The sequence below is a fragment of the Propithecus coquereli genome, unplaced genomic scaffold, assembly GCF_000956105.1.
Source record: "Propithecus coquereli isolate 6110/MARCELLA unplaced genomic scaffold, Pcoq_1.0 Scaffold946, whole genome shotgun sequence".
NCBI classification, from domain to species: domain Eukaryota; kingdom Metazoa; phylum Chordata; class Mammalia; order Primates; family Indriidae; genus Propithecus; species Propithecus coquereli.
The window spans coordinates 617,553-759,115 of record NW_012155796.1 but is presented as its reverse complement, the minus strand read 5'-3'; the positions used below and the strand labels follow the sequence as shown (position 1 = coordinate 759,115).

The following is a 141,563-nucleotide window of genomic DNA, read 5'->3' as shown; positions in this document are numbered from 1 at the left end:
GTGGTTATTATTATCCCAAGTTTACTCGTGAGGAAATGGAGGTCACATGTGTACCCAGGTCACACAGCTAGTAGGTGATGCAGCTGAGATGAGAACTCAGTTTGTCCCGCTTCAGGATCTGTGAGCAGTTGGCCATGACCTCACGATGACAGGGCGCTGGAGGATCGGAGCAGACACTTCCTGACCCGGTTTCAGAACGAGCCTTCTGCGGCCCACACTGGGCCGTGGACGCCACGGCGCCTGCGCCGGCTGGGCAGGAGCGGGAGGCTGCGTTTCCCGACTGCTTGTTTACCAGCGAGGGAAGGACTTCAGTAAGTCAGAGACGGCGGCCTTTTCAGTTCAGTCCGATTCTGCGGCCCAGTGTCCAGGGCCTCTATCTTCAGAAGGCTGTCAGAAGGCAGCCCAGAAACGGCGTGGGAAGCAGTGGGCCACGGCAGGTCGGCCATGGATATCACCCCTTGGTAATCCTCCAGACTCAGACTGCTAAATCCAGTTTTCTCCAGTTTTCTCCAGCCTGAACACAGAATGCCGTATTTCACCCTTTGTGGTTAAAACACACCGTACAACACACGTGTGCACACACACACCCTTTTGTGAGAAAGGCCATAGAACAACATTAAATAACTTTTAAAAATAAAAAGCACCCATAATCCCATCATCAAGTAACTCTTTTGGGGTTTGAGTATTTATTACCCTACAGTTTACAGTCCCTTTTAAAGCCTCAGAGAATCATAGCCCAGGGTCTTATATCCAGAAGTCTAATCCAGTGTTCTCCTTTTCCTAAAGGAGAGACTGACTGCAAGAGTCCCGTGGTGGGACGTCACACGGAGAAGGAGAGACGACGCTCTCGAGGGGCTTCCCCGGGCGCCTCTGCCTGCTCCGCAAGCTCGCCAGAATTTTGCTCACAGGCAAATCATTATTTATTCGGTCTGCAACTGAGAATTTTGGTCACGTCTTAAAGGCTGTCTATTGAGCAGAAGTTAGACTTTTATCAGTGAATTAAGTTCATTAGGAAACTCATAAACAAGGTAATCACTAAAAATAGGCGGAAATCCCCTTAACCTATAGTTTTTACCAAAAACCAATAGCAAATATCAAATTTAACAGTAAAGCATTCACCATATTCCCACTGAGCCAAGAACATGACAACAGCTACTGACGCTACCACTCACTTTCATTCAGGAGGTCCCAGCCCGTCAAATATAACAAGAAAAAGTAAGCATTATAAAGATTGAAAAGCATCAAAAGATTAAAATTCCATCAAGTGTTGGTGATATGGTTGGCTATCTAGAAAATTCAAAAGAATCGGTTAAAAACTCATTAGAAAATCAGATGTCAGCCCAAAAAGTTTTAAAACACTGGCAATAACCAATTTTAAAAGCGTACATAAATAGAAGGTAAAGCGATTAAGTGGCCATCGTAGACACTTGGACACTCTCTTGTTCTCCTTGGCTAACATGTTTGTCCTGAGTGCTGAGCCGGACACCTTCCTTGAGTGGCGCCGGGCTTCGTGCCTGTGCCTTTTGAGATCGGGACGTCTGCTGTGTCACTTCCCTCTGCAGTTCCCTCCACACAAAGAACCTGGCAAAGCCCCTCACTCTTGGAAAGTGGACGGAGAGGAAGCGCTAAAACCCAGCCAGACACACTTAGGAGCACAGCAAGGCGAATGCCAGTGACTCCTGGCAACTCTAGACACCCTAAGGCGAAATTAATGTTGTCAGCAATACCGGGGACACTCTGGGCCCCAGAGGGCAGTCTGCCCTGCAACAGCAAGACTGAGAAACAAGACCCAGGATTTGTGCGTAGAAGCTGATTTTCATATGACTGTTTGTAAGCAAGGAGCGGGGGATGAGGCTCGATCTTCCATTATGTGCTATTGCTGTCCTCAAAATTCTCCATCAGGAAACCCTGTGCAGAATTAGGTGAGAACCACCTGCAGAAGAAATGATTTCCTAGACACCTGTTCCAGCTATTAGTGCTGGAAACAAACCACAGCAAAACTTAGCTGTGCATAACAATCCTTTCGTTGTGCTTGTGGAGTCTGTGGGTCAGGCATTGAAACAGACATAAGGGAACTGCCTCTTCTGTCCCACCACGTCTGGGACCCCAGCTGGGAAGCCTCGGAGGCCAGGGGTGACTCGCTGATGTCTTGACTCACATGTTTGGTGGCTGGGACCTCAGCTGGGCAGTTGGCTGGGACCCACACCTGGGGTCTCTCCATGTGGTTTCTCTGCAAGGGCTAGTCTGGGCTTCCTCACAGCATGGCTACCAGGTTCCAAGAGTGAATGTCCTAAGAGAACCAGGTGACAGCTGAATCATTTATTTTATTGTGGTAAAAAAGCACATAACATAAATTTTACCTTCTGAACCATTTTTAAGTACAGTTCAATAGTGTTAAGTATATTCATATTGTGGTGAAACACATCTGCAGAACTTTTTCATCTTGTAAATCTAAAACTCTTTACCTGTTAAACAACAAGTCCCCATTTTCCCCTCCCCTTGTCCCCCTGATAACCATCATTCTGCTTTCTGTCTCTATGAGTTTAAGTACTTTGAATACCTCACATGAGTAGAATCATACAGTATTTGTTTTTTTGTGACTGGCTTATTTCAATTAGCGTAATGCCCCCAAAGTGCGCCATGTTGTAGCATATGACACAATTTCCTTCCTTTTTAAGGCTGAATAATAGTCTATGATATGTACTTTTTTGTTTATCCATTCATCTGTCCATGGACATCTGGGTTGCTTCTACCTCATGGCTATTGTGACTAGTGCTGCTATGAACATGAGTGTGCAAATATCTCTTTGAGACTCTGCTTTTGGATATATAACCAGACAATTCTTTTGGATATATAACCAGAAGTAGAATTGCTGTATCACATGGTAGTTTCATTTTTAATGTTTTGAAGAACCTCCCTACTATTTTCCATAGTGGTTGCACCAATTTACATTAGACCAGCAAAGCGCAAGGGTTCGAATTTCTCCACATTCTCACCAACACTGGATATTTTCTGAGGGGGAGGGGGTAGTTGGGTTTTTGTTTTTGTTTTTTTTTTTTGATAGTAGACATCCTAGTGGGTATTTTGATTTGCATATCTCTGATGATTAGTGATGTTGAACATCTTTTCATGTTTGTTAGCCATTTGTATGTCATCTTTGGAGAAATGTTTATTCGAGCCCTTTGCCCATTTTTAAATCAGTTTATTTGACTTTTTTGTTGTTGAGTTGTAGAAATTTTTTATATATTCTTGATATTAACCCCTTCTCTGTATATGATTTGCAAATAATTTCTCGCATTCCATAGACTGTCACTGGGCATATATGCACCAAGATTGGCTCAACGATGCCCCAGGTTCCAACATAATCGCCCTTGTCCTCATTTCTGTAGCAGTTACTCCAGCTCCTCACAGTAATCAGGGTTGATTATTTCCACCAATTTGGTAACTCCCATCTCTGTCCATTGGTCTCTTGGCATGAAAAACTCAAAGTGAACAGGTGGCAGTCACAGATTCGAGTTCAGTGTGACCCTTACTATATCCCCCTGTGGAAGCACCCCCTCCCCATCCCTCCCCACCCCTCCCCAGGAACCAGGACCTCTGCTCCAGTAGAGCCCATGCGAGTGGGAAGCACAAATTAAACATGATGCAGAGGGGCTGATTTTATTTCCATCTGTTTGTTTTTGGAACTGTGTATTCCAAGACTGGGAGACAGAGTACCACGTTCCACAGCACCTTACTATGATAGATGCTTCTAGACAATGTGATATAAGGTAAGGTCAATGGGTTCTGTGGTCACTTGCCTATCCTATTGTTGTACTTCCTTTGCCATAACTGGATTCAGTGCTCTAAGGCACTGTTGTATGGGATATCACACTAATAGGTAGATAAGCATTCTAATGCCCTTCAAATATTAATAATAGTGCTGGCAGAAGTACCATGGTCAGAGAGGGGAAACGTGTATCCATAGAATCCCTTCCTTCCCCAGGATGGAAAGGGTCTCATATCATCAGCCTGACATCACGTGGTTGGGGGAGGTGGCTTCTCAAAGAATGGTGCCACATTAAGAGCTCATTACTGGTCCCTGCTGCCGGTAGGTGCGGCATTCATCAGTGACTGTCATTGAACTGGGCTAGGTGGGGGGGATCCCATGCTGTTGAGCCTATCGCGGCATCCACACCTATCACCCAGTTGTTCCAATCATGGCCCACTGTCATCCCTGGAAAGGTGGGGTGGACACCTAGCTGATATCCACAGGTCAAGCATCCTAAAGCCCCTGCTTGCTCAAGGCCGCCCTGCAATGGACCACTCTGCTGGGCATTGCATGAGACTCAAAGATCTGCACACTCTGTTTCCACTCCATGGGTCAGCACCATGCCTCCTCCCCAGGCTCCTTGTCTCCTGTCTCCCAGCAGTAGTTACTCCCTGAGGTAGATGCGTAAAGTAGTTTGCCAGATAAAACACATTCTAATCAGTTGCTCCTTCAAGTTGGTTTGCCAGATAAAATATAGGACACCCAATAAAATTTGAATTTCAGATAAACAACAAATAATTTTTAGTATAAGTATGTCCCATGCAATATTTGGGACATACTTATGCTATAAAATTATTCATTTGTTTAACTGAAAAGTTGAATGGTGTCCTATAATTTTATTTGCTAAATCTGGCAACACTACTCTCAAGGTCCCTGATCCACCAGGCCAGCCACTTGCCATGGCTCTGCAGAACATGCGTCCCTGTCTCAGGACACTCCTGCACACCAAGATGATTGCTCACTGATCGCAATTCCACCCACTAGAAGGATGTCCCTTTACCACCGTTCTTCAAGGTCACTGCTGAATGGGGCCGTAGTGGGCAGCAGCCCATTTTGAGCCAGCACCAACAGAGAGCACAGCTGTGAACTGGGCCTGGGCTTTTTTTCTTTTGTCAGTTGGTCATAAAGAACCCCCTCCCCAACCACGAGACCACGGGTGTGTGTTGAGAGGGAGGCGTTGGTAACAGGTGGATGACATGAGATTCCAGGTCACCTATTCGTGTAATTTACTCAAGCTCTCTGCACTTGCTCAGCCCAAATGTACCAAATGTCCCGAATATTTGAATAACTGTTTCTGTACCCATCCGAGCTTAATACCCAGCTCATGAAGGTCATCTCTGGCCCCAGAGTCACTTAATGCCCCATGGCCAGGTGCTTAGCCTCTACGAGGGCCCAGTTAAACACCAGAAGTAGTTGCCCATCCAGCATACCGGTTCTTGGGTCTCTGTTGCAACTCTCCTGTTTGTACTTTCCACACACTCCAGGCAGCGTCCTTATCTGCCACGCCATCTCTAGAACTATCAGATCAGGGCTACACAGCCTGAGAGGTCAGCATTGCTTCTATGTAGCCTAATTTTTCTGTAGGGTGTGTTCTTGCTCTAGGCTCCACTTGAAACTGGTAATCTTCTAGTTAACCCAAAAATGGGTTAGAGCAGTATTCCCAAGTGCAGTATATGTTGCCTCCAAAAGTTAGAGTCCTACCAGTTCTCTTTCTTAGTGGTTGGATGTACAAGGTGCAACAAGTTCTCCCTTACCATAGAGGGCATGTCCTAGAATGGCCCAGATTATTGGAATCCTAAAACCCTCACTGATGTGGCAGGACCCTGATTATTCACAGATTGTCTCCCACCCTCTGGCATGTGCATGACTTTACTAGGGCACCCAAGGGACCTGCCACCCACCCAGACCCAAGTGACATAAAGTCATCAGTATACAGATCAGCATGATGTTCTGTGAAATATCAGTGTGATCAAGATCCCCGGAGACTGTAATACGTCAGAGAGAAGAATTGAAACAGGCAAGGCAGCGCGTGAACCTGTACTGCTGCCATTGCCACGTGACAGCTAGCTCCTGTGCAATGAGGGTTGAGAAGGATGCATTCACAGGATTATTGTTGCATACTGAGCGCTAGAGGCTGTGTTGATCTATTCCGAGATACTATCTCTTGTATGATAGTTGCAGTTGAGTTACTACTTGGTTAACTTTATTGATGTCCACCATAATCCAGCATGATCCATCTAGTTTTATAGGAACCAGATAGGTGAGTTGGATGGAGTTTACCACGCCTGCATCTTTGATGGTCATACTCATCTGTAGAATTCCTCCTGGGATGCAGTATGGCTTCTGATTTTCTGTCTTGGCAGGGATTTTCCACCTGACCCTTCCTATCATAATGGGTCTTATTACATAGGGCAGAGAACCAATTTGCGAATTGGTTATAAGTACAGATGCTCCTCAGCTTAGGATGGGGTTACATCCCAATAAACCCACTGTAAGTTGAAAATATCATAAGTTGAAATGCATTTAATACACCTGACCTACTGAGCATTGTAGTTTAGCCTAGCCTACCTTAAATATGCTCAAAACATTTACATTAGCCTACAGTTGGGCAAAGTCATCTGGAAACATGGCATACTGTAGAGCAGTGGTCCCCAACCTTTTTGGCACCAAGGCTGGTTTCATGGAAAACAATTTTTCCATGGACCAAGATGAGGTGGGGATGGTTTCGGGATAATTCAAGAGCGTTACATTTACTGTGCAGTCAAACCTCTCAGCTAATGATAATCTGTATTTGCAGCCGCTCCCCAGCACTAGCATCACCGCCTCAGCTCCACCTCAGATCATCAGGCATTAGATTCTCACAAGGGATGCACAACCTAGATCCCTCACATGCACAGTCTACAGTAGGCTTCATGCTCCTGTGAGAATCTAATGCCACTGCTGATCTGACAGGAGATGGAGCCCAGGTGGTGATGTGAGCGATGGGGAGCGGCTGTAAATACAGAGGAAGCTTCGCACACTTGCCCGCTGCTCACCTCCTGCTGTGCAGCCCAGTTCCTAACAGGCCATGGACTGGTACTCATTGGTGGCCCAGGGATTGGGGACCACAGCTAAAAAGTACTGATCGTTTACCCTGGTGACTGCATGGCTGACTGGGAGCTGTGGGCTCACCTCTGCTACCCGGCATCATGAGAGAGTATCATGCCACATATCACCAGCCCAGGTAAAGATCAAAATGCAAAACTTGAAGCACGATTTCTACTGAACACGTAGCACTTTTGCAACATTCTAAAGTTGAAAAATTGTAAGTTGAACTGTTGGCAGTGGGGGATCATCAGTATATCTGTCTATCCCAATAGCATAACCAGGACCAGGAAAACAAGCCTATGGTTGGTGAACGGATCCAGTGTAAGATGGACTTGGGCCAGAACCCCAATCACTACATGGCTCCCATGGACCGCCACTCTGGAGGATATGATCATGTTTCCAATCCCCTAGTATCAGCATCAGGGAGAACCTATGTCCAACAGTGAAAAACCTGGGCATTCCCTTTGTCCAGTGCATAGTTACACTGGAAAATAGCCACTGGTCCAATTAAGGCAGGACTGGATGAAAGTTTATCAGATATTCTTGCAGATCCTTGCAGGATCCTTCCTCAAGGGCAGCCGGCCTTGCCTTCCTTCAACAGGCTCTGAGCCCATGACTGATTTAGATCTGGAAACCAGGTAAGGGATTGCCATTTCCTACTGCAGCAACTGACGTCAGCCTTCTGCTCGCCAGTCCTGTGTTTTTATTTATCTATTTTTCAATTACATGTACAAGCTGAGCAACACCTGTGTGGCTTCCCTCACTCTTGTTCCTCAGAAGCCCCTGGGTTGCAGTGCCCTGCCTTGCTGCTTACCATATTGGTGACATCTTCCTCGCCTCTGACAGGTAAGGGCTGCCTCCCGGTCTCTGCCACATAATCGTTATCAATACTAGAAAGCCCACTTCCTCGGCAGCACCTCTCCCTGTCAGCTTCAACTTACAGAGGACAACTGCCACTGAGCTTCTCAAAGATGCTGAAGCCCCCTCACCCTTTGCATTAGTGAAGGGGGTGTCCTCTGGGCCCTTCTGAGGAGCACAGGCAGGGGACAGGGTCTCTGGTCACGCACAGTAAGTCCATTTTCATATACCCACTACCCTGAGCTCTCAGACCTTTTTCTCAATACTGTGCCAGTGTAGTTCTGGCATCTCTGTTCAGTTTACTGTAGGTCATGATCAGGGCCAGCTCCAAGGGACTTTGTCATAACACTGGCTCCCGGGTCACAGGCCTTTATGTCCTCAAAGTCTCTCCCACCCAGCCTTATATTGCCACCACACCTCCAGCTCAGCAGCCTCAGGCCCCTCCCCGTGTCAATTCTCCAAGTGCCTGCTGGCACGTGCTGTGCAGATCTGCCACCCCCCTGCGTGTCAGCTATTTCCTGCCAGAGCAGCATCTCTGTTCTTTCAGACTGTGCTGGCACCTGGCCCTGGTAGTGAGTGTTGAGGAAGACACGTGTCATCTTGTGGGATGCCTTCCTCGGATGGAGTCTTTGCAGCATCTCCTGACGATAGGAGGCTGCTCCTTTCTATCTAGGTGGAAGGGGCTGCTCAGGTTTGTCCATCTGAACTTTTCCATTCCATGTTTCAGGGTTCCACTTCAATCCCATCAGGGCCCTGCCTCTCACGCGGGAGACCCAGGGAGGCTGTGCGTGCAGTCTCTGCTGCAGCTCCACCACCCCAGCCATCAGATCCTGGTCCTGATTTTCAGAACAATCTGCACTACAGTTGCAGGAGACAAGGGTCTCCTTAAGCACTTCCCTAGAGGTTCTCTGGCTCCCACAGCACACCTGCAGTGGCTGACCTGAGTCTTCCACTCATTTTTTTTCAAGGCTTCCCAAGAAGATAACAAAAACTGTCTGATTCCACAATCCCTGTAATTATCATTGTCCCCATGCATTCCAGTGCCAAGGCTACCACTTAATCAACACTTTACCTGAACCTTGTTACAACTATCCACAGATGGGAGTCTTAGTAATCATTTTATTGCTGCAAACCAGAGCTATCTCCTTCCCATTTAAAACCAATAATGGAGGCCTTATTGCCTTCAGTTTTAAAATCCCATCCTGCGACTCTCTTTTCTAGGGCCATGCTTGTTGCCATCTCTCTTAGCCTTAGGATTTGTTTGGGAAGGTGATCCAAGGAAGGAGTGGTGAGTGATGGGGAGGGTGAAGACAGGGAAAGGGGAGAGCCAATACAAGGACACATTATCATGTTGGCCACCCTACAGGAGACTGGTTTCTCCACCCACTAGATGATCTGAGAAACCTTATGAAATGCATCCCAAGAATACCCATCTAAGGGAAGACTCTAGCCAGGGGCTTCACCCATTGATGTGAACTTGCTTGCACTTTGGGTTGCGTGTGTGTGAGTGCTCTGCATGCCTTGTGCTGAAAATGTTGGGAAGGTCCTAGTGCATGGTGTGGCACGGTTCAAGCTGAGCTGCTGGCTGGTATGGGGGTGGCCATAGGCCATAGGAGCCAACAGGACTTGCGGGCATACCCAAGGAGAGCTGATATGGATTCTGTCCTTGTTCCCAAGCTTCTTTCACTCTAGTTACCAGGATAATTGTGTACACACACATCACCCACCCTCACTAGGATAGTCGGGGGTCACATGTCCTCAGCGTACATGAATGGAGCAGTGTGCGGAGCGAACGCACACAGTGTATGGGCCGGAGCCTGAGGGGTTCTGGGCAACTCGAGCCTCGTCTAAATGAGGCAGCTGCTTCTCAGTTCCAGTCTACTGTTGCCACATAGAATACGGGGCTAATATTGATGACTCGGGATTTTCAAAGAGAAACTGGAAATTGAAGTTTTTCTGTAAAATCTGTTGATTTTTAAAAAGTCGTCTGAGCCAATAGAATGTGTCTTTGCGCTAGCATATAAACTCCATGAGAGCAGGGGCTGTGTCCTGTTTATCGCTGCCTCCCAGAAGCTTCTAGGGACACTCCAGAACCATTTGTCAAATTGAAATTGAGCAGATATGCCCTTTGCTACAGTTGGAGTTATTTTTCTCTAAAACTTACCTTTGCCCTTAGTAAATATCTCTCTGTCTCTGTCTGTGTTGCTCTCTCTCCCTGTCTCTGTTTACCTGCTGAACCTCATTTTCACATTTCAAAACTTAGAGTTTAATCTGGTAACCCTGGTAAGCAACCCCTTGGGAAACTATTTGGGAATTCCAATGGCTTGTTTTTCAATTCCAGAAAAAAAATAAAACAAACGAACCTGCCCTTGAATGTAATTTCTACTCTTCCCTTTCTCATATGTGGTCTTGTATTTAGACAGTAAACTCACCTGGTAGGAGGTGTGCTTAAATTTCTGTTTTGTACAACACATGACAGTGTGACAAGACGCCCTTCAAAGTCCTTGTCAGGTCTTCAGGGACTCTAGAACCTATAATGAGTGGCTTGTGTTCTGCTGCTTGCAAATTGGGCTTCACAGCGGTGCCCATCCAGGGAAATAACACACCTGTATGTGAGCAGAGGGCAGCAAGAGGGTCTGCTTGCCTTTCCAGTGCCTTCTTAAGTACTATTGTACATTGCCTATTGGTTGCTTAGACTTTGGTAAAACAATGGTAGAGGAAAGAAAGTGAAAGCAAGGACTGGTCTGTTCAATATTCAAATAAAACATGTTATCAGACTAGAAGGCAAAGGCAAGATTGTCAGAGGGTGGTGCCTTCCTCCCTGCCAAACAGCAGCACGGAGCCTGTTCCCAGGTTGGCTGCCCTCAACGTCCCCACCCCACAATGGTCCTGGTAGAGGACTCTGTGCAGCACATTTGTGTGCACGACTGTATATACAGGAGCATTTAATTTTTAAGATCTAATACCATTTCCTTTGGCAGAGAGAGATGATAAGGGACCAGTAATAAATACTTTTTCCTTTTTAAAAAGTCCAGGAGACCTAAATGAGATTTCAGGACAGCTCAAAAAGTAGGAATCCCAGAGGAAGGGAAAATTGCTTCATTTCAATAAAAATGATCCCCAAAGGCTAATTGCCATCACTATGATTTTGGAAATTCTGCAAAATCCTGACCTATTATTGCCCTTTTATAGGAATTTGCTGTTTTTTCTCCTTGGCTTAGGTTTGTTTTTTTTTAAGTACATCCTTTTATTGAAAATAAATGTTGTAAATAAATATTAGCTTACTTAGGAAGCCATTCACAGCACATGACTAAGGGAAAAAAACATATCACAGAACAATATGATCCCAAATTTATTTTTAAAAGGTGTACATTTTAAAAGTAGGAGAAGATAGACATTAAATGTTAAGTATGGATATCTCTAGGGGTGATTAAGGAGAGTTTTTATTTTCTTTTGCATTTTTTTGTACTTTCTAAAAATTCCTCCATTTCTTTTTTTGGTTAATAGATTTTAAAAAATTATTTTTATAAGTTAAAAGAATTATTGAAGACACCTTTCACTCCCTTCGAGAATCCTCAAGGAAATTATCGTTAAGGTTGTATTTGAGGGCTAGTGCCAGAATGGCCTTTTTCCCACCTAGGAAGAAGCCCGCCATTTAATTGTGCTGTCAGAGACCCAGGCTTTTTCTCTGTGTTCTGCCACTTGTGCATGTTGCAGCCTCAGGGTCTCAATAAGGCTACACATCTCCAGGCATCACATCCACATTCCGTCAAGAAAGAAGGGAGGAAGTAACAACCTCAGCCATGACTATTTGTCCTTTTTTCTTAGAAGAATAAAAGTTTTTATGGAACCTTCCCACTCAACAGATTTCTGCTGAAATATCAATTGCCAGAACTGGGTCCCACGGCCACTCCTAGGCCAGTCACTGGCCAAGGGGCACGCAATGATCGTGACCAGCTCTGCCCAGTTACCTGTCATCTGCCAGAGCTGGAATAGAGGCTGGGGAGGGCATGAGTAGGCAATGGATGAAATTTGACCAAAAAAAAGATTGCCAGAAATGTCCCCTTTGCATTATAGATTATTTAAATCTCCTTCTCCCTTCTGGCCCTTCCCCACCACAAGCTCCAGGAGCAGCAGCCGGGTGGTATCAGCACGTGCGTGGCTGACGCCTTGGGAAGGAGGATGAGGACGGATGGCAGCACTGCTGGCAGGCTGAAAGGCCAGGCGTAGTTTCAGACAAGAGGTGGGTTTTCAGGAGGGAGAGCCCTTGAGTGTCCAGCAAAACCACTTAGGAGGTAGGGAGTGGGGCCAAGAGGATGCGCCTCTCTCTCTGGTTTTATTAGTTCTTCTCATGGATTTCTTTGTCACTGTGACGTAGCATCCTTCACTTACATGTATCCTCTTTGTGTCTGATCTACTTTTTAGAGGTTTTGCCATGGGGGCGTTGAACCAGTTTGGAGCTAAACTTTAGCTTTTGGGGGATTTGATTTTGTCATCCATATGCTTTCAGCTTCTTCAGTCGAGCTGTGCCAATGTCGGATCTGCTCCTGCTGCATCCTGCCATCTGTGGACTCTCTCTTGCTCAGACGATGGTTCTGCAGTTATCTTCCTTCCCAGCTTCTCACTAAGGCCATTTGAAAGCTGCTTTCCTCGCACGTTTGTTCTTTCCCACCTCTACTGCAGGGGGCTGGGTTGGCTGGCCCCCTTGGCAGGGCCCCGATCGTCCAGACCAGACTCAGGGACATCTGGCCGTGAGATGAGCGGATGGAGGGTAGGCACATATCTCAGTGGGGAGACTAAGTCTTGTTTAACGCATAAGCCTCGTCATTCATGTGATATTTTGTTTTTCCCACAAGATTAAACGCTTCCTGAGTCAAACACCCTTCCTTATATCCCTTGTATCCTCACAGCACCTGATAACGTGGCCTTGCATGGGGCAGCGGTTCCGTAAATATTTATTAGCATCCTCATCATTCATCACTAGAGCAGTGTTGATACTGACGATGATCTGAGTCTGGTTGTATATGACACCAAAACAACAGCAAAAACGCAAAAAGTGCAGGGAAAAAGATGCGATGTGATCTCTGCTTGCTCTCACTGATCTCTGATTTCTTTTCCTGCACTGCTGAATAATTTGGTACCATGTATGTGGACAACACACAAGGTGTATGACAACAGACATAAGAAGAAAGAACAGGAAACAGCCTGAAGGAATGAGCAGGAATCACTCCTTCAACTCTGTTTACCAGGTGCCCCCAGAGTGCCAGACTTGTGCCTGACACTGCACAGATATGGCCTCTCCTCCCGGGACACCCCTGAGATGGGAGTAGAATTATTCCCATTTTATTGCTGAGATACTCAAGTACAAAGTGGTTGCATTACTCATCTGAGGTCACAGAGCTGGTACTTGGCAGGTGTGGGCCCTATGCCTCTTCTAATCTGTCCCTTAGGGCAGCAGTCCCCAACCTTTTTGATACCAGGGACTGATTTCATAGAAGACAATTCTTTCATGGACTAGGGGTGGTGGGTTGGGATAATTCAAGAGCATTACATTTACTGTGCAGCCAAACCTCTCTGCTAATGATAATCTGTATTTGTAGCCGCTCCCCAGCGCTAGCATCACCGCCTCAGCTCCACCTCAGATCATCAGGTATCAGATTCTCCTAAGGAGTGCACAACCTAGATCCTGCGCATGTGCATTTTACAGTAGGGTTCCAGCTCCTGTGAGAATCTAATACTGCCCTTGATCTGACGGGAGATGGCGCTCAGGTGGTGATGCAAGCAATGGGGAGTGGCTAAAGCTTTGCTGGCTCGCTCACCACTCACTTCCTGCTATGTGGCCTGGTTCTTAACAGGTCATGGACTGGCACCAGTCTAAGGCCCAGGGGTTGGGGACCATAGGCTTAGGGGACACAATGTAGGCCAGTGCTCTCTGTAGCCCGAAAGAGAATGACTGGGGGCTGCCTGTGGCCAGTTATCACTGTCTGCCTTTTGGCCTGCTCTCACTTTTTCGTAGGTTGACTCCAAACCCTGTAGTCCTTCGCCAATGATTCATGCTGTGAGAAGAACCAACTTTCACCTAGGAGACTAGTGTCTTAGTCCATTCTAGCTGCTATAACAAACTACCAAAAGCTGGGTGGCTTGCTCACAGTTCTGGATGCTGGGAAGTCCAAGATCGAGCTGCCAGCACATTTGGTGGTATCTGGAGGGCCTGTTTCCTGAATCCTACTGCGTGCCTCCTCATGGTGTCCTCACATGGCAGCACGGGCAAATGAGCTCCCTGGGGCCTCTTTTATATGGGCACTAATCCCATTGATGGGGGCTGCACCCTCATGGCCTAATCACCTCCTGAAAGCCTCACCTCCTAATATCATCACCTTGGGGGTTAGGATTTCAACACATGAATTTTGGGAGGAAACAAGCATTCAGTCCATGGCAACTAACTTGGCTCCAGCATGCAGTCCTGGGGCCAACTTGGAGCATACTACTATCTCCTGGGAGCACTCAGCCCATGGCTGGCTTTGCCCTCCTCCTCTGGCTTCTGGGGTGACAGCTAGCTAGAGCTCTGCAATCACTATGGGACTGTAAGCTTGGCTGCCAAGGAGTTTTCAAAAGATGCAGTGAATTTGCCTTGCAGGAAGCTCCTCCGTGCCCAAGGCTGGGCATGGCTCTTCCCACACTTGCTCTCTCCCTGCTGTTGCAGCAATCCCTGCCCAGGCAGTTACATAAGTAGTCTCCCTTGCCGACTGTCTCCAAGGCCATCTGAAAAATCAAGACACACGCAAACCAGCAGGGGCCTGCCAGGAGTGCAGCACCCTTGGGGCTCATTGCCCCTGCTCTGGACCCTGGTTTGAGCCCTCTCGTTACCACCAGCCTGGATTTTTCCAAAGCAGGAAATACAATAATAATGTGCATTTGCTGCTAACTTAAAACCAGTTAAGATGCGGGGGAGGTAGCATGAAGAGGCTGGAGATGACATTATCCCTGAAAACTGCCTGCCCGTCTGTTTCCTGATGTCCCCTGAGTTCAGTACCACGCACTTGCTCCCGTATCCACGTCCCACCTCTTCCACCAACTGGCCGCACACGGCAAGCAAGTCTTTGGCCTCTCTGGGCCTGTGCATCCTCATCTGCAAAATGAAGGGAGACCATCTTCAGGGGCCCCTCCCTTCTGAAACGATCAGTCTGTTCTACTGTGGGTGGCCCAAAGCGCTCCCTCCCTCCCCTCTGTCTATCGGATCCTGGCACAGACTCGGGCACGAAGCTGGTTCCCACACCTGATGGGTGGACGGGCTGGGGATATTTCCTCACAGCTCTTAGGATCACACTGTTTGTTGGAGCCAGAAGTGAGTATGTGACCCCTAGATTCATTCCACCAGGTATAGGGTGGCCACAGGGGTTCCCATACCAAGTCCCAGAATTCTAGCTTGGTCCTTTACAGGGTCCTTTGCCCACATCATCCCACGTGCAGCATCCCCGTGAAAGGAGCAAAACCAGCCTGAGTATTCCCAATCTGCAGCTGGGGGAAGCTGGGCTGAGAGAAGTGAAGCGACTTAGATCATGACGGCTGTGTCCCCTACCCAGCCCACTTTAAAGGAGGGAAATGAGGCCTGGGGAGGGGTCCTCGCTCTGCACCGCCCTGCCCGCCGATGCCAGGAGTCACCATGCCAGGCTAGCACCTGCTTGAGCGAACTCTGCTGGAAGGTGGCAGCTGCTTTCCAACCCTCGCGCCTGACTGCAAGTTCCATCCCCTTTCGGCCCTCCAGCTGGTGTGCGCTCTGTCTCACACGCTCCATGCTGATGGGGCAGGCTAGAGAGAGCCACAGTGGGGAGGACCGCTGGGTCCCTTCCTGGCAGACAGCTGGTAAGGCCAGTGAGCTGTATTGAAGGGCAAGCTCGGGGTTCGGAAGGAACTGATCTGCGAGACTTCAAGAGAGGGGGTGGGCCTGGGTCTTGGTTTCTCCCTCTGGCAGGTAGGGTAATAGATACTTCAGACTTTTAAAAGAAGGGAACAAGTTTATGTAAAATGCCCAGCACAAGGTTGGCCAAAACACAGGCATCATCCTCTCTGTGCTCTGTGTGACCTTCAGGATAGAGGCAGATGCCTGTCCCACTGGCATCCTTCTGCCAGCCCACCAAGAGAAGACATGGTAGTAGCATATGGGGAGAGCTGCGACACGTCCCCTCTCAGTCCACTGGTAAACAGACAGAGTTACCCTTGCTTGGGGTTGGGGGTGGAGCTGGTGGGGAGAGGTCCGAGAATTGAGAGGAAATGTTCATAGCTCACAGAACCGCATTTTCAAAGACACATTATAGAGAAGGTGGGGGGCTAGGGGACAGTCTAGGTGCTACTGACATTTTTCAGCTTGGAACTTGTTGCTTTCCACAGCTTTGGATATTTGAAGGTCTGTGGTTACAGGTTCTCTCCTCCTGTCCCAAGAGGGTAGGAAGCCCAGCCTTGGGGCTCTCCTCTAAGCCACACGATGCTCCTCGGCATTCCAGTTTCATAATGATTTTTAACTATGATTTTGAAACTGAAGTTAATAGTCAACACTCAAAAGATATACAATTAATCCAACAAGGTGAAACAAAGTAACTTCTAGAAAAGGGGAGAAGCGAAGAGTGAGAAATAGAAAGATGACCAGGAGAAGAAGGGTGTTTTTAAACAGCTTAACAGGAGGGATTAAAGTTGAGGCTTTTGGGGAGCAGCTGGTAGACAGAAAAAAAAACTTGGCTAACAAATAGTTTGAATGAAAATTAGTAAAGAGATCAGAAAGAATAGCATGTCAAAATAATAACCATTTTAGACAAAAACTATTTCCTGGAGTGGATTGCCTCTCATTGATATTCTATCAAAAGCTGTTTGGTAATTCTAGGGCAGCTGGTGGAGATCTGGTGGAAAATCACAAAAAGAAGGAACGGAAACTAAAGGAGAAAATTCTCTGATTCTGAAAGAAATATAGTCAGATTTGTATGCTTGAAATGCCCCAAAATGAGTGCTTCTGATAAGTGAAAGCACTAACAGAAATGAGTTGAGAAATTGGACAATAATAGAGTATCTTACAGTAAGAAGAGGATGGTTGGAAGGAATAAAAAGAAAAAATCAAACGGAGTTCTGAGAGTGAAGAAAGGCAACCCGCAGGGTGGAACCGACCATGGGGCTTTTGTCTGCGGTGTAAGCAATGAATCGTGGCTTGAGTGAGCTGATTCCTGGTATACATTGCACTACGTTTGGCCTGAACAATAATTGCTGCCTGTTTTTTTAAACTCACAAAAATCAAAGTATTGTGTTGCTTTTCTGCCTGTCTGAGGCTCCAGGTTATGAAAAGGATGAATCATATGTAAGAATGCAGCTTTGATGAAAAAGCCCCTAATCACACAATGACATGATCATTTTCACAAGACCCATGATGTTTGTCTGACAGAGAAGGGACTATTTTTGGACTTCACGTAGCAGAAATATATCACAAGAACATTTACAGGTATTTGGGGTGCAGGTCTACATTGAGCACCTGAAAGTTCAATTCTGGATGCAGTCTTGTTTTTGTACGTGTTCTTATATTAACAGTGGTTTCATAAGGAATCATTTTGGTGGGTTTTTTCTTTAATTTTTAGAAAGTAGCAGTAACAGCTAAAGCGTAAATAGTGCTTCCTATGTGCCAGGCACTGTTTGGAGCCTTTGATGTACATTGACTCCTGGAAACTTTACAGCAGCCCTGTGAGGTAGGGACTATATGATTCCATTTTGCAGATGGGGAGACAGGTTCAGGAAGGTTAAGTGACTTGCCCAAGGTCAGATAGCCAGAGAGGAGCAGAGACTGGATTCTATACACCAAACCCCCACGTATCCACCCCCATATTTGCCAATTGTTCATATTTTTCCTATTTGCTTCTAGTTCTCTTATAACACATGAAAGAAAGAAAACACTACACAGAAAGTTGCTGTGCCTATTACATTCCCAATCCCTGTTCCAGCCCCCATCCCATGCATGTGAGGTGTACCCTCTAGTTCCTTCTTCAAATACTCTTATATATATGTCTTATGCCTATGGACAATACAAAGTGTTATTTTTAATGTTTCGACATTTACATAAGCAGTATTACGCTCTCAATCCTTTGCGCAACTTGTTCTTTCTCCCTTTCCACCAGGACAACTGCGAGCTCCATCTGTGTTGACATGTATCCATCTCTCTGCACCATCCAGTGCTGGAGCTGCCGGCCACAGCTGGCTCCTGGGCACTTGAAATGTGGCTAATTCTAATTGAGATGTGCTGTAAGCGTATAACACACACTTGGATTTCAAAGCCAGTATGAAAAACAGGAAAATACCTAACAGTTAATAATTTTTAATATTGATTACATGTTGAAATTATGATATTTTGGATATATTGGGCTAAATAAAATGCATTATTAAAATTAACTTCACCTGTTTCCAATTTCTTTAACGTAGCTACTAGAAAACTGAAAGGCCATGTGTGGCTCAGATGTGTGGCTCACACGATATTCCCCCTATAGGGCCCTGAGGTAGCTCATTCCTCTGAACTGCTGTCAGCCTGGGTTTTGTTAATTGGTGAAGGAGGGAGCCCTAAATCTGAAAAATAAGAAGAATTAATATTTACTAAGCGCAGATACTTACTGAGTGCTTTACATGTAATAGCCATTCAGTCCTCCTGTGAGGTTGCATGGCCACATAAAATGAGGTCAAGCACTTGGCTGAAGTCATGCTACTTCAGAGAGCCTGAGCTGGGACTGAAGTCAGGCAAGCTGGCTCCAAAGCCTGACTTTGAAACCACTAAGTGGACTAGACAAGGCCCTATGGGAAATAGTGTAAATCTACCTAAGAAAGCAATGACCATATAGTTTAACTTGGTGAAGTCTCTAACAATACATTGTCCTTACTGTCAGTGGAGTGTCTGCCATTTTTGACTTTTAACAGTGTGGTTATAAACAGACACACATTTGTTGTGGCAATTTCAGCTCTAATGAAACCAGCACAGGCAGTATTTTTCTGACATCCGCTTGCAATGCTGAAGTTGGTGAAGTCAGCTTTACTCTTTACACTAATTGTATTAGCTATTTTTAGGGCACACTGTCGATGCACTATACTCGTTAATGCTTCCTGTATTTCAATCTGTTTTCTTTAACCATGTCTATTTATACCTGAAGTGGTTTTTTTAAGAGATGTCCTCTTTATTCTGCCAATGATAAAGTTGGTGATTGTAATTAAGTTATAAAACACACTAGGAGGGAAAAGATTACGTGTGATTGCCATGCGGATATTATTGATGAATACTGGATTGCTTTTCAAATTCTGAACAAAAACCCACTTTAACATCTTGAATCATAAAGTTACAGAACTTGCAGGGACTTGAGGTCTCCTTAGTGTTGGTTAAAACCATCGGCTTGGTGTCAGGCAAAATGTGTGATCCTGGGTCCAGTATCTTAACTGTTGTAGGCCTCAGTGTCCTCATCTATAAGATGGGAATCCTAACACCCACTTTCTAGAGTTCTTTTGCGGATTAAATGAGATAGCGACTGTAACTCTGTTTCGTCTCTACTCTTATTCCATGGGAGTGTGGTAACCACTACAATTATTACTATAATAGCATCATTCTTTCTCCAGATGACTCCAAGGGCATACATACAGTCTCTTCAAGCATCTCTGGCCCTATTCCAATGGGTCTTCTCCTCCATTCTCTACCAGGACTCTTGAACTCTTCCTTTAGGTGGAGAGGCCTGTGGTTTGAAGGAAGAAAATGCTGCAATCCCCTCCCTCCCTTTGCTCTCCATCTGGGCACTCTGGGCAGTTCTTGCTGTAGAGAGCTGTGCTGAGGCCCATCACTACAGCACAGCTCCAACATTCACTTTCCTCTAACACCCTACTCCCCAACGATCTGCCTCTACACACCTCTCCCAATGCACCTGAAAATCTCAGCATTGAGGCTTTCCTTTGGATCACCTTGCCCTAAGCGCTCCTGTTCATCTTGCTACCTGAATGTGGACTTTCTTCTCTGTACTGCTCTCAGTGGTGGACTAAGGAAGAATAGGCTCTGCCAACTGGCAATTTTCCTAGCTCATGTCTTCTACCCACTAGGGAGGCTTAGGACAGGTGTCCCCACTGCCAGCAATTTATTACACAGCCCCACATCATACTTGTTTTGAGAAGCATAACCACAAACCCATAAGAAGTCTCCCTCTTTTGGCCTAAGATCTTGGGGGGGGGTCACCATGAAATGAGACTTTTCAGGGTCAGCCATGTATGTGAAGTTAGAACACAGTTTAGGCTCTGCCATGACCCTGAACTAAATCAGATTTTAGAGGTGAGGAAACTGGGACCTAGGGGTTTAAGGAATTAGCCCAAAGGTATGGTGAGTACCTGATGTTGGCCTTCTTCTAGGATATGATATTCGTACTCCTGGCACAAATCCCCTCTGCATTGTATTGAAAGTGAGAACAGCTTCCCCACCAACCACACACACACACATTTAGCGGAGCATCTGCCATCCAGAAGGTGCATACTAAATGTTTGTTGAGTGGAATTATTAACTCCTCCCTCTGCAGCCACGTGGAACTTGGAGGGACAGCAATTTCTTTGCCTCTGCGTCCTTAGGGCTTAGCACGAGGTCTCACACTATGGGCTGGCTCGGGTCTGCTGCCTCTCCTCCTGGAAGCTTGTGTGGCACAGGCACCTTTGTCTCTGGGTTCTCAGCACCCAGAGAGCCCAGGCCTTAAGCACATAGGTGCGCGGTAAATGCTGTCTACTCTTCCCGCAATTCTACTTGGTTCTTGGCGAGACTTTAGAAGTCTGAGCTAAGACTCCCGTGTTAGTTGCTTTGGGGCCCTCTTCGTCATGTGAATAGGAATAAGAAGACATTTTTGAAATAAATCTGTTATTTATTACTATTTAATAATTTAGCTATCTTGACTCACAACCAAATCCAAGCCACCCCAAATCTCCCCACGTTACTTAGCAACAGTCTTCTCCGCCCCCGCGTCTTTGCCCCGCCCCATGCCCCGTGCGCACGCTCAGAGCCTTCATCCGGGCCCCACCCCTCGTGGGACGCGCTATGGTGACGTATGGAGTCTGCGACGCTTTCGGTCGGCCAACCCCTGGGGTCCGGTTGACTTGACTCGCTGACAGAGCCCGGGCGCCATGGCCTCCGCCGGTGTTGCTGCCGGGCGACAGGCCGAAGATACTTTACCGCCGTCGTCCGAGCCGCCGCTGCCTGACACCAAGCCGCTGCCGCCTCCTCAGCCGCCGCCGCCGGTCGCTGCGCCTCAACTGCAACAGTCGCCGGCGCCGCGGCCTCCGTCACCAGCCCGCGTGAGGGAGGAAGAGAATTACTCCTTTTTACCTTTGGTTCACAACATCATCAAATGGTAAGAACCTAGGAGAGGACCAGTCACCACACTCCCTCTCGCTTCTCGTCTCACCGGTTTCAGAGCTGCAAGAGGCCTGGGCGCTCTGAGAAACTGAGACCCAGAGCGGGAAGAGGCCTCTCAAAACCGCAGAGACAATCAATGAGTTCAGCGAGCGCTTTGAGCCCTGAGTGTTGCGATATTCGTTAAAAGGAAGCCATCCTAGAGACTAAATGCACAAGACTCTGTTGTCCAGCTGCTCAAGTGTGCATCCCAGCCTTCTTGAGCAAATTAAATTTCTCTGAGCCTCAGTTTTCTCACCAAAAAGACATGATCTGGAAAAACCCATGATTAAAAAGATTGAGAGGTGGGATGGTGATGGGAAACATTAGAAGAAACAAAGACACAGAAGTTGCCCCAGACGATTAGATCCCCGTGTACTAACTTTGCTCTAAAATAGTATTAAAGGAAGTGGTTGTCATCCATTTGGCCAGCATTCAGGTTAGCCTGAGTTTTCAAACAGGCCCTGTAAAGGGAAAAAACAAAACCAAAAACCAAGCAGGAATCTCCCTGATCCCTTAATTATTTTTATTGTTACGTTACTACAATATATATTCACATGATACTAGGCGTAAACTCCTAGGTCGTAATTCTTATTCAGATATTAAAAACAAAAACAAAGTGAATTAAAAGAAAATTACCATTCCAACAACAGTCAAGTGAACATTAATATGTTCCTTGGTGTTTTGCTGAAATGAAATTGTTACAACTGAAAGTCTTGACTGTTCATGGCCCAGTTTTTGAGTTTAGGCGAACTAGATTCACTTGCTGTGGGATGACCTGATTCTCTTCTGCCGCTTTTCTCTTCAAATGACGGCAAAGCCTTTGTTCTTACATTACACCCTGACTTCATTTGGCTGGCTTCACTTGGCGTGAAAATACTGTTTCTAGGGTACTAAGGCAGACTGTTCTGGGTTCGTTAGCCTGTGATAACAATCACAAACAGAAATGGAAATGCAGACCCTGCAATCCCAGGGCGGTGCTGGATTATAAAGGTGTCACCCAAATTAACCTCAGTATACTGGTTTTAAGAAAAATATGGAAAAATGAAAACACAAAACATACATTCACAAAGACAACTCTTGGACCCCTGAGAGTATATTCTTGAGCCCCGATAGGGCAGTTGGGTTGGGCTGGCTTTAAAGATGGGGCAGTAAGTTAGACTAGTGAGAACAGGCTTTGAAGTCAGATAGTTGCGGGTTCAAATTTGTGTACTGAAACTTGCTTGGCTTATAATCTTACAATTGGTAAATACTTAAGCTTTCCAGGCCATAATCTTCCTATTTCTAATATGTCAATAATGGATCTCAAAAGATGGTTCAAATTATAATTCCATAATGTACTGGCTGGGTGACCTTGGCAAGTAACTTAGATTCTCTGAGCCTCTTTTTGTCTTATGAAATACAAATAATAACACTTAAGTCATAGGATTGTTGGGAGGTGTACTCAAGAGCATACCTGCGAAAGATGGGGCTTGTCTGTTCCCTCTGAAAGGTCTGTAAAGGGTTTTTTTTTTTAAAAATCAAAACCAAAGAGAACAGGACAGAAAGTGATTGCCACGAAGTGGATGGCCAAGGGCTAACTCACCTGCCAGCTCCAAAGCAGCTGGCATTGACCATGGCCTCTCCTCAAATCTCAAGAGCTGGCAGTTCCAGGACCCTCTGGAAACAGGGGTGAAGGGGGACCTAAGAACAAGAGGATTACTTAGAAGTCTCTTTAAGAAGCAATCCTGTCCCACCTTCCATCCCCCTGTTCCCCAAGCAGCCAGGTGACCAAACTTCTATCTTGGCAGACGATTAAATGGTTACTCTTTCCCAAGATTTATTCTTAGGAAGGAATCAGCCAGAGAGTTTCTGGACTGGGAGACACCAGGCACTTTGCGGGGGTAGGTAGGAGCAGCCATTACTGAAAACAGGGATTAAGAGAAAGTTCACAAACTGAATAGTGAGACCGCACCCTACCTAGCCTTCTTCCCCAACCTGGCTTCTAAACTGGCAGCCAAAGAGAATGGAGGCACCTTCTCTGTGGTATCTGACTAGTCAAGAGAAAAGACATTGGAAAAGAAAAGACTTTGGAAAGAAAAGACTTTTTTTCCTCAGGAAATAACCTAGTAAATTCATTCTAAGAAAGTGAAAAAGCTCATACACAGAGCTTCCACTGAGTGTTTTAGTGTTTTAAAACACTGAAACTTAGCCAAGGCTACTAAGCATGTGAAGAAAACCCCTAGTAAGACAGGACAAGACAGAAAAGCAGAAAAAGCCACTTGGAGGAAATAGTATGTACAGGGGGATGGAGTGATGTTATAACCATGAAAAAAAACTAGGATCCAATGTGAAAACCTTCAGTATAGGTATGTCTTTGAGTTCATAGGCTAATGAGAGAAGGAGCCATAGACTGTGATAAGGGCAGAGGAGCAAGGGAGAGAGACCTCATGAAGCCTGGAGGAGTCAGAAGCCTTGTTAAGGGTGGAGCCAAAAATGAGCCTTAATTAGGAAAGAGACAGGAGGAAGGGTGGTGTAGGAAGAACATAGGTAAGGACGTGGAGCCAAGAAATGGTGTCAGCTCATGAGGGTCAACTCTCAGCTTGGTGGTGCTGAGCATAAATCCAACAAGGTATGAAGGGGGAGACAGGAAGGGAGAGCTGGGGAGGAGGGAAGAGCCTGGATACAGAGGGTCGCGCATCCCCTTGGGGAGCAGGACTTTGTCTTCTGAGGGATGGGGAGCTAGTTAAACTTACAGGCTGGGGAGCCCATTAGGACACCGTCCTGACAGGCCTGGCAAAAGGAGATGATGGGCTGGGACCATGTTCAGTTGCCCAGAGTGGTTCTCCCATGCCCTAGATCTCTTCCTCTCTTGTAACTTCCCCTCCGTGGTCCTTGTGTTATTTATTTACTCCCTGCCCATTCAGGGATGAATAAGGAAATAAAACCTGAAGTAGTGAATTTAGCGTTTCTTGTTTTCATAAAGAATTCAGAGTGTTGCCTCATTAAGATTTTTAAAAAATTATTTAATAAAAGTAGCCACTGCAAATTCAGATGTACAGAAAAGTATAAAATGATAAAAAGCGTTCTTTTCCCCAAGTCCCCTCACCAATGGTAACTGCTGTTAATACTTTCTTCAGTTTCCTTCCAGAAATGATAAATGCATGTCTTTTCAAAAATTTATACAAATTGAGATCATGCTGTACTTTGCATTTTTCACTGATTAGTCTATTTGGGGCACCTTTCTATACTGCACATAAAGATCTATCTCAGTAAGGCAGCTGCAGAGAATTGGATCTTGTGGATGCACCATAATTTATGTAACTAGTTTTCTGTTAACGGGCTTTTGGGTATTTTTCTAATTTTTGCTATTACCAGCAGTGCTGGGGTAAGCATCCTTGTATTTGAGTAAGTTTATTATGCGGTAAACCCTTAGCAGTGGAATTGCTGGAGCAGAGGGTCCATATATCTTTTATTTTGATAGCTATTGCTAAATTTAGAGCTCTATATCTTTTTAGCTAACAAAATTAAGTCCTATAGACTGGATTGTTTAAATTAACCTAAAAAATCTATTAACTAAGATAACCCATAAATCTACCACCTAGAGAGCATTAAAAAAAAATTAAAGTTGCAGATGGACACCAAGTACCCATAGATATGAAGTGGAAAGGGAGCCTCCCCCTCCACTCCTCCCAGCTCCCTCCCTTGTCCCAAAACTGCATAATATCCCACCTTATGAATGTGCATCATTTATCTAAATAGTTCCCTGCTCAAGGACATTCATTGTTTCTGGCATTTTGCTGTTGTAATCAGCGCTACAGTGAGCATCTTTGTCAGTGCTATCTTGGTGTGAACTCTTGGGAGTCTCTGAAAGATACATGTCTAGCAATGGGATATGTGAATTTAAGATTTTGATCACTATTAGCAAATTCAGAAAGAATGCACCAATTTATACTTGCACCAACAGTGTGTGTGTGTTTTTTTCCCATATCCCTACAATCACCATTAAAGTTTTAACTTTGACTAGTCTGATAGGTCAGAAATGATATATTTATTACATTAGGTAAAGCATCATTTCATATGCAATTTATATAGCATTTGTATTTTTTCCCTATAAAATGCCCATTTTTCTATTAGGTCATTCTTCTTTCTATGAGCTCTTTATACAGTGAGGAAATAATATCTTTGTATGTCAAATGTATTATTTCCCCCAAGTTGTTGCTTTTCTTTTGTCATTGTTCATGGTCATGATGTTTTTTTTCATTCAGAATCATATAATTGCATATAGTCAGATTTTGTTAAGTTTTTCCTTTATGGCTTCTGAAGTTTGGTCCTACTTGGAAAGGCCTTCCCACTCAAAAATTATAAATATTGATACCTTTTTCCTAGGACTTTCATGGTTCCATTTTTTAACTTTTAATTCTTTGATGCTTCTGGAGTTTACTTTGGTGAAAAGAGTAAAGGGGGCCCAGCTTTTACCCCCAGTTAGCCATGTCTTCCCACTGCTGTGTATTGAATATTCATTATATGCCTTGCTTGAGTTGCTTCCTTTCTCATACTGAATTCCCATGTGTTTGCTGATCTACTTCTGGACATTCTATTCTCCAGTGCCAAACTGTTTTAGTTCTTAAACCTTCATAGTAAATTTCATTATCTTTTAAGGTTAGTCTTCTTACTCTTTCTTGTCAGTATTTCTCTGTAGCGCCTTTACCTTTCCCCTCCAATTTTCTGGTAGCCTGCCTGAGATCATGATGCTTTTAGTTAATGGAACATTTTCTGTTTCTTTGCTTCTAAGACTGGTCACTGATCAGCCAGGTCTTCTAGCCTTGCTTTTGAATCTTACAATCACTTCTTAATTAGCCTCTTTGCCTTCATACTTTCCTCTCTCTCATTCATCCTGTGCACGTTATCAGGTTAATTTTTCTCTGCCCCCTGTTCTTCCCAAATTGAACCCAAACATTTAGCCCTCCATTCAAGGGTCTCTGCAGACCGTCTTCAGATTCCCTGCCTGGCCCACCTAACACAAAGCCCAGAGAGGGACCTTCTGTTGCAAGTGCCTTTGGGTGGGTGGAGTCCTCCAGGCTGGCAGGCCTTCTAGCCCTCTGCCAGGAGTGCCCATGGAAATGCCACAGAGAGCTCTGTGAGCCAGAACCTCCCCCTGCATCCCTAGGGCCCTGTCAGCTTCCTGGAATGCTCCAGCTAGGCCAGCCCTGCTTGGAGTTGGAGCCCATAGCACTTTCTTCTCTTCTAGTGCCTTTCCCGAATTAACACTACACATTTATGTTATTTTTAAAGGATGAGGAAAGGGAAAAGAGAAGCCTCATTTTTACACCTGTAAGAAATATAAACCTCAACTCTTTAAGACCTTTCTTGATATATGTAGAAGCTACATTATAAAAGTACATACATAGTAAAGGAGGAATGAAATGAGGTCTGCTAGACCAGGAAAAGCTATGTGTTTTTTTCTTTCAAACTTAGCAAATCTAATCTGAGTCTGGAACTAAGTGTCCCAGCCTAGGCATTCCGAATTGCAGTGGTTATTGCCTTGCCTGATGGTTTTGGCTTACCTAGTAATAGTATTCTGTCAATATGAGTACTTTAAAACATTTTTTAAACTAAATGTTTCAATTCTTTAGATGCCTTGGGTCGCTAGGTAGGTAGAGGGGAGCCATCCTTGCCACCTCAGAGGGAGCTGAGTGATGAGCACACTTTGCTGTCCTGTGCCCTTTGAGCTTGGCCAGGCTGCTTCAAAAAGTCAGCTTGTTGAGGCAGGTCAACAAGACCTCTTTCATGGGAACAGGGTGTTGTAGGCCGGCCGCTTCCCACACCAGTGTCTATTTTAATCTGCCCAGCCCTCCACACCAGCTGAGGCCTGTTCCTAGGTTGTGCAGGAAGTGGCCCACAAAGAGCCCACACTGGCTCCGCGGGGCTGATCTGCAGGTGTTACTGCAGCCCTCTGCCCTCCACTTTCTTCTCCCTCAGCCACATCCAAGGGAAAAGGATGGTGCCCACAGATGGGGTATGTTGTAGACTGCATGGAGGAGGCGTTCCAGGCCTGCTCAACAGCCTCTTCACTCCTCTGCCTCTTTCTTTCCTTCTGTTCAATGTAACTTACCAAGCACTTGCTGGGCCCACCAGAAGGCATGCCCTGAAGACAGGCCTCCTGTTGAGTCAGCAGTTCCTCAGCGAGCCTGAGAAATTTACACAGGGAGCATTTATACATGTCTACCTGGGAATGCCAGAGGCGCTTTGGTGGCACTGGCAGGGGCCTGGCAGGTGTTGTCTGGGGGTTGGAGTCATCTGGGATTTTTAAGCAGCCTAGTGACCTGCCCAGACTTGGGTTTCTAAAGGCAGGTGGGGCAGAGGGTTTAGGAGAGGAGGACCTGGGTCCACAGGAAGGCAGTGCAGCGGGAGCTGGTGGTGGGTGGCCTGGAGGGGTCTAGAGGAGGCGGAGTTGGCAGGATCGGTGGCTGGGAGGACGTGAGGCATATAGGAGTTAGTCACGGAGGGCAGCTCCTCCAGAGGCAGGCAGTGAGTCCACTCTGGTCATTTGCCTTCTCCCCACACTCCAGGGAGAAACTACTTGGTAACTGTTGGAAGGAGGGAGCTGAAATTCAGGAAGGAGGACTGGCTGGGGAAATGTTCTCAGCATCCAGAGGTGGGAGTGGATGAATGTGTTCTGGGGCATTTTGTAGAGCCATGTCTTTTTAAACTCCCTTTAGCAGCAGAACCTTTTGTCATTTGTCCCTAAAAAGAATGTTTTTCGTGTGTTACCCTGTGAGCAGATGGAAGCAAGGGTGTGAGGTTCAAAGCCTCTCTTCCAAAAGCCCCTCAGGTCATGGCAGAACTGGAACAGAGAAGTGCAGATAGCTGATAGATAAGTAACAGCCAGTGTTGTCCATGGTCACGTGGAATGTACGTCAGTACAGGTTTTTTGGAGGGCATTTTGGTAATATCTGTCAAAAATGTAAATATACATAACCTTTGACCCAGAATTCCTACTTCTAGGGAATTATCTTACCAGAATGCTTGCACAAGTACATAAAGATGTAGGTACAAATGTTCATTGTCATTTTGATAAATTGCAAACATTCCAAATACCCATGAACAGCCAAAAAATTTAGCTGGATAATTATATATGTGTCAACATGGAAAGATATCCAAGGTGCATTGTTAAGTGAAAAAAGCAAGAGTCCGAACCATGTGTGGTCACGTTTCTGTTAAGTAACAAAAGTGTGTTTGTATGTTCTAGTCTATTTCAAAGCAGTCCAAAACAGTGCACACCACATATTAACAGAGGTTATCTCTGGGACACAGGATTAAAGGGAATTTCCTTTTGTAAGCCTTGGATGTCTTGTCATTTTTGAATTTTTTCCCTCAAACAGCTATTACTGTCATTTAAAAAAAAATTATGGAGAGATGAAAGCCACTGGAGTTAGTGCATTGGAAGGAGAGACTGCGGGCAAGGGAGGGCTGGGAAGGGCCAGTCCCAGGGCGAGTCAGCTAGGACAGAATGGGGCATGATGCAAGGGGCGCAGAAGTTTTGAGGAGGAAAAAATGGGAAACCAAGTCAGATGCCACGGAGAGGTCAAAAGAAGTGACTGTCAGGGTTGGGAGGAGGTTGGTGTCAGTGCAGCCAGGGGATTCTTTTTGCTTCTAAGTCACCAGTGCTCATGCTGCACAGTTGCTGGCCAGTCTGCATCTGTACTAAAGTACCAACACTTAAAAAAACAAAGAAGATTGGAGCATGATTCTCAGACCCACCCACCTAAACCCTGTGCAGTTTGCCTGTGAGTCTAGTGACACAGATACAAATGTCTGTTGTCCAGGGGAAGGGTGCTCTGAGGATCACCCCTCGCAGTAGTGTTTTTGTCCAAAGGCAGAGTAGGTGGGCCCAAGGTGCCCTGATTTTGCCTTGTTTGTATGATTTTCATCCTCCTTGACCTAGTGGCCTTTTTTCCTTCCTTCTAAAATTGGCTGATGACTAACATTGAACACAAAGCCAGGCCTGTTTAGAGCTTTCTGCCTTTATTCACTCAGCGTTTGGGCCTGTCACTTTTCTTTTGCCTTGAATATTTCACAGTAATCCTGGCTTCGCAGGTGCCCATCTGGTTCAAATAGTGTGTTCTGAATAGCGTCTTTTCCTTGCACCAGGAGTTCAGTGCTATTTACTTCCACCAACTAGGACAGTTGAGCTTCCAGGGGGCCTCCCTGTGGGCTGCGTGGCCCCCTTTCAGCTCAGCTCCCCTCCGGGCAGTTTTTCATACGGTTCCTTTTTTATTATCTGAAGACCATCTCCTTTCCAGAAAGTTCACCAGGCAAAGAATGGGCAACCCTTGACATTTGGGGGTTTTCAGAAATAAACATCTTAAACATGGCCCACTTTTTACTGTCAGAATTAAATTTTCTTTGGGGCCAGGTTATATTTGCTTCAAGAACTAGATTATCTTAAGTTCCTTACAAATTTCTATTATATGTATTTTTTGCTTTTACCATGTCCTTTCAGACTCATATGATATGAATCAGTTTTCTTAAAATTATGTTTTAATTTCAAAACTTCCTTGGGGCTTAAATTCATAACAGTGTGTTAACATGCATGCCATCCAGGTATAATGATTTCAGAAGTCCAGATGGTGTCTGTCCACATGTGTGGATCAGAGCTGAGACTGAAAAGAATTAAAATAAGAGATGTTCCCTGTTTGCTTCCCTCCAAAAGATTTTCGGTCTCATGAATACCAATTACTCCTCCCTAGAAACTGAGATAAGGTACGCCATTAATTGTGTCTCTAAGTTGAGAGCATCAGATAACAACAAGAAGTGTTTGGCTGGCTGTTGGTTCCCTGGAATAAATGACTGGCTCTCCGATCCTGCCTCTGAGTTTAGAGCTGTTGATAAGTAGTGAACAGGCCCTGCTGGCCGTCTGATTTGCTAGGTGTGAGACGTAACCAACCGATGGCTCACCAGGAAAGATGGGTATTCTGTCTGCGTAAGAAGAGAAATGATGAATAATAAACATGAATTAGCACCATCTGGGTTGAAATTTCCCACCAGGGATGAACATTTATTTAAAAAATAAATGATTATTGACGGTTTTTCCCTCTTACGCCTCAATGGCTTATTCCTAGAACAGCTCACCGAATTGGCTTTTAGTGTTTAGTCTCAACTGCTTGTTTTCAAAAGCTCATCCACTTACTACTAACTTTTAAAAAATGTATAGGAGCAACTGGCAAGCTATGTCTTTGATCTTAGGTGAAGGTTTTTGTTCTTGTTTTGTTTTTAATTTGGTAGTGACAGGGGAGCATGGATCCTGCACAGCTAATAATAGCTGTGAGATGAAGCGAATGATCTGCCTTGAAAATGAGCTTGACCTGAAGGCAAGGACTTTGCATGAGTATGGTAGGAGAGAGCCTGTACCTGCTGAAAAATTTCCAGTAGCTTGTAACTAATTTAAAATTTGTGAACAGCTCTGTGGAAATTAGTATTTATGTTAACAGGTTCAAACAAGCATCAAAACACCAGCTAAAATGATCTCTTGCTAATTTTAAAAGTCTCCTGTTTGGCTTGGAAATGGCTCAGATTAGACAAAATGTAGTATTTCAACAAGTTTTTTTTGGCATTTGTCACCTGATGTTGGTATTGGTTCATTCATTTATCCAGCACACATTTATGAACATAGTTGCCAAGCATTCATTCTTTCAACAGATATTTCTTGAGTGCCTGCAGTGTCCTATGCACTGGACCAGGGATGGGGGGACATCTGTGATGAGGCAGACAGTTCCTGCCCTCATAGAATGACAGTTGATTAGACGAAGAGCAGGGAGTCAAAGTGTCTGATCCTGCGAGTGTGCCAGGCACTCGAGTGCTTTGTCTGGTTTACAGATGCCTAAGAAAGAACCTGTCCCTGCCCTCTAGGGGTGTGCACAGCCTAGTCAGGGGACAGACACATAAAACAAAGCATCCTAAAAGATACTGTGGGAGCGACAACTGACTCTGGGGTGTAAAAAGCAGGAAGGCGAGATGTGGAGCCCAGCTGTGAATGCTAACAACTGCCTTCTGCCCCCTGCAGCATGGACAAGGACAGCCCGGACGTCCACCAGGACCTGAATGCCCTCAAAACCAAGTTTCAGGAGATGCGAAAGCTCATCAGCACCATGCCTGGCATCCACCTGAGCCCCGAGCAGCAGCAGCAGCAGCTGCACAGCCTCCGGGAGCAAGTCAGGACCAAGAACGAACTTCTGCAAAAGTACAAGAGTCTCTGCATGTTTGAAATCCCCAAGGAGTAGAGTGAAGCCGACTTACAGGAATACCTGAGAAAGAAGAGGGAAGGCAAAGGTCCCCACCCCAGCACTTCCTTGGAGTGTGGTTCCTTTGGACCCCAGCTCTGAACCTCAGAGCCAACAGGCGCGCTCCTGCTGCCTTGTCAGCGTTGACTGCAGGGAGCTAGTGAAGCAGGCTCCACAGGGGCTTCCTGGCATATATACACATGTCTAGATGCATGGTAACTTAAGTGCCTGCTGGTGGAAGTCAGAATGTTCCTGGAGACTGGGAGGGGGTGGAGGACTCTGCCCTGCCTCTGGGGAGGGGCCATCTGCTGTGTGTGCCACCCCACTGGCAGATCTGAAGGGCGCAGTGGGAAAGGAGGCAGCTTGCCTTTGCTTCCTTCCCTCCCTCTCCTCCACCCCCATACGATCAGAGTGTACCAGGTACATACTGTTCCTGTTAACTGCAGTTTCATGAAACATTTGCATAGAATTCACTGGATCAATTAGGCTTGCACTCATATGGCGTGAATTTAACATGATAAAAGAAGGCTATGAGAGAATGAACATTGTTTTGAAAGGTCACAACGTGGCTTTTTTTCCTGAAACAGTCTGGTTCCTTTTATGTTTGAGTCAGTGAATGGAACTATACCCATGGGGGTGTCAGCTTGGAGCCCTACCAGGCAGCCCCTGCCTCCAGATTCCCTGCCTCCTGCAGGTTCTCTGCCTCTCCTACACGTTCTCCTCACCTCAGCTCCTGTCACCTTTGATTAGTGCCTGAGAATGGCCAAACCACTTCACATCTGCAGTGCTTCCTGGGGCTGGCGAGGTGCTGTCCTTTCTGTGCAGGCTCAGACAAGTTTTCCAGTGAACAGATCTTCCTTCTTCTGGCATTTCAGATTCACATTGCCCTGGTTTAAAAAAGTATTTCCCCCTCTGGCCTTCTCACTCAAGAGTCAGCAACATTTACTGCACTGCAAAGGGTTCGTGATGCACTTTTTGTTCAGAGAAAGGCAGCTCTAAGTGACAGTTCAGATGGTCCCTCAGCCAGGGTGAAGTAGGCTTATAAGTTATACAGTCAAGTTCTAGCTCTTAAATGTTTATAAACGTCCCTCATTCCTCCCCAGCTCCCCTGATTTTTTCCAGATGGAACATTTTATTTGTGTGTTCTCCCTTTGTCAAATTGAGGTAAGAGCAGTTCTTTCCCTTGCCTCTTAAGGATGGGGCGAGAAGTAACTGAATATTGTTTGGGTCCAGAAACGAGCACATAACCTGTGCTGACCAGTTCAGGGGCTTAGCAGCTGCCTGCCAGCTGACCTCGTTGGCAGGAATATTGGTCGGAGATGTTTTTAGCAGAGTTCCAGTGGTGTAGACCTGCAGCCACCTGTCAGCGGCTAGCATATTAGGACTGGGGGATGTGTGAGAAGATCAAGTTTCAGTGGCTTTGGACAGAAAAGCAGACTCTGAATTTAAAGTGGTTGGTCACCTATTAGACTAGTTCTACCTTGGGATTGTTATTTAACTGAATCAGTTATTTTCTTGAAATTTCAGAGCAGTGGGTGAGCCAGTTTTAAGGCTCTGACCAAATACCATGAAACGCAAAGCACATAAAGATACCAGACCATTGGGGTCTTCTTGCAATGCAAGGCTGAAATGGAGAAAGGCTCTTCACAGAGGCAGAGGGAGACAGGACCTTCCCTGTATTCCAGTGTTTTGAATTGTGACATATTTCAAATGTATAATTAAAAGAACTTATGCTTTGCTCTCTGGACGTCATGGTTTTTGTACTAAGAAATTCATAGTAGGGTGGCTCTTGTATAGTGAGAGGAAAATGTTCTCACTTTGCTCAGACACAGAACAAAACCTTTGCTCCTTACCTTCCTCCACCCCAGCACACACACCAGCTACACCAGCGTCAAAGCAGAATGACTCCTCTCCCAGGAACGGCATCTGTCCCCAAGACTAGTTTGTCGGTGGGTCATCCCTGTGCCTGCCTGTGGTCAGCCCCCAGGCTGTCTACTGTTGTGGGGTATGTCCCGTTTGGTGATTTGAGGAGGTTCAGTCCTGTAGGGAGCGGCCCTCACTGAGCAGGGTTGAAATCCCTCCCCAGGACAATGTTGAGTGTCCCTCACAGGGCTGAGCACCCTCTCGAAGCTACCAATTATTTGGATTACTGGGTGGCAGGCGCTTGTGCTAAGTACTTTTCAAACATCACACTTAATCCCCATGCCGGGCGCGTTCTCTGTATTCCTCCATGAAGAATTTGGGCCTTGGCAGGTGTTACCTGCCCAAGGTTGCAGTTACTAGCGGCAGATAGAGGTAGGTCCCACTGAGAGGGAGACAGCAAGGCGGAGAGGGTCGCTGGAGCCCACTTGGAGCACCACCTGAAGTGGGGGCGGGAGGCTGTGGGGATTTTTAACTGTCCCCAGACACTGGATGTGGCAACCCTAGAGGCAGGGGGTGGCACCAGCCAGCTCCCATAGGGGCCTCTCAGCCTTGGTTTCCTTAATTGTGAAAGCAGGCCCTGAGAGACAACCTTCTGTCCCCTGGGTCCACACTGAGTCTAGTGACAAAATGGCCAGGCACAGTTCCAGTGGCCCTTATGCTGATTGGGAAGTAAGAATGTTCTCTCAGAAAATGAGGCCCTTTGTGACTTGGCCTAAAGAAAACTAAGCAGGTTAGATGGCTAGAAAGATCTCAGCTCTAGGGAAGACCCCAAGATCCTTTATATTTGTCCTGGTTTTCCAGGGAGCCATCCCCTGAATAGACAGGCTTGGTCTGCATCTGGAGCTGCTTGGGAGCCTTTTCTCCCGCGGTGGCCGAAGCTATTTTCAGACTGCCAGGGTTATTTTCCCGTTCTGGGGAAGGTGAGTCTAATTCCCCAGAAGCAGAAACCCAGCCTCCTCCCTTGTCTCCGCCCTTCCCCCTCCAGCCATTTCTAAATGCAAAGAAAAACCAATTTTCCATTTTAAATTATTTTATTTTACATTAAAAAACCAACAATAACAACTTTAAAGACCTCTCTCACATACAGTATAAACACCTGGGTAAGATTTTGTTCATGTCCGTGTTGACACCGGAACTACTATTAAAGTGCAAGTTTTATGTTTTGTTTCCCTTTGTGCAATTTCGCTCACACACATGTAAACAAGTCACTTGGCTACGATTTGACCCATACCCTCCTTAGTTTCCGGAGGGCAAGGGTCGTGCCAGCTATCATGGCAACCGGAATCACAGATGAGATAGATAATGCCGCGGTTGTCCTGACCCTCAAGCCGGGCAGGACGGTTTCTTGACGCCTAGCAGTGGCTGACCAACTTCACATCTCCCCTCCCCTCTCTCCTTCCTTAGGTCTTTGTGCCAAACAAGCCCACCCCTTGCTGGGCCCTTGTTCCCCAGCGCGTGGGGGTGGCGGGCGCCAGCGGGAGCATGGGGAGGAGTCCTAGTCTTAGCCAGTTCTCTTTCCTTCCAGAGCAGATGACCGACCCTTCTCCGTTCTGCGGCGCCTCCCCGGGTGGCTGGGAGGGAAGACGCCAGTCCCTGCGCGCTCACGGCCCAGGGCGCACGGGGCTGGCCCGGGCCGTCGGATTTGACTTTTGAACAAAAAAGGTCCTCCTTAGGTTGTGTGGCCGGCGCGGCGGGGGCTCCTAGCTGATGACGCAGCGCTCCTTGTCCTTGGCCTGGCTGCCGCCGTTGGCCTTCTCGCGGATGTACATGAGGTCGCTGTGCACGCTGGGCCTGCGCGCGAAGGGCGCCACTATGCCGAAGGCGTCGCCCAGCTCGCCGCCGCTCCAGCCGCTGCCAACCCGCAGCAGCTTCTTGTTCCGCAGCGCCTTCTTGTGCAGCAAGTCGCAGTACTGCACCGAGACCTTGCGGTGCAGGTCCGGGCTCATCTCGCTCGGCAGCTTGGCCATGGCGAAGAGCGCGCGGAACATCTGGTCCAGGCTGCTGTTCTTCTTGGCCGAGACCTCGAAGTAGGCGCAGCGCTGGGGGTCGTCACCCACCAGCTGCTCGATCTCGCGCTGCTCCACCTCGCGGTAGAAGTCCCGGTCACCCTTGTTGCCGCAGATGACCAGGGGCACGTCCACGTTCTCCTTGGTTTTGTTCTTGAGGCAAGACTTGGTGTCGAGGATCTGCTGCTTGAGCCGCTGCACCTCCTCGAAGGAGTCGCGGTTGTCCAGGCTGAACACCAGGATGAAGACGTCTCCTGCAGGGGCACAGAGTGAACACAGGGAGGAGGTGAGGGCGGCCGCCGGGCGGACAAGTCGGGCCGCCTGACTGGGGACGCGGCACCCGGGCTCCAGCCGCCCGAGCGCGAAGTGCAAACCTCAGCGCGCGGCGGCGGCACCGGCGCTCCCCGGGCCCGCGGGGCTGGGGCTTCCCTCCCGCCCTCCCCGCGGCCCCCAGCCGGGCCCCCGCCTCACCTGTGAGGATGGAGAGGCGCCGCATGGCGGGGAACGGGTGGTTGCCGGACGTGTCGAGGATGTCGAGCTGGTAGACCTCGCCGCGGATGGAGTAGAACTTGCGGTGGAAGTCCTCGATGGTTGGCGTGTAGGCGTCCTCGAAGCGGCCCGTGAGGAAGCGCGTCACGATGGCCGTCTTGCCCACCTTGGACGAGCCAAGGATGACCATGCGGTAGCAGTTCTTGGCCGGGATACTCAGCTCCGAGTCGCTCGGGCACATCTTCTTGATCATCGCAGCCAGTTTCATCGGGCAGAGGGGCCGCGGGGCGGACGCGGGACCGAGAGAAGCGCGAGGCGGCCGGGGGCGCGGGAGCGGCGCGCGGGTGAGCAGCGCGAGGGCTGAGCTCGGGCTCTGCTGTGCTCCGCTGGGGATCGCGATCGGGACGCCTTGGCTCCGCCACGCACAGCTGGCTCTGCCCGCCCAGCCGCCGCCCTTATATTCAGCCTGCGCGGCCGCCCCGCCCCGCGCCCTCCCTGCCCCGGCGCGTCACGCCCCGCGGCGCCCGCCCCTCTCCCCGCCCTCCGGCCGCCCTCACCCTCCGCACCGCGAGGAAACTGAGTCCAGGGCCAGGCGAAGACTGGGCTCGCGCCACTCCGCTCTTCCCTGCACCCGGCCCAGCGGCCTTGGGGTTCCAGTCTGGGCTGTACGTTTGACCCTCTGTGACTTCGGGCACGGACCCCGCCATTCCCGCAACACGCGCGCACGTACCCATCACTCACTTATTTGGTTCGCCGTTTCCCCGAGAGTAACAATGGTAATCCAGTAACAGCAGCAGCGTTTGCTGGTGCTTGCGCGGACCGTATCTCTGTCAGGCCTCAGAACAGACCCCGGCCCAGGCCCGACCCGCTAACGTCCCCAGGCCGGCGCTGGTTCCCGGGGGGCGGCCGCCGGCTGCCGGGGTTTCGGGGCCCAGCGCGGAGGCGGGCGCCGCCCGCTCCGGCCGCCAGAGGGCAGCAGAGGGCCCCGCGGGCGCCGCGCGCTGGGATGGAGTCGAGAGGTTGGAGGTGGGTCGGGTGGCGTCCGGGAGGGATAGAGCACGGGCCTGGGGCGCCCAGCAGGAGCGATCCCACCCCCGCGCTCTGAAGCTCCTTTCTCCCAACCAGCTCCTTTCTCTCTGACCTGGTGGACTCTGCAGTCAGGGGCCGCCCCCTCCTTTTCCTGTCTCTGATCCCTAAAGGCCCAGAGACAGGCCCTCCTCCGTCAGGCCTAGGTCAGGGTCCCTTCCTCCCTGCCCCACAGCATCTTGGGCCTTTACAGGCCCGGGGACCAGCATTCTCATTTCATAGTCGAGGGACCGGCGCTCAAAGCCAGAGTGAGCCCACGAAGGCTCTGGGTGCATAGACAGCTTCTTCCTTTCTGGGCCTGTTTCCTCTTCTGGAGGCTGGTGGTTCTGGTTTCATGACTGTGGATGAGAATGTGTGAACTCTTTAGGAGCCCAGGGCCTGATAATAACAACAACAACAGCAAATGACCCGTGAGGCCTGGCGGGTGCTCGGCAGTGACCAGGCAGGTTAGTAACCAGGAGTGGGCTGGTGCTGCCCAACGCAGTGGGCTGTCTGGTGCCAACTCACCGCAGCCCGGAGCTCAGGGTGCCGAGTTGCTCCTGGCTGCGGCAGGTGAGGTTGTGCTCAGGCTTTCACTTGGGCATGTCTGGTTTTCAAGGTACCCAGGGAGCCATTAGCTGGCGCCACCACCCAGGTTGAGGTGCTGTGGGCAGTGCCGTGGGTGCCAGTGCCCACCTGTCCAGCTGTTTGCGGAGGGCTTGTGGGATCTCGTTCGCCTGAGAAAGGCTCTCAAAGGACATCTCACCCGCCCCTTCCCTGGTGCCCCAGGATTCCAGCCCAATCTCAGGCTGCAGAACAGTGCCAGGGACCCTATGAGCCCAGGAGAATGCTCCTTGCTTGCCAGATTCTGTTCTAAGTGACGCTGCCCTTCCTCCAGGCAACGCTGAGGGGTGGGAACTATTACTCTCTCCATTTTACAGAAGAAGAAACTGAGGCAGAGGGAAGTGACTTGCCTGGGGTCTCAGAGCTAGTTACTCCTGGGGTGGGGCTTGAACCGCAGCCCTCTGGCTCTTAACCACCTACTCTCCTCCGTCCTCTGCCTATGGTCCCCTGTCCCCCAAAGGCGCTTGCTACAGAGTCCCTGCTTCTCTCCCAGGCCTCATGTTTAGTGTCAGATATTTCAAGCACACATGTCGCGTACTGAACACCCAAGGGCTCACTAGCCAGATCTAAGCCACGCCAGTGCCCCTGGCCTGGCTCTGATCCCTGGTGTAATTTATGCAGGAGCCATCTGACAGAACAGCTGGGGCTGGGACCCCACCGTTCTTGGTTCCTGCCCTGTTGATGCTCCCCTCTCTCCCCTCCCCTCCCTCTGCCCCTCCCTCCCCACCTGAGGCAATCTGTGAGAAGGGACTGAGCCCTTGCCCCTACACGGGGCTGCTGTGTATGGTGGTGCGGGGCGGTGGCTGCAGAAAGGGGCCAGCGGAGGATACAAGGGGGCGCCGATCAAGGCAGGGGTCTGCAACACCCGCAGACTGAGTGCCGCCTTCCTCCACCTCCCACAAAGGCCCTGTGTGGGCAGCCGGGCTCTGACTGAGGACGACTTATGGCCAGGGCTGGAGTGAAGGTGGACCCCACGGAGCCGTTCCCTCCAGGCCTCTGGTCCCAGGAGTGTCGGCTTGATACCAAGTAGAGGGCCAGAGGGTGCCAGGGTCAAGGCCCTGAGCCCAGCTCTCCCCACGTGCAGCCCTGCTTCCCGCCACTCCCACCGCCCAGGCCCACAGCCAGCACGGTGTTTCCGTGCGGTCCAGGTTTATAGCGCTGACGTGCTGTTGTGCAACAGGTCATTGTGCTTGCTGTGTTTCGGGTTGAGGCAACAAACAGCGTCTGTGAAGCTATGAGCCTGACTATAAACATTACTCACTTGCAGTGCAGTTGTCCTGCGCAGAATGGAATGGGATGTTTAAAATTTTTGACCAAATGTTGGGGGTGGCCTGGGGGCTGAACAGCTGGCCCCCCAGGCAGGAAATGTTGGCCACACAGGCAGGTCTGGAAGCAAAGAGCATGTAGAAGGCTCTTGAAAGTCGGGTCTGAGGAGAGTGCTGGGCAGCCCCTGGGGCTCTGCCTCGTGGAGTCCTGATTGGAGCCCACACGGGGGCCGGAAGCAGACACTTCCTGGGACAGGTGCTCAGAGTGCCCACGGGCCCAGGTGCCACTGTGCCAACCTGAGCCCATCCCTACCAGCTCCTTGCACAGAAGAGGACCCTGAGGCTCATTTCTGTCCTGTGTGACCTTGGTCCATGGTCTCCTCCTGAAGGGGAAAGGGGCTAGAGCTGGCTTTTCCTTCCCCCTGACAGCTCCCTGTGTCACGCTGAGATCCTAACTGTCCGGTAGGTTCCTCATCAGTGATGAACTCTGTCTCGGTCACAGCAGACCCTTCCAGAAGCCTGCTCAGCCCAAAGCTCCCATGCGTGGGTCAGGATGCATGGTCAGGCTGAGCCAGTAGCATGTCCTGAAAGGCTGTGTGTGCAGAGGTGCTGGTGAAGGAAGTGAGCTCCCCATCCCTAGGGGTATGCAAGCAGAGAGGAGGGATTGAAGCACTGGATAAGATCAGATTAGATGCCTCTCATGGCCCTTCAAGGCCTGAGACAGATTCTGATCCTAGAAACCAAAGAGAAAGCCTTCAGGAGCTCCATGGGCAACGAGGGAGGCGCTCTTGCTGCACGCACAAGGCAGACGTGACTATGATGGCTGTTTTACTGACGAGGGGCTGAGGCTTCAAGGGCTATGTGCACCCGTCTACTGACTGGAACCCAGGGAAAGGTTGCCCCATGTCCTTGGACGGCTTGGCCCTGCAGGGGAAGGCTGGCACCAGGAGGGGGAGGCTGGCCCTGTCTGCAGGGCTCTGTGCTCAGTTTGGCCAGCAAGCCAGGGGGAGGAGGAGTTGGGTCCTGGGCCTGGGTCCTCTCACCCTGTCTAGGAAGCCCTCCTGGGTGGGTCACCCGGCCTCCCTGCTACCAAACAAGAGATGACATCAACCTACATGGTAGTCACGAGACAGCAGTCCATCTGGCCCAGCCCCACCTGTCCCCTTCCTCTCAAGTATTGCTAGTCAAATCTGGGGAGGCAAGTGAGCCCCTCACTGACCCTCCGCCTACCCCCAGCCACAGCACTTTCCCACAGCTGGGCACATGTCAGCTTTCAGGGGTCCCTCAGAGGCTGGAAAGAGGTGGAACATCAGGGATAGGCCAGGCAGCAGGGAGGCAGTGATTCCGTCTCCAAAGCCAGCTCATCTGGGCTGGACCTGGTGGCGAGTAGTTCAGAGCAACACGAGTGTCGTGGCCCAGCATCCTGCAAATGCATTAGTGCCCGGGGGCCCAACCCCTTGACCTGCCCCCTAAGGGCGCCCGTGGCTGACACCCCTTAATCCTTCAGAGCTGCTGCTTTGGGGCACTCTGAGCTTGTTCTCACCCCAGGACCTTTGCACGCGCCATCCCCCATGCCTGCATTTGGGTCTTGGCTCAAACATCACCTCCTCAGAGTCCCCACCTGACCACAGTGGCTAAAACAGATGGCGTTTCCACTACCATGTCTCTTTCAAAACTTTTGGTGTGATGTTTTTCACTGATCATTTTCTGGTTAATACTATTCAAACTGCTGAGTTTTTTCTTAATATTGGGGGAATATTAGTTTGAATCATACAATAATACTGTTTTTATAAGTTAGCAATGGTCAAATACAGTATTGGCAGTTCTATATGGTTCAAGCTGATAGAACTTAGCGATCAACAGTACAGTGCAAAATGGCAAGTTTACAGCTCCAGGAAAGTTCACATGTGCACACCTGTTGGGCAGCACCACAGCAAAGCGCGGGGCATTTCCGGCTCCCAGGGCTCCCTTGGGCCCCCCCAGCCAATGCCCCTCCCCGCAACTAGGCTGCCTCCATCAGCACAGGGGGGCGCTGCCTTTGCGTCGGGTCCGTGAAATCCGTCCACACGCCTCCTTGCTGCAGACAGCACACGGCGCGAACAAGCCATGGTTTGCGTGTCCACTGTCCCGTGGATGGACGCTGCGTGCCCTGTGCTCCTGAGCACTCGTGGCTGGGGAGACCCAGGGTGGAAATGCACCATTTAGCCCCAGTGAAATGAGATCCTGGGCCCAGGATCTTCGTAAATGTCCCGTCAGGCCCATGGCCTTGGAGCACTGGGCGTCAGGGGAGGGCCGGCCTCGGACACTGTCCTGTGCAGCCCCTGAGCTCGACTGAGGAGCCCAGGAGCCAGACGAGGGCAGTGACTCGCCTGAGGTCACAGATGGATGGGGGGGGGCTGGAACAGGCACAGGCCCCTCCCTATGGAACCCCAAACCCCACAGGGCCTTTGGGGGGGTCCCTCGCTGGCCTTCAGGGCCAACAGAGAGACCTTGAGGGGGGTGCTGGCCAAGACTGAAGGGCTGAGGACCTCTAGTACCACCGGGACGGTGACCCCGAAGAACACAAGCTTAGGAGTCCCTGACCTGCCCCAGTCAGGGTCCAGGATCCTGGGGGCGAGGTGTGGCCCAGCCGCCAGCAGCAGAGCCGGGGTCAGCATGGGTGCTGCCAGGAGCAGAGGGGCTCTCCTCTGCCCACCTCTGGAGCCCCAGCGGCAGCCCCTGACCCCACACTCCTGGTCGCCGCCTGGCACGTGCTCCACCTCCTCCAGATGGACCCCACTCTCTCATGGCCCACCTGTCACCCCCTCCGACAGCAGCTCCTGGGGACACATAGGGTGCCCACTGCATGTCCAGCCACCGGGTGGCATGAGGCCGTTCGTCCAGCAGCTCTTAGGGAACGACAGTGTCACTGCCCAACATAGCCTGGGTGGCCAAGGACAACATGACAACACATCTCCACCCTCATGTTGGCCAACACTGGGCTGGATCCCCCAGGGGAAGAGGCAGCAGAGGGGTGTCCTGGGAGTGCTAGAGCAGAGGGTAAGGGCAGATGACATAGGACACCAAGCCTCCTGAGAGGGAAGCGGTGGCCACAGCCAGGCGAGTCACTGGTGCCTTCTGGGTAAGTCCCTTGTGGACGGTGGAGCCCACCCCTCAGCACTGTGAGGTTTCAGCGTGAGTCAGGGCCGGGCCTGCCTCGCATAGCCCTTGGGGACAGCCCCTCCCCTACCCCGCTCTTCCCCAGGGACAGAAAGATGCCTGGAGGGGATGCTGGGGTCAGGGTGCCTTTATTGGGGAATGGGGACATAGTGGGGCAGCAGGGCAGGGGTGGGGCTCGGTGGCCACAGGGCGGCATGTCCAGGGCCCCCAAGGCAGATTTCAAGGCACTGGAGCAGCCCGTGCCGGGCGTGAACCCCGAGCAGCAGCCGGATGTTGTTCTCCCCCAGGCAGGGCCTGGCCCCTGGTCAGCTTCTCCTGCGCTGCCTGCAGGCTTTCTGCCGGTAGATCTCGGTGGTGAAGGGCCTGCAGGGCAGGGCAGAGGCTTCGGTCAGCAGGTCCTGGGGTCAGCAGGTCCTGGTGCGGGCCCCTCCCAGCACCAGAGCCCTGTCCCAGGCCCCGCCCCTGCCAGAGCACAGACCGCCCCCCCCCCCCAACCAGGGCGAGGGTATCTGGTTGAGGCAGATCCTTCATCCGCAGAGCAGAGCTGCTGGAGCGGGAGGGACTTGGAGCATTCAGACAGCAGGAGGGGAGTGGGGAGGGGCCTGGCCAGGGCTGGGTCTCACAGGCCCCACGTGTGTCCACTCCAAGCTTCTGCCGCCTCTGACCTGTGACCCTGGCATGGCCTGGCTGACAGCAGCCCAGCTGAGGCCACCCTGGCCACAGGGAGAGGTTCTAAAGGGAGAGGCAGCCACACCCCCACCCCATGACAGCCCCTACTTACTCCTCGTACAGGACTGCAACCACATAGGTGAGGGCCACTACCACAGTCAGCAGCAGGCCCGTGGGGCTGGCGTGCCTGGGGAGACAGGTGCAGGTCAGGGGCCTGCATGGAGCCAGGGGCCTCTCGGGGCCACTGCCCACCCGCCCGGCCCCCTCCAGCCAACGTAGGGGCCACTTGGGCCAGTGGAGCCAAGCTGGGCAGTGCTCCTTCCTGATCCCGGCGTCTTAGCAAGAACCAGGGTCCCCATGTCCAGGTCCTGATCCATTTACCATCTCATCTTCTGCCTGTCCTGCCTGGCTGGGTCACCCAGGGTGGGGCCTGCTCACTTTGTCCCGGTCTCCAGCCCCAGCCCAGAGCTCAGGACACAGGAGGAGTGAAAGAGGGAAGGAAGGAATGATTGGCCTCTTGGAATAGGCCCAGTGGCTGAGCCTGTTCTTTTCTACACAGGATGTTCGGGGGCAGAAATTCTTCTCCCTGGCCCCCAGGGACGATGTTCCTAGGAGAGAAGACTGTTTCCACACCTGCGTTCCTGGCTCGCGAAGCCTGGGCACAGGGCGTAGGGTACAGGGCGCAAGGCCTCCTGGAGCCCCTGGCAGCCCTGGCAGTGTGGGGCAGGCCTGAGGCTGGACAGAGCATCCGCCGTGGGCTATCTGCCGGTGACCAGCTTCTGACCCCGCTGTGCCAGCGAGCACCAGCAGCTCGTTAGTGACGGCACTGAGGAGTCCGAGTGTATCTGCCCCAGGTTTCCAGAAATAGCTGCTGTCCAGCTGTCCCCCGATCCATTTCTATAGTTACCTCTGATCCCACTGGCTCCCACAGGGGCTGGATTGCTACGTCTACAGTCTACATCAGCTGGGAGGAGGGAGGGAGGGAGCCGGCGAGCGGACACAGAGGGTGCACGGGCAGGCCTGGGGCGTGTGGGCCCCCTCAGCTGCCCCCGGCCCTGCCTCTGCACCACGCTGCCCCTTCCCCAGCCAGACCCATGCAGGAGCCCCAGGCGGTGGGGGGGGACCAAGGGAGGGAGTCTCAAGGACACCTGGGAACTCTGCAGGGCCCCTTGGCCCTGCCTACTCCCTTCCATCCCCAGGACCTCACATTGGCCGGTCTGGGAGCTCCAGGAGGAGGCAGGACAGACGTGGGGACAGCAAAGGCCCAAGCTCCAGCCCCAGACCTGCTGTCCAGCAGCGACTTTGCTGTGGGTGCCAAGGGGGGCAGGACCCCCCCACAACGCAAAGCAGGAGGCCCCCCTGCCTCTCACAGCCTGGCCGTGACCTCTGCCGTTGGCCCCCGAGCACCAGGCTCACTGCCGCGGAGGCCTGCCTGGGTGCTCGGGCTCCAGGAAGGCCCATCCCTGGGGCTCTGGCAGGTGGGAGCCAGATGGGCTGTGGGACGCCCGGGAGGGGCCCTGCTGGGTCAGCGTCTAGCCAGGTAATGGCCGTCTCTAATGAGCGCTCAGACCAGGGTGCCATCCGCCGCACACCACATGGCCGACGCCCTCCAGAGGGGGCTTGATGGTGTCACATGTTCCCAGCAGCTGTGACCTGGCAGCCCTGAGCCCAGGGCGACTGTCACTCTTGGGCGCCAGGCACTGCTGGGGACACAGAGGGGACCCATTTGTGGGGTCTGCCCTCGAAGAGATGAGAACCACTGAGGATGGGAGACCAGGGGGGCTTCCTGGAGGAAGAGACATCTCAAGTTGGGTTTACAAAGACAAGGGGTGGATGTGGGAGGGTTCCAGGCAGAGGGAGAGGCCCCATGTGCTGGCCACAGGAGGACCTGGCTGGAGGGATTTCAGTTTGGTTTGGTCCTGGGTGGGGCTGCTCCGTGGAGCAGGTGAGTCTGGGACACATGGTCTGCGCCCCCCCACATCCAGGCTGGAGGGGCCAGGCTGGAAGGCAGCAGAAGGGACAGTTCACAGGCTGAGCTCCCAGGGTTGGGGACTCCTGGCCTAGATGTGGGGTGGGGCAGGGAGGGTCCCAACCAGACCCCTAAGTCCCTCAAACCCAGCTGCTCTGGTCCTAGGGCAGCCATGAGTGTCCCAGCAGGGGGGGCGGGGGGCGGGGAGGGCGTGTATCTTGCTCCCAACATTCCACCATCTCAGCGTCACTCCTCTCTGGGGTCCTGCGACCCTTCTGGTCTGTGGGAGCACCTGTAACGTTCTAGGCGAGTGGTTTCCAAGTGTTACGTAAAAGTGGCAGAACACTTTCTACCAAAAAACCTATGGAAGAAAGTGGCTAAACTAGAACTGTCACAGTGGGGGACACGGTAGGGGACATGGTGTGATGCCCAGGGCAGCTCCCTTGTGCTGTTCTCCTTCACCGCAGGGTCTCTGGCCCTGGGGGCACATCCCCGACACCCAGCCGAGGCCGACAGCAGTCCCGAGCCCACTCCCTCACAGCACTGGGGGCCCCTGGCGGGGTGCAGCATCTGCAACACCGCCATGCTGCTCAGACCAGCTCCCCAATAGGTTGGAGGCCACCAGGGCCAGAGTGGGGGGGCGGTTCGCTCGTCTGGGACTCGCTCCAGGCCCCGGGGCAGCAGACGCTCCCAGCAGACGCTCGGGGCTCTCCCAGCCCTGATGTTCCCCGCACAGGGGTCGGCCGAGAGTGCTTTTTACATTTTTAAATGGTTAAAAGAAAAAAATTCAAAAGAATATTACTCCACACGTGGAAATGATCTGAACTTCAAATTTCAGTGCTCATAAATGGAGTTGCCCTGGCGCACGGGCAGGGGCCTCTGCCGTCCTGCGTCTGTGGCTGCTTTCGCACTACGGGAGCAGAGCTAGCGCGGCTGTGACCTGCCTACGGGCCTTGGGCCTGAACTCCCTGGCCCTTTAAGAGCGCGCCTGCCAGCCCCCGTCCTGAGATGCCGTTTCTGTCAACACAGATAAACCCCTGAGCAGTGGAAGCCCGATGCCCTTGGCCTCCATGAACGCCATGTTCTTCCTTTCCCCTCTCCCGGGCCCAGCCCTAGTCCCCCGGGTGGCAGCCAGCAGGGCAGTGTGCGGCCTGTGCTCACACGATGGCACAGCCCAGGTAGTTGGCTGTGCTTCCCCAGTACATGGGGTTGTCCAGGATGTTGAAGGGGAACGTGGTCACTCTTGCCTCCTTGAGGATCCCGAAGTAATCACCTGTGGACAAGGCAGGGCAGGACAGGAGAGTCACTCAGCCACTCGTCCTCCATGGCCACACGATTGCTGAGGGAGGGCCCCAGCATGGGCCCGGCCCTCCCTGAGCTCCAGGACAGTGGGGCAGGATCACCAGCATATAGTCAGAGGGCACCCAGTAGGCACGCAGATGCCTTGAGGGGGGCGTGGGTCCCACCCCCTGCTACCACCTGCTCCTGTCCTCTTGCTCTCTGGGCTCCAGCCACACTGGCCTTCCTCCGCTTCCTGCCTCTGCACCTTTGCACACGCTGTTCCCTCACTTGCAGTGCCTTTCCCTGCCCTCCGTACAGAGAGCTCCTCTCCTCCTTGGGCATCTCTCCCTCTGCTCATGCTGTGTCCTTAGGAGACCCTTCCAACCCTCAGCAAATGCAGCCTGCCTGCCTGTCACTCTCCCTTCCCCGTGCCCCTGCTCCTTGCCCCAGTGAGTTCCTCTCCCTCTGGGGACCTAGGCCTCCCCCTTGGGATAGCTGGTGGCTTGGGGCTGCTCCCTGGTGGCTTGGGGCTGCTCCGCACCTCAGGCTGTGTGGCCCTGGCTCCAAGGCCTGCCTGCCACATGCCTCCCGTCACTCTGGGAGGTCAGTCCTGGTATCACTGATTTCCCACCTGGCAGCCCGGAGGAGCTGGACACGGTGGAGAGAGTGTGGCCATCAGACAGCTGATTCCAGACAGGCCAGCTGTCCGTCCAGCTGCCCCACGGTCACAAGCCCCCCTGAAGGGTTGCTCTGAATAGCCAAGGGGTCACGGATACACAGTGTCTGGCACAGGCCCACACTCGGAGACTGTCACCATGGGCATGGTGTAACTGTTCAACAAAGGATGCTACCGCACCCTTCCCAGGCGTCCTCTCCCCAGAAACCCCTCATCTGTCCCTCCTCTGGGAGAATAATGGAGCTTCATCAGAGGTGGAAAGTAGGGCAGCCACCCAACAACAGGAAGAACATGCAGGGGGGCTGCATCACTGTCTGGGACAAAAGGGGCAGGGGCCTACAGGCCACCCAGGGCCCCAGGAGACTCTTTCTTCCCCAGAAGCAGGAAATGGGGCGCAGGGCTTGGGGGCGGGTGGCACAGAAACCTGATTTGGGCTGACTCACAGCATGATGTGGCCCCATTGCCCTACATCTAACATGCTTCCAGGCGGGGTCTGCAGGGGGCCCTGAGGCTACAGTCCCTGGCACTGGTGGGCTCTCCCCACTCTGCCTACAGCCCTGAGTCAGCCCCACCGAACCCTGCCCGCTGGGGGCCTCCTCCCCACGGCGTCCCTCCCTGCCGCTTCACCACTCAGGTGCAGCTCCCTGAGCCACACCTCTGGTCCTGGCCCCATCAGTCCAGCCTCGTCACGGCTGGGACGCTCCATGGCTCCCACCTCCCCAGGAACGAAGCCTCAGGCCCATGCCTGGCCTCCAGCCGTGCTACAGCCTCTGTCCAGCCTCGGCCTCATGGCTCCTGTGCTCCAGGCCTTTGCCTCCTTCCCACCCGCCGCCCCCCCCACCCGTCCTGACTGGCAGATCTAGGAGCTCCTGATGGCCCCTTCCCAGACCAGCTCCTGCCCAGGCACAAAGCATTGAACCACCTGCGGGTGCCCTGTGGCTGTGGGCACAGCACGGCCCCAGCAAGGCCTGGCCACAGGGTGGTCCAGAATGCTGAACCCTTAAGTGCCCCTTTCTCCCTCAGGGGACCACTGCTCACCACCTCGCCTGTCCATGCAAACAGGGCCCAAGGGCCTTCTGCAAGGGGGAGCTGGGCACAGGAGGCCCTGTGACTGCCTTGAGCCCCTCAGGGCCAGGGCCAGGAGGCAGAAGCTCAGTGCCCTGGAGTTAGAGGAGCTGTCAGGGCCCAGCCTCCTTTTCTAACCATGGACAAACGAGGCCTGGAGAAGGGAAGATGCCCCAACCGAGCCCAGGGTCGGGGGTGGAGCCAGGAGACAGCCCCCAGCGCTCCCCACTGGGTGACTCGGATGTCAGGGCAGCAGCCCCGGGCCCTGCTCCTCCCGTGGACCCCAAGCTCCTGCTCAAGTCACCCCAGCCCTTGGTGTCTTACCTAGGAAGGTTCCAGTGAACCCCAGAGCGAAGCAGCTGGACAGCGCAAACACGATGCCCACTCCCAGGAGTGCGAGGCCCAGGCCGTAGGCCGTGGGATGATCCAGGCCCTCTGCTCTGGGCTGGCGCAGCATGGCCTGCATGAAGCTGTGGGCAGAGAAGGGAGAGACAGACCGTCACTGCGCGGGAGGCCACCCAGGGCACCAGACAGTGGCTCTGGGCTGCAGCTCAGTGCCACGGGGACAGGCAGGGACGGGAGTGAGTGAAGCAGCTGCAGGTGGGGCCCAGGTGCTGCCACCTGGGCAGCACTGTCCTGCCCTTGTTGCCACCAGGGAGGTGACAGGAATAGGGAGGGGCCCAGATCTGCCAGATTTTTTAATATTTCAAGAGAAGCCAGACGTCCTGACTTGCATGCCCAGGCCTGGGCGTGCTCTGTGCTGCACCTCAGCTTCCACGGCCGCTGCAGGCCTGGCCATATCCTGAGCACTGACGTGAGTTTTAAGGCACTTCAGAGGTCTCTTTGTGTCCTCCTCCACATCCCATTAGGCTCCCTTGGGGCCAAGCCATTGACCAAAAGTGGGGCCACTCTGATAGCACAATCATGGGTTTGGGGGCTCAGGCTCTCTGGTTGGCTCCTGAAGCCTAGAAGGCCTGGTGCAGGTAGGACAGCGGGACCGGCACGTGGTAACGGGCCTGGGCAGCAGACGAGGGCACGCTCAGAGGAGAGGATGTGTGTGGGAGGAGTGCCCGCACATACCAAACACGCATTTCCCGCTCCCCACAATCACAGCACTCAGGAGAGACATGGAGATCTGCTCCCTCCTGCAGGGCAACTATTAACACTTACACTCATTCTGTACCAGGCACCTCCCAGCAAGGGCAGCTCACCACCCACCCAACCACCCACCCACCTACCAACCTACCCATCCCTCCTTCCATCCATCAATCTATCCTCTATCCCCACAGAACCACCCAGCCAGCCAGCCAGCCATTCATCCATCCATCACAAACTCTCTGTTTGCCAGGCTCTTTCAAACAGATCAAATTCACCATTTCACTCGCTCACTCCACTAGTAAACTCAGATTGTTGTAAAACTATCCTCATGTTGAGCTAAAGACGTACAGACATATCCTTCTGCCTCCCTAAAACTTTTTTTTTTTTTTTTGAGACAGAGTCTCACTCTTTTGCCCAAGCTAGAGTGAGTGCCGTGGCGTCAGCCTAGCTCACAGCAACCTCAAACTCCTGGGCTCAAGGGATCCTCCTGCCTCAGCCTCCTGAGTAGCTGTCTCACTCTTTTGCCCAAGCTAGAGTGAGTGCCGTGGCGTCAGCCTAGCTCACAGCAACCTCAAACTCCTGGGCTCAAGGGATCCTCCTGCCTCAGCCTCCTGAGTAGCTGGGACTACAGGCATGCACCACCATGCTCGGCTAATTTTTTTCTATATATTTTTAGCTGGCCGATTAATTTCTTTCTGTTTTTAGTAGAGACTGGGTCTTGCTCTTGCTCAGGCTGGTCTCGAACTCCTGAGCTCAAGCAATCCGCCCGCCTTGGCCTCCCAGAGTGCTAGGATTACAGGCGTGAGCCACCGCGCCCGGCCCCTAGAACTCTTTTTTACAACTAGACCCTCAGCTCCTGGGAACAGAGCTGCTCTCCTTCCCCAGCACCTGGCCCGCAGGACTGGTGTCTCACGCATGTTCATCACCTGACAGACAGCAGCGGCTGCTTCAGCCACCTCGTCCCAGCCCCAGAGTGGAGAAGGGGGTCAGAGAGGAAGGTGGGGGAAGGGCCTGCAGACAAACAGCCAACGGGCCGTGGGCAGAGGCCTGCATGGCGACCTGTCAAACAGCAGCATATATGTGTCAGGGCAAACCCGGCCTCCAGTCACACTGCCCACACTCCTAGCGCTCCACTCCCCACCTCCCTTCCTTGCTTCTTGTCCTCAGCTCAGGGTCACCTGCAGCTCTAGGCCGAGCCGCTGGGCCTGGCTCAGGGTCTCAGGCTGCCATGGAGCCAGGTGGCGTCATGCACACCCAGCGCTGTGCCTCTGGGCGGCCCTGTGACCCTCTACCCTGCAGACCCTGCTGCTGAGGCCAGCGAGCTTTGGCACGGAGCTTCGGCACCCCCACTCTGTCTGCAGGTCGCGGGGAGGGGACGGTGCAGCCCACCTGCAGGGACCTGGCTCCTTGGCTACCCCTGGGCTGGGGAGCAGGCAGCAGAAAGTGTGTGTAGATGGACAAGAGGAGGAAGAGCAGGTCTGCAGGCCTTCAGGCCGGGACACAGAGCAGGCTGGGGAATGGCGGGAAGGAGCCTGCAGAGCAGAGGCCTCCGCAGCCCGGCAGAGTGAACGTACTCCGAGTGCTGTGGGAAGGCGGAAAGGGAGACCAGTCAGGCCACTGGAATAGTCGTAACAGTGGGTGGGCACTGGGGCCAGGGCCGGCCTGAGCAGGCCGCAGGGTCGCTCTGTCACTATCGCCCCCTCCTGCCCCAGGGGCAGAGACATGGGCCAAGGCCCACTGCCCAGCCTCCAGTTCAGGCTGCGAGCAGCCACCTTGAAGGTGCCTCGGCCAGAGTCCACCTGCATCGCTTGAGCAGGCAGCAGGTGAAAGGAAACCTCGCTCCCACGCGGCCGAGCCTGCAGCCCAGCGCACTGCAGCCCAGCTTCCTGGGGGCACGGCTTAGTAGGAAAAGTCATCTGGTTGGAAGCAGATTCCTGATGAGGGGCAGATCTGGGGCCAGGGATGGGGCCGAAGAGGCCCCAACTGGGGCTGTTTGGCTGCCCCAGACCTGGCCCCAGCTCCAGACTGTCCCCCAACCCGTGGCTCCAGCCTGGGCTGGCCCATCTTTTCCAATCCTTTCTCTGCGATGGGCCGCTGGCCCCTTTGTGTCGTCTGCTCCAAGGGGCAGCAGAGATGGCAGGCTGGCTCCTCCCCGATGTTCGGGCCACGTCCCCTCCGCCGCAGTACACCCTGTGACTCCCGACTCCAGGTTTACCGGAATCGCTCAGACCAATTAGGCGATCGGCGATGTCCTAGCCCCTCCATTAAGCCAGGAAGGCACAGTCCATTCCACAGGGAACACGAGCGGAGGGACAAGCAGCTCTGGGACGCCAGCTCCCAGACAGAATGAGGCAGCGGGAGGCCATTTCCCTTGGAAATACTCTGCGCTGGAGGGGGAGGGGAGATGCGTTCATTTGCCTCCGGGTCTTTAAGACTTGAATTGAGCTTCAGTCACCAGCTCTGCCCTGAATCATGGAAACCCTGGGTGGAGGTGGGGAGGGGCACTGCTGTCCACACTGTCCCTGCCCCGCCCCCAGCTGGGGGTCCTGGGCACACACAGCCATGGCCCACAGCCCCCACCATGCCTGCCCAACCAGAAGCACTGCCAGACTCCGTCGTCCGAGGGCATCTCCACGACCCTGTCCTCGCCCGGTGCAGCCTGAACCGTCACGCACACTCGCCTCGCCTCGAGCCTCCACTCCCTGCTCTTTACGTTTCAACTCAGAATAAGTAGTTCTCTCGGTGAAATTAGTCGTCTGATGGGCTTATTTTTTTCTAATATGTACTAAAATAAACCGGTAACTACTAAAACAACAAAAAAAGTTCATCTGTGTAACTCTTCCAAAATCATCAAGGGACTTGAATTTAGGGCCACGATGCCTCACTAATTCTGTGCATTTGAATAACGCATCACCTTTTCAAAGTGTTTCCAAAACCCATTGACAGCCGAGAGAGTCTGTCTCCTTTTATAAACAAGGAAACCGATGGGTTGGAGGCAGGACGGGGCAGGAGCCCGGGCCAGTATCTTCTCCTGCCTGCCGGGACCTGGGAACAGCAGCGAAGGACAAGGTGCAGTGCCCTCTGCTGTGGCCCTCGGGACCTGGATCTCAGGCTGACACCCTCCCTCCCTGACTTGGGGTAAGAGGGCAGCCCCTCCAGGTGTGTGCGGGGGCAGGAGGGATGCCTCTCCCGCCTTGCCAGCTGCAGAGCCTTGGCCACCAGACTGGCAGGGGAAAACCTGCTCCACCCACCTGGCCCCCTCTGGCTCACCCCTGCTGAACTGAAGCCCACTCTGCCCTCTTCCCCAGACCCACAGCTGGGCCCCTTTTGCCGCCTGAAGCCCAGCCCTGATTCCCTTCCCAGTTCTCCAGCCATGCCTGCGCTGAGGACTCAGGCCTTTGCTCCCCAAGGTCCCGATGTGGCCCTGCCACAGCTCCCTGGGACACGCAGGGGAGGGCAGGACTCCAGGCATCAGGGTGAACCCTCACCCTTACCTCTGACCCATTGCCCCCTCCCTGCCTGCTGTGCAGCTCCTCCTTACTCCTGCCCGCCTCTGCCCAAAGCACTCTTCACACACACACACACACACACACACACACACACACACACACACACACACACACACCCCGCATGCTTTGAATCCTACCTCTAACCAGCGCTTCTCTCCCTCCGATATGGCCCGGCCCAGGGAGAGTGCAGGATGCCCTCCCCCGAGGGCTTGCACAGATGGAATTCAGGTCCCAATGGGTTGACCCTGAGTCAATCAGATCAGGGATGGCCCTGAGTGGGCCTTTCAAATAGGGTCTGCAGGCCAGAGAGACTGGAGCAGCAGAGGCATCTCCTGCCATGGGGATGGCCACATGGAGTAAGGGCAGCCCCAGGACCGGGGCCTGCGGGAACTGCATCTTGCCAGCAAGCTGCCAGCCAGCGTGGAAGAGGACCACACACCTCCCGACCCTGCAGAACCCCCGACCCTGCAGACCCGGCAACACCTTGACTTTAGCCTGGGGAAGCCCTGAGCAAAGACCCCACCCCATGGACCTAAAATTGCCACATAGTAAGTTTGTGTGGTTTTAAGCTGCTAAGTTAGTTGGAATTTGTTATGAAGCAGTAAAAAACTAACACGCTTTCCTTCCCAGTCCACAGAAATCCTATCTGCTCTGTAAAAATCCAGACCTGTTCTGCCAAAACTAAAGGAGTGACTTTTTTATGGCTATGCTGACCTGCAAGTGCCCAAACTCCCTCCCATTGCTCTGACTGTCCCCTCTGCAGCAAGCTGTCCCCTCTACACTCTTCCTCTCCCTACTTTGTGCAGCCACTCAGCCACCAGGCTGTCCCGACTACATCCCAGAGCAGCTCCAGCTGAGCACTGGCATGTAGCAGTGACCAGGACACATGGTGCAGGGACAGATGGCCACATGTGGGCTGATATCCTCCAGGGCTGGCCGCTTCAGAACCCCTGGGGAGCTTTTGAAAACACAGACTTCAGGTGGGGGGGACAGGGTTCTCAAGTGAGTTTGGTGTGGCACAGGGCTGCGCCTGCCCCACGGCAACTGGTGCACAGAACAGTGAGGAGGTGTGCTCCCACCCACCTGCCCTCAGCCCGCGGGGAGCACCTCCATGTCCAGGATGGTGCCTGATTGGGGGTCACTACACTGGAGCACACCAGAGCTTCTGAACCCCACAGATACCTGAGGGTCAGGCTCAGTGGACCCAGAGGGAGCCCCGGGGCCACATTTCCAACAAGCCCCTAGCGGTTCTGCTGTGCACTGGAATACAGCTCCTTCAAGTGACTGGTGAGCTGCACTGGAGCCTCCCCGATGCCCCAACAACCTCAGCTATGTCCCCTCCCGCGGCTGCTGTCAGGCGGGAGGAAGGGCTGCAGTCCTGAGGAGCCCACCGCGCCCTGCCTGGGGGCCCTCACTGCACCCCTCACCGCTCATTAGAGGGCAGCAGCCCCGGCTGAGCCTGGCCGTGCTAGGGAGCGGCTGTGGGGAAGGGGTTTGGACAGATGCCCCAGAGCCCATCAGCCCCCGTGCCGGTCCACAGCCAGAGCAGACAGCTCTGTGCTAATTGCCCACTCGGGTCTGGGCGTAGCACCGTGCGCCTCCCGGTAAGGAGCCGGCTCATCCTGCCCGGGGCCTCTCAGACCACCTCTGGGTGCACAGCTGGTGCAGACCAGCTGACAGTGGCCTACTCTCGCGCCCCTTGGGAGATGTCAGCGGCTGCCGAGTCCTGGCCTCACACCTGCCAGGCCAGCTGCTGAATGCTCTCTTGGACACCCCTGGCCATGACCCGGACTTGGGATTCAAACTTGTGCACGTGTTTTCTGCCCACCACCCCGACTTCTGCTGGGCACAGAGAGACTTGTGAACACAGTCCCCAACCCCCCAGAGCTGCGGTCTTACAGGGAGGTAAGAACAACACAGGCAAATCCCTAGGGAAAGAAGGCAGACTAGTATCTACCAGGGGCTGGGGGCAGGGATGGTGGTGGCTGCATCGTGGGTTCAGGGTAACGAAAAAGTGCTGGAACTAGACAGGAGTGGTGGCTGCACAACACTGGGAATGTACTAAATGTCACTGAATTGTAAACCTTAAAATGGTTAAAAGGGCTAATTTTATGTTATGTGTAATTTTACAACATAACATTTGGAGTGATGTCTGGGAAGGGCGGGGGGCGGGGACCTAAGGCTGCAGCAGGAGCTGGTCCTGGGGGGTCCTCTCACCAGCCCCTCCGCAAAGCCCATCTGCCCCCATTGTCCCCAGCCCAGGCTCACAGTGGCTGCGTGGATGGGATGGGACAGGGCTGAGGAGGGGGCCAGGCAAGGGGAGGGGGGGAGGAGAGGACACATGCCAGTGCACAGGGGCACAACGGCTGCCTTTTCATCCAAAGGGTAAGAAGAGAAAGCCAGTCCTGCGGCTGCCCGTGACCATCCCTTCTCTCCTCCCTAAAATCTCCTAGGGTGTCCAGACCAGAAAGAGAGAAGTCACGGACCTGCTGGCCAGGCAGACACAATGTGGAAAGGTCTGGGGAGTAAGCACAGTCAAGAGCCACCGTCTATGAGAAGCTGGACACATATCACTTCCTCCCAGGAGGCCTCCCAAGGGCCCAGGACCTGCTGGGCTGTGGGGGCCCATCCTCCTGTCTCTGCCACATGCACAGCACTGGGCCAGGCCCTGGAGGAGGAAGGGGACCCTGCTGGGGACCAGGCACCAGGGGCAGGCCCTCTACTCTCTGCCTCCCACTGGCATCTGTGCAGGAGAGGGAGCCGGAGTCAGGCCCGGCAGTCCCGTCCTTACCCACTCCTGCTGCCCCTATCCCCCTGGGCAGCCATGGGGACCTGCTCACACGGGGTCCACTCCCTGCTACCTCCACACCCGCTCTCCCTCAGGTCCCCTCCCCAGCCCTTCTCACCGGCTTGACGCCAGCTCAGCCTTCCCCAGCAAAGCCCCCAGCCCCATCCCAGACTCCCTCTGAGCTCTGGTGTACCTGTGAGGTCTGACCCCCACTTCCCCAGCAGGCACATGTCTGCTCAGCCCTGGGGCCCTGCACGCGCCACACACCCGCAGAAGCAGTGAGTGAGGATGGGGCGCTACGCCCTCTCCTGATCCACAATGGCTCCTGCTTCCCTCCCACGTCCCTCCGGAGCATGAGTGGGGCAGGGACTGCTGCTGTGGTGATTGTCCAGGCCCAGGGGAGACCCAGCCTGGCTGCCCATGCTGGTGGCCGATGCGTGGCACTGACTGGCATCACTGGGCAGTCACCTCGTGGGCCTGGCTGGCAGGGTCCCAGCACTCTGGAGGGTGGGGGCGATGGAATAGCTGAGCTCAGCCCTCAGCCCATCCTCAGCCTTGCCCTCCTGCAAGGGAGTGTGGGTGCCTGGGGTCTGGGGGCACAGGCTCCCTGTCACCCTGCTGGCCTAGCCCAGGGCCCATCCCAGGTAAGGAGGGACACTCTGCAGTGGCCTGAGAGGAGGCACGGGTGGGGATGAGGGCCACTTCCCTCCGCCATAGATGTCCCACCCACATGAGCCCAGCCTGGGTGGCCCTGGGATCATGACTGCCGCATTCCTCTGGCCTAGATGGAGCAAGTCTCTTCTCCCCAAGCCACTGCGCATTTCCCCACCCTTGCCGGGGTTCTGGGAGCTGTGAAGCTTGGGCAAAGCGTTGCTTCTTGCCAAGGCCCCTCTCTGTATCTGCACAGGGGACTCCTCCCTGCCCAATGGGCCCAGTAGCTGGGCAGCTTGCAAGCCGCACAGGCCCCAAGACCCCAAGGTGGTACCAAGTGCCAAGCCCCAGACCCCCTTGTGGGAAGACTTCACAGCATTCAACCCAGGACCTTGAGACCCTGAGACCCCCATCCAGGCCTGGAGACAATGGGCAGCCCCTTGAAAGGCCAAGAAGCAGAGGCCAGGAGCTGGGAACAGCAGGAGCGGGGAAGGCCGACTGTCTCCTTCACACTGCTCCCTCTTGAGCTCACTGGGACGACTCTGCCAGCAGGACGGGCTGGGCCAAGTGGCCTCTGGGAGCAGAATTCCCTGTGCACCCCGCCCTGTGTCAGGCGGGGAGCGCTGCCTTGGCTTACCAGTATGAGCGGAGGAGGTTCAGGAGCACGATGGAGCCGCCCAGGGCGTAGCAGGCCAGGTGTGGGGAGCCGAAGGCCCTGCTCAGCTTGCGGGTTCTGTGTTCCCATCTTGCAACCTGCATAGCGGGAGGAGAACAGAGCGAGGCGTGAGATGTGTGCTGGGGGAGCAAGCCTCCCTCTGTGTACCCCGGCTCCGAGGCCCCCATTCCAAGGAAGGAGGGTTACAGGGAGCAGCTGCCGCACGCGCAGCCCAGGCACGGTCATGCCTTGGAGCAGTTCCGAGGGATTTCCACACTCCCTTAGTTCAGTCTGGAGAAGGCCCTTCTGGAAGCAACCCTTCAACCAAACACAGCCAGGAGCCCACCAAGAGGCAAAAGGAGACATCTGGCCACCAAGACTTGTCCCTGAGCCGACACACGGGGTCTGACTTCAGGCCCTGCCTCGGAGCTGCAGGGTCCCAGGAGGCCACAGCAGGCAGCGAGAGGCAGGACTGCCAACAGATGCCCCAGAACTGCAGAGGTGTGCAGGAGCGTGCCACCTCACACGCGCGGGAGTGTCCACCCAAGGGGCACCATGAAGAAAGGGAAACCGCTCACCCTCACCCGGAGCTCTGCCTGAGCATTCTCCCGCAGCATAGACTTCCGCACGTGTAACTTTAGCCACAGAACCCTTTTATTTTTTCAAACGAATGACATCAGGAATCTCAACATTCAACTGCTAATGGTGGAGAGAAGGACGCTCTTCCTGGCTCTCTGCTGCCCGCACCATCCGAGCTGCTGCCCGACATGTGGATGAATCATCCGAGGAAGGAGGGAGGGGTAGGGAGGGTGCAAAAAGGCAAACACACAGCCTGGGAGTCACCCGCGCGGCCCTGAGGATGAACACGCATGCGTGTGTGCATCTGTGCACACAGGGGCACTTCTAGGAGGCCGTGGGGCGTGGAGCCACAGATCTCCATCATGGCCCCAACGATGACCCACCTTGCCTTCCCTAATGGACCTGCCTTTCCTGGCAGAGAGATTAACAATGATTTGCCCCAAGGCCACTGACCCTCTGCCAGCCCAGCCCTGTGCCCGGATCTCCTTGGCAGGGGCAGGCACTGGAGCGATGGGTGGGGAGCCTACAGGAAGGAGAGGGTGGGAGGTGGCTCCTTCCACCTAGCTGTTGGCACCCCTGCCCCAGTCTTGCAGAAGCTGTGCAAGCCCCTTGTCCCAGTCTAAACGGGTGGCCTCTGTGGACCCTGTGGAAAGCGCAAAAGTCCTGTCTCAAGAGGAAGGAGGAACAAACCAGGAGGGGAGGAGAGAGGGAGGTGCTGGGAATGAGTGGGGAGCCCAATGCCCAGAGGCCTGCAGTGGGCACCTAGGCCACCATGGGACCCAGGGCCATGCACTTCACACTCCTCAGGGACACTTTGTGGTTTATTTTTTTGACTTTTGAGATAAAACTCAAAGTGATTTTTAGTGGTGCAACCATCACCACTATCTAAGTCCAGAACATTTCCATCACCCCAAAAGAAACCCCAGCCCCATTAGCAGTCACCCCCATTTCCACCCCTCCCCAGTCCTAGGAAATACTAATCCACTTTCTGTCTCTATGGATTTGCTTATTTGGGATATTTCATAGAAACAGAATCATACAACATACAGTCTTTTGTGTCTGGCTCCGTTCACTTTGCATAACACCGTCAGGATTCATCCAGACCACCACACGTACGTGTGCTTCGTTCCTCGTTGTGGCGGAATGTGACTCCATTACGTAGAGACACTGCATGTCCTCTATCCAGTCGGCAGTTGATGGACACTGGGTTTTTCCTACCTTTTGGCTATTATGAACAGCGCTGCTGTGAACGACCTTGCACAGGGTGTCTGTGACACGTGTTTCCATTTCTCTTGGGCACATACCTAGGGGTGGAATTGCTGGGTCACACGGTGACTCTGTTTTTAATTTATTGAAGAACTGCCAAAGTGTTTTCCAGAGTGGATGGGCCACTTCGCATCCCCAAGAGCAACACACGAGGGTTCCAGCTTCTCCACATCCTCCCCAGCATGTGTTCTCCTTCATTTTTCAAAATTACAGCCATTCCAGTGGGTGTCAAGTGGTATCTTGTGGAGGCTTTGGTTTGCATTTCCCTCGTGACGGGTGGTGTTACGCATCTCTCCATGCACTCGTTGGCCATGTGTGGGCCTCTCTGGACAAAGGTTAATACCTATGCAAGTCCTCTGACCGTTTTTATATTTGGGTTTATTGCCTTTATGTTGTTGAGTTGTACACATTCTTTCTTCATATATTCTGACACTAGATGTTTGCCGAATATGACTTGCACATATTTTCTCCTATTCTTTGATTGTCTTTTTACTTTCTTGATAATGTCCTTTAATGCACAAAAGCTTTATATTTTGCTGGGCCACTTCGTTTTGCCTTTTAACATCTAACCCCACTCAACCAACCTTCTTCCAGTGCCTACTGGTGTGTGAGGCATTGTGCCAAGTGCTAGAGGCCCCACAAATGAAGGAGCCACCAGGCCTGCCCCCAGGGAGCTCAGGGTCTGCCAGGATAACCCGTGGAGGTGAGTGTCTGTGCGCCTGTCCCTGCAGCACACAGATGGCCAGCAACCTTGCACTAAATCTGGAGGGTGTCCTGGGCAGTCCGACGTCAGTACAGCTTGTGGGGCCCACAAAGGGCTCCTTCTAGAGGCCCCTGGGAGACCCAGTCACCCTCCAAAGCAGCCAGACCGAGAGGTCAAGAGAGACCCCCTCAGAGTGACTGTCTGCCCATCAGGAAAGACCGGCAAGTGGCCCGAGGTGCCCAAGGCCAGTGGAAATAGCCTGGCATCAAACTTGAACCCCAGACTCGAGTTGCAGGGTGGACGTGAACGTCCAGGCACAGTCTGTGGAGGGAGCTCCAGGGCCAGAGCGGGGTCAGTGGTTGTCCATGAACCCCAGGGACAACCTCCGGACGCCAAGATACTAACAGTAAAAATGACAATAACCATCAATTCAGCATTTTGAATTTCAAAGTGCTTTCACTCGAGCTCACTTAATCCTCTAAACAAGCCTACGGAGTGGGTGACACTAACTGCACTTAGGCCCTCAGAGGCAACTTGCAGGTCACACAGCAGAATGAGGAGCAGCAAAGCCCCCCTCGGGCCCCTGGCCTAGGGCTCTGCTATCCACGGAGGCCCTGCTGGCCACCCACCTAAGGAGCCTCATTGGTTTCCAAAGGAGCTACCTTTGGCACGCCTCGTCCGCTGCATGTGACAGTGAGACCCGGCGCTAGAGCCCATTGACTTTTTTCTCTGAGTTGATGTGATGATGCTTTCAGGACACTGAAGTCTGTTAGAAATGACGTGAGGTGTCATGGCCCCATTCTGTGACCCTCCTGGTAGGCCCACGTCACAGTGAGGGCCCTGGACGCAGAGTCAGAGCCCAGGGGCCGGACACCCTGTGCCCACTTTATCCTCCACATCCTGGGAAGCCAGTTTCTCTCCTGAGACCAGTTTCCCAGTGGTAGGATGAGGATCCGAGGTCAGCAGCACCGAGCTGCTGGCACAGAAAGGAGCGCCACTCGGCAATACCAAGGCCGGTCGTCACAGCGTGCTGGGCACAGGCAGCCGGCACAAAGCGGCACGCGCTGCGTGGTTCCATGCATCCCAGTTATAGGAAGGTCTAGGACAGGCAAAACCAACCTGCGGTGACAGAAATTGGAGCAGAGGTTACCTGCAGCTGGGGGCCGTGGGGCAGGGGAGCCACTAGGCAGGGCACGAGGGGACTTTCGGGGCATGGAGATGTCCTGTCTGGTCCGGGCAGCGGTTACACAGGCGTAGGTCAAGACCAGTCAAACTGGACACTTCAAATGTGTGCATTTTCCTGTACGGACAACGTGCCTCGATAAAGCTGAGTTTAAAAATTGAATCTGGAAACAGATGGGAGCAGCTGCCAATGTCATGGACGCCACAGAACCGCTGGTCCCCTGAGCAGGTGTCGTTCCCTGCTGTAATGAGGTCCCCCGGACGTGTCCGAGGACACACCGCTGTGAAGGACCAGACCCCGGCCAGGGCCCCCACTCCTTCCACCGGCCCGTGTGCGCCATCACAGCACACCACCGGGCGCCGGGAGGGAAGCCCACTCCCAGCCACGCAGACTGGCACAGGGAGGCCCACACAAGCACTCGGGTCCAGGGCTCTGAGGCTGGGCTCCCTCCGCCGGCCCGAGGTGTTCTGGGGACAAAGGGACGTCCTTCCCAGAGGGCCCTGTCAGGACCCCTCCTCGGCCCCCCCACGGCCCCCAGCAGAGCCCGCCACACCTGCCCCTCGGCCTGGGAAAGGGTGAGTGACTAGTGCACTTTCAGAGCAATCCAGTGAAAACAGAAGGCTGCGGGGCCTGAGAGCAGCCTGGGCAGGAAAGAAAGCGAGGAAATAGCAAACGCCAGAATAACTACGCTCGGCCTCCGTTCTGGCTGCCTTTTTTCCCACTCGGCTATTATTTCCAGGCAATCGGTGAATCGGCAGCCAGGGGGATGCCCAGTAACTTCCCTGCCTGCCTGACAGCTCCGCCGTGCCCGCCTCGGGCGCCAGCTGCACCTTTCGCCAAGGAAGGGCCTAGCGTGGGTGCGGGCTGTGGCTGCAGGCCAGCCATTCCGAGCTGCAGGTGAACTGCCCCTGGCTTTTGCTCATCGTCTAGATTTCCAGAATCCCAAAGTGGGATTCACTTGCCCTTCACCCCCCATGCCCAAATTCCCTCTCCCTGGGGTTGCCAGACAAATACAGCCTCCGCCCCACTAAAGTGAAATGCCAGACAAATAAATCATTTTTTTATGTAAGTTGTCCCAAATGAGATCTTTCTTTTTTTAAGAGGCAAGGTCTCCCTATGTTGCCCAGGCCGGTCTCAAAGTCCCGGGCTCAAGCGATCCTCCCGTCTCAGCTTCCCGAGTAGCTGGGGCTACAGGTGTGAGCCACCAAGCCCAGCCGGGACCTCTCTGAATACTAAAACAATCATTTGTTGATCACCTGAAATTCAGCTGTAACCGGGGCCCTGTACTTGCCCCGGCTCAGCCTGGCAGCCTGGCCTCTCTCACCCTGACACAGGTCACCAGCTCAGCTCCGGCACAGGCAGGCCTCGCCCCACAAATGTTGGGTCATTTTCTTTTCTTTTTTATTTTTTTGCAAATCTCTCCCCCATAGGCCGTACCCTAGGGCAGAAGAGACACGACATAGGCCGGTGGAGCGAGAAGAACACAGGGACGGGCAGAGATCCAGGGACACCAATCCAGCCTGGCTGCCACCAGCCGGCCATGGGTGCAGCACTCAACCGCCCCCACTGCAACCAAGTCAGCTGTAAAATACGAAACATAAGATAATCTCCCCGTTACCCGCCCCCAGTGTAGTGGGAGGGTCAGAGCAGGTAGGGCATTGAGAACGCCCGTCTCGCCCTCGGGCCCATGGCTGCGAGCAGGGACTGCGTCTGATTTACTTCTGCATCCCAGGAGGACGGGACCCCGCATGCTAGCCAGGACCCACTTCCAGGTGCTTCTTCCTGGCACCCTCCAGGGCTCTATTCTTGGTGTCCCTGGGGGCTGCACCCTTGGATTCAGACAGAGATCACAACTGGTAGCCCAACATGTGTTTTGTTCAAACTCACAGCATTTAAACAATATTTGATCCAAAATTAAACACTCAAGAGTTTTTCACATAAAAACCCAGGCCTCCAGCCTCCAGTTTGTGTTGATCGGCCTCAATGATGAGTGGCCTGTGGCCCGCAAGGTCACCGCCAGCCGGCTGTGCAGTGAGGGCCAAGAAGCAGGACACCCCCCGGAACTATACCCTTTCCTGGGGACATCCTAGTTGCCTCTCAAATTTCCTGCAGGTCCTTGAGGTGAGGGCCACTGATTGTTTAAACACCCCATCTGAAATGAGATCCAGGCTCCTCCTCATTCGTTAAAGCACGAACTTGAGCACCCACTGTGGTGCCCAGCAGGACAATGCTGCTCAGAGACTCGGGTCCTGGGTCCAGACACCAGCTCCTCTACTTGCTACCTTGGACAGGTTATTCACCCTCTCTCTGCCTCAGTTTCCTGATCTGTCAAATAGAAGTAATAATATACTACCTAACAGAGCTACAGTGGGGATTAAAGGAATCCCTGCAAGCGAGATGCCTGCAGCTCGTGTCTGCAGGGGGCACATTCAGACGGCAGCGCTGTGGTTTGTTTTTCTTTGGTGTGGACAAATGGGTGGGAGGTGAGAGGCATGAGGAAGGCGGTCGGCCTGACAGGCCACTGCAAAGCTGATGAAGAAAGCCTGTTGCGAAGCAGTGTCCCTGGGGAGAGGACAGACAGACCTGTGCCACACTGGGCTCACTCGTGCCTCTTGCCTCCAGAAGCTCCTCCTCTCTGCTCTGCGTCCCTCTGTGGCTAAATTCACCCAGATGCAGTCACAGGGTCGCAGGGTCCCATCTGAATTCCTCAGCCAGGAGTCATATCCCTGCCAGCCAGCCTAGGGCATTCAGCCTGGCTACCTGGGCAGGGGGGCCTGTGAACACCCCAAAACTGCAGCAAAGGGCTAAGTGTTTTGTGTTTGTAAATTTTGCTGGGTGGGAGCCAGTGTTTCCATGAGCTTTTCAAAGGGCCCACAGAGCTGCTGATGGAGCCCCGTCCCTTTTGTTCAGAGGACAGAGGCCACTGAACGGATGGACTGGGGCGCTCTGGGTTTCCTTCTGCCTTCCTGCCTCTGCTCCAAGCTCCTACAGCTGGCCCAGCACCTCCGCCTGCCCGGCTCTCGCCATTCCCGCCCAGGGGAGGTCCTGTATGGCCCTCTCACTCCTCTGACCCCAGCCACACAGTCCCCTGGTGAGCTGTGACCACACCCTAGCGGTTCACAAAACACGGCCTCTGTCTGCGCTCCTGGTGAATCCAGCGCGGGGCTGCCGCTCCAGGAGGAGCTCAGCAAACAGCGGCCGCGTGCGTGATGAGCGACGAACCAGCACCGAGAGCTCCACGGCCTCCTCTGATCGCCTCTCCCTGCAGGGCGTCCACTCACCCTGCAGGGAGGCGAGGTGGGGCCTGTCTAGACGGTCTGTACCAGGGAGCAGGGGCTCTGGAGGGGGCTGGCCTGCTGGGGGGCTGGAGGGAGGGGAGCCATCAAGGGCTGGGGGGACAGGGGCTCCAAGATGAGGGGAGGGGCCCTCAGGCCCCTGGGGTACAGCACGGCTACAAGGGCGCAGCCCTTTCCTCACGTGCAGGATGACGTGCAAGTGACACAGGGGTTGGAGCCAGGGAGGTCCCCAGGGCAGCCTGCCAGTGCTTGGCTCCCGTCTCACCCTCGTCCCAACCTGGCGCCCCCAGAACCACGGGCTCTTACGGGGGTGGGGACCTCGAAGGCTGTCGAGCCCAGCCGGCCCCCAGCCCTTCCCGATGAGAAACTCAGGGCTCCTCCGGCAGCAGGAGGCAGGATCTGGATCCCGCAGGCCTGTCGGAGCTGCCAGGACAGCTGAGGCTGCCAAGGCCACACGCTGCTAAAGCGCAGCATTTGTCTGCCTCTCCAGATACCTCCAGGGGCCCCCCAGGTCTGGATGGCCCAGGCCCAACAGCATGAGGATGGCTCATCGGGTGCATGTTTCCCTCCCACTGTGAGATCAAGGTCAATGTGATACCGTCAAACAGGCTGTGTGCACACAGCCAAGTACTGTCCAAGAGGCACACATCTGGCAGAGCCTGGCCCCCTCTCCCTTCTCACCACAGCCCTGTGTGGTGTTCATGGGAGCTCAGAGAGCCCAGTGCAGGGACCCTGGACCAGCATGCGAGCCCGTGTGTGCCCAGGCCAGCTCTCCCAGGCCACGCCATGCCCTCATCTTCCCCCTCCCTCTCCCTTGCACACACACCAGCCCAGCCAGCCCCGTGACCTCGCTCACACCTGCCCTTCTCCCCAGCGGGCTCCACCCTGCCAGGTGCGTACAGCTCCAGCTCCTAGAAGAGGCCTGCCCCAATCTGGCCAGGGTGCCCTCTCCCACAGCAAAGGCTCAACTGCCCTCTCCCATGATGCAGCCTGCCAGTGCCTCCGACGGTCATTGGTCATTACCTGCTCACCCCCACCAGCTTGTGCAGTGAATTGATCGATGTCCAAGGTACACCCAAGATTTCCCCTGCAGTGCGTCACACTGCACCCCAGCAAGTGGCATGACCTGGCTTCACATCTGAGGGGCCACGGTGCTCACATGCAGCGCTCTAGCCTCGCTACTCTGCTCCCCTTCCCAATGGCTGCACAGAGCAGAAATAAGAGCAGCAGAGCATGAGGAACAGCCCCAACGGGTCCAGCAGATGGTTAAGAATGTGGGCTCTGGGTCCAAATTCTGGTTGCAGTACTAACTATGACATCCTCTAAAGATGGAACCCACCCCAGTGTCCATCTGCAGGGGATGAGCTGGCTGAGTGAATGACTCGGCAGAGAAAGGAAGGGGGAAGATTTCTACCTATCGCCATGCCATAAGCTCCAGGATACGTTGTTATATAAAAAAGCAGGTGCAGGAGAATGTGCACCCAACCTGTTGTGTGAAAAAATGAGAGGGGCGGGGGGACATGCACACACAATGTCTGCTTATATTTCCAAAAAGAAACAATGGATAAACCAAAAGCCAATCAAAATTATTCCCTACAGGTGAGGGAGGGGACAGATGCCAGACATTTGTGAATGTTCTTTGTTTTATAAGGTTGACTATGTTTTGCATAATTAAGAGTAAGAACAAAGGAATTGCTAAAAATCCAAAACCTAAGTAAAGGAAACTAACTGTATATCAAGTTGTTGGTAAAAACGCAGGTAAGAGTTTTTTCAAGTGATTCTAAAACACCATATTTTGATTAATCCTCACTCCTACAACATAGTCTAAGGACAAAAAGAACCAGAAAGAAATTCTAAACTGCATCCAGTAAAACTATTGTTAGTAATAAAATAGTTAACAATATAGATATTGTTATTTTGACTATATTTACATTAATGATGTTAACATATTCAGGAGCTAGGCTTCCCATATAAGAGAAAAGAGATATAAAAATGAAATTAAAAGGTTAAGCAAAAACTTTTGGAATGGAAATATCGGTATGAATTCATGATTTCTTTCTTTTTCTAAAAAATCCATTTTTCCTAGTTCTGTCCACTTAAAGAGGCCTAGAATGATGACCACCTCAGTTGCAATGAACACCCCTAGCATTCCCATTGTGGTCTATAAATACCATTTGCCAACAAAAGTAACCAGAGTGCCTTGGTTAAAGGGCTGATTCCAGTCTAGTACAGGAAACATATAACACACAGCTAATAAATGCAGGAGGAATGAGAGAATTAAAATGTCATCATTTCTCAACTCCTAATGAAATAAGGGACCCAGGCAACACCCACCAGGGACTGAGAGACCATCAGGGAAAGGTCATGAACTTGACAATGGAGGGGCCAGGCTGACCTCGCCAAATCCACTGGTTAATGGTGTGATGCAACAGTAAATATGAGGGCGAACAATAGAAAACTGCCATTTCTGTAGGGCAAATAGTCAAATATTGGCAATTTCATATATTTCAACCAAGCACATGGCACATTCTGTCATGTATTCATATCAAAAAAAGTCAAACCTCTATATCTAACTTTCAGTTTACAGGAAACAAATGGAAATAGAGGGACATATTTTAAAATATCACAAGGATATAGTCACTGAAATCCAGAAAATTCCACTGAACAAATGACTCAGTTTCTTCAATAAATAAATGAAATAGGAGGAAAGGAGTAAAGGGACTTAAAAATCACGTCAGCCAAATGCAATGTGTATGTAACAGAGGGAGCAGCCCAAAAAGGGGTAAAATGTATTACAAACTGTCTCTTTAAAACTGAAAACCATCCCTTTAAAAGCTCTGCATTTCTGCTTATAGATAGGAAAACAGTACTTTCAGATCAAGTCTCCCTTTTCCTCATTTGCCAGCAAATTAATCAATCTCCGTTTCTTTCTCCTCAAACCACTGTCCTCGTTCTTACGATGCGGTCTCGGGGACAAGTGCCAAACTTTTGGTAACAGGTAGACCTTATTTGAATCCTGATATAAACACACCAATTATAAGAAGATATTTTTGGGACAATTGGAAAACTGAACATGGGCTGAGTATTAAATGATATTAAGACATTACTATTTTTTCTACTTCCAGCCAAGATGGATGGAGTTTACACTTTGTGATATTGTGAAATACATATTTGGTCTTCGACCTGTTTCCTGACAATGACTCTTAAAATCCTTGGAATCTCCGAAGTGATGTCTTTTTGTGTGTTAATGACTGGCTGGCGGCTGGCAGCCCCTAGGCAGCTTCAGGATGGGGGCTGGTCACCAGGAAGACCAAGGCAGGATTGGTGGATTGGGACTTCCAGCCCTGCACCCTAGGTTAAATTGATCGCCAATGACTAATGATTTAATCAATCCTGCCTACATAATGAAGCCTCCATAAAAACCCAAAGGACAGGGTTCTGGTAGTTTCTGGATAGCAGAACAGGTAGAGGTTGCTGGAGGGTGTTGCACCCTGGGTGGTCTTGGAAGCTCTGCACTGCTTCCCGATACCTCACCCTATGCATCTGTTCATCTGTATCCTTTGTAATAGCCTTTATAATAAAGTGGTAAACATATTTCCCTGACTTCTGTGAGCCGCTCTACCAAATTAATCAAATCCAAAGATGGCGTCATGGGAACTCCAACTTGAAGCTGGTTGGTCAGAAATTCTAGAGGCCCAAACTTGAGAGGGGTGGGAAGTGGGGGATGTCTTACAGGACTGAACCCTCAACCTGTGGGATCTGATACCCCCTCCGGGTAGACAGTGTCAGAGTTGCAGAACTGATTGCTTACTTGGTGGTGGGGAGAAGCCTCTCCCAGCACACATTGGGGCACAGAAGTCTTTTGTGTTGATTGTTGTTGCGTGAGAGAACAGAAAAAGCACCTTGAGTTTGTGTGTCAGGTTGTTTGTACATTCACCGTCTCACTTGAAGCAATCAAAAAACAGACATATATATAAAACAATGGCTTTCAAGACACTGTACCTAAAGGAATGAAGGACATGATTTTAACCTAACCATATCAATAATCATATTAACTGTTAATGGCCCAAACACCCAATTAAAAGAGAGAGATTGTTAGGTTAAATAAAAAAGTATGAGCTAAGAAGAAATACACTTAGAAAACACAAATAGGTTAAAAGTAAAAGGATGTCAGAACACACAACCATGCTGACACTAAAGAAAGCAGGCGTGGTAATATTAATGTAAGACAAAGTAGATTTCAGAGAAAAAATTATTACCAGGAATAAATAAAATTTTTTTCATAATGATAAAATGATCAATTAACCAAAAGGATATAATAATCCTAAAAAAATATTCATGTACCCAATACCAGAACTCTGAAGTATCAGTAAAAACTGATAAAACTATAAGAAGAAGTAGAAAAAACTTCAATTATAGTCATAGATATCAATACCCTTCTCTCAATAATTGAAAGAACAGGTAGAAAAATAGAGGGATACAGAAGATTCAAATATTATCAACCAATCTGGCATATTGACATTTATAAAATACTTCCCCAACAAGAGCAGAAAACACATTAGTTTCAAGTGCACACATGACATTTACCAACATAGACCATATTCTGGGCCATGAAACAAATTACAATAAATTCAAAAGAATCCAAATTACACAAAATATGCTCTCTGACCACAATGGAATTAATTAGAAATATTAATAACAGAAATATCTCTGAATAAAATCCCCAAATAATAGGAAACTAAGCAACACATTTCTAAATAACCAACTCATGGGAAAAATAAGAAATCAAAGGGAAATTAAAAGGATTTTGAATTGAATGGAAATGAAAACATATCGAAATTGGTGGGATACTGCTAAAGTAGTCCTTAGGGGAGATATAGAGCACTAAACATTTATATTAAAAAAAGAAGAAAGGTCTCAAATCAATGGTCTCAGCTTCCCCTTAAGAAACTAGATAAAGAAGAGCAAATGAAACCCAAGTAAGCAGAAGAAAAGAAAATTTGGAGTGAAAATCAATGAAACAGAAAAACAATAGAGAAAAAAAATCAATGAGACCAAGAACTGGTTCTTTAAGAAGATGAATAAAATTGATAAACCTTTATCCAGACTGATCAAGAAAAAAAGAGAAAAGACACAAATTCTCAATATCAAGAATGAAAGAGATGATATCACTATGGAGCATGCAGATGTTAAAAGAATATTATAAGATAAGATTATAAGATAACAGAATATTATAAAAAAACTTCATGCCAATTTGCTGAATTCTACCAGATATTTAAAGAAGAAATAATACCGATTATGTACAAATTCTTCTAAAAAATTGAAAAAGAGGGAACACTTTCCAGCTCATTCAATGAGGCCAGCATTACTTGGTATCAAAATCAAAGATATTACAAGCAAAGAAAACTATAGACAAATAGCCCCTATGAACATAGATGTAAAAAGTCTAGACAAAATTTTAGCAAATTAGCAAATGCTATCCAACAATGCCGTTAAAAGTCCAGCATAGTGGCTCATGTCTGTAATCCTAGCACTTTGGGAGGCTGAGGCAGGAGGATCGCTTGAAGGCAGGAGGATCGCTTGAAGCCAGGAGTTCAAGACCAGCCTGGGTCACATAACAAGACCCCATTCTCTACAAAAAGTAAAAAAATTAGTGGGATGTGGTGGTGCCCACCTGTAGTGCCAGGTACTCAGGAGGCTGAGGCAGGAGGACCACTTGAGCCCAGGAGTTTGAGGTTGCAGTAAGTTATGATGACACCACTGCACTATAGCCTGGGCAACAGAGTGAGACCTTGTCTCAAAAAATAAAAGTTAAAAGGATAATACATCATGACCAAGGGTTTATCTCTGGAATGAAAGCTTAGTTTAACATTCAAAAAGCAATCTATGTAATTCACTGTATAAACAAATGAATTAAGAAAAATATTATGATAATCATAATAGACATAAAAGAGCACTTAACAAAATTCAGTGTACATTTCTGATAAAAATTCTTAGCACACTAAGAATACAAGAAAATTTCCTCATCTTAATAAAGAGCATCTGTGAAAAACCTGCAGCATCACACTTAAGGGTCCAAGACTGAATGTCTGCACTCTAAGATCAGGGAAAAGATGTCCAATCACACCTGCACTCAACATTGTGCTGAAGGTTCTACCTAGATCAATAGAGTTAGAAAAAGAAATAAGATTAGAAAGGAAAATGTAAAGCTGGCTTTATTCACAGACAAGAACGAACATCTATGTAGAAGATCAGATGGAACTACAAATATAAGCCAGACCTGCACACCAAACACTGTGAAACACTGCCGAGAGATCTAAATGGAGACATACAGGGCATTCGTCGGTATGAAGACTCAATATTAAGATGTCAGTTCTCCCCCAAATTGATCTACAGACTCAACACAATGCCAGTCAAAATCCCAACAGGCTTTTTGTTACAAATTGAAAACCTGATTCTAAAATCCATATGAAAATGCAAAAGACTTAGAATAGCCAAAACAATTTTGAAATAAAACAACAAAATTGAAGGAACACAACTAGATTCTGAGATGTATTACAAAGCTACACTAACACAGACAGTGTCGTACTGGTGTAAAGACAAATAGATCAGTAGAACTGAACAGAGAGTTCAGAAATAAACCCACATATATAGGGTCAATTGATTTGTGACAAAGTACAAAGGCAATTCAGTGGAGATAGGACAGTCTTTTCAACAAATGGTATTCGAAAATTGGATATCATATGCAAAAAAAAGTGGACTTCGATCCATAACTGAGATCAAATATAAAAAATGAATTCACAATGGATTATAAGTGTAAATATAAAATTAAATCTATATATAAATATATAAATCTAAGTATAAAACCTTCTAAAACTTTTAGGAGAAAACATACTAGAGAATCTTTATGATCTTGCATTATATGCAATGATTTCTTAGGTACAAGATGGAAATCATGATTCATAAAAGAAAAATTAATAAATTGAACTTCATCATACTTAAGCGTCTAAGACAATGCTTCCCCTCAAAGATCAGTGAAAAGGTGTCCACTTTCACACTTGTCCTCAACTCTGTGCTCAATATTCTACCTATTAATAGTTCAATAGAGTGAGAAAAAGAAATAAGATTTTAGAAAGGAAAAAGTTTTTAAAACTTCTTCTCTTCAAAAGATATTATTGATGAAATGAAAGGATCAGCCACAGAATCTGCAAAGCATGCATTTCATAAGGAATTTGTATCCAAAACATACAAAGAACTCTCGAAACTTGATAATAAGATAACAAAAGCCTTCATTTTTTTTAATGAGTAGAAAAACCCACAGCTTACGTCATACTTAATGGTGAAATATTGAATACTTTCCCCTCTAAGCTCAGGAACAAGACAAGGAAAGGATGTTCACTCTTGCCACTGCTATTCAACTTTGCACTGGAGGTTCTAGCCAAGGCAATCAGGCAAGAAAATGAAATAAAGGCATCCAGGTTGAAAAGAAAGATGTAAAACTAACTCTATCCACAGATAATATAAACTTGTATATAAAAAATCCACAGGAATACACTAAAAAAACTACTAGAATTAATAAATTGAGCAAGGTTGCAAGATACAAGATCAATATACAAAAAACAATTGTATTTCTATACACTTGGAATAAACAATCTAAAAGTGGAAATCAAGAAAACAAGTCTATTTACAATAGCATGAAAAATAGTAAAATACTTAGGAAAAAATACAACAAAAGTGCAAAACTTACTCTGATGACTCTAAAACACTGTTTGAAAAAATAAAAGATCCAAATAAATGAACAGACATCCCATGTTCATTGATCATAGACTTAAGATAGCAATATTTGGGGGAGGGGAAGGGGGAAAAAAAGATAGCAATACTTCCCAAACTGATCTACAGACTCAATGCAGCCACAATCAGAATCTCAGCTGGCTTCTTTGTAGAAATTGACAAGCTTATCCTAGCATTTATTTAGAAATTCAAGTATCTCAAAATAGCAAAAACAATCTTTTAAAAATACAAGTTGGAAGATTCACATTTCCTGATTTCACTCACTACAAAGCAAAAGTAATCAAGCCAGTATGGTACTGTCATAAGGATAGACATACAGACCCATGGAATAGCATAGAGAGCCAAGACCCTCATATACTGATTCTCAACAAGGCTGCCAAAACAAATGAATAGGGAAAAAATAGCCTTTCCAACAAAGAGCGCTGGGACAGCTAGATATCCCCATGCAGAAGAATGAAGTTAGATCCTTATCTCACATTATGTATAAAAATTAACCCAATATGGATCAAAGTTCTAAATGTAAGAGTTAAAACTATAAGACTTAGAAGAAAACGTAGGTGTAAATCTTCAGGACCTTGGATTTAGCAATGATTTCTCAAATATGATGCCAAAGCACAAGCAACAAAAGAAGAACAATAAATAATTTGGCTTCATCAAAAATTTAAACTTTTGTGCTTCAAAGGATACTATCATGAAAATACAAAGACAACCCACAGAATGGGAGAACATATGTATAAATTATGTGTCTGATAAGGGACTTGTGTCTAGAATATAGAAAGGACTCTTACAACTCAATGATAAAAAGACAAATACACACTCATCAGAATGGCTAAAAGTAACAAGACTGACCGATCTACCAAGGGCTGGAGAGAAGTAGAGCAACTGGAACTCTCTCTCCCTTCTGTTCAGAATGCAGAATGGTGCAATCATTTCCAAAAGCAGTTTGGCAGTTTCTGAAAGTGTTAAACACCCATCTATCAAATGACTCCACTATTCCACTCCTACAATTTACTCAAGAGAGACTAAAGTAGTTGGCCATGCAAAGACTTGAACATGGATGTTTACAGCAGCTTGATTTGTAATAGTCAAAAACTGGAAACAATCCAAATGTCCATCAACCGGTGAAAGAGTAAACAAACTAGAGTGTATCCATAAAATGGAATACTACTAAGCAATTAAAAGGAACCGTTGATACATGCAACGATATCACTCACAAAATAACTATGCAGAGTGAAAGAAGCTGGACGGAATGTAGATACTGCATGATTTCATTTACATAAAATTTCCGTAAGTGCAAACTAATGCCTAGGGACAGAAAGCAGACCACAGGTGGCCTGGACTGGGGAGGGGCAAGATGGGGAGATGGAGGGATTACAATAAGGGTGACGGGTACGTTCACGATCTTAACTGACAAGACGGCTTCCTGGTTTTGACATACGCTCACATTACAACTCAGTTCTATGCTTCATGTAGGTGTGGTTTGTTGTAAGTCAGCTATTCCTCAGTAAGGCTGTTTACAAATGAAATTATTAATTTTGCTGAATATGGTAATGTATTATGGTCATTTTTTAAAGTCCTTATGTACTAGAGATACATTCTATATTTCATATGTATATGAAATATTTACAGATGAAATAATACAGTATCTGCATTTGCTTTAAAACACTCCAGCAAAATGGGAGGAGGTGGTTCAGAAGACAGATGAGACGAGAGTGATGTGTAAGATAATTCTTGAAACTGGAAAATGGGGACAGCAATGGAGGGATCATTATACTGTTCTAATTTTGTGTATGTTGGACATTTTTCATCATAAAAGTTAAAAACAATCCTGGCTGCACTGTTTACTAGCTGTGTGAGCTTAGGCAGGTCCCCAGCTTCCCTAAAGAGGAGGGTCTTCATGGGTGAGCAGGGTAGGGGCCCGCCTTCCCTTGGGTTCTGCAGGGGTCTTGGTCCAGAGTCTGGCTGAGTAACTAGAGTGGCCCCCCATGACACCACAGCCTCTAGGACACAATCTCCTTATCCGAGGTGTGAGGGCTCTGATGGAATGACCATGTCAACCACAGTACATGTGACATCAGCTGATGCTGGCACAGCGCTCGCTGTGTACCAGGTGCTGGGTGAGGGCCTCCACACAACCTGCTGTTAGATCTGCACGGCAGCCCCGCCAGGGACGTAGGATCATGTGCCTGTTTTAAAGAAGGCCTCACCCAAGGACTCGCTGTGAGTAAATGGATTCAAACTCTGGGTCTGGCCCCACCTCTGCCCCCTGCGTGAGTGTGGCCTGCAACATTCCCAGGCCCCAGAGAATGGGGGCTCTGCACGTGCCCAGTCTTGTCCACCAGCCCTCTGGAGCCAAGAGGCTGAGCAAGGACACCAAGCCAAAACCTGATCTCACCACACCATCGCCCCTCACTTGGACCCAGAGCCTCTGACCTTGGCATCACCCAACAAACTCAGGCCAAGTTCAAAGGCCTCCTCTGCCCACCCCAGCTCACCCAGGACAGCGAGCACCTCTGGTCCAAAGCACATTTGGGCAGCTTCCCGACCTCGCCTCCCAGGACACTTGTCACCTCTGTCCAGAACTCAGCACCCTCTGCGAAGAACAGGCCAGTAAAGGCGAGTTCATGGATCTGTCCCCACCATGGCTGGCTCCTGTGGGTTTGGGCGGAGAGAGAATGACACAGAGCCTTCCTGGCAGCAAGAAAGTCAATGGTGCTCACTTCTTGCCACCCTCCCTCACGAGGGCCTGTCACACGGGCGCCCATCTGCCAGGTGGGGCTCGATGCTGCACGTTCCCTGTGACAGCCGGAAGGGCCCATCGGCTCCGTGGGACCCGGTGTGGCTGGGCGCGGGAAACAAGCTGGCTGACGGTGCCAGCCTTGCTCTGGGTGGTACTTGCTCATGGTGCTGACTGTCTGGTCCGGCCTGGCCTCAGTGGCAGGCACAGGCCCACACCCGCAAACTCTCGGGAAATCCTCCCCCGTCAGCACTAGAACCTGGTCCTTTGAGGTCAGGGAGTGCGAGGTCCAGCTCTGCAAATGCCTTTACAGGCCAGGCCAGCATGGAGTGGATGGGGTGTCTGCCACGTGCTCCACTGACGGGCCCGGAGGGGAGATTTAGGCTGGACGATGGCTCCTTTACCTGTATCCATTCAAGGTCTCCGTGCCCCTGCTCACACAGGTGGCCGTGTCCGGAACGCCAGGCTGGTGCAGGCTGGAAAGGAAGGGGCGGGTGTCTTCGGAGACCACGGTCTTTGACGTGAACTCCACAACGGTTGCCTGCCTGGCTGCCAGGACGAGGCCCACACCTGTTCCTAGGTCTGGCTCCTTCACCTGTCCCTTGCCTTGCTGCTGACACCACCCCCCTCAAGAGGGCAGATCCTGTCCCTGCAGGTCCCCGGGGCCCACCCTCTGAGGGGTGGCCACAGCCCAGAGGGAGAAGCCAGCTCCCCACAGAAGGCTGCGGCTCCAGCCAACACGCCGCCCTCACCGAACCCTGCCGGCTCAGGACTCGGAGCAGCCCCAGCCCAGCAGCCTCACTAAGCGCCGCTCATCTGTCCATGTGTCACGCTGTCCCTGTGGACACCTCTTCCATCCCTGATGTTTGTCTTTAGGGGGAACTCGGTGCAGAAATAAGACAGGGTAGGAGAAAGCAAAGGAAACTCTTTGCCCCTAGAGGCCCTGCCCATGGCTTGGTGAGTAGACAGACTTCTGACATGTCCCCCAGGCAACCCACCCTGGGGCTAGGTGGCGAGACAGATCAGATCACCTGGTCCAGATCCTCGCTCTGCTTCCAAGCACTGTGACCTTGGATGAATCACCCGCTCTCCCTGAGCCTTGATTTCCTTGAGAGGGAGATTTGAGATGGGGACAGTACGTGCCGCAGGGCCCGGCATGGGGTATAAGACAGGTGTCCTTCCTGCCGCCCTTCTAGGTGGCTCAGGGAGTGTCTATTGACTTGGAAGATGGTCACAGAGTTGCGAGTTGGGTGGGACCTAGTGCTCCGGGAGGATCAGGACAGGAAGCACAGGGAGCAGGTGGCTGGCAAATGCCCTCAGGAAGGGCAGAGCCTGGCTGTTAAGTTAGGACCTGTGGCAAGGCCTGTCCTCACTGTCTGACCTGGTCACCCCTCTCTGCAATAGGGGGCCAGTCCAGGGCCTGGCTCCCAGGTCTCAGAGACCCTCCGGCCCCATGACGGCAGAAGGAGAGTGCTGACGAGCTGGGTTTCAGAGTCCTCCAGACAGGGAAGCAGGGAAGTCACTCGGTCAATACCCACCGTGGCTTGGGGAGCTGCCTCAGTCCTCACTTAAGCAAATCAAATATATATTTAAAAATTAACTTAATAAACACATTGAAGGGGAAGGGAGAGGTAACTGCTTTATCAATTCTGAGATTCATTTAAATATGTGGGCTTTCCTACTGCATTTATAATGTTTGATTTAGGCATAGTTTTTTTTAGATTTTATTTTTTTAATAAAACAAGACCACCTGTACAGAGCAACTGGAAAAATAGCCGAGGAATGACTCTTCAACTATTAACCAAATACAGCACAAACCCCAGTCTGCCTTCTTGGTCAATATTTACATGGACTTCAGCCTGCCTGGGAAAGGAAATTTGAAAATATTTGATGAGCGCAGAGTGGTTGTCCGGCTACGCCGGCCCGAGCAGCAGCTGGGTTCAGGGTTCCCAGCCGGCCTTTTATGGGCATCCCAGGCGGGGCACCGGGAGAGACATTATCACCATCATCACCACCATGCTAGCAGCACCTGTTGTCAGCCAGCTTTTTGTTTTGTTTTGCTTTTTCAAAAACTTTAGTATATTTTAGAAGGCGGAACTTTTTAAAAAAATGTTTAGGTCAGACTTATTGAGGCAAAATTCACATACAGTAAAAATTACTCTTTTAAACATACAGGTCTATGAGTTTTCACAAACTCATACCATCACCAAATCCAGAAGGCCCCCCGTACAGCTGCCCCACCCCTGACAGCCCTGACGCCCTGGCACATGCTGTTGCACGTTGTTTTGCTGTCCCTAGTGTCAGAGAAATCCGTGGCCTCCTTCACCTGGCATGCATGACGCCTCTGCCAAGCACCCAAGTGCAGCATGTATACCGGCAGCTTATCCCTATTCGTAGCCACACGGGATGCCCCAGCTGAGGGACACGTGATTTTGCTATTGTAAACAGGTTTTATAGGACTGCTGGGCTGTCAGCTAAGAGCATGTCCAGCTGTCTTCCCACGCAGCCAGGGGACCTGGGCTGGCTCACAGGGTCACTGAGCAGAGGAGCCGCTGCCCTTGTTCTGGGGCACAGGGACCCAGGCACAGCCTCACAGCTAAGAGGTGGCAGGGCACCCGGCCTGCAGAACTCCACGGCCTATGCCCACCCACACCCACTCTCTGCCGGAGCCCATGCCCCACCCACACACCACTGCCTGAGCCCCTCAGGAGGGTGGGTAGGAGGGGTCCTAGTGGCTGCCACCACGTGGTCGCCATACCCCCCACCATGATGCCCCACGGGGAGGCCCAGGAGCAGGAGGGGCCCTGCAGGAGTGCAGAGGCAGGGAAACAGGAACAAAGGCTGGGGCCTGAGGGGAGAGACCCCTTTGTGGAAAACAGAGTCTGAGCTGAGCCCAGAAAGCAGCACACAAAGGAGGGAGGGCGGGGGGAACAGTGGCTGGCCAGGGCGGGGGGCAGGGGACAGGTATGGGGGCCTGCAGGATGGCCCCCATGGGAGGGGAGGAGCGCAGCAGAGGCCACATCCCAGCCCCACACCTCCCTCCCCAGACTGAGGACAATGGCCTGGGGGTGTTGTCTTGGGGGGACTCTGGTCTGCACCAGCTCTGCCCAGAGCATCAGGCATAGGCACCCACCTTGGGCTGAGCACAGTGCTCTGGGGGAGGGCGGCTGGCCTGTTGGCAGGGGGGCCTGGCATTGTGTTCCAGGAGGGGCCAAGGAGCTGAGCCCAGGAAGAGCTAGGGGGTGAGGAGGACTGGCCGGGCCTTGACTCTCAGACCCCAAAAGCAGCATCTACTGGTGCCTGGTGAATGTGGTCCCTTCACCTGAGGTGGGTGCAGGACATGAGGCCCCAGTCTGCTCCCACCCTCCCCCTCCAGCCCCTCTCCAACAGGCTCCCAGGAGGCCCAGCACAGCCCACTCCTCCAGGGCAGACACATGGACACTCCTCCCCACCCCCCACCTCATCCTGCAGTGATGCCACCGGCCTCGGAGGGTGCCTGGCACACTGTACACATGTCACTGGGGAGCAAACGGGTCCCCCCGAGTGCTGTCCTCTGAGCACCTCAAGGCATACAACAGGCACTCAGTAAAAGTTGACTGATGACGAATAGGCAATGGGCAGGGAGCGTGGCCACTGCCTGTATTTACTAGCTCTTCCCTCTTTTCGCGCACACCTTGGCTGAGGGCTCGGCCAGATTAGGGGACGGACCCGCCGCAGGGGCTCTGGGGCCGCAGGTGTAGATGCGAGTTCATTCCCACCCACAGAAGTGCCCTGACCTCGGCGGAGCTATGCTTAGTCCCACTGCCGTATGGAGCAGGCTCCAGGCACCAGGCTGGGCGTCACAGACAACCCCAACCTCCCAGGACCCTGCCTGGAAGGTGTTCTTCCTACATCCACCGGCACAGAGGTGTCTCAAAGTCACCTCCAGTCAGCTGAGGCCCCTGACCCGGAGCCCCGGCTCTTTCCGCCCCAGTTCCACGAGTCTCCGCAGCCCAGGCTGCCCAGTGTCTGGGGAGCAAGGAGCAGCATAGACCCCTCTGCAGTGCGCCCGGACCAGGACCCACAGCTGCTGAGGCACATGGAGCGCCTGTCCCCACAGCCCAGCTCCCAGGAAAGAAGGCGTGTGGGAGGCCCGGGACCACCAGCCACAGCAGGGGGCATGAGCAGCATGGACACCGTGGGACTTCAGCCCCTGCAGCCTGGTCCCCTGGCTCCCAGCTCCAGCGAGCCAGAGGCCACTCACTGAACTCGAAACGTCTGCCCAGACCTAAGGCTGCTGCGGTGGCCAGCATGGGTTTTTCAAGGCTTCTAGAGACAAATATTTCAACGTCCATTTTCCATGCAAGGATTCTGAGCTTCAGAGAGATAAAGCAACCTGCCGAAGGACACACAGCTCCCTAGAGACAGGGCAGAGACTGTGGCCCATCCAGCCGTGGCCTGGGCTGCCAGCTGGGTCCACAGAGGTGGAAATGTTTCCTTGTGAGCCCCCTGCCCAGAGAGGACCAGGCTGCCAGCCCCAGCTCCAACGCCAACCAGACAGGCCACAGCCACAGGGGCCCAACACCCAGGCACCCGCCTGCCCAGCCTGCCTCTGAGAAGGTCCTTCAGGGCCAGTGAAACCCCCTGAATATCTGTGCCTGAGCCAGAAGGGCACAGCTAATCTTGTTATTCTTTAAGGCAAGCACTGTGCTGAGCAAAGTCGTTTGCCTAATTGAGCTCCCTCAGAGTTAATCCAGAAACGGGGGCCCAGGCAGTCTCTAGGGACTGGTTTGGGACACATGCCTGCTCAGGTAACCCCAGAGGAGCGTGCTCTGCGCCCTCAGCTCACCACGGCCTACGGCCTCCTGGGATTACCTCCCGCCACCTCCAACAATCCGCCCGCTAATGCTTTCCGCTCTCCCGGCGCCGTGGGGCTGCAAGAGGCCTATCTCTCGGGCCATCGGAGAGCGAGCTGAACCACAGCAAGGACACAAACAGATTGAGAGCAGGGTCTCCGTGTTTTGGTGGCATTGTCTTTCATGGAGGAAAGACAGGGGAATGGTTTGAACCTTCCGGTAATGACAATGACCACGGTCCTGGCATTTATATAATCTCCTGGGCTTCGGGGGCTTTCTCACATCCACAGTCTGTCTGATCCTCACCCGGGCTCTGCAGGGTAGCTGGGATCATGAGTGTGACCCTCGGCTCCCAGATGAGCAAACACAGGCTGAGGGCGGCCTGCAGGGCCTGGGGCCTTCCCCTCCCCTGCACCGTGTGGCTGCCTTGGGGGTGCAGGGCCCGGAGGCCACCAGGGGCTGCCCATGGGATGGCAGGTGGTGATACTGCCGGGTCTTAGTACCCAAGGCTGGAAAGGGTCTGGGGACGTAGTCTGTTGCCCTCCAGCCATCCTCCGCGGAGGCTGCTTCCTTGCGCCTCCAAACCGGTTACTCACACCTGGTGCACTGCCCAGACCAGCTGCCGCAGCAGCCCCGCGAGCTTCTTAGAATGATGGTCTCAGGCCCAGACTGCTCGGTCAGAACCTGCATTTTACTCACAGCCCCAGGACCACCAAGAGGTCACGCTGTTCTACAGCATTCTGAGGGCCTCGTGCCCATTCGAGTACCACCGTTGCTGCTGCCAGAGACAACGTCCAAAGTGGGCGGCTGTGGCTTGCTGTGCGCACACCGCGACTGCTCCACACTCAGCCTCCTTCATTGTTTTCCTCAGGGGCCCGTTTGGTGGCCCTTGCGTGGGCGGGGCCCAGGCCAGGGAGCTCCAGAGGCCCTAGGATGACACCCGGAGCCTGGGCCCCCCTCGGAGCACAGCTGCAGGGACCTTCATTAAGGCAGGAAATGCCTTCAAGGCCAATTCATGTGACAAAGGGCAAAATCCAGCTCATGGCTTTTCTGAGCTTGACCATACACACGATTCAATAGACGATTTTCAGTTACTCGGAGCAGCTCTGAGCTTTGCCACCATGTAGGGCAGAGAACTCCAAGACAGAGCTCTGGTTTTGAGGCATCTGGGTAACAAACTCTTGTGGGAACAGCCAACAGGGAGGACATGGCTGGGAGGGGTGGTGGCACTGGACTGGGCGCAAGAGAGCTGGCACCTACGGTGTGCAGAGCACTTCCTGTGGACTGTCTCACAGAACCCTCCTGACCACCCACAAGGAAGGAACTTCATTTTATACACAAGGAGACAGGCCCCGGGGCCCACTGCAGCGGCCGCAGCATGAGCCACCCGGCCCGGTCGGTTGTCCCATGTCCTGGGTCTCAGCCTCCTCTCCTCCCCTAGGCTCAGCCTCCTCGGCCCCCTCCCAGGGGCTGGGCACATCCAGTGACTCATTCATTCATTCCATTCCAGAACAAACCCCGCTCTTGCCTGCTTCCAAACTTCTGCTCAGAATGTTCTCTTCTGTGATAATGAAGTTGTGCTGAGGTAGGAAACATCTTTAGTTTTAGAGACGCTATGATGAAGTACTACAGGGACAGGTCACAGTGTCTGTGACGTCAGGAGTAGGGTGTTCTGGAATCCAGGTGCTGATGCCTGGAGGTTCATTGCTTTCCTGTACACTTGAAGTCTGTCGATTAAAAAAAAAGTCCCCTTCTGCCTGAGAAACCAGTTTGCTTCCTCTCCTGTCTCCTTCTGCTAAGATCTCCCTCTCCCCCTGGTGCCAACCTCCTTTCACCTTCTGTCCCCTCTCCAGTTCCCTGGGCCACGCTACCAGGGCCTCGGCCACCGCGCATGTCCTCCGAGCCTCCACCTATCTCATCGCCTCCAGCAGCCTGTGGACACTCGGGGGAGGGCTGAACCCCTCCACACCTGTCTGCACTTCCCTGGGGCTCTGCACAGACATGCTGGCTAAATCCAGTGCCACTTCTCCATTTGCAGTGGCCTGGGCAAGAGGACAGTGTCACCTGAGGCCAGCAAAGCCGTCACTCACAGGGGAAGAAAGGAGATGGCGGCACCTGTGGAGAAGGGCACGTGCCAGCCGCGGCATAGGCATGAGCCTACTGGGCACCACACACCACATTCTCAAAAGCAGGCGTCAAAGTGGTGCCAGCCTCTTGTGGCGAGGCCAAAGGGTCGTGGGCATGACAGAGTTAAGCAACCCTCATTGCTTCTGGCATTTGCTAAGTCTGCTAAGGCCATGGGGAGAGAATAAGACGAGGGGATGGCATGGGCAGGGCTATAAAGAGTGGCCTCGCACACCCACCAGCCTGGCCCGCAGGCCTCTGCTCCTACGTGCCAGCCTGGGAGGCCTCACTGCTCAAGCTGGGGCCAGCCTGGCCTATGGCCAAGGAGAGGCCAGCACAGGGTGGGTCTTTGGTGGCCCAACAGGGCTGGAAATTTGGAGGCAAGCCCCGAAATCCCAATTAGTTCCTGATCGTTGCTGAGCTTAGATGCCAGCGCAGGCTGCCTCATTACCCCCACAGCTGCAGTGAAAGCGAAGTTGGGACTGTGCCATTTGCTGCAGGCTGACCCAGGCCCCTGCCCACCAGGCTTGGCCTTCCTCTCCTTTCAAAGGACAGAGAGAGGTGGCCGTGGCTGGGCCTCCACATGGGTCAGTGACTGCAGGACGGGGCTGGCCGCCAGCTGGAGAGGCTCAGGGCCCCTGCCCTCCCAAGGAGACGCACTGCCTGCCGCTCTCTGGGCGCCAAGTGTGCCCTCCAGCCTCGGCGGCTCCTCCTTAGGGGCACCCAATGTTCCCTATTAGCAGCTCCGCTGTTAATGCAGGATAATTAATTCAACTGGAAATAATTGAGCAGGCCAGGAGCTCCGAGATGCTCTCACACCTCTGCTCTGCTGAGGCAGAGTGGAATATTTGCAAACCACTCCAGCCTCAGGCCTCCCAAACTACAGAGCCCCTGACCCCTCCATGCACAGATCTGTTCTTAGGGCAACTATGGAGCAGCCACAGGGGCCAGGCCCCGGGTGCTAAGAACAGGCCAGGCCTGGCCTCTGCCCTCGGGGGGCTTCCTGTCTGTGTGGCACAGACTGCAGGTGACGATGCCAGAGACGTGCTGCCACAGAACAGGGTGCTCGGAGAAAGAATAACTTGGGGCAGGGGGGTGGTCAGGGAGGGGGACCCTCATGCCGAGGCCAGAGGGGTAAGAAGGAGACACCATCAGAAGCAGGAAGAAGGGCCTTCTAGGTGGAGAAACGTGGAGAGCAGAAGTCCCCGTGCAGCCGACCTCTCTCCAGGTGGCTACCCCAGCCCAGTCTCTACCCAGAAAGCCTCATTCCCCCTCCTCCTGTCGGGGAGCACACCCACAGTGGGCAGGACCCCCCAGTGCCTGGGCTTCAGCAGAGCAGGGAACCAAGAGCAGGTTCACCTCAGACTTTGTATGGAAGGGTGAGGTGTCTCCACACGGCAGAAGCCGCGTACCCTGGGGAGGGGCATGAAAAATCTCAATCACCCTGCGGTCCACAACTGAATTCTGAGGAAAATGGTTCCAAACGACGTGGCAAAGGGCAATGGGATGTGGGGGACAAAGAAGCAAGAATGAAGGAGTTGAGAAAAAAGGAAATCTGAAATGGCAGAGAACGGCATCCACGCGCCTCACCAAAGAAATCCTACGGCGCCGGCTCTGCCTGGTGGGCAGCAGCAGCCATCCCATCCGGATGCAGCCACCAGGATGCCACGAGGCCCATCTCCCCTCAGGGGAGGGAGCAAGCTCCCTCGGCCCCCAGGGGTGATGTCACCCTGTGAGGTAGCTATCATCAGGGCCCGAGGTCCACAGACCAGGAGACAGGAGCTCAGGGTTGGCTGAGCCACACACAGGCCAGCCAGGTTCCAGCCACACTGAGGGCTAAGCGCCCAAGGGGAAGGGACGGTGTGTGCACGAGTGCTGGCAGAGATCGGGGCCTGGGCCCCAGCGGGCCGGGCAGCATGGAGGGGATTACAGAGGCTCTGAGCAGACTGGAGATCATCTCACCCTGGCCCTCGGGGGACCAGAGACTCCTCCAGGGGTTAGAATGTCAAGTTGGTGGCCAAATTCACAGCGGCGAGCATGAGGGCTTTATGGTAGAGACAGGCCTTGAAGGACGGAAGGCGGGACTGCCATCAGTGTGCCCACACTCACTGGGGTGTGTCCAGAAGGCACGCTGCCAGGCCACAGCTCTGCAGCAGGTCACTGACCAGGCCGTGAAACATACTCTCTACAGTGACTAGTGGCCATGGCATTTTTAAAAATAATCTTTTACTTTGAAACACTTTTAGATTTCCAGAAAAGTTTTAAAGACAGCACAAGGCAGCCCTCTATGCCCTACCCAGCGCCCGCGGCTAATACCTCCCATAACCACAGGCCATTTGTCCCACCTACAGTAGCGACAATCTGTCCATCCGTGGGCAAAAGCAGTGCTTCTCTGCTGGGTCTGAGGGTTCCTCAGCTTTCCAGCCCAGCGGACGGAGGCACGCCCTCGCCAGGGCTGTGTGGCCCGGCCATGTCTGCACACACAGCGCCTGCGAGCCCACACCGCCGCCGTGCCGACGCGGGTGGGGCAGCGTGAGCGCAGGGAGGGGAGCATGGAAAGACGACGGCCTGCTGACGGGGATGATCCTGCTTCACAGAGTAGTGCGACTGTCCCTGAAAACAGTGTCTGACAGCCCAGGGAACAGCGTGCTGGGCATGGGGACTCCCTCTTCTCGCTGGTACAGCCTGGGTTCAAAATACCGTGTTCTGTGCTCATTGTTCCCCTGCAGAACGATTCCCGTGACCCTCTGAGGACAGGGACTTTCGTGGTTGTTACCGAAAGGGAGGGACGAAACAGAACAGCACGATCTCTGCCTGTTCCAGGGGCCACAGTGCTCAGTCTCTCTGGGGATGATCTTGTACAGCATTTCCATACTACTGATCAAGACAGGTTTTAACCAGGGCCCCTTTGCCTTTGCAGATGCACAGCTGGGGACAAGGGTCATGTGCACAAGCCACACCAGGACAGTCTGCTTCAGGACATGGGGCCTTAGCCCACCACAAACACAGGCCCGTCCCTGCAACTCTGCCACAGTCGCACCCACAGCAGTGCCAGGTCCAGAAGTACAGCAGAGTGTCACTTAACATCAGCAATGGGTTCTTGGAAACTGTGACTTTAAGAGAGACAACATATAACGATGTAACCATAGGTTAATTGCTATAAACAAGAGTTAAGTTCCCACGGCATATTTCTGGTCAAAAAAACATCATCATCACACTTCTAAATAAAGACCTGAAACACTTCTACTATTAAATATTGAAATACGTGTGAACTATACATACATTTAAGACAGATTAATACAAAAAAAAGTAAGATTGGCCAGGCATGGTGGCTCACGCCTCTAATCCCAGCACTTTGGGAGGCCAAGGCGGGAGGATCGTTTGCTTGGGGCAAGGAGTTTCAGACCAGCCTGGGCAACAGAGCAAGACCCTGTCTCTACAAAAAAAAAATTTAAAAATTAGCCAGGCATGGTAGTGTGCACCTGTAGTCCCAGCTACTTGGGAGGTTGAGGCAGGAGGATCGCTTGAACCCAGGAGTTTGGGGTTGTAGTGAACTATGATTGCACTCTAGCCTGGGTGACAGAGTAAGACCCTATCTCTTAAAAAAAAAAAAAAAGATCATTATTTACCCAACTTTTGGTGGATCAGTGAGTGACAGCAGTCATCTTGGTGGTGGGTTAAATCAAGGAATAAATGTTGGCAAAGTGAAAATTACCAGGAGCATCTCCTCCCACCATGCAGTTCAAACACAAGAATGTGGCAGGTTCACTGAGTGCTCTAGGACCACGTTGTTTATAGTCCTGCATTTATATGATTATCGTAGAACAGACAAATTTTTAATTGACAATAATTTACATTCATTCATCCATTGATTATCACAGTTCAGGGTCCTGGGTGGCCAGAGCATATCCCAGTAGCTCCGGGCGCCAGGCAGGAACCAGTGCTGGTCAGGACACCATCCTGTCGCAGGGCGGCTCGCACACTCACACACAGATGGGGACCATGTAGACACACCAATTCACGGAATGTGCACATATTTGGGATGTGGGAGGAAACCCATGCAGACATGGGGAGAACGTGCAAGCTCGCTCAGACAGTGGCCTGGCCAGGAATCAATTTTTTTCTCATCGATGTTATAATGAAACGACATGATTCGAAGACCTGCTATAGACCTGCGTGTATGTGCCCACATGCAGACGTGCAGCATAGGTGATTTAATTCAGCACCGTTTATAGCAGTAAAGGTTGGAAGCAAACCAAACGGCCATCAGTGAAAGAATGGGTGCGTCGGTCACAGGACCCATACGGTGGGGCACTGCAGCTACGAAAAAGAACCAAGATCCACAGACGCCGCAGCGAGCAATCTCCAAAGCCCACCGAGAGCCAAGGGGCGTTCTATTCAAGAGTTAATTAGAACAGGCTCTAGCACTTAGGAAATGCCAGTAACCGTCAGTTACTGTTAGTGTTACAACTGTTTATGAAGAAAAAGATATAGCACGACATGCAGAAGATGCTCCCACACGTGTGGGGAGAAGAGGGAGATGTCTCCATGCAGAGAATATCTCGGGAAGGGACCCCAAGAAACTGGGAGGGGACGCAGGGGAAAGAGGGTCAAGAGAGACAGGTTCATTCTGTGCTTTTTGGTGCTGTTGGAACTTTTATCACACACATGTATTACCTACTTAAAAATTAAAAAGTTTAAAAATAATAACTGCAGAGATAACTAAAAACAACAAACTAACTCTGTCCCTGGGGCAGGGGCAGAGGACTGCAAGGTGGTAAGCTAGCCGGAGTGGGCCATCCCCCTCCAAACCCAGCAGGTTTGCACAGGTCTCCACACACTCAGCCCAGACAAGGCACAGATGAAAACCAAGCTGAGGTGGAACAGTCAGTCCTGCCTCGGGTTGCCATGTTTTACTTACGTGCAGTTCCAACAGCTCTGATCACGTGGATGCCCCAAACAGCAGATAAGAAGCAGCAACACAGGAGGGGCGTGGGACAGGGTGCCAGGCACTATGAGCAGCAAGACGTGAGGGTTCAGGGAAGGGCCAGAAATACGGAACAAGCACGGAGCCCTGGAACGGTGTAGCATCCAGGGCCACCATGCAGGGGCAAGAGGGCAGCACGGCCCAGCAGTCCCTGAGCAGCACTCTGGGCAGTAACTATGAGCTGCTGGCAGGTGACTCCTGGTCACCACAACACGGCTAGACTTAGGGGGGCAGGGAACCTATGTGAGGTTGAGAATGTTACCAACAGAAAAAGAACAGAAAGAAATAATTTGGGGCGTTTAAAGTTTCACCAAAAACTGGAAAAAATCTCTGATACAAAACAAATTCCTCCCAGAGGGTCCCAGATAAATGGGTATCTCACCTGCCCATCTGGGATTCTCACTGCTAACAATGAGGGCCTTGCCCCAAACAGCCATCATCCCTCCGGCTCCCGTCCCTGCGCTCTACCCCATGGGGCAGGCCCCCGCAGGCAAGGCACTGCTCCTCGGCCACACGGCCTCAGCCAACTCGGGGCAGCCAGGGAGCATCCCGGCCCGGCAGTTGAGGGGTCTGGGTGCCACGGCGACCTGCAGACAGCACAAATGCAACCACAGTGGCGCTGCCCGGCGACGCCCCTCCCTCACAGAGATGTGCTTGATCCCTGATTAACAAGGTGGTCAAGGTCATGCTGTCATTTTCCTTTGCTTTCTTTTTTTTTAAATTATCCTGCTGCTGTTTTGACATGGAGGCCCAAGGTCTAAAATTAGGCCACTGGATCTCACACCCGATCCAAACGCCCAGGGCCAGGGGTGTCTCAGTTCTGACAGTGGAGAAGGTGTCAAATCCGCACTCAGAGAACAGCGTCTTCTGAACACTCTGCTCCCTGCGCCCCGGCCCCCAGGCTAGGAGCCTGGTGAGAGGCCCCCGTGGGTCCACTCTCACTGGTGGAGTGCCAGCCCCTCACTCACCCCCTAGAAAGCCCAATCGCAACCTTTTCTTCATGGAAACCAGCGCGCAGCTCTCCATTTAGGTGTGAAGGCGCCTGGCAGGCACGGGATTAGAAAGGCTTTGACGTCCCCACACACGGTGTCCTCAGGGACCCGCATATATGGCCAGGAGGGAGATAGTGTCACTGCCTCTCCCTCCCTGTGGGCCGGGCCACGGAGTCTGATGCAGGGCCCAAGAACGAAGCGCCCGGCCCGGCAGCCCTCGGATGCACACGCTGTCCCCGGAAGGGAGACGAGGCCCCTCCCTCCAAGCCCAGGCCTTGCTGGCTGGCGTACAGGACACCCGCACACCTCGGACGTTCTGTTGTCTCCCTTGTAACTATCCCTGTTTCCTGGGGAGGCCTTGAGGACCCCATGAGAAATCGGGAGAGCACAGGTGACCACACTCACAGTCACCCAGGTCTTCTGGTGGTGCCACCAGTACCTTTGTCCAAATGACCCCTCAAATGAAACTGTGCCCGGCCCCTCACATTAGAGTCCCCCTAATCTGCACCCTTTAAGGCCACAGAAGCTGCCAGGCCTGTGAAGGGCCCGTGTCCACCTGACCACCAGCACCAGCCCGCCCCAGCGCACCCTGCCCTGCTCGTGGCCTCCTCCCAGCAGGGCCACTGCCAGGGATCTTCCTCAGTTCCCCGCCCCCCAACACTCCGGCAGCAACTCCAAGTCAAGTGAGGCCCCGTGGTTCCTTCCAACTCTGCACACCTACTTGGGAAGCTGCGTAAAATCTAGAAACTCTTATGGGTAACTCTTCTCAGTCCCCCTCTATTTCCCTTGCGGTCTTGAGAGCCGCTGTGTCCCAGCCCCAGCAGGTGATGCGCTGCATCTGGGGGGGTCGCTCACCCTCCCTCTGGCCAGCAGATACCTAGCCGGGGTGGGGTGGGGGCTGCCCCAAGACAGAAGGTGGGGAGGCCTCTCTGGGGGGGCACTGGTCCTACACCCTGGCCTGCGAGCAGGAGTGGCCGGGGAAAGCAGGAGGGGCAGGCAGAGGACCCCACAGCCGACAGCAACTGGTGCCTCCACCACCCTGCTCTGCTCTCGCCTGTTTCTCTGGCAAACACACCTTGTGCAGAGAAGGTGTTTGGCTTTCAGCATAAAGGAGACACGTTAGAGACCTGGCCCCCTTCCTTCTGCCGCCAGCTATGGCCCGAGGTCAGCCTCTGTCCTTTGGGAAACACAGAGGGGTCCTCAGGTGCCCGAGGACCTCCTCCCACATCCCGCTCCAGAGCGTGCAGAGCTGCCGTGGCCCCAGACGCACAAACACAGCCCTCGGCGCTTGGAGCTCGGCCAGCAGTGCAGGAGGGCACTCGGCAGGCGGTGTTGGGCCCGCTGGACAGCTGGACTCCCAGCTCGGGCCGCATCGAGCCAGCCAACGTGAGCCATGAGCTGCGAGGGCCTAGCCAAGGGAGCCCTTTCCCTGCAGGGTCTCGTCAGCAACAACCAGGGTGATGTCTGAAGGTTTGTAGAAAGTCCCCACAGCTCGGAAGGGAAAGGGGGCAGGGGCACATACCTACTCACTTGCTCATTCAAGAGTGTGCACAGCCTCAGTGCTCTCTGGGGACGGGGCACCAGTGTGGCCACGCACATTTTTGCGAGAGCACTAATAAATTCTCACGGCCACCCTATGGGCGGGGACTCTCAGCATGCCCATTTCAGAGCAGGAAACTGAGACACTGCGGTGAAGTGCTTGCCGGTAAGTGGTAAGCGATGGAGCTCTACACAGCACTGCAACCCCACCCACCCTGAAGAAGAAAGGCGAGGCAGAGGGACAAGGAAGAGTGAGGGGCGTGTAGGCACTGCAGGGGACAGAGCAGGGCACACTTTCTCCTGCTGCCAGAGCTCTCCGCAAGCCCACCGCCCCGCTCCAGAGCAGCAGACCCGGCACAGCAGCCGGGCTGCCATCTGTCACAGGTGTGCAACCTTGGACAAGTGCCCTGCACCTGGATACAGTTTCCTCTTCCGAAAGGTGAGGAGGAACTTTCCAGAACTGTCTTCTTCTAGACCTGCATCACACAAGAGGGTGGAGGTGCTCTGTGCATGCCTGGCAGAGTCTGAACCTCCCCCTCCCTGGGCCCTGCCGGGGCCTACGTGGCGCCTGGGTTCTGCTCAGAGAGTGTCCGGGTTTCTCCAAAGGCTGGTTCGGTCATACCAGCCCTGATGCCGGCCCGTCCACACAGACTGCTGATGCCTATCACGGGTCCAGGGACCCAGCCAGCCCCTGGCGCTGCCCCGATCACCACTGAAACAAATGACCGTCCTGCATGCCCAAAGTGAAGTGTGCTTTGCCACCTCCTGTCCTCTGAAAGTGCCATCTGGAGGACGGTGAAGAGTGACTCACCCAGAAGGCCCAGGAGGGGCTCCTGCAGCTCCCACTCTGCCTGGGGGTAGCGGGCAGGCTGGAATGCGCCCCTGCTATCACAGACGATGTGACTTTAAGGAGACATTTCTCAAGGCCTCGAACTGCTGGGCACCAGGACTCCATGATGATAGCACAGCTGCCCCGGAGAGGAGAGCCACACGCCACATGAGGCAGCTGGCATCGATGCCACGCACAAAGATAAGGAAAGTGACCAGGGGATTTAAGGCAGGTCAGGAGGCTCCCCCAGACCGTCAGCCCCTGAGAAGAGGGCCAGGTCCTGCACAGTTGGCATCTCTAACATTAAGGAGCAGGAGTGGCCCTGTGAGGTTGCTGCTGTCAGGAGTCCCACTGCCCAGGTGCCCAGCAAGCCAGAGACACAGCACTGGGCCATTCTCGGCCAGCGCCTTCCCGTCAGCGGATGCCTGTGGGCCTCTGGACATGCACATGGGGCTACTGGAAGCCTCCTCCCTCCCTCAGAGAGGCCAATCAGCCACTCACAGCAGTGGGAATTGGGAAGGTAGCTAAAACAGCCCGCGTTTGCTGGGAAGACTACTGGGGTGGGAGCTTTGCCACTAGTGGGGGACCTGGTGTGACTGTGGACGCTGTGGCTCCCGCGGTGAAAGCTGAAAAGAGTCAGAGAAGCCCTGGGTCTGGGCCGATCCCCGAGGGCCCTGACAGAGACACGATGCTCCTTGCTGAGCTGTTTCTATCCCCCCGGCCCCCACCCCCCCCCCACCGCTTCACGAAGATTCAGCCCCAGGTTAGTGGCTGCTTGGTGTCCCCTCCTCCCCTCCTTCAACCCTTGGCTTCCTCAGAGCCTCTGCACTCAGCAACTCCCTGCCCTGGCCTCTCGGTCCTTCCAGCCTGGCCGATCCTCGCCACCACCCCCCCAGCACGACCCCACTCGGGGACACCCCGTCGTCACTTTCGCAGGGACCCGTGTGGAGCCCACCCCTCCGGCTGCCCTGCGCTGGGCCCCATGGCCTTTCTCCCTTGGTCCCTCACTTCCTTATGGGAAGATGTGACTCACTGACAAACATACACACAGTAAGCGACAGGAAACACGGAATGAAACACGCTGGCGCACCAGGCGGCCGCGGAGGAGAGCCAGGGGCTTGCTCAGAAGCCTCCCGGCCTCGGGGGCCCCCCGGCTTGCTCTGCAACCAGGGTGGTAACAGGGACATCCCAGCAGGTCACAGCAGACTGTGGGTCAGCAGCCTCCAGAGTCAGCTTCCTGGTCATCTCTCAAACCCCACAGCGCCCAGAACGGTGCTTCCCCGGGCAAATGCCCAGGAGGATTTGCTGAATGGCTAAGGAATGTAGCAGACCCCAGTGGGGCTGCAACGGGTTGGGCCCAAGCCGGCATGGCAGAGCAGACAGGGACACTGCAGAGCTGGGGACAGCAAGCCGCTCTCCCAATTCTGGGCAGAGCCAGGAGTCCAGGACTGGCAGGTGTTCCCGAGAGGCCTGGGGAGCTGGGATGACAGCGTTCGGGGAAAGTAGTGGCTCCTGGGGCCCATGGGACACCAACCTGAGCTGCAAGCTGGCCCTGCCCCTCCCAAGGTTCGCTGAAGGGGAAAAATAGCACCTCTGCAGATGGCCAGAGAAGGCTAGGGACCAGCCAGGGCAGCCGCTGGCAGCGGGGAAAGAACAATGCTTGGCAGGCTGGGTCAGGCACCAGAGCGACTGGCCTCCTGCTGCAGGACGGCGAGAGGAGCGGCAGCGGAGTGCGCTAGGGCCCAGCCCAGCAAGGGGCTCATACTGACCTCCGACCCTTCCCAGGCCTTGGGTCCCTCATGAGCAGCATAACAAGACCCCTTTTGGCTGCCACCCTTGCAAGAGACAGCCCCCCGAACCCAACAGGAAGCACCACTCCCGAGAGCAGCTGGAAACCGTTCTGAGCGGGAATGATTAGAAAGGTGTGCATCAGCTAGTCCTTCACTGTTTCCAAAATGCATCCCGAACCCGCTCATCTCTCTGCATCCTGACTACAGCTGCAGAGAGATCTTCATAAAACCCAGATCACATCTTATCTCTGCCTACTTCACCCTTCACAGCCTCAGTAAGTCAGATGTTACTCTCCTCATTTTTACAGACAAGGAAACTGAGTCCCAGGGGCCTTGCATGCCCACCCAGGCTCTGGAGCCAGAGCTGCCCCCAGCCCTTCCTCCATGGCCCACTCCACACTACAGGACTTCGGGGAAAGGGGCCCTGGGTCCGAGGGGAGACCAAGCTAGGACTTCCCACGCAGCCCCTGCCTACGAAGTCCTGAAGAGGGAACAGAGACCCAGAGAGGCTAAGTGACCTGCTCGAGGCAGGAAGAACCACAAGCCAGACAGGCCGTCTAAGGCCGTGCCTACCCCTCAGTGGCCCGCAGGCATGGGAGCCTGCTGGGAGGGCCAGTGGGAGCCTGAGTGCGTGTGGGGAGGGACAGAGGTGCTCTCAGCTGGGGCAGTCCAGTGCTGGGCTCCTTGAGACGGGCCTATGAGTCCTCAGAGGTACTCAAGGCTGGTGGGGCTGGAAGGAAGGCTGTCCTGGAGGGGAAGGGAGGATCCAAGGAGGCATAGGGGTGCTGGGGGATCTGGACTGGGGTGGGCACTCGTGGCTGTTGGTTGACTCTTGGCCAGGACTCCCAGGAAACCCTGGGCACAGAGTGGAGCCAGAGAACAGGGTGGCAACAGAAATGTGGGTGCAGAACAGGCCCACCAGATAGCCCCACCTTCTGTAGTTTATAAATGGGGAAATCAAGGCTCAGGACAGTGGAATGGCCCTAGACCAATCAGTGGTGTGACTGGGCCTAGACCACACCGCCTGGCTCCCTGTCTAGCACTCTCTTCCTGGGCCAGTGGGGTGTTGGGAAGTCAGAGATGGCCAGAGCCTCCAGGCCTGCCGGCCACTCTGCCCCACTTCACTAGGTCCGCCCAGACCTGCCTCTTAACCAATCACAGCAAAGCCACAGACTGACCTGGCCATAAAGTTCCCAGGTGACTGTGGCTGGGTGTGTTCCGTGACTGGCCACACAGTTGCCGGCAGGTCTCTGGCGAAGACAGACAGGAGGCCTCTGGTGCACAGGGTGTGGCAGGGAAAGTGCCCCTGAGGCAGGAGAGACACCCTGGGCCGGGCTGGGCCAGGTGGGAGGCTGCCCCACCCTCGCCACTCAGCTGGGGCCAGGTCCTGCGCTGGCTGCTGGCACACACAACCTCATTTCATCACCAGATACATGCCACGCTAGAGGCTATCTGAGGAGGAGAGTGAGATGCACAGTGGGCAGGTAACCTGCCCAGAGCCACACTCAGAAGCTGCAGAGGCTGACTGGGGCCCTCAGCCTGGCTCTCTTCACCATGCTGGGCCCCAGGGGGGTTCGGAGCAAGACCTGGGAGGAGGGGGCACAAGCCCATGGCGTGAGGAGATTGTAGTGGCACCTTTTAACCAAGTGGGCCCTTGAGGAAAAGCCCCACCCAGCAAACAGCCGGGGGCTCTCCCACACCCAGCAAGCCCAGCCGCCCATCTACACCAGCTGCCCACCGTCCAGTCTGCAGGGGCAGCTGTGTCCAGCCTCCCTTCCTGCCACTCCTCTCCCGCCCCACTCCACCCTACCCTCACCTACACACAGCCCTGAGCTGCCCGCCCGTCCTTCCCACTCCCAGAACTGCCCTTTAACTGACCGTCTACATCTCCTGTGCCCTAGGAGCCCTAACCCTGGGCTCTGCCTGGCACGTGTCTGGGACTCACGCCGCAAGCCCCTTCCCTCTCTCCTTCCTTCCTGTGGACACCACAATCAAACCCTATTTCCCCCCAGGGTCCAGCCAGGAGCCTCACACGGTTGGCAGGACCGTGCACACCCCAGTCACCAAACATTTGCAGGGCACTGTGGGACAGGACCCAGAGGATAACAGCCACTCCCGGCTCACCCTTGTCACTCTCTGACTTGGCCCAGAATGCCCTGTGCACTGTTCACGAAGCGTGTCATTGGTCCTAACACAGCCCTGGTAGGTGGGATCTATGGTAAACCCTGTTTCACAATTGAGGAAACGGAGGCGCAGAGCCTAGCATGGTGAGTGGCCGGCCATGATGGGAACCCAGGCGGTCAGGTCTCAAGCTGGGTGGTAAGCCCCCGTGACGAAGCCCAGGCAGGGGTCCAAGGACCAAATCACAGGACAGTTCCAAAACAGACATCCACAGGCAGCCGCCTGGCTGAAGCGGATGGAAAGGCTGGGGGTGAGCAGCTGCCGAGCAGTCCCCATCTAGCCACGATCCTCCCCAACCTTGAGATAGTCTGCCAGGCAACTACTGCTGTGCCCACTTCGCAGATGAGAAAACTGAGGCCAGAAATCTTGCCCAGGTCCCCCCTGGTATAAATGCAGGGCAGGCCCATGTGCTTGGAGACCCTGTGAGATTGGGGGCTTGACTGCATGGGCTCCCAAAGACGGCAAGGAGGACGGCCTCCATGGAGCGTGAGGACACAGAGGCACCATTTCCACGTGGCTGCCTCACGCGCCCATCCCACGTGCGCCCCACCCACAGGAAGTCTCATGGGCGGTCATAATATTGACACGGGCAGAGCACACACCAGGCAGGAAGCTGGGGTGTTGAGAAGTCGGGGCAGGGCGCACGCAGGCACCCCTGGCTTCAGCAGGGAGGGCCTCAGGCCAGATTCGTGACAGGTGCTCAGAGGGCCCCCTCCTGCCAGCAGGGCCCGGCATTCTGGCCCCTCTGAGTCAGGCCCTGCTGCCACCTGAGGCTATTTTTCCTTTCTTCCAACGGGATGCACCTGTGCACCAGGCGGTGGGGGGCAGGGGGTGTGGAACACAAGCGCAGGCCTCCAGCTGCCAAACCCAGCTCTGGGCTACACGCTGTGTGACCTGGGAAAGTCTGGCCACCTCTCTGGTCCTCAGCTGCTGCTTCTGTAAAATCTCGGGTGGACCCCTGAGGAGCCTGGCAAATGGAATTCACTCAGCTCTGCACGTGTTGTATCCCAGACCTCGCCATGCCAGCTGTGGGGACAATGAAGCACCATGGCAACAGCAGGCAGCACTGCAGTGGTGATGATTATGACACCGTGACCGTGACAGTCACTGCCAGGGCCAAGGACCCTCTGTGGGAGGCGCTGTCCCTAACCAGGGGCTGCTCTGCCCCTTCACAACAGGCTGCAACCCTTGATCCGCCCTCCAAGACTGGGGGGAGGAGAGAAGTGCGCCTGCATCCCACCAGCCCTGCCAGGGCGGCTGTCTACCCCCCGGGTGGCCTCTCTGACTGTCGGCCTCCTCACCTGCAGCCACGTCCAAGATCCCCACCTACCTGACAAGGACTCTGCACAGGACAGCCTCTAACAGTCACCCTTTCCTCACAGAGACACTCCCTTTTCCAGCGTCTTCCAGTTGCAAGGGAAGGAAGCCGCCAGTGGCGCGAGTGCCTTTGACCTTGCCTTGGACCCTTGTAACCAGGATAGCCTGCTGAGGCTCTGAGGGCTGTCTCAGAGAGCGGCAGGGGAGAACTGGAGGGTGGGCACGGCAGGAGGCCCTGCAGACGGGTGGGCAGACTCGGAGTGCCCGGCCACTCGGAGAAGCAGCACGTACAGCCGGGTGCCTGCCCGCGGCCAGTCAGGAGCTCCTCCACCTCTGGAGGAGGGTTAGGTGGGGCTGCACGAGGCTCCCCAGCCTCAGAGCACACGCCTACCCCAGCACGCCCCCCAGAGGCAGCAGGGCCCTCAGCACGGACCTTGCTCTGGGCCACCGAGTCACCTCCCAGGACACTGCAGACCCTCCAGGCCAGGTGGGAAGGGGGACTCAGACAGATGCCCCTCCTAGACTGTGGGGGCTTCTGGGCAGACTCCTGGCCTACACAGGTGTGGCTGGTGCCAGCTGTCTGGGGGGCAGGTGGGGGACCTGGGGGCCATGCGAGGCCTCCGACCCCTCAGCCCTCTAATAGCTGCACCTGCAGGATCTCCCCTCAGTCCCAGCGCACAGGGAGGTGCCATCGCTCAGCTCCACTCCCCACGGAGTTCTCCACCTACAGATGAAGCAGAAGGCCCAGGGTTCTGCAGGGAGAGTGCAGGGAGCCTTCAGGAGGAAGTGGCGTTTGGGCCCAAGACAGGGAGGCCAGAAAGGTGATGCAAACCTCATGAGCCAAGACAATCATCAGCTGTAGTTACGCGCCCCTGCGCTGTGCTGAGCCACCACTCTCGCCATTACCCATCTGGTGCACGACCATGCTGCCGCCATGGAGGCGGGCAGATGGGGACAGTGGGTGAGGGACGGATGTGCACTGAGGGCTCCTCGCCCTGGAGCCAGCTGGGCACCCTCCACGCCAAGCTCCTTACCTAACCCTGACCAAGGCACGCTGTTCTCATATTGGACAGGAGAAACCAAATGCCTTTTCCAAAAGTGTACCTGGCAGGTTTGAGGCCACATGGGCACCTGGGTTCCGGCCCCTCCCGGCCAGGGGGCAGCAGGCTGACTGTCCAGCCAGGGCCTGGGTACTGTCACCATCCTCTCCACACAGCCCTCCTCGGCCAGCGCAGTCACTCGCCCACCCTACCCGGGAGCAGGGCACTCCTGCCACCTCCCACCTCCCCAGAGGAGGGAATTCTCCAGCATTCAGGCTGCACAGGGCTTGAAAGGTCCTCACAGAGGGGGCTGGGCCCTAGGCAGGGTCCCCCAAGACCTGGCTGTCATGTGCTCCTCTTGACTGAGGTGGTTTTGAGAGCAATCCTCACTGGCCCCAGGTGGACGGGCGGGCAGGGCGGGGGAAGGAAAAGGAGTAGGGGCTGCGGATGCCACCAGCAGGACATGGCATTGGAGACCAAGTCCTCGGGCAGCAGAGGTGGCACCGGCCCCGTGGCTGTGCTGACTTCGTACTGGGCACAGGGGAGTGGGGCCACCTACCCAGGGCTCTTCCCGCTCAGTCCCCTGGCATCTGCCCACACTCTGCCCCACGGTGGGCATGGAGCTGGAGTGGGGAGGCTTCAAGCTGCTCCGCCGTGGCCCCCGATGGAATCGCCATCCCTGAATCCAGCAGTTTCCAAGTCTTCTCCCCCAACTTCCTTGGACTGACAGGGGATCCAAAGTGTCTAGAACTAGAAAGGGTCTTGAGAGATAATTTAGCTCAATTCCCTTTTTTAAGCCCAGGAAACTACAAGCCAGAGAGGTTAACAAAACTTGCCCAAGTGCGCACATCGAGGTCAAGCAGAACAGAATGCGAGATGAGGGCACAGAGGCTGTAGGGGGCAGAAATCCTTCCAGAACATCTGCCCAGCTCGACATACCCCTTCCTGCCCACCTGGTCCCCACAGAAACCCCAGGTGAGTCCCGTGGACAGCCTGCTCCACCTGGGAAGACATCTGCTCCCAATCCACCCCCACAGCTGCCCAAGGCAGAGGGACTCACACCTGCTGCCCCTGCCAATTCACAGCCAGCAGTGACGTCAGCCAAGCAGGCAGGGACTCTGTCTAGAGGGGGCTTCAGGGGCAGGGAGGGTGATGTGGGCCCCTCAGGAGCAAGAATCCAGGCAACACCCTCTTTGCCGCACTGCGCACATGGCAGTACCTCCCCAGCACCTCCCCGGCAAGCACCAGGCCCCCTCGGCTCCTGTGGCCGGGGGATCTTTGCAGGCTCCACCTCCCACCCTCAGGCCTCTCCTAATGCCCCAGGTTCCCTGGGGCGCTGTATTCTCCATCCCCTCCCCAACACCTGTGGGTCAGGCTGCTCGGCTCTGATGTCCACCTCTCTCAAGAGCTCCACCCTCTGCCCAGTGCACACCTCAGCCCATGGGCAAAGGGTCCCACGTAGCTGGCCCAGGCTCACTGGCCACCAACACCTGCAGCAGCCCCCGCCCCAGATTATGCTAGTGTCCACTCTTTTGAATAAGCTGTTTAAACTACTAGAACTGTCTCAGGGTCCAGTAGCAACACAAACAAGGGAACCTTCCACGGAACACAACTGCTGCCTCAACCCAGGGTCTTCAGAGCCTGGTGAGGCCCATGTGAACCGACATGAATCTCATTGTGCCACGCCTAGCAGGGAACAGGGTGGCAGGAACAGGGCTGCCTCTAGGGCAACCCATGAACCCCAGAAGCAGCACCCAATGGCACTGGAGAGCTCAATACCACCTGCCAACGTGCAGCCCCATAGCCTTGGCCACAAATGGGCACCCATCAGCTCCTAAGCCTCTAACAGTTCCCACACCCTGGCTGACTCCTACTCCTGGAGAAGAAGGGGTTACCAGCCACAGAAGCACTCTGTATCCCTAGATGTATCCCTAGGCATCGGGAATTTTCTGGGCAGGAGTTTCTGGGACTAAATGAAAGCGCTTGGCCTAAAGCTGGGGGGGGGCGGCTTTAGGAGTTTCCACTGATGTAAGAGCTCTTCTGGACGCTCCTGCAGCCAGGCAGCTCCCGCAGAGCCAAACCCTTTTGCGTCCATTCCCTCCCTGAAGGGCTCGCTTACACTTCCGAGCAAAACGGGGCAGAGGCTGCTCCTCCGGACCTACGGTAACTGGTCCCCTACCACCGCTTTACAGAAGTAAAGTGACTTGTCCTGGGAACAGCCAAGTGGTCCCTGCACACTCCCAGCAGAGTCAGGGGTAACCCCACCTAGCTCCCCGGCTCCCCAGGGCCACCTAAGGGCTCATCCTCCAGGAAGGAGGGCACCTTTCATCGATCCTTCCAACACTGGGCTAGGCCCTGGGCATCCAAAGGCCCTGGCAGACCCTGCCCCAGGCTTCCAAGAGCTCTCAGTCTAGGGAGGTGGTGAAACATACCCTTACAATTCACAATCCATAGCGCACAGGGCTCAGGAAGGCGGAAGGAGGACAGTTCAGCCATGTCTGTGCAGGCTCAGAGAAGGCTGGCCAAAGGAGGACCCAGGCAGCCAGGTAGGGCCTGGGGGGAGGGAGGCGGGGGAGGGGGTGGGTCTCAGCTAGGCAGAGGAAACAGTATGTGCAAAAGCACCGAGGCACAGAAGACCACATCGGCAGGCGGTGGGGCAGGTGGCCAGAGCTCTACCAGACAAGTCACAGGAGATGCGCTCCATGGCGGGGGGGTTCCAGGTCACGAATGAACCCCTGAAGCCCTACCACCAAAACTGAAGGCAAGAGGCCAGGCTCTACGGAAAGCTCAAGTAGGGGGCCTGATCTGCTGGGAATACCTAAGAAAAGGTAAAGTAATAAATTGGTCCCCTACCCACCCCCACTCTCCCAGTGTACAAGGATCCCAAGATCACCCACACCGAACCACGCAGCCAGGAGCCCCACCCACCGCGCTTCGGTGATTATTGATTCCACACACACTAATGGCGCTTGATAGCCTCATAACGCTGTAAAAGCCAGAACCAAACATAAATCACTGAGGGAAGACGTAAGTGGAGCCCACCCTCCACACTCCCCACATGGGCGTTCTAAGAGAATTCTGAAACTGCATCCTCTGAAGTCAGGGGCCTGAGGGGAGGGGAGCTGGTGGGACTGGTGGGACGAACCCCACTCAGGGGATTCTGCACGCCCAGTGGGGAGAACACTCCCCTTCCTCTGTTTCGTCCCCATCTGCGTCATGCCTAGCCACCCTGCACAGGCTGTGAGCTGACCCAGTTTGAGAGACCTCGTCCTACACTTTATGGCCATGTTGCTCGGACACCGTGATTCTAAAGTTAGCCCTGGCCAATGGCACGAGGCTCCCCACCAGGCCAGTGCCAGTGGCCCGCAAAGTCAGGCTGCCCAGTACAGCTACCATTCAGGGGCTAAAACCCCAGGTCCACAGACCAGCTCAGAAAAGACCCCACGCTCCTGTGTCCATGTTCCCCTAGAACATTTGCACTGGAGCCAATGGAGGGGGCGGCGCGACCACAGATCACCAGACAAACAAGGAGCTGACTGTCCCCAGCCATGGAGTTGAGGCCAGACATGCCACTAGTTCTGCAGGAACCCAGCTGTGAGCACAGCTTGGGCAGGAGACAGGGACAGCTGGAGCTGGGAGTGTCCCAGTATCTGAGGTGACACTGGTCTGAAGGGACAAGAGCTCTGTGCTCCCAGAGCCAAGGTCCTAGTCAGCCTGGGGAGCCAGCTGGCTCTGCCCAGAGAAAAACCCTTCTGTGCCACAGGTTGCACCAGTGAGCCCAGCCCAGCATTCCCGCAAACGCAAGGAGGGCCCTGGCAGAAGACGATGTTGTCTGGTCCAGAAACACAGGCTCAGAGCCCAGTGGGTATGTGGCCATGCCCTGGGAGCCAGATTTCTAAGTCATGGGAGCAGGGGTCTCAGACAGCCTGGTTCATGCCTCTGGCCTAACTCCCCGTCCATCAGAGCGAGACACACACAGTCACACACATGCTCTCTCTCTCTCTCTCTCTCTCTCTCTCTCTCTCTCTCTCTCTCTCTCACACACACACACACACACACACACACACACACACACACGCACAGCCGGCAGCCTCTAGCAGACAATCGGACTGAGGTGCGTGAGCATCCGGGGCCCTCCCTCACACACCCCAGGCCCACCGTCCCCCTTCTCTCCATACGCATCCCCCTTTCTTTGACCTCCTGCCCACCCCTGCCCCTGCCACACCTAGAAAGCTGGCCTGGGCTAAGTCCCCTTGGCCTGCCCTCACCTCCTCCACACCTCCGACCCCTCCCCCCCCACCTGTTACCTGGATATGTTCACTCTCTCCTGCAACTCCTCTCGAGCTGTGAGCTTTATTATTAACCAAATGCTGTTTTCCTGTTTCACGCTAATGTCCCATCTGACCTTACTAACCCACTTCCAGGAGGGGAGGGTAACGTCCCCATACAGGGCCACCCCAGAGCCAGGACTCGGAAAAGCAAGGAGATCCCAGCGTTTCAGAGCTGGGACCGACCTCGGCTGCTCATCCTCACTTTACGGGTGGGGAAAGCAAGGCCCAGACGGGGTGCAAGTGACAGGGGAAGGGCAGGCCTGGTTGATCCCGGCAGCACCTGCAAGGTCCGCCTTCCCAGCACCTGGTGGGGGTCCATTGGGGCGGGGACAGCAAGTGCACACTAACAAGGTAGGCGGGGGCAGCAGCCACAGGTGGGGCAAGGAGGTGACCAGGACAGTACAGGGGTGGTGGTGGCTGTGCAGAGGAGCACTCACACTCCGTCCTCCCCACTGTCACCTCCTCCTCCCTCCTGTCACCTCCTCCTCCCTCCCTGTCACCTCCTCCTCCCTCCTGTCACCTCCTCCTCCCTCCCTGTCACCTCCTCCCTCCCTGTCACCTCCTCCCTCCCTTGTCACCTCCTCCTCCCTCCTGTCACCTCCTCCTCCCTCCCTGTCACCTCCTCCTCCCTCCTGTCACTTCCTCCTCCCTCCCTGTCACCTCCTCCTCCCTCCTGTCACCTCCTCCTCCCTCCTGTCACCTCCTCTTCTCTCCCTGTCACCTCCTCCTCCCTCCTGTCACCTCCTCTTCTCTCCCTGTCACCTCCTCCTCCCTCCTGTCACCTCCTCCTCCTCCCTCCTGTCACCTCCTCTTCTCTCCCTGTCACCTCCTCCTCCCTCCTGTCACCTCCTCTTCTCTCCCTGTCACCTCCTTCTCCCTCCTGTCACCTCCTCCTCCTCCTCCCTCCTGTCACCTCCTCTTCTCTCCCTGTCACCTCCTTCTCCCTCCTGTCACCTCCTCCTCCTCTCTCCTGTCACCTCCTCTTCCCTCCCTATGACCTCCTCCTCCTCCTGTCACCTCCTCTTCCCTCCCTATGACCTCCTCCTCCCTCCTGTCACCTCCTCCTCCGGTCACCTCCTCCCTGTCACCTCCTCCCTCCCTGTCACCTCCTCTTCCCTTCTTGTCACCTCCTCCTCTCTCCTGTCACCTCCTCTTCCCTCCCTATGACCTCCTCCTCTCTCCTGTCACCTCCTCCTCCCTCCCTGTCACCTCCTCCCCCTCCTGGGAGCCAGGAACAGCACACTTCACCTTGCCCACAGCACCACCTACCATCCAGCCACCCTAGGGCTCCCTCCAAAGCCACTGCCACCAGCCAAGGGGCTCTGGGTACCAGCAGGTCAAACATCCCCTGCTGTGGCAAGCCCAGGCCCAGCGCAGAGAGCAGACTTCCAACTCCCAGAAGTGAAAGGCCACCTCTTCCCCAACTAGCTCTCCGGACAAGGGTGACCAACCATCCTGGTCTGCCCAGGACTGAGGTGGCTTCTGGGGATGCAGGACTCTGAGGTTAAAAGTCCCTGGCTAATGGACAGGCCAGTGTCCTGACACAGACACAGGGTGTCCTCAGCAGGGCCGGGGAAGGGGCTGTGGTCTGGCTGGGCAGTGAGGGCTGGGACGCCTGTCAGCAGCTGACCCCTCAAACACCTTCCCCCCGCACGTACACAGGCAGGAGCTGCCTGGGCACCAATGGCAACCCCACCCTCAGAGCCAGAGAGGTCTCAGGCGGGAGCACTGTGGGAGGGGCTCAGAGGGGAGGGGCTACCACGGGCCCTGAGGATGGGCAGAGGGTCTCCCAGAGCAAAGGCCTGGGCGTGAGGGCGGGGCACCGGAGGACAGCAGGAAGCCGCCGGCTGCGCCGGACTTAGAAGGGGCAAAGGTCCCTGGGAAGCTCCCTCCCAAGGCTGGAGGACCCTGGCTTGTCCCCTTCACACCTGCTGTGCTAGCAGGATTCCCAACAGCACCCTTCGCTCTCACAGGGTCCAGCGAGGCAGGTAAATCAGGCACAGAGCAGTCTCCCTAGAAATCCTTCTAGGTCAGCCATGGTGCCCAGACGCACTGGTACGTTTCCAGCAGCTTTGACGTCTGTTACAAGCAATTGGTCTTCGATAAGAGTTAAGAAAAAAAAACACATGCACACTTTGCTTTGTAAACAACAGCAGAGTTCAAGGCTCTGTTCTGACGCCACCCACGTGGGAGAGCCGGCACAGGGAGCTCCGGGAGCGGGGGTGCCAGGAATCTCGGAGCCTGCTACAAATGACGTTATGCTTTACTTCCCTGCCATTCCTTTTACTTTCGCAAAGTCAGGTGCGCATACGCGCATGTCACAGGTGGAGCTGAGCCTTGACCACTGATGCCACGGCAGAAAACTGGTCAAGAGCTGAGTCAGCCTTCATGCAGCCCGTCAACGCTGCCTGGACGCCCGTCTCCGCCAGCCATGGTGCTGGTCCAGGCACTGACGGGCATCCAGGCGGCAGCTGCTACCCAGAGCACATCACGAGCCAGGGCTGGGGATACAGGAGTGAAGCAGGTACCACTTCAACGCTTTAGGAACACTCCGTCTAAGGGGACAGCAAGGGGCAAACAGTGGCTGTACCCCTCAGGGGAAACACACAGTGGCCACTCAGACCACCTGGGCTACTGTGCCCCTTGGGGGACATCTAGCAATGTCTGGAGGCAGCTCAGACCACCTGGGCCTGGGGTACTACTGACACCTAGTGGGCAGGGGCCATGGATGTTCTGGGCATCGTGTAGTGCACAGGATGGCCCCAGGTGTCAGCAGCCCTGACCCAGAGAGGGCAGGTGGGGAAGGGCCTGATGAGGCGACAGTGGAGCCCCGGACAAGAGGCCAGATCACCCAGAGAAGGGCCAGGCCCGGGGATGACCAACGGTGTGGGTGAGAGGACGCCTGCCAGGAGGGCCTCCAGGGCCAGGCAAAGAGTGTCCACCCTCTCCTGGAAGACGAGGGGCGTCTGAGCACAACCAGAGTGTAGCAGCCCCTGGGCTGGCTGCAGAGGGGCAGCAGGGAGTCTGGCTGCAGGCGGCTCTGGCTGATGAGGAGGGTCTGAAGGCCAGGTGGGGTCTGCAAGAGTAGAGACGGGGCAGAGGAGAGGAGGGACTCAAGGCTGCAGGGCTGGCCCTGGACCTCTTCTCTGGCCCTTAGAGAGGTAGCCTCCTTCAGGGAGATGGGGAAGGAACAGCAAATCAGTGAGCCCTTGGCCCAGGACCCCCAGGCAGGGCCACAGTGCCTGGACCCACACTCCCAAAGCTCTGGGGCTTCCAGGCCACAGACCCATGTCAGTCCCTCTGTAGCACCTTGGTCTTCGCATCCTGAGCCTTATCACAGTTTTCATTACAAACGTGTCTGTGCTCCAGGGGGACAGAGACCATTCTCCGGCTTTCCAAGGACACGCACGATGCCGGCGCACAGTGGGTCTCGGTGAGTTCCAGTCCAGCAGATGGACAACAGGCAGAGGAAAGGAACTCACAAGACCAGCAGAAGAGGGCCGGAAAAGCATCGTAGCGTGCAGGGAGGCCGCTTTCAAGGAAGAGCAGGTGTTGGCCCTATGAAACTCCCCCAGAGACCCAACAAGAGAAGGCCGGAAAGCCTCCCTGGGGCAGAGCAAGGAAGAGCAGGGCTCTAACAGAGAGGAGGAGAAGCAGGAGCCTGGGAGGGGACAGGAGAGAGAAGGATGGTCCTCCCTTGGATGCCGCATGTCAGCCAATGGCCACGCCCTCTCGGGGGTCACTCAGCACCCCCACGCACAGGCCATGCCGCTCTTGGCTCTTCCTGACCGCTCCTCTCAAGCAAGCCACCTTGGGCATCGAATGCTGTGCCGCCCCTGCCTCCTCTCCTCTGATCTCAGCGCAGCAACCTTGAAAACCTGACTCAGATCCAGATGGTGCTCAGAGTCCATAAAGGCCCCCCACAGCCCGCACAGCCTACAACACCAGCCCCAGCCACCTCTCCGTCCTGCCCTCCCCTCTCGCTCTGCCAATCTCCAGCCTGTGGCTGTTCCTTGAAATCGCAGAGGATACTCTCACCCCAGGACTTTTGCACTGGCTTTTCCTCTGACTAGAATGCTCTTCCCAGATACCTGAGCGCCCCTCCCGCGTGAGGGTCAGGTTTCTGGTCAAAGGTTGCCCATCAGAGAGTCCTTCCCTGACTACCCTTCCCATCTGCCCCCACCTCCTTATCACTTGGTGCTACATGTGTTCACTTACTGCCCCTCCTGGAGTCCTACTGCATGAGGGCCAGGGCCGTGTGCCCCAGCGCTGGGACGGTGCCTGCACACAGTAGGCCCTCAAAAAATACTTGAAGAATGAATGAATGGACGGCTTCAAGCCCCAGAGGAGACATTAGCAGAATCTGCTGTGAAGATGCATTGAAATATCGCGTGGACTGCACTCAGCACCACACCTGGGCATAGTCAGTGCCGCCAGGCACAGTCGGCCCCTCCTGTTGCAGGCTCTACGTCTGCCATTCGACCAACTGTGGGTTGAAAATGTTCAGGGAAAAACAATAAAAAATAACACAAATAAGAAAAAAATACAGCATAACAACAATTTACATAGAATTTGCATTGTTTTGAGTATTATAAGTGATCTAGAAATGATTTAAAGCATACAGAAGGGTGTGCGTAGATTATGTGCAAATACTATACTATTTTATATCAGGGACTTGAGCATTCGAAGATTTTGGTGTCTTTAGGGGTCCTGGGACCAATCCCCCACAGATACTGAGGGACAAGTGCATTGGCAATTATTAAAATGGAATAAATGTTCTTCAAGTGCTTCCATGGTGCAGCCTCAGTTTGGGCTTCCTGTGTCCCCGCATCACAGAGCCAGCTCAGGACCCCCAGCTCCTCCCGCCCCCACACGCCCACCCCAGCCAGCAGCCCACTGAGCCGCAACGAGTTTCCGTAACTTTTCTCCTTCTGAAATGACTTTGAAGAGTCTGCTCTCTCCCCTACTAATGACCACAACCTGTTCCAGTGAATAATTGTTTCAAAATGAGACCAATCAAAAACTTATGACCATGAAAAAAAAAAAACTCTATGACAAACACACAGACGCAAGCTGCCTGTCTCCCAAATCTTATTGCATCTCAACCAGTTTTGGAAGTGTCTGTGGGCCACGGCCAGGCTTAATGAACTGCACAAAAACACTGTTGGAAGGGCCAGTGGGAAATGACCCAAGGGGGCTTGTGCATAAATAAAATGTCCCCAGGACCCCAGTGCTGGGAGACCCTTGGGCACTTGAACGACTGCCGGCCAGGCCAGGCCTGAAGGGAGCAGAGGACGGGATCCAGCCAGCTGTGGGGGCCCGGTGGAGAGGCCTGTGGACAGTAGAGGGCACGGCACACCCAATACCCCCAGGGTCAACACCGTGAGCTCTTCCAGCAGGAATCTGCGGCCTTTTCGATACCCTGTACTCCTTCCTGTGGCTGCCATAATAAACCACCACAAACTTGGTGGCTTCAAACAACAGAAATGTATTCTCTCACACAGTTCTGGTGAACAGGAATCCAAAATCCATATCACTGGGCCAAAATAAGACATGGGCAGGGCCGCACCCCCCATAAGCCCTGGGGAGACTGCTCCTTGCCTCTTCCAGCCTCTGGTGGCTGCTGGCCTGCCTTGGCTTGTGGCCTCGTCACTCCAGCCTCTGCCTCCGGGGTCACATGGCCACCTCCTCTGTGTTGTCAAATCTCCCCTTCTTGTAAGGATGGGTGTGACGGCATTCGGGGCCCTCCTGGATCATCCAGGGCCCTTCCCAGCGCAAGCTCCTTGGCTCCATCACGCCTGCGGAGGCCCTTCCGAGTGTGTGCCGTACACGGGAACCTTCGCAGGTGCCAGGGACCAGGATGTGGGCATCTTCAGGGCCATTCTTCAGCCTCCCGCACACCACACCCTCTTTACCCTTCACCGTCTCATACCTCTGGCGTGCAGGTTGTGTGCAGAGACACAGTGGGAGGGGAGGTGCACAGGCCGGGCAGTGGGGAGCGCTCTAGGAGAGCGTGAGGAAAGCCCCGGATGCTGCCCTAGCTGGCCGTGTCAGGGGCTCAGGGCCGGCTCAGGCCATCGTGGCTGAGAGCATAGGTGCTTCCCAGCCGGGCCGCACACCTGGCGGCCAGGGCTTCTGTGAGGGGAGTGTCAGGAGGCCTGTGCTTGCACACACAACCTCCCTCTTTGCAGGCCCCTCCTCTGTAGGCCACCGCTGCCTCCATCCTCGGAGCAGGCCAGGACAGCAGGGATGGCACATTCTTTGGCATGTGGCCTCTTTGAGATGAGCGGGCCCACTCCCACCCACCACCTCTCTCCCCAGATGGAGAAAAGACCCAAGTCATAAACCAGATGAAAGACATGTTCTGTTCTGCCCTGGACCAAGGGCTCGCCTTAAATAAAAACAGGCTGCAGCTATCTGTTGCTGACGCTAATCTTGGCCGTATTCTGCAGATCAGCCTGAAGGGTGCTCACGGGGCATCCGGGACTCTGCATCAGCACGCCCAGTGCCAGCAGCCTGCAGCCTCCCCCGCCCAAGAGAGGGCCTGGCAGAGCAGCCAGAACCCCAGGAGCGCCACCGCCCCAGACCAAGGCCGCAGTGGGCGCCGACAGCCTCCCACACCTTCCTCAAAGGGCCCAGAGCCCACTTCCCATGCAGCCCACCCACCCCACGAGCGCAGGCCACCAAGTGTCCCCTGGCACCCATCAACGAGCTGGTGCCACTCTGGTTTCTCTTGTTTTCCCAATTCCTGTCAGCTTGTTCCTGCTACCAGCACAGCTCAGGGGTGAGCAAGCTGCTTTGCAGGAAGCTTCATGTGGGAAAAATAATGATGTTTGTGGCACACACTTGGGGGGATTCACAAGCAAATGGCTTGACTGTGTGATGTGGCAGAGAGGGAAGAGAGCCTCCGTTCCTGGGCAATGTATTTCACGCGCGAGAAGACGCGTGTGAGCAACGGGGGTGGGGGCGGCTTTCTACTGCAGGCTCCAGTGACCAGCCCGCGTCCTGGACCATCCTGACATCAGCCCCGGGCAGCCCAGGGAGAGGACAGAGGAGTCTAGTACTCCATGCCAGCCAGCGGCAGATGCAGGAGGGAAGAACGGAGTTGCCTGTCTCTCTGGCCCGCAGTGGTGGCGACTCCCTACACATGGGACTCACCTGGTAGTGGGATACCCCCCGCTGCAGGACGGAGTCTCGTGCGAAGGCACTTACCACGTTCCAGTAGAGCGGATTGAAAGCAATGGTGAGGACGGCCACCAGAAAGCTGGAATCTGAGGGGTCCACGTAGCCCAGCAGCCAGGTCATAACGCAGAGGTCAGCCTGCGGGGACAGTGCCAGCGTCAGCGGGAGGCCCACCCAGAGAGAGCCAGGACCTCAAGCCCGCAGAACTTGGACACAAAGTTACCCTCTGGGAACACACCAGGAGGCTCGGGAACACACAAGTCAGCAAAGGTTACTATAGTGTAATCTCATAAAACGGAAGATAAAAAGCCGAAAGCTAATCAGCTGTGTCGTGCCCTGTCGGGAGGGTGGCGGGGCCGGCGGCCACAGAAGTAAATGTGCGTGGACGCTGGCCAAGGAAATCAGAGCCTCTGAAGATGGACACTCAGTACCCACAAAGGGAGAGACACCAAACCTGGATGTGACTGGGACCCTCCAGGATGGGGGCTCCCGAAAGCCCCAGAGAACAGACGTGAAGACATGTTCAGCCCCAGTAATGAGGTCAAAGCAAACTAAAACCATGGTGCAGTGCCTCTCCTCACCCCAGCCTGCCACGGGACGAGCCTGAGCCAAAGGGGTGTGCGCCCACCCGCCAGCCACGCCACCCGCTCCCGACAGCTGGCAAGACAACGATCAGGAGCACTGAGAGACAACCTCGGTGGCCGGAACTGAAGACTGGAGAAAGCCAGCGTGGCCGTGCCTGCGGCAGCCCAGCTACAGAAGCTGAAAGGACTAGAGACCCACATTCGACGACGCGTCTCCTTCGCAAACACATAACCTCCGAGTGAAAAGAACAAGCTGCAGGACTCACAGCCTACACAATAAATTTTTAGAAAATAATGCAAAACAATGTAGTACTTAACATTCTTTCTGTGTGTGCACTTTAATGCACCAAATTCATGACATTTGCTGCCTCTAGAGTAGGGTTTCTCGACCTGGGCACTGTTGACATTTGGGGCCAGATTACTGACTGGGTGGAGGCCCGGGGCTGCCTTGGGTATTTCAGGACCTTCAGCAGCACCCCGGCCTCCTCCACCCCAGCATAACAACCAAAGATGTCTCCAGATGCTCCCAAATGTCCCCTGGGAGCAAAATTCCCTGCAGTGAGACCCTCCACTCTAAAGGCAGAGAGGACAGAACAAGAAGACACTTTCAACATTGATTTCTTTCTTTAAAACAGGAGAGCCGCCCCTGATGAATTCGGGTGGTAAGTCTTTGTATTCTGCTCTAAATTTTTCTTTATTTTCCATTTCAGAAAGTTTTTTTTATAAATTGCTCATAAAGTGCACTGAAAAGTATTACAGTGTCCCTCCACATGCAATTCAAAATAAAAATAATACTAAATTGTAAAATAAACGTAACGTCCATCAGAGCTGTGATCTTTCCCCTGAGGCCTACTTTGACGGTGTGTTTTGTTTTGTTTCCTTTGGGGACATAGTAAATTCTTTCAAGGAGTGCTTCTGTCTCCCACTTTTTGGGAAGGGGGTGGGGAGGAAAGAGCTCCAGATCTGTCCGAGGGTCACTCAGCCCAGCCGGTCTTATCTTCTGTTGACAATAACCCTTATTGAGCTTCTCCTGCTTGCAAGGCCCTGTCCACTGACAGGCTGGTGGGGGGAGGGAGGGAAAGTTGTGGGCAGCAGACCATAGCCAACTGGAAGTCTTCACTCATACCTCCCCCTCCTCCCCGTTTCCCACTCAACTCCGGCCCTCAACCCCCAGACAAAACTTCACCAAGCCCGAGCCCCTCCCTATCTCATTCCAATTGTCCAATCAGCCCATTGTCCTACTGGTCATTCCTCCTTGTACATAACTACTTAATCCACTCCCTCCCCCAGGGCATAACAAAGGACCTCATGGTCTCCTGCCTTTGGACTTCCCCCCAGAGCCCTCTCCATGGAACCTCACCTGCCTGCTGCCTTGCATCCCAGGACTCACCTACTCACGGCTCCCCCAGCCCAGCACTCAAAAGTCAGGGGGAGTCACACATGCTTCAGAGGGCAGACCTTCCACAGCCTGGTGGTTGCTCACCTATCTCCCTTTCTGTTCCATCCCAATCACCCACGTGGACCCTTTCACTTTGGCTTCTACATGTGTCTGAAATACACTCTCTCCCTCTGCACCCCACTAGCAAACTCCTACTCATCCCTCAAAACCCATCTGGAGCACCTCCTCTACCATTCCCAACAGCAACCTCGCCTGTGTCCTTACTGCACGCCCACAGCAATTACCTGGTTATCTGTCCCTGTCTCATGACAGGTCCTTCAGGCTAGGGACCATTTTTTAGTTGATCATTTTGTCTCCAGTGCCCACCCCCACTGCCTGGCACAAAAAGTAAATGTTGGCTAAGTGAACAGTGGCCCTCATTTCATCATGAGTAAAACTTGAGGGCTAAAGGTTGTCTCTAAGGCACTCTCCACTCAGATACCCTATGCTCCTGGGACTCTGGTCTCCTCCAATCTGGCTTTGGAAAGGGGCAGGAAATTGCCAAAGCGGCCCTGTAGGGATTCTGCAAGCAGGTAGGTGGCCAGGCAGCCGGCAACGACCAACAGATCCCCCTGGACACAGGGGCATGGCCTCTTGCAAGGTCACAGGGCCCAGATTCACCAGCTGCCCGGATGCTGTGCTTCATAAATATTTATTTTCAGAGCACCTTTTAGGTGGAGAAATCAAGCAATGTTCTACGAGCATTGGCAGGTGGTGGGATGACCGACCTGGGAGAGGACAGGGCTTCCCAAGGTTCCTAAGAACCACAGGGACTGAAGCTATTTGAGGCAGAGGTCAGTCTCCGGGCCCTGTCAGTGTGAAGGCCCTGGCTAAGACCTATATGTCCCTGGGGTATGCAGCTGGGTGGAAGGTGTGTCAGGGACTAGAAGGAGTCTATCAGCCCCTCCCTTGCAGACACCGCATTCCTCACGGAGCCACTCCACACACCAGGAAGCCCCATCGGCTGGCCCCCCCGCAGCTCCCACAAAAGGACGACTGGGGCCTTGACATCCTCCTATAAGACCCGGACCTGCCCCCCTGAATTATCACAGACACAGGAGCTCACAGCCAGCAAGCCGTGACCATGTGCTCACTTTTAAAACAACAATTCCCACGGAAATTATACGGCAACTCTACAGACAAGGATTTTACTATTGGCCAGAACGCCCTTCCAAGGGGAGTTCTGTAGGAGGCCGCCATTTTTCTATGCCAGGATCCCCTATTCCCATGTTCTCCTGCCCTTCCCCGCAGTAAGGCGCTGTGTTGGCGGTGATCAAAACACACCCGAGAGTGAGCGTCTGCAGTCGGCTGCGGCCCGCTTCTCACTAAGCAGAGAGAAGAAAAGTAAATGTCTTCTCTCCTGAGAGCCTCCCACGAACCCTGCCATGGGGCAGACGCTGCCATCATCACCACCTTTGTCCTACAGGGTTCCAACCCTCAAAGAGTTGATGCTGCCTCTCCAGGGGCTCCTTGGGGACTCTGCCATTCCCAGGCACTGGGGGCCTGTGCCCAGCTTCTCAGTCTCCACATTGGCGGCTTCTCAGTCTCCGTAGGAGACCCGGTGGAGCCAGCATGAGGGTGACCAACTCCCGGGTGTGCCTGACATCCCCTGGGCAAGCCCTCAGTCCCAGACAGCCCGGTCTGTGCCCTAGGCACTGTGCACCCCGCCCCAGGCTAGCAGGACCCTGAGCCAAAGAGGGAGGACGTAAGTCACGGAGCAGATTCCCACCAGCTGGGGAAACAGAAGCACAAAGGCTGTGGCCAGCAAATCAGCCAGCCGAAGGGGAGTGGCCTGAGAAGCAAGGTGGGGGCCCTGCTGGGAAGGGGCCCATTTTGAGGGGGAGGGCAACATCCCGGCCCCACTGGAGTCTGGGTATGCCGGCCAGCCTGAGCAAGCCTCAGACTCCCCAGCTTATACCTAAGGTCAGTGCAGGGGCTGCATTTCCCACACGTAAATGATACCAAAGTGCTGAAAGATCTGCAGAGGGAACTCTCTCCTACTTACCCATGGCCCTGGGGAAAACTCTGCCCTGTGCAATCTTTAAGAGACTGTAAAGAATTCAACTCAATGCCATTCACCAAATGCTAAGCATCCACTAAGGAGGGCCTTGCTCCAGGGGGTCTAAGACAAACAAAATGACCCGCCTGAGGGCTTCATGACTGTCAGTTGCCAAGTGAGCACACACCTCATCTCTTGCAATCCTCTCAGCTACCCAAAAGAAAAGTCCTATTGTTAGCCTACTTTGCAAATAAGAGCAAAGCTTCCAGACCCCAGTCAGAGACGAGCAGAGCCTGCCTTAGCCAGCCCAGCCCTCCCTGACTCTGACACAAAGCCCCATGGCAAGTGGACCTCAGGAAGACCCTGGACCCTGCCCCAGCAGACATGGATAAAATCAGTGCCTCTGGGTCCTGAACACTCCCAAGGAGACCAGTGACGAGAACAAGAAATAAGCCCCTTTCACCTTTTGCGGGAGCCAAGGTGAAGGAGGGAAACTGAGGCACTGAAAGATTAACCAACTGACACTGGCAGGTACTGACATCCACCTGGATCTCCCAGTTAGGACTGAACTGGTCAAAACTAGGACTTGGCCCCATCATCCCTCCTCCAACCAGGTCCCAGTGCCCTTGGTCAGCCTGTCTTGGGGAGGGCAATGTCGGGCGGGCAGTCTCCACCAGGTAACCCGCATCTCCTTGAGGAGGATTTGGGTTGCCTGGAGAGGCGCCTGCTTAGCAGGAAAGAATGACGAATGGTTCGGCATGGAACGCCAGGCAGCAGAGGGGAGCCCCTCCCGGCTCCCTCCTCCCCACCTAAGAGACATGAAGGTCCCTTCCTGAGTGCTGTCACTTTCTAAAACTCGCTCAGAAGGGCGGACCTCCCTCCTGAAATTGGATCAGCAGAAAAGAAACAAAGATCCAAGTCAGATGTGAGCAGACAGCTCCTGAGGGCTCACGCGTGGCTCTGCCTCCCAGTGTCAGATCACCTCAATCGCCCCACACACCTGTGGGCTGCCTCGGCTAAAGGGAGGTCCCCGACTCCCCCAACCCCAGCCTCATTCAAGCGGCAGAAGTCGGCTTTCTGCTACCCAGTAATTCTAGGAATGGAATCCCCCTCCAAGGTTACAGGCTGCCGAGGCCTCAGAATTTGACTAAAGGAGAGGAGCTACCCACCACATCCAGGAGGAAATGTCCACTGAGCACCAGGAACAACTTGGGTCACGCAGGTCACCGGTGAATGGGCTCAGCTACTGGCACTCCATAGAGTCAATAAGGAAGAACCTCATAGCAACTTAAGTTCACTGGGGGACGAGGGGACTCTTGGGAGCGACGTTCTGTTGTTAGGGAATGAACTGCAGCAGGTCAACAGGACCCAGGGTACATGTCACATTGTGACACCCAAACAAACAGCAGGCCTGACACCTGGACAAACAGCAGGCCTGGAGAGGCAAAGTTACATCGATCGCAAGCCACATATCACACACATCAAAGAGCAGGAGGAAGAGGGGCTAGAGGGTGCTGGCCTCAATCCGGACCCACCACCACTACAAAATGTGCCTTGGCATCACAGCCCCCTGCCTCTCCCAGAGCTGCACTCATGCCCTGGCATCGTCAGCTGAATGCGGGCAACATTCACTTTGGGCAAACTTGGCTCTAACTATTAGCGCCTCATGCCTGGCACACAGACACAGAACAAATGTGCCAGATCTTCTTCCTCTAAGAATTTCATTCTCTGGTAGAAGTGAAGGAAGATGTTTCACATTAAGGCAGCCTCCCCACCCCATTTTTTCTACACTGAGGGCCACCTGGCTTGGAAGGACCCTGGGTTCTTTTGGCAGCCACCGTCTGGGCTGGGGCAGAGCTTCACCACCCCTGGAAGTGACCACGGCAAGTCTCCCGTGACCAGTCTGAGCCCAGGTTTCCCTCCAGTGGGATGGGGGTAATGAGACCGACCACCAGTGTTATCTTCCGGACAGAGGAGAGGCCAGGTGTAAAAGTGCAGGGTGCACGGGGTGTTCTGGCGCTGAGGCTGTCTGTCCCTTCACTCTGCTTGCTTAACGTCAACTAATAAAGACCCAGGTCGCCTCTCTCCCTCTCTGGAGGAGCCCTCCAGAGAAGACACGCATCCCAAAAAAAAGAGCCAGAGAGGAGACACTGACCCTAATGCTGGAATTGGAGGCCAAGCAAGGCCTGGACAGCAGAGACCATCTTAGAATGGCACAGGGTGACAGTGATCTCTAATACAACTGACAATGGCAGACAATTCCTAGAAGGAAACATTGCTTTGAAGTGTTCCTAAATCCCATAGCAAAACAAATGGCCAACAGCTACTCGAGTTCCCCAAACCCATAACTCCTTTCAGGAAGGTGAAGACACTCATTCATTCATTCTTGAGTCAGCACGTGTGTCCCGGGCCACATGCAGGAAGCTGGGATGGCTCGTGTGCTCCCTCACTGGTGGGCATGGGGCCCATGGTGGGACCCGCTTTCCTCCACCGGGAGTTACCCCTCTCGTTCCCCTGCTCGGTCCTGGGTGTCACGCCCCTTTTCTGTACTTTCACCTTTCAGGGCCCAGGACAAAGCCTGCTAGGTCGCTGCTGCTGCATATACTGATCTGAACGCACAGTGCGTGTAGCAGACAGCAGTGACAGTAAGCTGGCCGACCTTCGCCCTGGCATGGGCAGAGTGGGCATGCAACAAGTCTTAAAAGAACAAAAAGCACACAAAGTACGTTTTCCAACCGCCACAGAATTAAAACCAGAATCAATAACAGAAAGATATCCATTAAAGAATATGTACATAGGTCAAGCAGGAAGGCTCAAGGGAAATTGAAAAATATTTTGAACTGAATGAAAATGAGAATACAACACATCAAAAATTGTGGGATTCTGGCAAGGCAGAGCTAAGGGGGAAATAGCTTATATCAGTGACGAAGAAAAGTCTCAAATCAGTAATATAAGCTTTGCCCTCAGAAAGAGGAGTAAATTAAACCCAAAGCAGGCCAAGAGGAAAAAATAAAAGATAAGAGCAAAAATCAATCAAATTAAAAAAAAAAAATCACACCTAAAGCTGGTTATGGGGGGCGGGGGTGTTTCAATGAAATTGATAAACCTCTAGCCACACAGACCAAGAAAAAGAGAGAAGACACAATTACCAATTCCAGAAATAAAAGAGGGGACCTCCCTACTGACCTCACAAACATTAAAATTATAAGGGGACACTGTGAACAAGCTACACCCACAAATTCGATAACTTAGATGAAATGGACCATCCTTGTAAGACACAAACTACCACAATCCATTCAAGAAGAAATAGTTCTATATCTATTAAAGGAACCTTCCAAAAAAGGAATGCTCCAGACTCTGATGGTTTCACTGTATGAATTCTACCAAGCATTAAGGGAAAAAGAATACCAGTTCCACGCAATCTCTTCCAGAATACAGAAGAGGAGGGGGGGAACACTTCCCAACTCACTTTATGAGGCCAGCATTACCTTAACACTAAAAGCAGACAAAGACGATACAAGAAAAGAAAAGTGCAAACCAATATTCCCCATAAATAAAGCCATAAAAATCCAAATCCAGAAACATATACAAAGGAGAATACATCAGGATCAAGTAGGGGTCACCCCAGGAATTCAGAGCCGGTTCAACATTCAAAACATCAATATAATTCACCCTATTAACAACCAAAGGAGGAAAAACCGCATCATCGTCTCAACAGAAGCAGAGGAAACAGGATCCCAGAGTTTGCGTCTTGCCCAAGGTTACCACGAGCCTCAGCCCTGGTCAGTCTTGACGGAGTCAAAAATTACGGAAGACAAAACTGAGGTCCTTGAAAACATCACAAAACAAGTTATCTCATATAATGACCTGGTGTTTATTTTAACTGGGGTGATAAAATTGAAAGATTTCTAAAAACAATTTTGAGTAGCAGGCAAACATCCTTCCCTGAAAGGCAGTTCAGACACCCCACACCTGCCATTGGGGTTTCACCTCCAGTGGTTTACTGCCCACATTGCACGTGGGGACTGTGCAACCAGGGAGACCTGCCCCCTACCCGGTCTCTCAGCTTCCTTAACACAGGGGCTTTGCCGCTTGCAGACACCCTCAGGTGAGCTGCCCTTGACAATTAATAATGCATCTCTCCACCCTCATCTCATCCTGGTCTTCGCCACAGCCCCGTTACTACCCCTACTCTACACACCAGGAAACTGAAACACACTTCTTGACACTTACACCGAGTTAGTGACTTCACTGCCCATATGCTCACCTGAGCAGGTGAGTCCCTGTGGAAAAGGGACCTGATATCTGGGCTTGAAAGGGGCCCACATGGACTGTCCCCTTGCTCTGGGGACCTCAGTGTGCTCTGCCAGCCTGGGTGCTCCAAGAAGCCAGCAACCCCAGTGGGGCCGCCTTCTGAATCCTGGAGGTGCCCCTGCTTGTGGACAGCAAGTCACAGGCCCTGTGCCCATCCACCTGCCGGCCAGCTTGCTTCACGCAGCTGCCCGGTTGAGAAGTGAGAATCCCATGGCAGGGAGGACACAGAGAGGCAAGAAGGGCCTTGGGCAACCAGGCTACAGCAGGCACACTCCTCGTCCCGATGGGTCATGTTTTTAAATTACAAACAAAACCAAGATTCCATACCAGCTGAAGCGGGCCCGGAAGAGAGCTGGTTGAGGGCATGGCACCCAGCAGTGGCACTGTTCAGTACTATGTGGCAGCCACTAGCCACAGGTGGCTCTCAAGGGCTTGGAGTGCCACGGGATGAAATGATTGCTCCGATGCATGTTTTTTTGTTTTTTTTTTTTTTGAGATAGAGTCTCACTGCGTTGCTCGGGCTAGAGTGCCTTGGCGTCATCCTAGCTCACAGCAACCTCAAACTCCTGGGCTCAAGCGATCCTTCTGCCTCAGCCTCCCGAGTAGCTGGGACTACAGGCATGTGCCACCATGCCCGGCTAATTTTTTCTATATATTTTTAGTTGTCCGATTAATTTCTTTCTATTTTTAGTAGAGACGGGGTCTCACTCTTGCCCAGGCTGGTTTCGAACTCCTGAGCTCAAACAATCCGCCTGCCTCGGCCTCCCAGAGTGCTAGGATTACAGGTGTGAGCCACCGTGCCCGGCCCCGATGCATGTTTTGATAACAATAAAATATATTGTTAAAATTATTTTTTATGTTTCTTTTCTATTTTCCATTTCTTTTTACTAAGTTAATGTGGCCAATAGAAAAGTTTAAATTACATATGTGACACATGATGTTTCTATTGGACAACACAGGGTTAGCACCCTGAAATCCTGCAACTCAGATGCCCACGGAGTGAAGAAAAACCTTGAAACTCAGGCCAGGGACTGACATATTTTAAAACCAGAAACTTTGACAAAGGAGGGAGGAGAGCTCTCGCATAAGACCAACACATAATACTGAATGCTGTTGATTTTTTTTTGTTCTTTTTTTTTGTTTTTTTGTTTTTTAAGAAAAATTCCTTGGCAACAGGAAGCTTAACTGTTACCAACAAGGGCAGCAGTAGAAAAACAGAATGTTCGTCAATGAGGGTCACCCTGACCTGGCCCCCAGCTCCAGCTCTCTCCAGCTGCACGGCCCCTTCAAGCTCTGGAGGGAAAGGAGAAAGAGCAAGGAAAGCCCTGCCCACACCCCCTCAGTCTTCCCCTGCCCACTGGCTGAGGCTCTCACTCTTGCTTCTGGGGCTGGAACACAGGCCTTGCTTCGATTGCCTTCAGGCAGGCCCCCTAGCTGGGTCTGGGAGGGTTGGGGGACACTACACCTTGCATTCTGTCCTGTGGCTCCAAGCTCCTTCACCCGAGTTAAGGGTGACCCACCCTTCCACAGGGAATCTCTCCTCCAGAAAGCGTCTGCCCCTAAGCCAGGCCTGGCATTCCAAGTGCCCTTTCCACCTGTGATTCGCTGTGGTGGAAAACATGATCCACAGCCCTGCCACTGACCATATGAGTCCAGAGATGCTCCAGTGGCCTTTGCCTGTATGTCCTCCAGGGGCAGCCCTGGGGCTGGTGGTAACCTACTATGTTGATTTGCATAGTTACCATGGATAGGTTCGCGTGCTGAAAACGCGGGAGCGTACACACAAGACCCATCACTCCTCTGACTAGATATTGTACCTCAGTGACAAGTTTACTAAAATAAGAATAGTCTTCCCCTCTTCTCCTGCATGCCCATCCACGTCAACTGTCCTGCACTCCCTTGGGGCAGCTGCCAGCCTTCTCTTCTTGTCCCCCTCAAGGCCTGTGCACTGGGGAATCTTGCCCCACCGGTTCATCATTTTCAGGTCCCAGGTCACCTCCCTCAGAGTGCGGAAACACCTTATTGAGATTTCAATCCCACCTGTCCACCAGTTACTATCTAAAACAATGACAGGCGTTATCTCCTTCAGAGAACTTTCTGTTTCCAGGCCTATTGTCTCCCTCACCAGATGAAAGCTCAGTGAGAGGAGACCCTTAACTGTCCTGACACCAGGACTGTATCAGTGAATGAATAAATGCAACCATGAGTAAGGAATGAAGGCAATGGATGAAATAGATACATCTTCCTGGCTCCATGAAAAGCAGGTGATGAAAAGGTGGACAAAGAATCTAAGCAGGAGCCTGGATACAGGGGAGAGTGCAGGAAAGAGGAAAATCCATGGGAAGTTTGGGTCTCAGGAGAAGCCGGGAAAGGTAAACCATGGCCTATGGCTTTGTAGAGGGAGAGCCTCAGCGGGCAGGCCAGGTCCCGAGCCACGGGCCCACCCCACCAGCCGACCCAGGCAGGGTCCAGCCACGCTCTAGAGCGGCCTCCCGCCCGCTGGGGGATGGACTGGAGCAGGGGCCCGAGGGTTCCCACACGTGCACACGCTCTCCACCCACACAACACACTCCCCAACCCGTGTGCGCGGCCTCCTCCACCTCGCACATGCTCGGTCACACTCACACTCCCGGACACACACTGTCAGAGCAATTCTGACCCACACCATCCCAGAGACTCACATGTGAGACCCCAGACACACACAATCTCAGAGACTCACACACTCTCACAGGCGCACGCGGGCGCACACACGCAAGCCGAGGCTTACACACCGGCCGACACACGCCGCCCCGCCCCTCACCACGCCCCGCCCCGTTGCCTGGTAACGGGTGGCCCCGCCCACCCGTCGTTGGAGGCGGTGCCGGCCCGCACACCCGGCCAGCTTTCCCCATCCCGCTCCGGGTTTCCGCAGCTGCCTGGCGCGAGCAGTACCTGCCTGAAGTCAATATTGCCGAGGCCTCCGCAGCAGTCGGGCCCCGCCGCCGAGCTGCTCATAGGCTCGGCTCCACGGACCCCAGATCCTTTCACCCGGGGGGCCGCCTCAGGAGGGACCACGCGGGGCCCTAGTGCAGCCGCTAGCCCCCGGAACCCACCCCATAGCGCCGGGGAAGCGCCGCCGGCCGGGGCGCTTTCCCGGGACCCCAACTTCTCCCGGCCTTCTGGGAAATGTAGTTCCCCGTCCCCGAGAAGTGCCTCTTTTCTGGGGCTCGCGACGGCGTCTGGAGGAACCGAGAACTACAAGTCCCAGTATCGCTGGCGGCAGAGCCAGCCGGTTCCAAGGCGATCATGCGGCAGTGTCCCCTTAGGTCCGGCCTCCCTCCCTGTCCTTTTGGTCCCCGATCCCTACACCCGGCCTTCCAACTGACCTGGCGTCCCTGTCCTTGGCTGGTGGCGGTGGGGCTAGAGGCCGGCGGCCGCGGGTATAGATATAAGTAGCTTCCCGCGCAGCCCCCTGCGGACTTGGACTTTGGCCCAGGCCACACACAGCTGTGGCCCCCCGCCCCCTTCTGAAATTCGCTTTCGCCTGGAGGCGGTGCAGGCGAGGCACAGCCCGCAGCCTCCCGCCCCCGCCGCCCCCAGGATGTTTCGCTCAGCCAGAGACCCTTCCTCCCCTCACTGGTTCCTTCATTCATTCTCTCATTCACTCGCGAATATTTGCTGAACACGTCTGTGTGTTGAGGGGTCTGCAGGCAGCGACACAAAGTCCCTGCCCTCACTGCCTCCTAACGGAGACAAAAGACAAGATGTGAATAAAAGGTTTTAATTTGGATAAGTATTATGATAGAAAAAACTGGGGACTAGGTCAGATGGTAGCCGGGATACTGCCTTAGATGTTCAGGGGAGGTGCCAGACGTGCCAAGCGTGGAGGCAGGGCAGACTAGGAAGAAAGAGGAATGGCATGTGCAAAAAGGCCAGGAGACAGGACAGCCGTGAAGTTGCTTCAGGAATTGAGAAAAGACTAGTGAGCTGTGGAGTAGTGACACAGGAGCAAGTGGGAGGGAAGAGTTTAGGTAATTGGGTCCCAAGAAAACCCCTTTGTAGCCAGGTGTTACATAATATGGAGAATTAGACACAAAGGGCCCACGATGTGCTCAGTCACCCAGCCTGCTGGGGGCCCGGGTAGGACTTCTGCAACATCAGCTGCTTACTGATTGGAGTGGCCCACTTCTCTCTACCTTGGCATGCAGCACCTACCAGTATTGAGCAGTTACTGGGCAGCCACTGTTTGCTCAGTGACTGCTTTACAGATAGTCCCAGTCTTCACAATATCCGTAGAATGGGACGGGCAGACCAAGGAGACAGGCAGGATGGATGCTGGCTTTGGAGCATGCACTAGCTCTGTGACTGAGTGCGTTTTCCTCAAAAATAAATACATGCCAGTAAAACTCATTGCCCCAGAACTTACCCATGGGAAGTGACCAACAGGGCTGGGTAGACAGGCTTAAAGACTAGTTCTCTGACTGACCACTGTCACAAGTCTCAGGAGCCTTTCCTGGCTCAGCGTGTCCAGTCAGAGCCTGTTGGAGTCAGAACCATTTCTGGGGAGCCTCCCAGTGGGAGGGCTCCTAGCAAGCATTACCTTCTACCCCTACCACGTGTCCACTTCACCAAAGCCCCGGTGTTCTGCTGACCTACCTGGTCACTCCTGTTGTTTCATTAAGCCAAGAAAATGAAGTTTTGTGTTTGCTTTATCTGGGAACAAAGAAAGGCAAACATCAGAGGTCACACCAGAACCGATGCAATCCACCCCTAACTTACCCCACCCCCTGCCACTGTCCTTCTGTGAAAAACAAACACCCTACCCAGAAGCCAGAGTTGCAGCTTGAAACCATTTGGATCAAAAACCTCCTGCCAAAGATACTTTGGGTCAAAAGTCCCTGCCTGGGCCATTCGGGAGCTCCCAGGTCTGAGAGTTTGCAGGGAAACCATCCAGGCCAAACTCCCTCACTGGAATATTCCTTCTGCAGCACCCCTGGCAAATGGAAGTCGCTCTGCTAGTTTTGCCACCTCTTGAGGTGGCCTGCTCCACTGTTGGACAAGGGTGTTTATTCATGACACCCGCTGACCCAAAGTCACCCTTCCCTAAGCTTTAACAAGTAGAACTTCTTTCTACCCTGAGGGTTATCTCTCTTTGCCCCTTGATAACTCTTCAGATATGAGAAGCCATTTATCACGGAACATCTCCCAGTCTGCTCCAGGGCAAACCTCCAGATGGCCTCTCTGGGCTTTGCCTCCACTCCCCGCCCCCAGTACGGAATCAGGCTGTGTCAGCTCCCAGCAACCACTAAGATGGCCTTTTACTACTAAAATTAACATTTGCTTATTGGGTGACATTGGGTAAAACCTAAACCTTTCCCTACTCTGAATCTATTTTTTGTTCATAAAACGGGTTAATAATATCTCTTGAGTGAGGCTGTTTGAGGATTATAGGTAATATCTCGCACAAAAATGCCCAGCATGCGGTGGGTTCTGAGGAAGCATTTGTTTCCCTTCTTTCTGTGCAATTGAGATGCCGAGATTAAGATCACACTTGTGGACACTCTGCGGAGACTTGGGACCAGCCTGGCACTTGGGGCCAGGATAGCTGGGTTTTGGCTCAGGGGCCTGTGAAGTTCCCAGGAGGAGAAGATGGGGTGAGAAGGGGCCAGGATGGGCGGCCAGAGCTGCTGTCCAGACGGCATGCACTGCAGGGCATCAGAAACGCTGCTGTCATTGGAAGTTCTTTAAAACTAGGAGGGTAGTTAGGGGCCATGGCCCCAATGCCCAGAGCCCCCTGGCTAGATGCAAGCCTGGTTGCCCTCATATTGCCCATGGTGGGCCCAGGAACGAGAGAGTGGCAGGTTCAGCAAGAGCCAGGGTAGGAGCAGGGCAGGGCAGAGCAGAGGGCATTAGGAGATGGTTGCCCTGACGATGAGTTCCCTCCCCACTTCCTTCCACCCTGGCCTTTGGAAGAAATCTTTTCCCCATGATCTCCCATTTTCTGGCCAGAGAACACAGGAATGAAGTCGCCTGAACCCCATCCGCCATAGCCTCAGCCAGCCTGGAAAACACCAGCAAGGACATCGGTGCTGGCAGGCCCTCTCTGCCCCCTCAGCATCCACAGTGCACAGCCCCTGCCTTCCTGCTGGCCCCCTTGCTGCTCCTGGGACACCCCAGGCACACCCTCACCTCAGGGCCTTTGCACCTGCCATTCTGCTGACTGGGATGCTCTTCCCAAAGGTTTCCTCCCACCTCCTTCCCTTGCCCTTGGGGCTCTGCCAAGGTACCATGCTGACCCTCTACCACACTTGCTCCATGCCCTTCCCAACTGTATTTCTCCCCACAGATAAGGATCACCATTTAACAAATGTATTTACTGTGCTTATGTATTCTCTGTAGTGTCAGTCCCCTCCCTCTACCCTCCCCACCAACACCCCCGCCCCCTGCAGAATGGAGCTTCTTGAAGGCAGAAATTTTTTTTTTTTCCAGAGACAGGGTCTTGCTCTGTTGCCTACTCTGGATTCAAATTCCTGGGTTCAAGCGATCCTCCCACCTCAGCTCCCCGAGTACTGAGATTACAGGAGCGTGCCACCGCAGTCGGCTTAAGGCAGGGACTTCCGTGTGTTTGTCCACAACTCTCTCCCAGGCAGCTGGCACGTGCCTGGCACAAGCAGGGGCTCAGTAAACAATGGACAGATGAATACTGTAGTTCTGCCACTCCCAAGCTGGGTGACCTTGGGAAAGTCACTTTTCTGGGCCTCTGTGGAATGGAGAGGGTGACCGAGTCTACCATGCAAATAAGAGATCAAACCCACCTCTGGAGATTGAAGTCCCTGCTCCACCACTTCCTGGCTGTGTGGCCTTGGGAGAGTGACTTACCCTCTCTGACTCTCAGAGTAGAAAAGAAAATCCTAACCGTGAAAGAACGATAGCTAATCTGTCTGAGCTCTCGCAGGCTGCAGGGCCTGAGCTCAGTGCTTTAGGAGCACCATTTTCTTTACGCCTCACAACAGCCCTGTGAGGTAGGGAGTGTGAGTCGGGCTTTGCAGACGAGGAAACGGACTCCTTGAAAGCAACTCATCCACAGTCACACAGCGGAGGAAGGGGTGGGCTGACCCCTGCCGCCCCAGGCAAGCCTGGCCTTCCATGCTGCTCCCTGGGCCTAGATGGGGTCCCAGAGAAGCCCAGCTCCAGCTCCGGCACCTGCTCATCTGGTGCTCAGAGGGCATCGCGTGCCCGCCCTCTCCCCTGCAGCTTCTCACCACGCCCACCTTCAAGGCCCAGTCCAGTCCTTGCTTCTCTGCAAAGCCTGACTGCTCCTCTAAGGATGAAGGCAGAACATTCCTCCTCACCGCGCCCCCAAGGTCCTGCATGGCCCAGGCCCGGCCCACCCTAGCAGCCCCTCTCGCCCTCTCCGCTCTAGCCACGCTGGCCCTTTGCAGTTCCTTCCAGCCACAAGGCCTTTCCACATCCCGTTGCCCCTGCCAGGCTTCTCTGCCCTTCTCTTCTTGGAGAGCAAGGACAGTCTCTCTGTGGTCTGCTTTGCCCACCGCCATGTCTCCCATGGCACCTGGTGCACACCTGGCGCCCGTAAGACACTCGGTGGATATTTGCTGAATGAATGAATGAGGCCGAAACTGAGTTTTAGTCCAGTGAATTATCCTTCAGAAATGGAGGCAAAGTAAAGGTATCTTCAGACAAACAAAGGCTAAGAGAATTTATCACCAGCAAACCCAGCCTGAAAAGAAATACCGTGGGGGGGTCAGCAGGCAGCAGGAAAATGATCCCAAGTGGAAGCCCGGGAGCATAGGAAGGAATGAAAAAGGCACATGCGTAGGTCAGTCTAAATGAATGTTAGGTGTTTGTAACAGTAAAATTATCTTGTGGAGTTTAAAATATTTATCTTAGTAACTGAGAGAAAGGCAGGAGAAAATCAGTAAGGCTATAGATTTGAACAACATTGCCGACATCCGCCCAACTCTGCTCCAGAACACACCTCCTTCTCCAGTTCACACGGAACATCTGCCAGAGCAGACCTTGTGCTGGGGGCATAAAGCCAATCTCGACGCATTTCAAAGGACTGAAATCATAGTTTACTCTCTTAAACACAGTGGAATTGCTTGCTAGAAAGCAAGAAGATAACTAAAAAAAATCTCCCAATGTTTTGAAATTAGACAATATTTAAAAAAAAAACAAAAAACAGGAATGAAGTCTAGTTAGTTGGCCCAGCCTGGGTCAGGTATCCCCCTGCGGACCGACAGTGGTGGCTGAGGGCGTGGAACACTATAACTGCCGCAGGGCGGGTTGGTGACCAAGCCTCGTGAGCGCCAGTGGCCAGGGGAGGGGCTGGTGACCAGACTGTATAAGAAGATGGCATTTCCCAATTAGAGGTGTGGAGTGGGGCAGGGCCTGGAGCATGGAGTGCGGCTGAGTGCTGCAGAGACCAGCAGGCGCAAGGGCGCGACAGGTAACAAGCAGTCCTCAGCCCCAGAGGTGAATCACGTATGTATAGGCCATTTCCACAGCCTGGGAAAACTGCTTGGCAGCGCTATGCCCGGGAAGGGGAGAGGGGCAGGGTTCAAGAGTGGAAGGCAATCCTGGTCAGAGTGAAGGACTGGGGAGGACCTCAGCAAAGACACTTTTTCTCTTGTGGCACATGGGTCCACTTAACGTGTGGAGTCTTGTTTCTGATTATCTCCTTAGCATTGACCCCAGAAGCACAGATGACACAGGCAGCCAAACTACTTTGTAAATGTCCGCGCACCTGCGGAACCGTAAAGTTTCCATTTCACTGCATACTCACCAGCATAGAGTATTAGTCCAAAAATGTTTGTTAATTTAGAGTTGAATAACTACACTTTATTTTACTTGGCCTTTTCCCTCCTGTATTAGTGATGCTTTCCCACGTGTTTTTCTTTTTAATTAGAATAGTGTTTTATTTGCACTATTTACCAACACAACTTCTCTTTGTGCCTTTTTTCAAAAAGACACATAAGCCTTAGTCTTAGCAATCTCTTGAATTATTAATTTAAGTGAAGCAGCCTTTTGTAACTTTTAAGTGACTTTTAAAATTTTTTACCTTGAAAATTTTCCAACCCACCAAAAAAGGTGCAAGAATTGTACAGTAAACACACTATACCCTTCACCTAGATTTACCTCTTAACATTTTCTGGCATTTGCATTCTCTGTTTCTATATAGTTATTTTTTATGAACTATTTGAGGATAAGTTGCAGACTCTTCACCCCCCCAATCTCCTGAGACAAAAGACATTCTCCTACAAAAACACGGTACAATGGTCAAAATCAGGAAGTTTACCATAGATACAATGGTATTATCTAATGTACAAACCATATTCGAATTTCACTGACTGATCTGATAATGTCCGTTATGGTGCATTTTTTCTCAGATCCAGCCTCCAGTCTAGGATCACATGCTGCCTTTAGCAGACTTTGATCTGGAACACTCTTTGATCTGTCTTTGTCCTTCAAGAAAGACGTTGACGTTTTTGGAGAGCACAAGCCGGGTATTGTGTAGACAACTGCTCAGGTGGATTTGTCCAAGGCCGCCACCTCATGATTCACTGCAGGCTCTGCATTTCTGGGCAGGAATGTCATCTGCATGCTGCTCTGTCCCCAGTGCCGGAAGTGTCCTCCACAGGGAGCTGTGATCACTGGTGAATGGCAGGTCTCTCCTCTGCAGAGGCATGTGGCATTTTGCTATTTGCTGTTTCGTCCTCTGAATGACCACCCCAGACGTGTTGTTCTTATTGATTTGTAAGATTCATGGGGTGTTTAAAGCCCCTCTCAGGAGAGCAGCTCAGATGCAGCTGGGTCTCAGTGAGCATCTGAGGCTGACAGCGGGGCAAGCTGTCACCCCAGCCCTTGCTGCTTGGTCGATGTGTCCTTGTTAATGCTGACATCCCTGCCCCCCTCATGATGCCCGGTGGGAGAGAAGCCATGTGCTCTGAGATCGAAGAGAAATCACCTAGGAGCGAGTCAATATCCCAGCAGCAATAGACTCTCAGAAATCCTGGACGACTCAAGGGGACAACCCAGAAGGAGCCCAGACCTGCTCGAAGCCATTGCCCGAGGCCTCCTCACCTGAAACAGGAAGTCCTGGATTAGAAGCTTTTCAACTTTCTCTATGAAGGCAATTAGCATCTGAGACAGATGTTCTTTGTGATGTGAGTAGTCTTGCAAAGTACAGGATATTAAGCATCCCTGGCCCTTGGCCCCAACCCAAAACACCCCACAGACATTTCTAAATGGCTCCAAGGAGGGTGTTACTGGGCCCCAGTTGAGAACAGCTAAATCATAGCTAGTAATATCAGCCACCGTGTATTCAGGACTTCTACGTGCTGGCCTTCTGCCAAGCATTTGATACGCATTAGCCCACTTCTACCTCATAACAATCCATTTTACAGATGAGAAAAGCAAGGCCCAGAAAGGTTTAGCAACAGCCAGGAAGGATTGGAGCCGGGATCCTGGCCCCTGACGGCCTGACTCGAGGCCCCGTTCTGTTCACCTCCGGGCACTCGTGGCAGCGGGGCCGCATGTTGCTTGTGACCCCAGCTTTCTTAGGGAAGCCTGAGTGAGAGGTTGATGCTTATTATCCACCCTTCCCCTCTCACCATGGGTGGAGCACACTGCCCTGTGCCATCGACTTTGGGCCAGACCATGTGACTTGCTTTGGCCCATGGGATGAGAATGACATAAGCTGAGGCCTTCAATATGCTTGTGCAGTTTGGGTTGGCTTCTTGTGCTCTGATGACCTACCACAAGAAGCACGTATCTTGGTGACTGGGGTCCCTTCGTCTGGGCCCCAGAACAAACTCACGTAGAAGGGACCTGAACTTGGGCAGGGCCAGCGGCCTGCAGACCGGATCGGCCAATCTGCACTCCGCTGCAGACGCGGGTTGCTGTAGGCCGCCGAGCTGGGGAAGATCCATCATGCAGCGCTATTGCAGCAATGGCTGACCGATACCACTGGGCCTGAGTCCTAGGGCTGGCTTGACCACTTGCCAGCGGCGAGAGCTTCAGCAGATCTTTGTTTCCCTGTCTGTGTAACAATGGTACAAAAATAGTGCTCACCGCATAGGCCTGCTGTGAGGGTCAAAGGCGGTAGTGCTCTTAGCGCAGTGCCTGGCCTATGAAAGGTGTTCAGTAAATGCTGGTTATCCATCGCCACCATCACCACACTGATACTGTCCTCATTAGCTGTGACCCTTGGTGTCTGGTACCCAAGGGGCCCACACCGAGAGGTTCTGATATTCTGATGTTGATGAATGGGAGGGAAGTCAGCCCTTAAAGGGGGGTGGCCCCCAGAGCACCTTGCCCTGGTCCCGGAATTGCTCCCTGACCCTTGACGCCCACTCACCAGGCCCCACCCCCGTTCAGTGAGCACCCACAGTGGACTGCTTGGGCACCAGATGGCCAAGTGTCTCACGGGGCGGCCCGGGTGGGTCAAAGTGACCCACAGGCCACAGGAAACTGAAAGCCAACCTTGCCTCTCCTGCCAGCCTTCGTCCTCCTCCAGCCCAGCATTTACGTCACCAGCACTTTCTGCAGCAGCAGGAGCCAGCCCCTAGTGCGAGAGTGTGTCAGTGTCTGGCTCTGTGTTTCCGTGTGTGTGTGTGTTGCAGCGTGTGTGTTTCCATATCTGTGTCTATTTCAGTGTGTGTCTGTGAGTGTGTATGTCCGCGTTTCAGTGCCGTGGGGGTGTGTGAGAGCCCGTGTACGGGGGAGTGTGTGTCCATGCTTCAGTGGCTGTGTGAGTGTGCCTGTGTGAGTGTGTCTGTGTTTCTAAGCAGTGGCTGTGTGTGTGTCTGCACACTGAGACACGGCCGTGCAGGGACTGCCCAGGAGCGAGCCAAACCGCCGGACACACTGCGGTCCACCCCGGCTCTGCCACTTACCCACTGACGGACCTGGGGCAGATGACCCCCCGAGCCCATTCCTCATGGGGCAGTCACAAGGGTTAAAGGCAACAAGCCCTTTGTCCGGGTCTAGGCAGGTGGCCTCTGCTGACCCTGTAGGAAGCTCAGTCCTCCCTCAAAGGGAGGAAAGAATGAGCCAGGGGATGGGGGGCACAGGCTGTGCCGGGACTGGGGGCGTCCCAGTGTCCAGTGGCCTTCAGGGGGACTGAGGGCCCAGGGCCACACGCTGTACACTCCTCAGGGCCGCTTCCTGTTTGTCTTGTTTTATATATTAGACTTCATTTTTAGAGCACTTTTAGGTTTACAGAAAAATTGAGTGGAAAGTACAGAGAATTCCCTAAATGGGGATTTTAAAAAAGTATTATTGACAAAATTTACTATTTAAACATTGAAAATTTAAAATTTCATATTTTAAAGTGTACAGTTCAGTGGTTTTTTAACACATTCATAATGTTGTGCAAGCATCACCCTGATCTAATTCCAGAACATTTCCACCACCCCAAAGAGAAGCACCTCCCCATTAGCAGTCGCTGCCCGTCTGCACCTCCCCAGCCCCTGGCAACCACTAATTTGCTGTCTGTCTCTACAGATTTGCCTCTTCTGGACGTTTCGTATAAACGGAACCTTACGGCGTGTGGCCCTCTGTGTCTGCGGCTTTCCCGTGGCGCGTTTTCGAGGCTCGCCGCCGCTGTAGCGCCGATCACACTCGGCTGCGTTTCGAGACTGCAGAACAGCCCCTGCGCATCCGTTTGTCGGCGGGTGGGCATCGGGCTGTTTCCACCTTCGTGCTATTGTGAACGGTGCTGCTGCGGACATTTCATGAACAGGTTTCTTACAGATGTATGTTTTCATTTCTCTTGGGTTTTCCCTAGAGTGGAATTGCTGGGTCACGCTATGTTCGGCCTTCTGAGGAGCGTGCAGACCGTTTTCCACAGCAGCTGCGCCACTGAATGTTCCCATCAGCAACGCCTGTCTTTTTGATTATGGCTTCCCCACGATGTGAAGTGGTGCCTCATTGCGGTTTTAGTTTGCATTTCCCTTAGGCTGACGATGTCAAGAGTCTTGCCTGTGCTGTTGGCCATCTGCGTGTCTTCTTTGGAGAAATGTCTGTTCAGATGCTTTGCCCATTTTTAATTGGGTTATTTGCCTTTTTATTACTGAGTTCTATGATGAAGGATAACTACGTATCAGGAGTCGCTTAAAATGAAATGTCAGACGTCCCACCCTGCCAAGTCTGTCTCCCGGAGAGACCCGTCTTTGGGTCCCAGAGGCAGCCTTCCAGCCTCGCCCGGCAGTCCCGCCTGCCCCACCTCGCAGGAAAGCTGAGCTTCCATCCGCAACCCCAAGCCTTTCCTTTACCCAATCAGTGCTGCTGCCTTCGCCTTGCCTGTATGCAGAAATAAGTACAGCCTGCGCCTTCAAAATGGTCTTGTGTGTGTTTTCTCCCGGTCACTGCCTCCTTCAGACTCCGGACTCCATCCACCTGCTGGACTCCTCCCCACGGGGGTCGTGCAGGCTCCAGCCCCACCACACCCCCTCCACTTCCTCCCCCTCCACTCCCTGTTCTATGAGCCCAGCCCGCCCCCACCCTAGGTCCCAGTCACCCAAACCAGACACCCAGGCGCCACTCCGACCCCTCCCACTCCCTCTCTGCCACGACTAATCAGTCATCAACTCCTGTAATTGTTCCTCTGAAATAGCTCTGCCCAGGCCTCACGGTGCTCACCTGGACAATCTCCACAGCGGCCTTCCCAGCCTCCACCCTTTCCAAAGCACCCTCCACCCAGCAGCAGAGGGCTCCCCTGCTCAAAACCCCGCAATGGCTCCCTTCTACCCAAACCAAATCCCACCTTCTCAGGCTGGTATATGAGACCCCTCCACGAATCGGTTCTTTCATTTATGAATTCATGCATTCGTTCAATTTTCTGAGCACCTACCATGTGCAAGGGACTTGGATACCGTGGAACAAAAGACAGGACTTTGAGGGAAAGCAAACCGCAACAGCTGGCCAGTGGAACAGTAGAGGTCTGCAGGGGACAATGGGAACAGAGAGGAGGAGACTGAAGCCAGTTTGAAGGGGACTTGTGGAGCAGGTGGTCCCGAAGGAGTGACTCCAGCCACTTAAATTACCTCCAGTTCCCGGGACGCACCATGCTGCTTCCTGTCTGGGGAAATAGCAAACCCACTGCAAACCCCTACCCCCATCGCCCTCTTGGCAAACTCCTCTGAGTCTTCACCTCTTGGTTGAACTGTCTTGTCCTCTGTGAAGCCTCCTCCAACCTCCTGTTGGTCCTGCCTTTGAGACCCTAACCCCACAGAGACGCTGATCTTATCCAATTATCATTTTAACTACTATCTTTCTGAGAAATGAATTGCCATCTTGGCTTTATTTTCTGCTGCTATACATATATCAGGGAACAATGTGTGCCTCTCTCCACACTCCCTGCACCTCCCACTTCTGCCAAGAAGGAACCAGCCTTTCCTCTCTAAAGCTTTGGCATCCACTAACCCAGTGGTTCACCAACTAGGGTGATTTTGGCACACACACACACACACACACACACACACACGGGACATTGGGCAGCGTCTAGAGACATTTTTGGTTGTCGTAGCTGAGCAGGGGCCGGGGTGCTATGAGCACCTAGTGAGTAGAGGCCAGGGAAGCTGCTATAATCCTATAATGAACAGGACAGCCCCCATGACCAGCAATTATCTGGCCTAAAATATCATAGTGCCAAGGTTGAGAAACTGTTCTAACCCTGGTAGTGGAAATACAGTTATGTGTGTGAGCGTGCGTGTTTCAGGGTAAGCAGGCATCCCTGGGCCCAGGTGGGTTCCTGGAGGTGGCCCATCTTCAGGTTTCATGCCAGGAAGTTCCAGGTGTTCAGGACATTTGCCAGCGGGACTGTGAGGAGGAGGAGGCGTGGGCAGGGGCTTGGAGAGCAAGGCAGTCCTGGGTCTGCCCAAATCCCTTCACCAGGGAGGAGGGCTGTGGGCCCTGCAAGAGGGGAGACCTGCTCTCCAAGTTGGGAGATGGTGGTGCCTTCTGGGAGGGTGAGTGGGTGCCATGCTGCCCTCCACTTCTAAAGGGCCAAGTTGCACCCGTAACATCAATGTTCTGTCTTCCTCCTGAGCACAGAAGCAGACTCCATTTCCCAGCCTCCTTTGTGGCTGGGTGTGGCCGTGTGATGAGTTCTAGCCAATGGAGTGTTAAAAGAAGTGATGTCACCACTTCCGGCCTGGCCTACAAGACCCTCCGTGTGCCACCTGCTCCCTCATTCCCCAGCTAAATTGAGAGGACCCTGAAGACCTAGAGGATGGCAGAGCCACAGATGGAAGGAGTCTAGGTCCTCCAATGACTGTGGGAAGCAGACCCCACCTGCTCCCCGGAGCCCACCAACCTGATACATTGGACTGTGATGTGAATGAGAAATAGATCTTCATCGCATTGAGCCTTGAGACTTTGCAGTTTACTTGTGATGGCAGCAGAAATGTCAAAGGAAAAAGACAAAGGTCCCCTCAGGTTTCCAGGGCTGACCAACCCTGGGATCCTGGGTTGATCCTGAATGATTCTATACCTCCCCCCGCCCCATTTGACTTTTTTGTAGTTTTTACCAACCTTGGCAAGTATGGCCTTGAGTAGGGCTTAATTTGATTTTTAAAAATAAAGGGATTTCTTGTACCCTGAGAGTTGTGTGACAGTTTGTACCAATTATACAATTTGTCTTATTCTTCTTAATGGACTGTGAGCTTCCTGAGGGGAAGGTCTGGGCCTGATTGGCCAGATGTCACCAAGGCCCAGCAGGGGGCTCAGCACTCAGCAGTCCTGAGGAACTGTCTACAGATACCTGTGAGGAGACGAAGTCCCTGACTGGCCAGCCCACCCTCTGCCATTGTGTTTGTATCAGTTAGGAATACATTCATCTGCAAAAACACCCCAGAAAATCCAACCAACAGAGGCTCAAACAAATAGGAGGGTCTTTTTTTTCACATAACACAAGTCACAGGCAGGCAGTTGCTGGCATCAGGGAACCTGACTCTGCCATCCCTAATTTACTGACCTTTCATCCTCATGCTTTGGCCTCATAGACACAAGATAGCTGCCATAGCTCTAGTCACCACATCTGGGTTCAAAGCCAGCTAACCGTGGGGGAAACTAGGCCCATACTAGCTGTACCCGTCTCTTTTCATCAGGAGAGCAAAATCTTTTCCAGAAATCCTTTCACCAGACTTCCACTTTAGGGTTGATTAGCCAAAACTGGGTCAAATGACTAGTCCAGTATAAGAGGCTGGGAAATTTATTATAGTAACAAAATGGTCATGACTGGCTTAGAACACTGGTTCACAAATGAATCAATGTTTTGTTAGCACAAAAGGAATAGGTATTAGGAAAGCAACCAACGGTGTCTGCCTCACTTTTCAGTCCTAAACCTAGGACTGCTGCCAGAGCCTGCTTCTCCCCAGGCCAAGAGGGCCGTCTCAGGCCTGTCTTCTCAAGAGTTCCACACCTGGTTTTCCGCATTCCCAAGGCTCTGTGAGGATTAACTGACAGAGGAGGGAATGATCTGTTGCCCGCCCTGTCTGGTTGCAGCTTCACTGGAAGCCTCTAGGGTCTCTACCACGCCCGTCCAGATGACCTCTCCCAGCAGACACCACTCTGGTGAAGCTGGACTCTGTCCCGAAGGAATGGCCTGAGAGTCTGAGTCACTTTCTCAGCAGAGGCACAAGGCCAGTGGTTCCTACAGAATAAACACGGTATTCCCAGTTACTCCCACCTGAGAAGCTGCCACGTCTCCCTAAAGCCCTGGCCTTCCCACATTAGCTACAAATAACCACTGATGCCCAGATATAGAATCCCTAATTCCAAGGAAGTGTGATTAAAAATAGCAAGAGGAAGGAGGATGTGCTCCCAGGCAGACAGTGTGTAGCTGAACGTGGGAAAAGAAAGGGAGGCGTCTGGGAGCAGTGTGGTCGCAGCCAGCACGTGCCAAGCACCCACAGTGCACCAGGTGCTGAAGAGAGCATGTCATGGGTAGCCTCAAGTCAACCCAAGGAAGTAAGTACTATTATCTCTTCCACTCTACATATAGAGAAACTGAGGCTCACGGGGGCGTTGCCCAGAGCAGTATCCAGAACGTGAGCTCCGTGGTCGATCGGGTTTGTTTCCCAGTTCAATCGCTCCATAGCTGTGCTTAAACTCCTGTGCCTCAATTTCTCCACCTGTAAAACAGGAAAGATAGTAGTACCTGCCTCATAGGCTCATTTGGAAAACTCAGTAGATTAACACATGTAAAGCACTCAAAACAAGACTGGGCACAAAATACAGCCTAGATGCATGTGTGCAAATATTATGACACCTGTTTTATAGAAGAAGGGATGAAAATGTAGAGATGACTATGCATTCGCCCAAGGTCACGCACCAGTATAAGGTGGAGCTGGGGCTCAACTCCGGGTCTCTCTAACACCAGTATCCACACCTTAAACCACCAGCCAGCCAGCCTGACCCCAAGGGCACAGGCCACCGGGATAATGGACAGAAGAACAGGTTCTATACATATCAGGCAGTGCAGTGGGTCCCCTTGGGGGACGACAGGCGAAGCCAACAGTGAGGGCTGTTTCCCCTTCCCCAGTGCCCTACCTCTCACCTTGACCTGTCAAAATACCAGCCATCCTGAGGCAAGGAGATAAGTCCTCACCTCTGACTCCTGGGAGATGGAGTCCTGGCCTCAGAGCCCTCCTGCAGCCTCACAGCACGGTCATCAAAGCAGATCCTGGTCACCAGTCTTGGGAACTCAACAGCGTCGGGGAGAGTGAGCTCGGCCTTTGAGAAGCTGCACCCACCACACACGCCACAGGGGACCAGCAAACGTCACAGGCGAGCACCTTAGGTAGTCTTGCAGCAAGCCAGGGGCAGGCAGGGATGGAGACCACACCGAATTAAGGCATCTAGCTGCTGACATCACAGACAGAAAAGCCAGGTAGTGGGCGCCTCCTGATGGTCGAACACAGCATTGCCTCTGGGCTATTGTCAAAAACAATGGAACCTGAATCTGAGCAAGAACTGGACCCAACTGTCAGCTTGCAGGAAATACAGGAGACAGAGGAGCATGTGAAACAACACCACAGGGGTGCAGCAAGCAAAAGTCCAAACTGTAGGGACTCTATCGAGTGAATGGTTGGCTTCCTCAGAAAATAAGTGACAAAAAGTCAAAGAGAAATGAACAGGGAACCTAGAGATTAAATGAGACATATCATTACCAACTTATTACAATGCTGGACCTTATCTGAATCCCAAGTTAACTATATCGGCCAGATTTGGTGGCTCATGCCTATAATCCCAGCACTCTGGGAGGCCAAGGCAGGAGGATTGCTTGAGCCTGGGGTTTAGCCACTGCACTCCAGCCTGGGTGACACAGTTAGACCCTGACTCTAAAAAAAAGTTTCTTCTGGCTTCTGGTTATTTATTAAAACCAAGTGATCTTTGACAAAGAAGACAACAACATACACTGGGGAAAAGAAGCCCTGTTCAATAAATGGTGCTGGGAAAACTGGGTAGCCACATGCAGAAAAATAGAACAGGACCTCTATCTCTCACTACTTACACAAATTAATTCAAGATGGATAAAAGACGTAAATGTAAGGCATGAAACCATAAAAATTCTAAAAGAAAATGTAAGAAAAACTCTTCTAGATATTGGCCTAGGCAAAGAATTTATGACTAAGACCCCAAAGGCAATTACAACAACAACAATAATAAATAAATGGGACTTGATTAAATTAAAAACTTCTGCACAGCAAAGGAAATAATCAACACAGCAAAAACACAACCTACAGAATGGGAGAAAATACATGCAAACCATACATCTGATAAAGGGCTAATGTCCAGAATCTATGAAAAACTCAAACAAATCAACAAGAAAAAATAAACAAACCCATTTAAAAGCGGGCAAAAGACATGAACAGAAGCTTTTCAAAAGAAGACAGACAAATGACCAACAAACATATGAAAAAATGTTCAGCATCACTAATTATCAGGGAAATGCAAATTAAAACCACAGTGAGATATCACCCTGCCGTGTCAGAATGGCTTTCATTAAAAACTCCAAAAACAACAGATGCTGGCATGGATACAGAGAGAAAAGAACACTTACACGCTATTGGTGGAACTGCAAATTAGTACAATCTCTATGTAAAACAGTATAGAGATGTCTCAAAGAGCTAAAAGTAGACCTACCATTCAATCCAGCAATCCCACTATTGGGTATCTACCCAAAGGAAAAGAAGTCATTTTATCAAAAAGACACCTGCACTCAACTGCTTATTGCTGCACAATTCACAATGAAAAAGATGTGGAATCAACCCAAGTCCCATCAAGTCATGAGTAGATTAACAAAGTATGGTATATGTATACCATGGAGTACTACTCAGCCATAAAAAGGAATGAATTAATGTTTTTTGCAGCAATTTGGATGGAACTGAAGACCATTATCTTAAGTGAACTATCTCAAGAATGGAAAAACAAACACCACATGTACTCTCTAATAATTTGGAACTAATTGATGGGCACACACAGGCACACACAAGTAAAACTCATTGAAAATCAAGAAGGGGGTTGAGGGAGGGAGGGAGGGGTAAAAACCTGCATAACAGGTACAATAAACACTATTTGGGTGATGAGTGCGCTAATAGCCCTGATTTAAGCATTATAAAAGCTATCCATGTAACAAAAACATTTGTACCCCCTTAATATTTTGAAATTAAAAAACTGAAAAAACCATATCTATGTATTATATATTATTTATATGTGTGTGTTTATACACACACACATATATGCCAATCGGGAAAACGTGATTCCCCAGTGAGCTATTTGATAAACTTAAAAAGAACTATAGTTACTTACTTTTTTAAAAGCCTTTAGTTTTTTTTTTATAGCAGTTTTAGGTCCACAGCAAATTGAGAGGAAGGTACAGAGAGTTCCCATATGCCCCCGATACACGCACAGCCTCCTCCATTATCAGCAACCCCCACCAGATGGTACATCTGCTACAACTGATGAACCTACATCAATACATCATTACAACTGAAAGTCCATAGTTCACACTAGACTTCACTCTTCGTGGTGTACATTCTGTGGGTTTGGACAAATATATAATGACATGTGTCCATAATTATAGCATCGTAAAGAGTAGTTTCACTGTCCTAAAAATCCTCTGTGTTCTGCTTATTCATCTCTCTCTCCCCTAAACCCCTGGCAACCACTGATCTTTATATTGTCTCCATAGTTTTGTCTTCTTCACAATGTCATATAGTTGGAATCATATATTAATAGTATGTAGCCTTTTCAGACTGGCTTCTTTCACTTAGTAATAAACATTTAAATTTCCTCCATGTCTTTCCATGCCTTGATAGCTCATTTCTTTTTAGCGCTGAATAATATTCCAATGTCTGGATGTACAACAATTTACTTATCCATTCACCTACTAAAGGACAACTTGGTTACTTGCAAGTTTTGGCAGTTACAAATAAAGCTGCTATAAACATCTGTGTGCAGGGTTTTTTGTGGACATAACTTTTCAATTCATTTTGATAAATACCATGAGACACAATTCCTGGATCATATGGTAAGAGTATGTTTAGTTCTCTAAGAAATGGCCAGGCTGTCTTCCAAAGTGGCTGTACCATTTTGCATTCCCAAAAGCAATGAATGAGAATTCATTGAAAAATTCATTAAAAACAAATATAACTGGTATGCTAAGAAAGAAGAGAAAATGGAATAATATAAAATGCTCAATTAAAACCACAAAGACAGAAAAAGAGTGAAAGACAAAAATAGGGACAAAGAACAAGGGCAACAAATAGAAAACAGTAACAAACATGATAGTTATTAATCCAACTATATCAACAACCACCTTAAATGTCAATGGTCGTCTAAATTCACCAATTAAAAGACTGTCAGAGTGAATCAAAAAACAAGACCCAACTATATGTTGCTACAAGAAACCCACTTTAAATATAAAGACATATATTGACTAAAAGTAAAAGGATGGAGAAAGATAGGCCATGCTAACATTTATCAAAAGAAAGCAGGAGTAGCTATATTAATTTCAAATGGAACAGACTCTAAAACAAGAAAAATTATCAAGGATAAAGATAATGTTTTATGTAATGATTAAGGAATCAATGCTCCAAGAAAACATAACAACCCTTAACACACATGAGCCTAACAACAGAACATCAAAACATGTGAAACAAACAATAAAGACTGCTAAGAAAAACAGATGAATCTGCCCTTAGTGTTGGAAACTTCAACACCCCTCTATCAGAAATGGACAGGCCCGGCAGGCAGAAAATCAGTAAGGACAGAATCGAACTCAATAGTATCATTAATCATAGATTACTTCACCAAACAATAGCAGATTATACATTCTTCTCAAGCTCACACGGAACATTCACCAAGACCACAAAACACACCTTAACAAATTTAAAAGAATAGAAATCATACAATGTCTGCCCTCAAACTGCAATGGAATTAAACTAGAAATCAATAACATAAAGGTAACTGGAAAATTCCAAAATCTGTGGAGATTAAACAACACACTTCTAGATAACATGTGGATCAAAGAAGAAATCTCAAGAGAAATTTAAAAATATTTTTACCTAAATGAAAATGAAAACACAACTTATCAAAATTTGTGGATGCAGCAAAAGTAGTGCTTAGAGGGAAATTTATAGCATTGAATGCATATGTTAGAAAAGAAGAAAGATCTAAAATAAATCATCTAAGCTTCCACTTTAAGAAACTACAAAAAGAGCAAATTAAATCCAAAGTAAGCAGAAGAAAAAAAATAATAAAAGTTAGGCCAGTCATGGTAGCTCATGCCTGTAATCCCAGAGCTTTGGGAGGCCAAGGAGGGAGGATTGCTTGATGCCAAGAGTTTAAGACCAGCCTGGGCAACATAGAGAAACCCTATCTCTACAAAAAAAAAAAAAAAAAAAAAATTAAATAATAGCCAGGCTTGGTGGCTCATGCCTGTAGTCCTAGCTACTCAGGAGGCTGAGGTGGATCACTTGAGCTCAGGAGTTCAAGGTTATAGTGAGCTATGAGTATACCACTGCACTCCAGCCTGGGCAAGAGAGCAAGACCCTGTCTCTAAAAGAAAAAAAAATTAGAACAATCAATGTAGTTGAAAATAAATAGGAAATCAATAAAAAAATCAACAAAACCAAAAGCTGTTTCCTTGAAAAGATCAACAAAATCAATTAGCCAGGCTAACAAAAAAAAAAAAAATGAGAGAAAAGATACAGTAATAACAGTAATTAGTAATAGTAATTTAGTAATAACAGAAATGAAACAGGGGACATGAAAAGGATAATAAAGAAATATTACAACTCTATGGTCACTAATTTTATAACTGAGATGAAAGGGACCAATTTCTTGAAATACAAAATCAACTAAAACTCACGTGTGAAGAAATAGATTATCTGAATAAGCCTATACCTATTAAACTGAATCAATAATTAATAACCTTCCAAAATAGAAAGCATCATGTTCAGATGAGTCATTGGTGAATTCTACCAAATATTTCAGAAAGAAATTGTACCATTTACTGAAGGGCTTTTTGTGAAAAAAAAATTGTACCAATTTTCTATAATCTCTTTCAGAAGACAGAAGCACAGGGAATATTCCATAATTCACTTTATGAAGACAAGATTACCCTAATGCCCAAACCAGAAAAAGACATTACAAGAAAATAAAATAACAGACTAATATCTCTCATAAATATAAATGCAAAAATCATCAACTAAATGTTGGCAAATCAAACCCAAAAATATATAAAAAGAATTATACACTATGATCAACCAGTGTTTATCCCAGGCACGCAAGGCTGATTCAACAGCTGAAAATCAGCGTAATCAATCACACCAAGAAGCTAAAGAAGAAAAGTCGCATGAGCATATCAACAGATGCAGAAAAGGCATTTGACAAAATTTTTACTTTTTTAGGTGTTATAATGGTGATTTAGTTACATTGATGAAAGAACAGACTTTGCCTCTTAGAGACAAAGGTCAAAATATTTGTCAATGAAATAATATATCTGAGATTTGCTTCAAAATAATAAAGGAGGGGGATACGTAGGTAAGGGATGACACAAGATTGATTAAAGGTTGATAAATGTGGGGCCATTGAGACAAGGTCTCACTCTGTCACCTAGGCTGGAGTGCCATGACATCAGCCTAGCTCACAGCTACCTCAGACTCTTAGGCTCAAGCAATCCTTCTGTCTCAGCCTCCTGAGTAGCTGGGACTACAGTCACACACTACCACTTGGCTGATTTTTCTATTTTTTGTAGAAACAAGGTCTCACTATTGCCCAGGCTGGTCTTGAACTCCTGGCCCCAAGTGATCCTCCCACCTCAGCCTCCTAAAGTGCTAGGATTACAGGTGAGAGCCACCACGCCTCATCCCTGGGGGTTCTTTACACTGTTCTCTTTGATTTGAATCTCTTTGAAATTATCCACAAATTGAAAATGAAAGATGGAGAAAAGTCAATGAGGAAGTTAGCTGGTAGTCCTCATTCATTCATTGATTCATTCAGAAAACAAAAATGCCAGGTACCAAGACTCCCCTGTCCAAGGGGGAAGCCAGACCATCAGGGGCACTAGTGTCAGTGAGCGCAGCATTCTGGTAGGGGACACTCAGGGGTTTGTGGGAGGACTGAGGATGACCCCTAATCCAGCCTGGGCTCAGGGAAGTCTTCAGAGGGGGGAAGGCCAAGCAGATGCTGCTAAAACAGATTGGGATGAGAAAGGTGGAAGGGTGTTTTGGGAAAAGGGAACAGCATGTACAGAGACAGAGAGGAGGGAGGGAACCTGAGTTTTTTGAGAACTTGAAAGTAGCTCCACTTGGGATGAGGTTGACCAGGAGAGAGGTCAAACCACGAAGGCCTTAGCACAAAGGTTCTCAAACTGGGGCAATTCTGCCCCCACGTCCAGGGTACATGTGGCAAAATCTGGAGATGTTTTTGGATGTCATAACTGGGGGTGTTACTGGCTTCTAGTGGGTAGAAGCCATGGATGCTGCTAAACTTCCTACAATGCACAGGACAGTCCCCACAACAAAGAATGATCCATCCCAATGTCAACAGCACTGAGGCCCCGCATTAGTGCAGCGGGGAGCCCCCAGTCTGTGCTGAGCTGGGCAGTGGGCACCATCAGCTTTGCATACGGACAGTGTTCTGGGGGCTGGAGAGCAGAGCAGGGAGCCAGCAAGGGGCTGGGGCCACAGTCCTGAAGAGGAAGGAGGAGGCCAAGCCAGGGCTGCGCTGTGGAGGGGCGGGTGGGCTGGCAGGCTTGATTTTCTCCAGCAGTTTATGAGCGACACCCGACATTCAGGCAAGATGGTTATGAACCAGAAGTCCCAACAGCAGCCTTCGAAGCTACAGTTCCCCACCCACCTCGTTCGTGGGTTTAACAAACACTGATGGAGCAGGTGCTGCTCCAGGTGCAGGGCTGTAGGGGGACAAACCCCCGCCTTTGTGGGAGGACACACACGTGCTCTGGAGAAAAATCAGGCAGGGAGTGGGGCGGGAGTAGAGTGCAATTTTAAGTAGGGAAGTGACCTCACCAGGAGGGTGACTTTGGGTAAAGTCTTGAGGGCACGTGGAGGTAGCCACAAGCTGACAAAGCACAGACCTTCCCATCTTCCATCTAGGGACTGTCATAGATGCACACGAACACTCCGGGGCGTCACAGGTGCACAAGAACACTCTGGGAGGGTAGGGACAACAGAGTCCACAGCAGTGCCAAAGCGAGGTGGTGGGGACTGGGAGAGGAGAGAGGAACGTGTCACTGGGTCAACTGAAAGTCTGTTCAAGAATTTAAGAGCCGAGTACAGGGGAAGGGCTGCTGCACACCTTTTTCTCTTTTTTTAAGAGACAGGGTCTCGTTCTGTTGCCCAGGCTGGAGTGCAGTGGCACCATCAGAGCTCACTGTGACCTCGAACTCCCAGGCTCAAGGGATCCTCTCACCTCGGCCTTCCCGGTAGCTGGGACTAGGCGCATGCCTCTGCGCCTGGCTACACAGACTCTAAACACAACCGCGCCTGAGCCCACGGGAGCATGAGCATCAGAGTGGGCGGCTGGCAGGCAAGTGACATGCACAGTGCTCGTCAAGGAAGGCGGGCTGTCCACCTCCAGGTTCTTTTAGTGGAAACAACTAGTCAACTTTTCCTGGTTGGTGGCACACCTGCTCACTCAAAACTCCAGGGGACCCACTCACCTGCCTACTTAGTGAAAAGGTTGGCCAGGGAAATGTCAACTCCAAGGTAAACCCAGCTGGCTCATCGCATGACAGCCACCCAGGAGCTGTGCTATGTCACCATGCTCTCCAGGCAGTGGGAGGCCTCCCCAGGTCCAAGGCCACCACCTGCCCTCTAGTCATGCACACAGGCCAGGCCTGGCTCCTCTCAGGCTGGGCAGACCACCTGCTCTGTCTGGCCTGGGGGCCCGTGGGCGGAACCTCCCAGGGGTGCCGTGTTGGCCCAGGCGGGCAGCACACTGCACAGCAGGCGTCTGCAGGGGGCATGGCCCCTCCGGGACTGCGCAAACCTGACCTGCCCCTGCCAGCCTCGCCGTGCAGGCCTCAGGAGCCCCAGACCCGGTTTGAACTCTAGCTGTGCCGCTGGCTGGTTGGCTGTGGGACGTTACGTCAGTCACTTTACCAATCTCAGCCTCAGTTTCTTCCTCTGCAGAGTGGGAATGAGGAGACTGACCTCTTGAGGCTGCTGGAAGGGACAAAGGGGTGTGTGGAGGGTCCCTGGCCCATCCTGGCTTGACGACAGCTCCTGTCATGATCCCTGTACCCACCCTTAGGGAGACGAGGGGAGACCTACACCCCACTCACACATTCACACACACTCCCCCACACACCCCTAACCAGGCTGCACAGTCCTCCTCTAAATACCTATGCTAAGCCAGCAAGTCTCGGCGGCTCTTTTCTTCTTTTTTTTTAAGAAAAATATCTAAAATGCAAAAGGGGGGGGGGAACACTACTAAACAGCCATATTTCCATCACCCAGCGAAGTCCGGCTGCCAGGCAGGCGGCCATGCAGGCGGCCAGTGATGGCGGGAGGCCATGCTTCCCTGCCCCCTCCCTCTTCACTCTGGCTTACCCCGGTTTCTTTTGGCACAGATGAGGAGCCGGGGGTCTGAGGGTTGCAGGAGGCAGCAGCGCTCCCGGTTATCCCCCACAGAAAGAGGGGAAGGCTGGAGCAGGCAGCATCG

At 52.6% G+C, this 141,563-nt stretch overlaps 3 protein-coding genes across 6 annotated transcripts; 1 reads left to right on the top strand and 2 right to left on the bottom strand.

Moving 5' to 3' along the window:
• The first annotated feature begins 20,881 nt into the window (after positions 1-20,881).
• On the top strand, positions 20,882-32,125 carry MED9 (mediator complex subunit 9). Its single transcript, XM_012665000.1, has 2 exons — positions 20,882-21,135; positions 31,222-32,125. Exons 1-2 carry the CDS (start codon positions 20,909-20,911, stop codon positions 31,436-31,438), a joined length of 444 nt encoding a protein of 147 aa, XP_012520454.1. The 5' UTR covers positions 20,882-20,908; the 3' UTR covers positions 31,439-32,125.
• A 2,248-nt stretch (positions 32,126-34,373) lies between these two features.
• Positions 34,374-36,269, bottom strand: RASD1 (RAS, dexamethasone-induced 1). Of its 2 annotated transcripts, none has more exons than XM_012664998.1 (2): positions 35,839-36,269; positions 34,374-35,621 (listed from the first exon to the last, which is right to left on the bottom strand). In XM_012664998.1, the coding sequence occupies exons 1-2, from the start codon at positions 36,122-36,124 to the stop codon at positions 35,062-35,064; spliced, it is 846 nt and encodes a 281-aa protein (XP_012520452.1). In that variant the 5' UTR covers positions 36,125-36,269; the 3' UTR covers positions 34,374-35,061. The 2 variants fall into 2 exon arrangements, with proteins under 2 accessions (XP_012520452.1, XP_012520453.1); XM_012664999.1 differs by having other exon boundaries at positions 35,465-35,547; positions 35,839-36,233.
• A 5,822-nt stretch (positions 36,270-42,091) lies between these two features.
• Positions 42,092-119,920, bottom strand: PEMT (phosphatidylethanolamine N-methyltransferase). Of its 3 annotated transcripts, none has more exons than XM_012664996.1 (7): positions 119,773-119,920; positions 107,063-107,170; positions 56,313-56,428; positions 47,954-48,099; positions 45,769-45,880; positions 42,751-42,825; positions 42,092-42,332 (listed from the first exon to the last, which is right to left on the bottom strand). In XM_012664996.1, exons 2-7 carry the CDS (start codon positions 107,153-107,155, stop codon positions 42,275-42,277), a joined length of 600 nt encoding a protein of 199 aa, XP_012520450.1. In that variant the 5' UTR covers positions 107,156-107,170; positions 119,773-119,920; the 3' UTR covers positions 42,092-42,274. The 3 variants fall into 3 exon arrangements, with proteins under 3 accessions (XP_012520450.1, XP_012520451.1, XP_012520449.1); XM_012664997.1 differs by lacking the exon at positions 119,773-119,920 and adding an exon at positions 118,733-118,781; XM_012664995.1 differs by lacking the exon at positions 119,773-119,920 and adding an exon at positions 112,223-112,428.
• Between the last annotated feature and the right edge of the window lie 21,643 nt (positions 119,921-141,563).

What these genes read in the sequence shown, in the direction of transcription:
- MED9 (XM_012665000.1), top strand. Translation starts at nt 20,909, where the DNA reads ATGGCCTCCGCCGGTGTTGCTGCCGGGCGACAGGCCGAAGATACTTTA. An exon ending in GTTCACAACATCATCAAATG is followed by an intron (nt 21,136 to 31,221) that starts GTAAGAACCTAG and finishes TGCCCCCTGCAG; the next exon opens with CATGGACAAGGACAGCCCGG.
- RASD1 (XM_012664998.1), bottom strand. Translation starts at nt 36,124, where the DNA reads ATGAAACTGGCTGCGATGATCAAGAAGATGTGCCCGAGCGACTCGGAG. An exon ending in GCGCCTCTCCATCCTCACAG is followed by an intron (nt 35,622 to 35,838) that starts GTGAGGCGGGGG and finishes GTGCCCCTGCAG; the next exon opens with GAGACGTCTTCATCCTGGTG.
- PEMT (XM_012664996.1), bottom strand. Translation starts at nt 107,155, where the DNA reads ATGACCTGGCTGCTGGGCTACGTGGACCCCTCAGATTCCAGCTTTCTG. An exon ending in AACCTCCTCCGCTCATACTG is followed by an intron (nt 48,100 to 56,312) that starts GTAAGCCAAGGC and finishes CTCTGCCCACAG; the next exon opens with CTTCATGCAGGCCATGCTGC. An exon ending in GTTCACTGGAACCTTCCTAG is followed by an intron (nt 45,881 to 47,953) that starts GTAAGACACCAA and finishes CCTTGTCCACAG; the next exon opens with GTGATTACTTCGGGATCCTC.